The sequence below is a fragment of the Protopterus annectens genome, chromosome 2.part0 (assembly GCF_019279795.1).
Source record: "Protopterus annectens isolate FY-2018-M chromosome 2.part0, PAN1.0, whole genome shotgun sequence".
NCBI lineage: Eukaryota > Metazoa > Chordata > Ceratodontiformes > Protopteridae > Protopterus > Protopterus annectens.
Window position 1 is genome coordinate 718,533,532 of NC_056728.1, and position 144,179 is coordinate 718,677,710.

Sequence of the window (144,179 nt, forward strand, 5' to 3'; positions counted from 1 at the left end):
CTGCTTGTCACATTCATTTCATTCTGTACTGACTGCAGTATACTTTATTCAGGAGTTATTACTACTTTATTGGTGGATTCATAACTCTTTATCACAGTCTCTCACTTGTTTTATTTTTACAATTCAGGATGGTACTTAATTCTAGGCTTTATTGACATGTTTACCTGTAGTTATTACAATCCTTTCCAACAGTCTCACTTCTGTCATGTTTCCGTATTTCAACAGGGATATATTTCACATGTGTTTTACTCAGCTTCTACAGCTGTACTTTTCAGCCTGCTGCAGGTCATGTACTATTATATTACAGGTGGGACATCTTTATTTCAGACTTTATTTCAGACTTTTTCATTTTTCTGTTTAAATTACAGACTGCACCACACTTTTGTAATCAAGCAATACTTGCAAACCCTCTTACACTGTTACTTGAACATTTTATTACTTAGTGACTACACTGCACTCTTTTGCTAACTGTCATACTTTTATATTTATTTACAGTTACAGGGAGAGGATTACTGACCTGCCTGGTGGCGCAACCACGCCAGCCTATCACCATAGGCTCTACGGTTCTCAGAACGGACACCTGCAGCTGTAATATAAATAAAGTAATATTGGAATACACATCTCCATAATATCAGCTAGGTTAATTTCTTACATAAATAATTAGATGTAACTTACTCAGTAGTTGGGCGTTGGGCATTTGACGGGCCTCCTGGATCCAACGGCTCAGTTGGTCCTGCTTGCGTCTCTTCAGGTCCGCATGGTGGTGACAGACCTGCTCACCAGTCCTTGGTATCCCTGTGTCACTGGTGAGATCATGAGCCAACCAGTCCCACGCCTCAGCCCTATATGCTCCCCACAGGACATGGCCCTGCATGAGTTGGGCCTCATGATTGTGGACAAGGAGCCAAACCATATATTTGAACTCCTCAATGCCCCACCTCTGTGCTCGAAAGCAACTACCCTCACCTACACCTGACATTCTGGCTGCAAGTTGGTTCTACAATTGGTTATGCTGTGTATTCCCGCCTATGGGGCTTATATATGCAGTTTTTCCTGCACTTATCTGTGATTGGCCATTTTGGAATTGTATCAGCTTCACAAAACCTGCTTTGTCATGCTCCTCTTTCTATTCATTCCTATATAATTGCTATTACTGCATTTCTAAGTGCAACTGTCATGGCTTAGTGGTTCAGTACCTTGACTATGGTGCATGGTGTCCTGGGTTCGAACCTGGCCACTGCTTTTTATATTTTATGACTGTCTACACAGGCTAGGAGGTGTGTCTGTGTAAAGGCAGTTTTGTTACAGCTTGCTCAACGTTGCCCGTCGGTTAGCTTGTTGGCGCGGCGCGCAGCTCTGCTCAAACGGGTTACACTGGTTTATGCTTCATTTGGCTGTCAGCACGCATATTACACTCAGCTCAGCTACAGGCACACAGTTTCAGCATGTTAAACCACTGCTCACCTACGGGCACTCATTTTACACCTGTTAAACCACTGCTCACCTACGGGCAGATGCACTCAACTTGTTAAACTGTAGCTCAGCTATAGGCACATCTGACATTTTTTATTATTTTGTTATCTCACATTTCTTCAAAATAAATGGCCCATTTCATTACATTTTACATAAAATATAATTTTATATGTGTACATATATGTCAGGGACTTGTTTCGTGCTTATTTCACTCAAAATAAAAATTGATGTTGGGGGTGCTCGAACCATGACTGTCTGCTTTTCAGCGGATGTCTCTACCGATAAGCTATTGCTTCTTGGCTTACTTTGCATATGTAGTTCTTATATGCTTTTCCACTGACTGCTAACTGTGGCTAAGCGACGGCACTCCAGCAAACGCGCACTCACGGGCAAACATCTTTACAATTTAAAAAAAATATATAACATGTTCATTTATATATTTTATGTTCATAGTCTGTGGGGGCATGTGTTGTGTTGTGTTTATTCACATTTACACGGACTCTGTCATGGGGGTTTACTTTCGGGACTTTTACTCTTCTGGGGGCATGTCCGTTTGCAGGGCTCGGCCTACGGACACGCCCCCTACTGTCTTCCACGGACCATGTAAGCCTTAGGTGTGATTCAGCATGCCCTCATGGATATGCATGACATGCTGATGTCACACCGTTTAACTCCAGCCTCTGTGTAAGCCTTGTAACTCTTACACGGAGGCTTCGTGAATCCTGCCCACTCTCTCTTGGGAATTTGTAATACTCCATATTCCAACAGCAAGTTTAGCTAAGAGAGATATCTATATATTCTAATTTCCCTGCTTATTAAACTGTATATCACACAGAACTGGTTTTATAGAAGAAGGCTCTCCTGGGCTGAGTTAAAGGAGATGGCTTTAAAATATATCAGAGTTTATAAATTAGTACTGTATAAACAAAGCAAATAATCTTTTTGTATTGAGTATTGGAAGTATTGAAAAAGAGTTTTAAAATGTACCATGTAAAAATTCATTACTGTAAATCTTTCTCTAAAAAGGTTTTATCCTGTTTAATATAATTTCATTGTAATGTAACTCACTTGCATGCAACACACTTTGTATATAGCTGCACATAGCTGCTTATACCTTATTTTTTGTTAGATTTTATATTTTATCCCTCTTGCCTTTGTGTTGTTTGTTGTTATATATACTTCAGTTTTAAATAAAAGCTATTTGAAAAAAAAAAGCTAGTTGTGGAATTCTTGGTTATGGCATAATGTGGTGCACAGCTGCAAGCTGCTTGTCATAACTGTACATGTGACGAAAGGGGATAATGCCAGCCCAGCTAGCTGGAATTTTGTAAATAATTATATGTCATTTGTGAATATCAACATGATTCATATAAGATGTTTTTGTTACAAATGTATTAGAGCTGTATGTCATATAAGAAGGCTTGTATAGACATATGCTGAAGAGGTATTTTGCAAAGTGATGTTTGAAATGTATCCAAAGTGTACCCTACTGGATAGAACAGAAATGTACATACACTATTGAAACTGTTTAAATATGGATATTTTAGCAATGTAAACTGGAATAGAGAAGGCTAAATTTCAAAACTTCATAAAAATAGCTGAAATTAAATTACTTTATGGCTGGGCCATAAAAAAGATGTTATCTTTCAGTGTCAAGTGCAGCAGCAGACACAATGTCTGTGCTGAAGACTTTTCTGTATTGTCTTGGAAGTGTTTTATTGCTTTATGACTTCTAGGATCTGCAAATATCTGAGTAAAAGCCCTTGTGTATGTATTTTCACAGATAGATGCTAAATACTGCTAGCTTTCAGCAGTGGGAGTTTTACCTAGGATAGAGTCAGATGACAAGAAATTATGTCATTCTACAAGACATCCCAGCAGTAATAGTTGAGATATTAATTTAAAAACTCTCTGAAAGAGAGACTGGATTCTATATTCTGTCTTTGACCTAACAACATCAGCTAGAGGGTGTATTCACCACATCTGCCTTGCTGCTCTAATTAAATAAGTTTTAGGTTATAGTAATTCTATTATAGTCAGGAATATAGCAAAGCTTAGCTTATATATTTTTCTTTATTTATTTGAGACTGTCCTGCAATGTTGTTTTAAATATTTCCTGTGATTTTGAACTCTGATGTTACTGTGATTATATACTGGTATTTTTTTTGTTCTTTTATTATTTATTAATTATTGCTTTATGACTTCTAGGATCTGCAAACATCTGAGTAAAAGCCCTTGTGTATGTATTTTCACAGATAGATGTTAAATACTGCTAGCTTTCAGCAGTGGGAGTTTTACCTAGGATAGAGTCAGATGACAAGAAATGATGTCATGGGTGGCGAAAGCCAGGGTACCTTTGGCTAGGCTTATATAGGCCCTATGGCCAATAGCCTAGTACCTACCTATGAACCTATGAACCTATTATTAAATATATTTAAACATTTCATTGTGGCTGGTCTGTCTAGACATATTTAAGCTCTGAGAGTACTTGCATATTTATTTGGTGACACTATGTAGGCCACTCCCAATAGCTTTGCTCTTGGTCAAACTACCATTTGTATTGATAGTAACATTACACAGTAAGACTGGGCAGCCTTTGTTAAGGGCCTTAAAGTAGCTGATAAGGAACTGGCTGGTGGCATTAATAACTACCTTATAGTCTGGGCAGAAGGGCACATAGCTAGTAAACCTGTGCCAGCCTTACCCAGGTGTGTGTGTATAAATCAAACCTCAAAGTGTGCATGTGCCAGCTACTTGGCAGGGATATGAAACACTGGTTGGACAGAGAGGATGCTGGAAGTCATGGCTTGGCCACGCAGCTCAGATCTCAACCTTATAGCTGTGCCAGTGGGGAGTTTTACTGGGGATCTGGAGAAAGAGGGAGAAACCAGCCACAATTTGAATGTAGCCGCTGTGTACTCTTAAGGGAAATTGTACTTTATGCAGAAAGCTGCATCTGGAAATAATGTGTGTCTACCTGTCATCCTCCCAATGTACTATCCCCACTGTTGCCAGTGGTGAGGATTGAGGCTCCTTTATTACTGGTCCAGTGGTGGGGCATCACAGTACACATCAGTAGTCTCCCTTACTGACAAGATTAATTAGAATGTGGCTGTATTAACTCAAGTAAATGTGAAAATTCACTGCATCTGTGGTGTGCATATTCCAAACCCATTATGCCAAGCACAGCTTCATGTGATATAAAACAAACAAAAAAAGTGAAGAACCAATGAAAATGATCATGCTAGTTTTCCAGAATTACTGCTGTGACCTTCCCAAAACTGGCTATTTGTTGTAACTTCAATAATCTAGGAATATAGTAAAATGCAGCAAAAAATGACAAATTCACTTTAAAGCACAAAACAAGGCACACTTTAAAGCAGTGTAACAATAAACCAAGTTAACAATCAGCTGTAACTTGAACTTCAAGGAAAATACAGAAAAAAATACTGCAAAATGAAAAAAAAAAACTTCAAAGCAGTGAAAACAGTAAGGCAACCGTAGGTGCAACAGAATAAATGTACTTTCCTACTTTTTGGTGAAAAATGGAGTCATAATGCCAATTTTCTTGATTTTTACCTGTACATAGGAGTGCAGCTCCCAGCAGTTTAAGACAACAATGGTGGCTGCTCTGCACAATACAAAAGGAAACAGAAAAAACAATGAAAGTGACAGTTGTGGCTCTAGTTGAACATGCTAGTTTCCCAGAAACTGTCAGCATACAGAAAAGTACTGATATTTTGCCATTACAGTCTATAAATGGCAGTAATATAAAAAAATGACACTTTTCTGTAACAGCCTACCGCTGACAGTTATATAGACAAAAAGTGGTGCTTTTCCATTGCAGCCTATCACTGGTAGTAATACAAATAAGTACTAATGATTTGCTGTAATAGCCTGTCACCAACAATAATAGAGACAAGCACTGATACTTTTCTACAGCAGCATTGCACTGGTGGAAATTATCACCACTTTAGTGTGCTGCATCATGAGACTTCAGCTATGTCTCATAATAAAAATAACTTCTATTGCTGAGGCTGAGCTGCACCATTCCAATTTTAAATCTGGAATCTTTCTTCCCAGTTCAGCAGTGCCATGTTTCCAGGTACCTATCATTGCCAATAACTTGTTTTCTGTATACTACAAAAGTACTTACTGTAGTAGAATTGTACTTGATTATATAGAGTCAAACCATAAGCAAGTGTTAAAATGCATATTTTGTAATATATTTGCATGGATGCTTAGAAAGTATTTTCTTCTGTGATAATAAGGCATATGCATTTTATCATGGTTCCCTCCATTGGACAGATGGAAGAGATCTGAAGCTGTCCTGTGGAAACAGTAAGCAGGAGAAATGTCATTCCTTATTATCAATTACCCAGTTACATACACCCACTCATGTGTGGCATAGTGATGCAGCAGATAGCATTGTTGCCTCACAGCAAGAGGTTGTCTGGTTCAGTTTTCAGCTGGGGCTGCCTTCTGTGCAGAGTCTGCATGGCCCTGTGGTCATGTTAGTTTGCTTCAGTTTCCACCTGCATTTCAAAGACATGCAGAAGGTGGATTGGACACTCTAAATTGGCCATAGGTGTGAGTGTACATGCGATTGTGTAGTGTGGAAGAACTACCACAGCAGGGCTAGCCATCTGGAGGTATAAACCTTGGCTCTAGATGATTTTCACTGCTGAAGTGACAGCCTGACCCCATGTGCAAAAAAAAAAAGGGGTTGTGAGTGGGTGACTGGGTAGATATGCAGAGATCTTTTTCCATAACAGAGACAATTTCCCCAATTACACATCAAACAAGCATCAGTAAAACATTAACATTCTGCTGAAATGCTAGTAACTCAGGCAGATCTGATGATGGTTTAATGTCGTCTCTCAGCCAAAACGTAGTATTTCCTAAGTCCAGCACTCCATCCCTGACCTAAACCGTCAGTACCAAAACATGAAATTACATACTGTAAGCAGAAAATTCAAAGCCTTCTGTTCCTCCAGCATCAAAGAGGAGTAAAAAACCTGCTGGGCTACTGATACTGCTGCAATAAAAGTCCTAAAAATAAGGCAATAAATCAGCATGTGGCTTGTCAGAAAAATAAATATCAACAATAGAATGTAAGCTGTATAAAGAAAGCAAATCCAAAACAGATGTTTCAATGTGGAATGCTCCTTGAACTAATCTAAAGGGAGTACAGGCAAAAGTAACTCACATTTTTGAGTTGTCATTTTCTATAGTTCTAATAAAGATTATGTTTCGAGTTCAGTTTTTGAAAATGGTGCTTCTATAACTATTTGTTACATTATTTTAATTACTTTTTAGCATACTATTTTCCTAGTTCAGACAAATGCAATTTATAAATGCATAAGAATGTGTCTGCAGTCTGATTTATAAAATGTCAGTTTGAGATGGTCTTAATATTAAATTGTGATGCTATCTACTGCAATAAAATTGGATATTTTTGTTAGGTATTTAGAAGCACTTATACTGCATACATATTCATGTTATATAAACATCCACTTTGAGAGAGACATAGTTTCCTTCTTTGGAGTGGTGCAGTGGTGATGTTGGGGAGAAGCAATTTGCCCTAATACGCATTCCCTGATATTTATAGATTCTACTCAGCCCTTTATATTCCCACAATAAAATACACTATTAAATGTGAAACAGAGACCTATCACAGTTTTTGATACATAAATTTTAATGCCCCAAAATTGTAAAAAAATAGGCATTTTTCAAAATAACCTTTGCAGGTATACATCCAGGGCTGGGCTTGCATAAAATGACACATTAGGTGAAGGACTCTGGTGCCAGCCCCTCTATGACTGCTCCATCATGCACACATATCCCTCAAGTGCCCCTCATCCCTCTATCACATCCTCCCCACATCATACAGATGATTTTTTTCTGTTTTTTCACATCTTGTATTACTCTTCAGCTTTTTCCAACAACCTTATAACATGTCCTAACTGAGACAAACTGTACCGTAGTAACTCTGGAGAAAATAACGGAATTAAGCTGGAGATCTGGAGACCACTATACCCCAAGAAGTTCTGAAGGTTTTAGATTTTTGTGAGATCTATTTTAGAATGTTTTTAACCACTTAGACTCAGTGGTGTCCTGAACAAAAATCATGACTAAGAAAGGCAATTATTGTTCATCTTTAATTTTTTTATGCATCTATTCAATACACTATAACTGGCCAATAGTGAGCTGTTGTAACTGTGGGATACACACAGTCTGACACTGTTCCTCAAAGCCTGATCTATCACAGGGTGCACTGATTTTGTCACACAACACTTTACTTTTTTACTACTACCCAGAAGAGTGTATGTGCCTCCTAATATTATGTGTATCCACAGATAAAATCAGTGATGATATTTTTTCAAACATGCACACACATACTGACACTACCCTTGGCAAGTCAGCTCTATCACAAGATGCAGTAATGATTGTTTTTCCACAGAAGTACATACCGTACCTAATAAACTAGATCTGATACAAGATGTGCATATGTGCACACGCATTCCCATGCAAACATGCACTCACATTGCATGCTTCTATGTATCCATCTAATTTTTAATTTTTTTTTGCATTTGACAACAATAGTGAACCCAGCAAAAGCCTATGCCAACCACAATGTTTGCTAGACAAGTAGGGAAAGCAAATAGATCACCAGGCCTTTCTTTTGTATCAGATAAATACCACACACACATGCACACACACACACACACACACACACACACACACACACACACACACACACACACACACACACACATACACATGTGCACATGTGCAACTACAGACAACTTAGAGTTACCCATCTAACTGCTATATATATTTGGGATGTGGAAGGAAATATAAGAACCTGGAGAAAACACATATGAGCAAAGGAAAGACACGTAGATTCTGCTCAGAAACATCACAACAAAGAATTTAAATAGATAACATATTGTTTTGAGGTGACAATATTACTTCCTGCATAACTGTGTCACCCTACACATTTACCTATAGGCAAATTGGAGGAAAACCTCTTTGACTGTGTATACCTCAGATGTCTAACTCAAACAAACAACCAAATTAACAAACAAAAATCAAATAAAAAAATAATAGCCACAATATACACCTGCACACTAGTCGGCCACAGTATAAGTATGCACAATGCCTTATCATGAGCTTCAGGGGCAAAGCTAAAAGTAATGGGTGGGCAAAGGCACATAATCAGGGACAGATTTAAAATATTTTATACTACAACATTGCTACAAAAACAAGTTTTGCATTAGCATGCATTTCTTGAAGGATATGAAGTCTGAAACTCCAATGTCTGTCATTTTATGACTACAATCCTCAATGACTTGCTGGAAAACCACACATTTTATTAGGAACAGATAAAAAATAGGCAAAATTAGTGGCATTCTGCAGTTTACAGCTTACCTTCATACAAATGCACATTATTCCATGCTAGACATGACATATGCACCACCAAATGTTGAAAATTAAAACATTTGTAAACAGCATTTATTAAATGGGTATGATTGATGGATTTGCTACTATGCATTTTGTGAGATACTTAAAAAGCAAAGATCACCATTTGGCCCTGATTCTTCCCACATGAAATGGAGAAAAAAATGCAATGCCTGTTTTTAGTAGACCCTCTTTACCTGATGTCATGTCTGATACTGCCATCTACTAACCATAATATTCAGTTGCCTTCCAGGGTTTAAAGTAACTAAGCTACTGCTGTTTAGATCAACCTGAATGCTGTATATATCAGTGTTCTTTGAATTTTTCTATCAGCAATTCCTTTCAGTCCACAGTTTCAAAAATGCCCTCACTTTTGGCTTCGTCCCAGCCATGAGATACACAGTGAATCCTTAGTTCATTGTTTAGCCTCTGGCTAGGCTTGAACTGGAAAGGCATAAGTTATGGCACTTTCTTTATAAAGGTACCCTGCAGTGGCAGAAGTGCTTTTCTTCTCTCTAGCAATAAATACATACATACATACATAAAAATAAATCAGTAACTAAATAAGCACACCATAAAAGTGGCACTACATACAGCTTCCTGGTTCACTTTTGCCTAAGGCCAGCTATGGACATACCTACCTATTCATGTTGTTAATATTTTCTCCTGGACCCCTTAGTTTTAAATCAGATACTCCTGCTGCCAATGTACCTTAGAAAAGGAAGTAAATCACATGCCCTATTTTTGGAATGTTGTGAGTCAGAATTATAATCCTCAAAATTATGACAGGCACCCAGAAATACCACCTAGCTAGAGTACAGAATAGCAACATTCATAAATTGATCCTTTTTCTTATTCCACCCATTGCACCTACCCAATAGTGCCACTACCTTTACCCAGTTGGCCTATTTATTCTGTCAGAAGCAAGAACTAGGCATCGCCAGCTTAAGTGAGAGCCCTTTGGTCCCATTTACTCCAGTCTGAGGGGCCTCATCAGTCCATTTTCTTCCCACTTGTGGTGACAGTTTGGTAGTACGGAATGGCCAGTTACCAGATCTGATGGAGAAGCCTACCCTACCCCAAGGGGCACCTCCCCTCACAGCAGTCCTACAAGCTACAAGCTTTCTAGCTGCTGACAGCCTCAGAGGCCATGTGGGTGCTCTTTGTGTTATGCACAAATTCACACTGGCAGTACAAAATAAATAAAGAACCAAATAAGAAATAAGCAAAACCAAAGTTAGGTCATGAGGTAGCCGATTAACTGAACGGTGAGAAGCAAAATAATGTTTTCCACAAAATGAAGACAAAAAAGCTGTTATGCATTTACTTTCTGTAAATGAAGCAAGCAGTAACAAGTGCCTTGGTTCCTGTTACAATTATTGCCTGCCACACACTGAGATTCAACTGTGTTTATCAATGCAATATAATTATTTTTTTATGAAGCCACAATATCTTTGAGGCTTTATAAATCAATTTTTATACTGCACCTGTGCACCATCACTATCTCCCAATCAGATCCTCTAACAGTCTGTCCCTGTGACAGCTTCCCCTTTTATCCATCTGACCCTAGTCATCACTTTGAACTTCAGAGCTACCTTTTAAATCAATAGGAGCCAGTAATGCTGCAGAATATGTACACATCCTCTTCCCAGGTAAAGATGGGTCTCCCCATGTTTCAATACTAGGATGGTTCATCTTCTATTTATTTACTATCAAAACGCATGCAGATATGCAGATGATTCCACTCTCATTTTTAATACAAATAATTTTGCTTCCTTGATTCACTCTCTTCAATAATGTTTCATTTATCTTTATCAATGGTTAAAAGTTGAATATGGACTGGAGTCCAAAAGAATTTGGGCATAACAAGCTGTTCTCAGTAATTACTCAACGACCAAGTCCTAAATCAAGGGCATGGCCTGTCCTCATGCACAGTATGTTAATGAGGTCTGGCAGAGTCCTATATCCATTTCCAAGGTGAGAAACAGGCTCATTTTGTAATACCAGATATTTTTACTGGATGGCCATCAAGATGACCAGAACAACCAGTTTTTAGAATACCTCACTGATATCTGAAGAACATTTGCTGAAGACAATGGGCAATGGTGAGTCATAGAAGGTAGCTGCTGTATGACTAAGGAGTTTGCTGAAAGCATTACTGAAGGCACTGCTGAGATTACATACATGAAAAAGCACCTCTTGTAATCCCTATGTATACATTTTTTACTGAAACGGATTGACCCAACAGTGATACGCATGCCTTCCAACAGGTTTAGTACTTCTGTAAAGTACTGTCAATTGGTTTGTAAGTAAAACAGGGTTTAATGATATATACAGTAGTATAACTATGGGAATCAACAGAAAGGCCACATATTTTGAAATGTTTTCATGTACAGTATCACTCCCTCATTACTTAGTTTAAGTCTTGAGGACGTGGTAGTGCATTTTCACCATATTTTTTCATAATACGAACATAAAGCTTCTGCTGGCAGGTGAGCAGAAGGTGCAAAAGAGCTCAGAGACACTGTCAATGGAATGGAATGAAGAGAATAAATGGATCTATTGCTTTAAAGTTACAGGATAAATGCCACTGTAATCCTTAGCCTGCCATGTCATCAAACCAGTCTTTATCAATACCTGAATGGTTTTAGCAGCATCTCCGAGCCATATACTTAGTTCTTGTGACCCTGCTTACACCCCATTCTATTTTCTAATATAAACCTTATGATAGCCCTATGTAATTTTCTCTGAACCTGCTTAATACATCACCTCTTAGCGACAATATTAACGTTTTCTATCCTGGCAAGTTCTTTCACTCTCTTCCATTTCTTTTGATTTCTAATCACTAATCAATGGACATGAGATCTATTTCTTATTTGACCGACACATTAACACACCTCTTCTAATGTTCAATGTTCAGCATCTACTAAATGCATAAGTACGTTTTATACTTTAACAGTTGCCTTAATTTCATACGAATGTATTGTAATTAGAAAATGTATGTGTAATTGTTAATGTATATTACTTAATGTCTGATCATGTATATTACTGAATGTCTTTTTAAAAATGTTTGCAATATGTTGGAGGTTTTCTCCAAGAACCTTATGAAAAGGGTTTATTGACTAAACCCTGTCAGACAAACCTGGAAAACAAAAGCAAAATAAAAATAAGTAAGTGAAACAGCTAGTGGGAGTAAAAGTATTCGAGCCTTGTACCTTTGATACAGAAAGCTGCTCTATCTAGAGTTTTAGTTAATTGAACTAATGGAAGAATTAATAGAAATAGCAGCTTTTGCATTGTGGTGTATTTTTCCTATTCAGAAACATGCCTTATGCGAGATGTGTTAACTGCTAGAGCTGCTTTCTATGACAGAGGTACGAGGCTCAAATAGTTTTACTGTTCTGCAAGTGGAGGGGCTAGCACACATCTCAATGGCTGTGCTTAGGACTTTGTTGATGACACCAGGGAAAATTGTTAAATATTACTGTTAGACAATTAAGTCAGCTGCTGGTCGAGCATCATGAAGTAATTTCTGACCAATAATAAGAAGAATGAAACTCTTAATGTCTGGCATTACTGACTGTAACCATCTGTGATTTATGGCAGACAGGAAAAAAATAAGATCCTACATCAGAGATAGTTTGTAATCTTAGAGGTAGGTAAGAGGTACGGGGTGTGTTTGTGTGCTTGTGTGTGTGTGTGTGTGTGTGTGTGTGTGTGTGTGTGTGTGTGTGTGTGTATATGAGAATGAATAAGGGGGTTGCCTGTTTCAGCCTAATGCGTGAGCTATATGTTACCAGAGCTGCTTACCACAGGAAAGTGCTGGTAATTCCACACTAGTCAGAGAAGTTCAAATCAATCAATAATGAGGTCTTCCTCATTGCTGGTATAGTGTCTCTGAATAACATTTTCTATTATTGCAGAAGTAAATCATTTTGGCAACAGCTCCTAGCATCTGTGGTTGGATTATTTATGAATCCCAGGGCTTGTATGAAACTTGGGACATCTGAGACCACAAAGACCAGGGCTGGTGGGGGTAATATACTAAAGAAAAAAAGAGCAGATGGCGTAATCATTCAAGACATCTCCTCTCTTCCCTCAGAGATTAATATGTTTCAAAATATTTATAAGTAACCAGTTGGGACTGGATCTACTGCTAGTACTAGGGCCAATAGTACTGGATAGGGTTCAAAGGTGAGATCATCCCATGATTCCTTACTGGATGGTGATGACACCACTGATGAGTCTGACACTGCCATCTTTATGATTTCAGACCTATCTCAACTGTGAAACAAAACAAGTATGGGGTCAAGCATCCAGTGGCAGCTCTGGGTTCCATTTCTTACCAGGGAACAATATGGTGAGACACATGAACCCCTTTGGAAAAAAAAAGATACAGAATATGTGTAAAGGATACCTCTTCTATACTAAGTGTACCTTTCTTGACAACAATGCAGTCCTGAAATGGGATGAAATATTAGAATAACTTTCTCAGAATAATATGTCATGACCCTTACCCCTTACAGAATGTATTTAGTCACTGATTCTAAATACATCCTATCTTACTACTAGATTGTCTAAAAAGTATTTAAGATCTTTAAGTTACACTTGGCATTTCTTGATATAGATCTATGCATGCAAATCATTTTTGTTCTTAGAATTTCCTAAAACTTTCCTGGTCCTTCATAATTAGGCCACTGATACCCATATCCTTCCCGATGCCACCACCAAAAAAGAAAAGCAAACTAACAATTCTGTTTCCATAAAAAGGTTCTTTGACATTTTAAGTCACTTACTTCTCATAAACCAATGTCACTTATTTGGCAACCTCATGACCACCTGCCACAAAGCAACAAATTATCTAAATAACAGAACATTTCAGTCAAAATTCACAGAAATATAGTACCGGTAAGAATTCCTGAAGGTTAGGGCCTTGGACTCTTAGTGTTCATGCAATAACTTAACTTCCATTCACAAAATGCAGTATCTTCCTGTAATCAACATAAAATATTTTTTATATTCAGATTACCTGATCTTTAGTAGACATGGTCCCTGAATTTCCAACATACATTGTCATGGAGGAGATTTTAATAAGACTTGCAGATTTTATGGGGATGTAAAACAGAGATGTCCATTGGAGCTACATTGCGTAGAGGGACTGGATTAAGGTGATGTAAGATTCCCATTGGGCAGATTTATACTGGCATTTATACAACCATCAAGAAACACATACAAATAATTCTCACTGGATTTCTGTACTGATCTAGATTTGTTTTATTTACTTACTTTTTGTTTGTTAACCTTACAGGTAGGCCAGTCCAAACCTACACTTTTTAAGGTTGGGCCACAAAGCAAATGGAGATACAAATAACCAATTAAGACTATCAATATAATGTGCACATGAAATGTTGTTATACAAAGAGCAACTAATATATGCAGCATGCAATGAACATAACAGGGGGAACATTAGGTAATGGTCTTTTTATTTAATGAACAAAAGTTCAAAGAGAGCATTGAGAAATCTATAATATCACAAAACAACTACAGAAACACAAAAGTCAAAAGGCGAAATGTTGAAAACCTAGCAGTATACACACACACACACATATATATATATATATATATATATATATATATATATATATATATATATATATATATATATATATATATATATATATATATATGGGTCCACTTTGTAATTTCGAAATACTGAAATCTCAAATTTTAGTATTTCGAAACGACAAACCAAAAACCCAACCACAACTCACAAATTCGAAACCACAACCGCGAAATTCAAAATCCCGCACTTACATTACACATGCAGTACACACTTAAACATACACAACCCCCCGACAATTAAACAAATTAATCTAAACTACATGTAAGCAGGGGGCCAAGCCCCCCACACCCCCCCTACTTATATATTCCAACTCCGAGATCACATAAACAGAAACGCAAACGAAACTCACACGCACACATCTAACAGTCCCTCAAACACACACATAACAGTCACAACACACACTTACACATGCTAAACCCCTAACCAGCATACTTACACACACAAACTTACCAAAATTAAACCCAAACATCCAAATACCGCATAACCGTAAGCAGAAATTCAAAATATCCATACTTCGGTATTTTGAATTTCGCGCTAATGCCAATTTTGGAAATGTGAGTATGCGGCTTTGTAAGTTCAAAATACTGAAATTCAAGATTTCAGTATTTCAAATTTACAAGGTCGACCCATATATATATATATATATATTTATATATATATATATATATATATATATATATATATGTATATATATATATATATATATATATATATATATATATATATATATGTATACACACATATATATATTTATATGTATACACACACACACACACACACACACACACACACACATATATATATATATATATATATATATATATATATATATATATATAAGCCACTTTTTCAGGCAGTGCACTACCATCAACTATAAAGGAATCACAATAGTAGCTGTGTTGCTCTTTGACAGATACCATTCACTCAAAAAAAATATCAGTAATCATTCAGAAGTGATCCAGCAACTGCAATTTGCTTTCATACACCAACTACTGCTGAACAAAATTATGATATTCTGTATACTTCTGATCTGTCACTGAGAAGAAAATGAAAAAAAAATAAATAAATAACAACCACACTAATATATTTGCACTGCTACAAGGCACTCCCCCACCATGTTAACTTCCATAATGATTAAATAAAAAATAAATGCACATATATTTGTGTTGTGGGCAGTATGCTGTTACCACTGCCCACAGATATATTTTGTTTTCTGCCAAAAAAGTGAAAAAAACAACCAATCACAGTAATGTATTTCAACTTTCAGCTTTCAGAAGCTAAGCTCAGTGTAGACCCCCCGTTCATCTACCCACAGCAATAGCACTTTAATGTGATCAGCCTCAGGTTGCCATTTGCTTTTTTTTTACTGACTACCTCCCTTTACTGTCAACTGTCCACCTCCAAAATATGGAATACAAGAGTACATCTGGCAGTATGGAACAAAAGGCAAAATCTGAAAAATTAACAAAATCTTGGAAGCTTGCAGAATAGTAAGAAAAAACTGTTTCCACATACCTAAAAAAAGTTACTTGGATGAACTAATATTATTAAATATTATGCAATATGGCTATTTATTACAAAAAGAAAGCATAACAATAAATACGATAGACCCCTTCAATGTGGAACACTGTGGAGCAAACTAACAAAATAAGGAACGTTCCTTATACTAAAGTACAATTTAGAGCTTTGCTCTTTCCCTGTCCCCAAACAAAGAGTCACTTTCTGTTGGCACCTGTGATCCCCAAATGCTGTAAAAACAGGCACAGAAAGGTCACTGCTTCAGGACTGAAGGTACTACTATAGGGAACCCTTTCTATAATCTCACCCTCTTAGCTCAAATATCAGGGACAAAGACAAAAGTAATGAGACAGGTCCAAAATCATGGAAAATTTTTAAATATTGCTGTTTGCTTAGCAAGTTGCAAAAATAACAGGTTTGCATTAGCATGCATTTTGTTAACAATATGAAATCTATACCCCAAATGTCTGCCTCTTGTGACTGCTAAAGCTTTCACTTTCCATCCCCCCAAATGTTAAGCATTACCTCTCATAATATGGAAAAACAATGGACAAAATGTGAAACACTCACTAACAACTTCAACAAGAAAGCTCACATCATGATCACTGTTTATGCATACCTGAATAAAATTATTTTGATGAATTAATATGGATCAGTGTTCTTCATCATTAATTACCATGGATATTTGCTAAATTTCTCTAACAAAGAATGGGTGTCATATTGTTTCACTGTGGAACGCTGTGGGACATAGAAAGTTTAAGACTCAAAATGAGGAACATTCCTCATAATGAGGTGAACTTGAGAGGTACAGTGATTTTAACCCACAAGAAATTATCAGAAAAACACACATTTTACTAAGGGCCAACTAAAATATGGGGCAAAATCCAGGAGGTTTGGGAAGTATGCTTTCACCCTTGGAACCCCACCCCCAATGACTAGTCTTGTCTATTGGAATGTTGATGAAGCGTCTAGTGTGCTATATTATCCCTGCTGTCAGTTACACTTTCAGGAATTACTAAGCAAAACACTATAAAAATATCTGGTTGCTTGCAAGAAAAAACAAAAACATACATGCTACAGCCAAACACAGTACCTGTTATACAAGCCATGCAACTGCTAATACTGCTTTCCAGGGTTTTCCCCCACAGCAAAGACCAAGCAGTTCTCTTCTGATTCTGAATTCTACTGCTTTGTCTGAAATGAAGAAATGCTGCATATCACTAGTGTAACCAGGTGTAAACTAACAGATGGCATAGATATTTTTGTCTTTGTATTAACAGTTACAACTCCATTTAATTTTTACAATTGGCACGCTTTCTGCTCTTATAGACTTTGTCATAGGTTGGCTAAACTGTCTCATTACCAGTAAAGGCTATGAATGGAAATAGAGTATTGTGTGCTATACAGGCAGATTGCAGCACTAAAATGGGGGGGGGGGGTGAGTATAGTCAGACCTTAGTGAAGGTCATTAGGACACAGGCTGTTTACCCATGTCTTATTACTATAATAGTAAGGGAGAGGTAGACACAGATTATTTTTTCACATTCACTGGCATGCCAACACCATCTCTTTTTTTAAGTATTTATGTGCATATATGTATACAAATACAACACTACAAAATATGAATTTTACTGAACAGTCAGTAGGGCACACAATTTCACAGGTGGGGGCATTTGCCCTAGCTTGCCTTGGTGTGCCTTCACCCATGGGACTGGAATACCAGGTATGTTCTATGCACAGCCAAATTGCAATTTTCTTTTGTGGTAGCAAGGCAATATGAAAAAGAAAAAGTGAAAAAGTTTTAAGTAGGAAAGTGTCTGGCAGCAAAAGTTGCAAATTAATATAGGATTTATGTTAGAGGAGTAATCCATCTCATATTTATATTAAGCTATTCTATGCTCAATGGGATGTGGTTATAGTATAATAATCAAAAATCCTTTTTAGTTAATTAGACAGCATTGTGCAGGAGGAGCAAGCTGAAAAGACAAGCTTGTGGAGAAACATCAGGAAAATAGGAAAAGGTGTCAGCACAAAAAGTTGTTGGATCATGCATGTTTCTCTCATATGAATAAATGAAGCCTTTGTAAATATAATTTCCAGCAGAGTAGAATAAAATGTGATATTTTTTAGCAGCAAATGCATGTAATAAAAATATAATTAGTTTAATTCTATGTTATTAAATGGAACTGATGAGATTTTTTGTCTCAGGAAATGCATATTTGATAAATATAGCCTATAACCCCCTTGTCAGCTCCTTGCTGCCAGTAAATGCCTCCTTCAGTTATACAAACCCAACAAAAACATTGGTAAGACCCTTTACAAATACTCTGTAGCCCATGCTTATAACATAAGAAGCATTAAGCATGAAGACTTGGTCATGCCCTTGTCAACCCCCTCACTTGAACTGGTCTCCTCTCTCCTCATGTCTCTGCTTTTCCCTGTCAACTCTTTTTCCCCCTTATACTTGTTCTAGCAAACTGTATTCATACTGTACTCCTAGTAAACTGTATTCATACTGTACTGCTAGTAAACTGTATTCATACTGTACTCCTAGCAAACTGTATTCATACTGTACTCCTAGTAAACTGTATTCATACTGTACTCCTAGTTGACTGTATTCATACTGCACTCAGTGTAATACTCTCTAAACCTTTTAATTGTTACTTGGCATATGCTATATACTGTTCTCAAATTTTGGAAATTGTACTTAACTGTTATTTTATCTTTGCATTGTACTGCTGTGCACAAATTTTTGACTTTTACTATATTTCTGTGACCCTAGTTTAATATTTTGTAAATATCATAATTACTTGTATTATTTCTGGAGCTTTTCTCCTCGGGTCTGCACTGAAAATGGGCCCTTGGCTCAGTTGGACTAACCCAGTTAACAAATGTCAATAAATAAATAACAATCATTTTTCATCTTTCTATGTTAAATTTATTGCATATCCCTTTTGGGGAACTAGATTATTTCAGTATAAAACCTGAAGCATTTATACGCTTTCAATAAAAGATAATTATAATCATCTAACATTTATATGTTTTTAATAAAATATAATTACAATCATCTAACAATCTGTTTCCTATTAATATACTTGGCATAATAATTAAATGTAGAAGAACTTTGGCTGTATTCCAAAAGTCTTTGTGGTGGAGTAACACATAGATTTAAGCATGTTACTCTGTGCTTGTCACACCAAATGAATATGGTATTATACATTATCAAGGCTTTCCAATGTATGATACCAAATTTTTAATGAAAGTGCTTCTCAGTGAGGTAGAAGCACCATCTCTATGTGGAAATAGGTACTGCAGCCAAGAATGGACTGAAAATCAGGCATTTGGAATCACTGGGTCTGGCATGGACCACACACATGTATGGTAGTGGCTAGTTTATGTCAGCACCCAAACTGCCCTGCATGGCATATTTCAGTGTCTGAAAAAAAAATTACATTCCCTGATGGGCTAGTGACTCCACATCTACAGTTACTGTATGTCCCTGCTCCTTGATGTGGTGAATGCAGGCATGATGGCTATGCTGGACATCATGCATGAGTTCAGCATTCCAGCTACAGAGGGGATCTGTGCTGCTGATTGGTTTCATGGCCATTCAGTTCCACCTGTATTTTGGAGTTGGTTTTGCCAGCTGAGTCTTTACCTGCAATACCCAGTTCCATCATACAGATGCAGCTGGTTTGCCTGAGAACTTCCCTCTGGGCAGCTTCAGCAATACACACAGGTAAGGTAATATAGTCCTATAACAGAGTGGTACAGAAATTTATTATTTTGTCTAGTGTAGTGGGCCCCATTCAATTCCTAAATACCTGAAATTTCTTGATTTTTTAAGACCAGAGAAATAAAAAGAAGAACATGTTTTCTAAAAGAGGAAACAGAACAGATTTATCTAAATTAAGTTTATCATTTGATGACCAAGAAAATAAGTGAATGGCCTCTAGCACTCTAGGGGTTTCGTCCTTTGGGTGCTGTATATCTACCCTGTATGTGTGTGTATGTGTGCTCTGCTGCTTTTATTGAATGGTGATTTGATCAACATTTGTTTTACTGACACAGCTGGGTCAACTTAAAAGATAGTCGACACCTGTCAACAATAGTAGCAGATCAGGCAATTTTCAGGGTTGGAGAATTTACCATTTCCCAGAGAACTGTGTGATCACAAAGCCTTCTTTAGCTATGTCAAGAAACTAAGTGGCAACTCACAAATGTGCTCTGAGCTAGTGCAAAATAGCACAAAATATACTGAACCTACTGATATTGCCAACATCCTGGCAGATAGATTCAGTGCAAACTTCACTCCCCTCTCACCTTCAAAAAGGCCCACAGCAATACCGGAAAAGTGTAGTGTCTTGGAAATCACAGAAGCACAGGTAAAAACAGCCCTTTCAAAAGCCAAAAACACAGCATCAATGGGGCCAGATGGTGTCCCAGGCTGCGTCTTGCACGAACTACAGAACGAACTAACCCCCCACCTAAACACACTGTTCAACCTCAGCCTCTCCACAGGCTAAGTGCCCATAGAATGGCGTACAGCAATGGTTATTCTGCTCCACAAAAGAGGGGGGCCACAACTGACCCTGGTAACTATCGCCCCATAAGCCTGACCAGCCTAGTCTGCAAGGCTATGGAGCACATCATCATGAAACTCATTAACAAAGACATTGAGAACCTCCAAACACTTGACCCGACCCAGTTCGGCTTTGTTAAGGGCAGATCATGCCTACTAAACCTGGTTGACTTCTTCGAGACAGTCACCAAGGCCATAGACGAGGGAAAGGTGGTTCACACAGCCTACCTTGATCTCGCCAATGCATTCAACACTATTCCTCACTTGGGTATTATAGAAAAACTCACCAGCCTGAACATAAACCCCTATGTCACAAGATGGGTTGCCAACTGGCTTACAGACAGAACTCACACGGTAAGAATAGCGGGCTCCAGGTCCGACTCTAAACCAGTCACAAGTGGTGCCACACAAGGCTCGGTTCTGGGACCCCTACTGTTCAGCATATATTTCTCAGAAGTACAGGCAAACACAGGGGACTATGGCTAACCAAGTTTGCAGATGACTGCAAACTGGGAGCCATAACTGACTCTCTGGCTGACACGGACATCCTACAAAAAGGCCTTACTGAGACAGACACCTGGTGTCAAAGTCATGGCCTCAAGCTAAATGCCAAAAAATGCTTAGTCATCCCGTTTGGGAAAAACAAAACACCCATGAATTACCACATAGGCGGCAGCCCTCTCAATACAGAAGAGGTTTTAAGAGATCTGGGGACCCAAGTAGATAGTAATCTCTCCTTTGACAATCATATTGCCAAAGTAGTTAGGAAATCCTTCTATGTGGTCCATCTAATTACTAAGGGGTTCACATCTAGAAATAAAGAGGTTATGTTGCCCCTCTACTCGTCACTCATCAGACCCATCATAGAGTGCAATGCCCCATTTGGGATGTGCCTCACAAGACACTTCCAACAGCTGTAAAGACCACAAAAGCACCTCACCAAGAGGATTACTGACCTCAAACAAATGTCCTATGCAGCCCGACTGAAAATACTCCGGCTGTACTCAGTGACATATCGCTTACTCAGAGGTGATCTCTGCCTGACTTACAAAGCCATGTCCAACTCAGAATTGATGGACATGCTCCAGCTAAAGAAATCCAAGTCAATGAGAGCCACGCACCCTAGTGAGCTAAACCTCGCCACAACAATAAACAGAACATGCTGGAAGGATAGATTCCTGTCACAGAGACTCCCCATGCTTTGGAACAAAATTCCTAACTACATTAGGCAGAGCCCCTCACTAACACTCTTCAAGAGAAGCCTTGACAAGTGGATGGGTAACAGAAAATACACCCCTGGGATCACTTTATTGGCTCTGCTTGACAGAGGATCAGTTAATTAATCAATGGGACAGCGAAAGCCGACACTCTGGCTAGGCTTATAAATGCCCTCGGGCAGATAGCTTAGTACCTACCTGTGAACCTATGAACCTATCTCGGAGTTAGTATATAGAATTAGCAGGGAGTGTGGCAGTGGAGCTCCTCACATGGGAGGCACAGGGGGCTACCCCCTGCAAAAAGCAACATTTAATTTTGCTCTTCAGTTTTTGCATGCACAGCGACTGATGTTTGGTGCATATGTGGTAATGCTTTGAAGTACATAATTTAAGCATCTGCCGTTTTGATATTAGTATCATGCTACGAACTTAAAAAAATCCACATAGATATATATATATATATATATATATATATATATATATATATATATACATACACACACACGCACACACACACACACACACACACACACACACACACACACACACACATACATAAGGATTATGTGATTTATCACTGCACACATTTCTTCTCATACTGAAAAGCTAGTGTTTTTTCGTTGGTGGTACAGTTGGTTGAATTATCTAACAACCAAACTTCATTAGATCAGCCATTACATAATTCCAGGGTTTTCCTATTTTTTGAGTTTGTGCAGCCTTAACTTAGTGTATTTAACTTCCCAGGGTATTATGTGTGTAGGGGGAGGTGAAGCCTCCAATGTAAAAGTTTTTTATTTTTTTGTTTTTTGTTTGGTAATCACAAATGTAACCAGTTGGTTAATATTTGTGACTACTTTTTCATTGATTTTAGTGGCAATTAATGGTAATTAATGATGAGTTTGTTCATTGTTTTGTGTTTCAGTCAAACTCACAGGCAATTATTCTTTTTCAACTTGTATATGTCTACATAGCTATATATCTATAATTATCTCTCTCTATCTGCATATATATATATATATATATATATATATATATATATATATATATATATATATATATATATGGGTCTACCTGAAAACAGTGAATGCTGACAATGCCGACAATGAGATAACCGACACTGGAAGATCGACAACGGAGATGACCGACGATTGAAAATCCCGATGCTGAGAACACCGACATGTTAAGGTAAGTGTGTGATAGTGACGGACGTTAGTGTCAAGGTGCGGGTAAGGTAAGTGTGCGATAGTGACAGACTTTAAGGTTAGGGGTGGGTTGAGTGAGTTAGGGTGCGGATAAGGTAAGTGTGCGATAGTGACAGACTTTAGGGTTAGGGTTTGTGTTAAGGTTAGTGCATAGATAGTTGTGTATGTAAGGTTTAGTGTAGGTTTGTAAGGTTTTTGGTGTACTTGTGTTGTGTGTGTGTGTTTTACGGAAAAGGTATTTGTTTTGTTTTGTTGATTGCCAGGATTGTGATTTGTCGGGCATGTGAAGTTTCGTGTTTTTAAACTTTCGGTTTTGTGGTGTCGGCTATCTCGTTGTCGGTGTTTTTGCATGTCGGTGATTTCAGGTAGACCAATATATATATATATATATATATGTATATATATATATATATATATATATATATATATATATATATATATATATATATGTATATATAGATAGATATATAATTTACAAAAACAGTGGGATGCATCATCATATTAGATATTTTCAAGCAATGGATATAAGTTTTTTTGCTAGATAAATAAATAAAGGGTCTATATATGAATCAAACAAAAAAGGCAAAAGTGGTCACTTTTAACAAGTTCCATTTTTGCTAGAGATTTCTTTAGAGAAACAGTTATTAACATAAAGAAAAGAGGTCAGGTCTAGTATTGCAGTTTAATTGCAAAAGTACTTATATAGTACTGCTACAAGTTTAAAAGTTTTCAAAGTTATTAAAGAGGGCAGATTAATGTTTTTAGAATTATTAAAGGGCAATGTAACAAACATAGTTTATATGCTAATATGCATTTGAAATGCATTACTCACTATTAAGGTTTATAGGTAATGAAATAATGTAGTGTATGTTGGCTTTTCCACATTATAATTATAAACACACGTTGGGCAGGATTCACGAAGGCTTGCACGGAGTGTAAGAGATGTGTAACACTCCATGCAAGCCTCGTGATCCAGGAACAGCCGTCTCTTACACGGACTGGGCGTGGATATGCTAAATACCTCACTTGCAGCCGAAAGGTATGCAAATGAGGTATATTAGCGATCCACGAAGCAGAAACCAGCCCGTGTAAGAGACGTTTTAGCTGCAGAAATGTACTCAGTTGACAACTGAGTACGTTTCTGCGAAAATCACAACGGAGCCATGTCAGCTCCAAATAAAGGGTGCATATGTGTCAGGCAGCATGCCAATGGCCAAATATGTGGCCATTGGCAAGTTAACCCGATGTTTAAACGCAGCGCAGCCCAGTGCAAATGGGTTGCGCTGTATAAAACATAAAAATGAAGGTTATAAACCCACAAATGTGGGTTTTATGCAATACATGGAATGACAATGCAGGGACCAGCAGACCAAAAACAACATGGCCACCGTGTAGTGGTTGCTAAGGGGGGAAGCTGAGTCTAAGACATGTAACTAAGCATTAGTAGGCAATATCATGTAAATGAGGGTTAGGATACTGAATCCCACAGTCACATAGCAAATGAGCACAGTCTGAGTAGTGTAAGAGATACATAAGGGGGAGGAATAGAGTAGGAGATAGGTGACATCACAGGGGGGAATGGTAGAAAGAAATGCAGTTCATTGGTGGTCAGTGTAACATGACAGATGACAGACACAGATCAGGGAAAGAGGAGTGCCACAAGATAAGCATGGGAAAGTCAAGAAATGGAAGGTGTACACTGTTACTTACACCAAAGTTTCTTGCTGGGCGTGCATGCGCACATGTGCGCGCCATGAAGTGCGAGTAGGGCAGTGTGCGTGCGTGTAAGGCAGACTGAGCATGTGGGAGCATGTTGGTAGATTTGTAACACTGTTTGCACTGGTGTGCACGTGTTTTAACCCGAATAGGCAGATCCTGAACCGTGTAAGCATGTGTGTGCGCGTGTAAGCCACTGTGAGCGTGTTTCTGCTGGTATGCATGCTGCTCCCCCCTGAGGAAACAGAAAGGAAAAAGGAAGCAACAGAATTAGTAGGAAGCTAGCAGGGAATACTGCTGGAGCTAGCAGGTGAAACCAATTAGAAGCAGGCAATTACACAGGCAGAATAGTAGCCCAGCCCAGCACTTAAAACTCTGCAAACAGCAGTGCAGGATGTTTCTCTCAAGAGACACTGCAAGACAGGAGTAAGCTATTAGAAGTGAAAACTGAAAAAGCTGAACTCAGAGCAGAAATGTTAGGGGCTGCCATAGCTGTCATAATGAGACATAGGCGACTTGCTGAGAGTGGTGACAATGCAGATGGTGCCAGACAACCCACAGTGAGGAGACGGAGAAGAGTGTACAGGCCCAGGGTCACCTACCATGGGTTACATGAGCTGGAGATAGTAGAGCACTATAGAGTGGACAGAGAGCTCCTGCAGCAAATAGTCGAGCTGTGCAGGCCACACCTCACACACAGAACCAACAGAGGGGGACCCATCCCAGTGGAAACCAAGGTATGTGTTGGCCTAAGAATACTAGCAACAGGTACCTTCCAGAGACCAACCAGTGATGTGATGGTGATATCACAGCCATCAGCCTCCAGGGTACTGCACCAGTTCCTGGATGCCATGTCAGCACATGTCGGTGATCATGTATATTTCCCCAATGCCCGTGAGGTATTGGCCAGCAATATGCATTTCTTCCAGCAAATAGCAGAATACCCTGAGGTAGTGGGTGCAATAGACTGCACGCACATATGCATCAAAGCACCAGCCGGTGAGCGGGGTAGGGCCTACATTAACCGTAAGGGCTTCCCCTCCATCAACTGCCAGGTCATGTGTGATGCCCAGGGCATAATAATGAATGTGTGTGCTGGCTGCCCTGGGAGCTACCATGATTCCCACATCTGGCATTTGACACAGCTGTACCAGACATTTGCCAATGGGGACATCCCACACGGACACCTAGTGGGGGATGCAGGTTATGCACTGGAGCCGTGGCTGATGACACCCATCAGAAACGCACACACACCTGAACAGGAATGCCATAATGAGGCACATGCACAAACACGTAATGTAATAGAGCATGTGTTTGGGCTGCTCTAGTCATGGTTCTGGTGTCTGGACACATCTGGTGGAGCCTTGCAGTACTCACCAACTACATGTACCCAAATTGTCATGGTATGTGCTATGCTACATAATATGATCTTGCGAAAACAGCTGCAGCAGGACCAGCATAGGGCTGGGCCAAACAGCCCCCCACCATTGCCAAGGCCATCACAGGCAGAGCGTGATTCGGAGGAGGAACAACCTGAGCCTGCCCCAGTAGGCAGAAGGAGGCGTGCCCAGTATGCCCTGGCCTTGGCAAAGAGGCAATGCATAGCACATACACTGGCTCAGTAGGAACCCTGGGAATGATACCCCCTCTGACTCACTCAAATAATAACAGGGATGCCTAAAATGACATGACCTGCTCACAAACATGTACAGGGAGTGTAATATGTGCATCCAACAGAGGCAGCCCTGCAGCACCACCTGAGGCATGAATGCCATGTGTTAAGTAATGTAACACCATGTACTATATGCACACCTGAGGACCCTGACTAACATCCACCCTCACCAAGCATGAAGCCACAAAATGACGATGGGGTGATCAGTTGCAATAACTGGCTGAAGTAATGCAGTTAGTCAAAGGGGAGCCAATGTGTTTCAGCCTGGGAAGACATGCTGAGCATGACATGATGCACCACCTGCTAGGGGTAGCATGCACCTATCAGTCCAGGCCCCATGGATACTGGCAAAGGCTGTCAGTACCCACAGCATGCCCTGAATAGATAAGTCTCAAAACACAAACCCACCTTCATATGTACCACAAGGGATAGGAACCTAGATGTAATGCTACCCAATGCCAGAAGTCTAAACAGCAAGATGCGTGCAGTGTAAATGCACACAGTATGGAGAATGTTGATATCAGTCCTGTAATAGAAAACTGGGTCAAGGCTCACATCAGCACCCTAACACTACCAGGTTACACCTCATACTGTGCTGTACAGCTGCAAAACATAGAACAAGCTACAAAAGGAGGGTGACTAGCAATAAATGTCAAGGATAACCACACCCCCATGTTGGTACCACAACAAGAAGCAGCATGGATTAGCCATGGTCAAATACCAATGGCTAAAACCGCCTCCCAGTATATAGCCTGCTGCAGACTACTGTCCTAATACCAGGAACTGCACCTGGCCTATGTTGGAATACATGAATATATCAAGCCCCCCAAACCACATTATATTGCTTGACTGAAAATACCCAGACATACACTGGGAGCATTATACTAGCTCCAACACTGTAGGAGAAAAGTTCCTAGAATCCATAAACCAAAATGCCCAGGAACAACGTACCACTCCCACAAGAGGGGTAAGCAAACTAGATGTGATAATCAGCAACATGTGTACTGGATGGCAAGACGAGAAGTGTATTGCTCACTGGTAAGACCAGACCATAGAGTAATCACACTGGATATATACATCCTGACCACAGTCCCTGGCCAGAATACCACAGTGAAAAACATGTGTAAAGCATAGGTTGCACCCCTCCAAACAGATGTGGAATCCACGAAAGGCCCTGTGCAGGTGCAGAATATGGTACACACCGCAGAACATGTTATACAGGCATTCCATGAACACAGCCAGGAATGCTTGGATTATGCAATCACAAATAACAACAAGACACAATGCCATACACGCAGCCATCTGGCATGCTGGACTCCAGCCATTATCAAACCATGCAAGAGAATGAGGAAGCTACCACATGATAGAGCAAACATAAAAAGGGAAGTAATCACTGATCAGTAGTATGGCAATAAAATATGTCCACACATACAATCCACTAAGGCCAGCCACAACAAGTAGAATCTGTGAATCCAGAGGCAATGTGACACCTGCCCCAAGTACACAGACAACCCACAACTCCCCCCAATAAATACAAATATATGTGAGAGGTGCAACCATTTATCCAAACCGGAGGCTGAGCTCCCCCAACTCAGTACTGTCAAAACTAGTCATGAGGAGAAGGTAACCACATACACCACAAACCCAGTCCCACATAGACCTATTACAACTGTAAACCAAACACATAAACACAGAAAAACATTCCCGGAGGCCCTAATTACAAACACACCCCACCAACAGAGGCCTCCAAAGCAGATCCCAAGCAACCACAACCTCCAAACATAGCACATGCAACACATAGTACACAAAGCTGGTGTGCTAAACAGTTACAGGCCAGAAGGAGAAACAACATGCCTGATACAGTTGTAATAGGTGTCTGTATAGGCATACACACTGCTGTACCACTCACCAGACTGAACAAGGGAAAGGGTACAGTAAGCTGCCTGTAGGCTGCCACAATATGCCACATAACACAAGTACGCAGGTCACCCCAAAGCAAGCAGAAATATGATGCACTCATTGTCCATGCTGGTGTGAATGACCTGAGATGTACCTCCCTGGACTACATGAAAAGAGACATGGATGAGCTCTCTGAGTATGTATTCCAGGCCGGTATGACACTGGCCGTTTGCAGCATCCAACCCTCACCAAGAATGATGCCACAGTACAAACACAGAATGATCAGCTTTAACAGGTGGCACAGTTACATTTGTCAGTCCAAGAGGGTCTAATGTCTGTCTGCTTGAGATGTCATGCATGACAAGCCATGCTGCTGTTCCAGGGATGGCTTGCACCTGTTACCCCTGGGTGTCTGGATACTGGATAAGGCCTTTGCCACCTCCATAGAGCCGTACGTAGGCAAGGCCAAAAAGACTAACCCACCACCCTAGAAAGCATAAGTGGTAAGAAACATAAGGGTAATGCTGACCAATGCCAGATGTGTAAACTGCAATATGCATGCACCTGAGGCACTTCCCAGTATGGAGAACATCGATGTCTGTGCAGTGACAGAAGCCTACTGCAAGCCTACTGATAACACACCAGCACTACCAGGTTATACCACATATCATGCATTATGGCCCCAACACCTGGACCAAAACATCAAAGGAGGGGGAGTATCCATATGCAGCACAGACACCCATACGGCCAGGTAACCGACAATGCATGAAGCAGTGGAGACCGCCCATGTGCACCTAGGTGTAGTCAAAACTGCTGTACAGTCTGTAGCATGTGACAGACCACACTCTCACATACAGGAACCCCACCCAGACATCCTGAAGACACTGGACAGTATGAATGTCCCACCAAATACCAGACAAGGTACTCACAAATTACCACATATGTGGTAAACCATTATGTATGCAAGGAGTAATCAGGGACCTAGGGACACAAGTCGACAGTAACCTGTCATGTGACACTCACAATGCCAATGTGGCTAGGAAGACTGTCTATATTGGACACCGTATCATGAAAGGATTCACATCTACAGCAACAAAGGTCACTGTGCCCCTGTACTGTTCCCTTATCAGACCCATAATCTAGTACAATGACTCATATGGGATGTACCGTACCTGACACCTGCAGCGGTTAGGAAGACCTCAAAGGTACCCCACCAAGAGGATAAAGGGTGTCAAATATATGTCATATGCTGCCTGGATGTAGACACCACAGCTGAATGCAGTCACAGACTGCCTACACAGAGGCATTGTATGTCTGTTGTACAAGGCCATGTCCAACACAGGAGTAATGGACATGCTCCACCACAGGAAATCAAAGCCATTGGAGCTGTGAGAGTGACAGATGTCAGCCTCAACACATAATGAAATAGGATATGCTGGAGGGACAGATACATAACCCAGAGGCTCCCCACACCCAGAAACAGGATCCCAATCCATGTTAGGCAGAGCCCCTCACTGACACCCCTCAACAGGAATATTGCCAAGTGGATGGATGATTGTACATGTACACTGGGGGTCTTCACTGTGTCATGTCCAGACAGAGGCACAGTAAAGAAAATCATAAATGGCCATAATAGTCACATAGCAAGGGGCGGCAAAAGACACACACACTCTGGCTAGGCTTACTAATGCCCTAGGGTGGATAGCCTAGTATGAACCTATGAACCTATGAAGATACAAATTGTACAGGACACTAAGGATAATCACAAGGCTTACTTAACTGATGGTAGGAACCATGTTGGGAATTCACAGATATGCTCTGAATCACACAGATATTACAAACAACATACCAAACACTCACACATATTGCCAACATACAACCTGACAGGTTCAGTGCAACCCCCCCCCCCCAGAATGCAAAATATCTATCCCAGCAGACTGCTGGTCCCCTGACATTGCAGATGCTGAGGTAACAGCCATCATCTACAAAGAAAAACACACAGCAGCAAAGGTATGTGATGGTGTCCTGGGCTGAGGCCAACATGGACTCCAAGAATAATGGAATGCCAAATCACACTACTGCCCAATGTCAGCCTTACCACAGGATATGTACCCAAGGAGCAGTATACAACAACAGTGGTCCTTCACAACAAAGGTGTTGCCTGAATGGATACTGCAAACTACCACCCCAGGATCCTGACAAGCTTGGTCTGCACAGCTATGGAAAGGATCAGTATGTACCGCAGACATAAAGCTATCATGGACCTACTGACACCGGACCCTACCCAGTGTGGCTGCCATAACTGCAGATCCTGCCCCTAAACATGTTTGACCCATTTGAAACAGTCATTAAGGTCATTGATGAGGGCAATGTGGTCCACACAGCATAGCTGGACCGTGCATATGCTTCCAGACAACACCCTACGAGTTCAGTACGGATATGTTCACCAGCTTAAATATAAACCCCTATGTCAGTAGAGGGGTTGCAAACCAGACCAAGGACAGAACTGACGTGGTCAGACATGCTGCATCCATGTCAGACTACAAAGCAGATATGAGTGGCATCCCACAAGGTTTGGTCCTGGGACCTCCCCCTTTTCGTATATATGTCTCATAGGTACAGGCCAACCTGGAAGGACTGTGACTGAACATGTATGCAGAGGAGTACAAACTGCCCACCATATCCGACCCCCAGCTGACACAAGCAACCCACAGAAGGGTCACATAGAAACAGACAACTGGAGCCATAGCCATATCAGCAAGCTAATTGCAGAACTGTGTATAGACAACCACCGTGGACATACAGTAAGTGCCCACCAATTACCACACAGGTGTTAACCCATTATGTACCTAACATGTAATGAGAGACCTGGGGACACAAGGTGATAGATATCCTGCATTGGACAAACATGTGGCTGTAGTGTTCGCAGAAACATACCATATACCCACCCAATCATGAAGGTTGTCAGATGCAGATAAGGGGAGGTCACTGTGGCTCTGCAGTCATCCTTCATCAGCGTCACAATTGACTACAATAGCCCCTGTGGGATATACCTCAGCAGACACCTCCATCAACTGTGAAGTCCACAACAGTACCCCACCAGGAGTAGCAAAGAGCATGAACAGATGCCATGTGTTGCCTGAGTAAACAAACTGCAGCTCCACACACTGCCATACTGCCCACCCAGAGGCAAGCTGTGCCTGATGTATGAAGCCATGTCCAAGCTGGAATCAATGAACATGCTGCAGCTTGTACAATCTGAATGGCAGTGAGCTATGCACATGAGAGACCTGAACCCCAGCACTGACATACATAGGACAAGCTGTACAGAATGATCCATAACACAGAAGCCACCCCACTCTTGAGTAAACTCCCAGTACAGGTTAGCCAGAGAGTCACCTATCGACACCCCTCAAGAGGAATCCTGATGAGTGGATGGGAGATGGTAGGTTAACCCTGGGTATCACTGTTATGTCAGAGGTAGACGGAGGCACAGTATACTAACCATGACATATGTCATGGCAAACTCCAGTTACAATGTGTGTCGAAGGACAAACACACTCTATGACTAGCATCAGAAATGGCCTAGGGAACATCGCTAGTGTTTGCCAATGTCCACCTATGTTGTGGAATACACTACCAATGTTGTACAAGCCTGGTGTAGGTAGTCCATATCTGAACATAATGCAACATGGTCATATGTGCACAACTGGCCCCTACACAGTCTGTTGTGCTCACTATGAAGATGTCAAGCAGTGATAGGACTAAAGCCCAGGATACTGTCCACCACAGTGAAAGTACTGAACCAGTACACTATACGTTACTACAGTGTTAGGTCATTATGAAAGGATGCTGACAACTGTATGCAAAGTATCCCATGCAATCCCTGCAGGAACAGTATAATCCCTGTTGTGGCAGACACGAATCAGTTGGCCAGTTAGTACACAACATGACACCCAACACACAACCATAAATGTGAGATATTGTTGAAGTTCACACACACCCAAATATGTGGTGGACTTCAGAGTTCAACATATGGAAAGCTCACACTGGGCATGCTCGCACACTTTGATAAATGAGGCATATGTCAGACAACATGCCATGGAAAGGCTGAACTGGGCATGCTCACACACTTAGGCCATATCTCCGTTTAGCAGTTGGCCACACATATCTGGTATTTGTACGTGTCATTCCAGGAACCAACCACAACACAGCAATCTGCCCAGTGCACACAGTAAATGACTACAGAGACATAAGTGATATAGTGGACCACCCTCATATTCAAACATCTTCCACAGATACACAAGTTGTTCATAGGAACAGGGAATGCTATGGCAATAAAGACCTGCAAACAGTCTAACAGCACAACAAATATTGTGCATCTGACAATTGAACATATGGGTGTAGAGGTCAGTACGAGGCTTGTTGCCCTAGGGAATGACAGCTTAGCCAGAGTGTGCTTGGCATCTGCATCCCCAGTACAGTAGGCTACTGTGCCACTGTAAAGTAGGTCACATAAGGCAACGTGTGAGGCTAGTGAGCTGAGCCTCTGTCAAGCAGGGGCACAGTGGAGATCCCAGGGTTTGAATGTGCTAAGCCACATCCATGTTGTTGGTGTGTGCTGGAAGAGGGTTGCTGAGGACCTCTAACAGTAAGTGGGCGTCAATAACAGACTGAGGGGAGCCCTATCTGCATTGTCTGGACAATTCCACTGTCAACACTGTGTTGTGATGATTATGTGGGAATGAAGTGTCGTGCCGGTACTGTTCACAGATGTCCTCCCTCTGTTGGCTACAGCTCTGCAATGTATTAGCTCACTCTGTCTGTTGGACGGCTCATATATGGCTGGTGTACATCTGACAGGTGTCTTGTCGTGGAGCAGTCATGGGTATATGTGGGATAGCATGATCAATGCAAACCTTACACATGCTCATAGAATGCAATTGTCAAGGATTATGCAGAGTGGCCAGTATAGTCCCCCAGCATGGGTCCTTTGAAGTCGTCCACCCCAGTCTTCACAAGTGTAGAGTCTGCTTGTGCTAAATACAGTTTGTTTGCAGTGACAACCTTGCCTGGGGGTGGGGATGGGATATGGATGTCCAGGGAAAGGTGGGTATGGTCAGATATCAACAATGGTGGTCTACCTCTGGTGTGGAACAGTGAGTACCCATGTTGCAGATGGACAGGTGCAATATGTATTCCCCCATGTGGCTGTGGTGAGTGGTTCTGCCATAGCACATGGACCCACAAATTGTACTGGCTGTAGGGTAAAGTGGTAGAGGCCTGAGTAGTTCCCACACACAATATGCCTGTACCTGATGTTAACAACTGGAATGGTGTATGTGAACACCTGCATATCCCGGCACTGTTCCCAGGGAAGCAAAGTGTGTGTCCTGGATGTGGGAGTGGTGTTCTGGACTGGTTGTGTTTTGTGTTACAGGTCCTGTGGTCACGAAACATGGTATAGAACATAACCTGCCAGTGCGATGTGCATATCTGACCCTGACGTAGGTGGCTGCAAATGCATATATATGCTATCCCCCACCTGACAGGTAGTACTAGATGTACATACCTCTGTAGAAATAAAGATGTCAGCACCCTTTAAATACTGCAGTTGCAGAACAGATGCCCAGTAATTCGGTTAGCACGCTCTCCTAATGCGTCTCCCTCAAGTGTCATAATATAGTTAGGTAGGAGTTTGAACCATACAAATGCTCAGTGTGTGTGTGTGTGTGTGGGTGAGCGGGGTTGATGTGTGTGCAAGTCTGTGTGAGGGAAGTGTCCCTTTTGGCAACTGTGAAAACACTCTACAGCATGCACATTCCCCAATCTAAGCACTGATGATGTCAGCACCCTATAAGTACAGCAGGAGAAAAGAACCCTCCCAGTAAGGTGAAAAGCGCACTCTGCTAATGCATCTGTCACGAGTGTCATAGCATAGTTAGGTAGGGGTTTGAATCCTGCAACTGCCCAGTGTGTGTGGAGGGGTGTTAGTGTGTGTGCAAGTCTGTGTGAGGGAGATGTCCTTTTGGCAACTGTGAAAACACTCTACAGGATGCACATTCCCCTATCTAAGCACTGATGATGTCAGCACCCTATAAGTACAGCAGGAGAAGGGAACCCTCCCATCCCAGTAATGTGCATAGCATGCTCTGCTAATGCGTCTGTCATGAGTGTCATAACATAATTAGGTAGGGATATGAATCCTGCAACTGCCCAGTGTGTGTGTAGGGGGGGTTAGTCTGTGTGAGGGAGATGTCCCTTTTGGCAACTGTGAAAACACTCTACAGGATGCACATTCCCCTATCTAAGCACTGATGATGTCAGCACCCTATAAGTACAGCTGGAGAAGGGAACCCTCCCAGTAATGCAAATAGCGTGCTCTTCTAATGCGTCTGTCACAAGTGTTATAACATAGTTAGATAGGGGCTTGAATCCTACAACTGCCCCATGTGTGTGGAGGCGGGTTAGTGTGTGTGCAAGTCTGTGTGAGGGAGATGTCCCTTTTGGCAACTGTGAAAACACTCTACAGGATGCACATTTCCCTGTCTAAGCACTGATGATGTCAGCACCCTATAAGTACAGCAGGAGAAGGAAAACTTCCCAGTAATTCGAATAGCCCACTCTGCTAATGCGTCTCTCTCAATTGTCATAACATAGTTAGGTAGGAGTTTGAAACCTGCAAGTGTATGTGTTTGGATGTGTGCAATTCTGTATGAAAGACATGTTCTTTTTTACAATCAGGAGATCACACTACATGATGCACATTACCCTTTCCAAATACTGATGATGTCAGCACCCTATACATACAGCTGGAGAAGAAACACCTCCCAGTATTCTGATTAGCGCACTCTGCTAATGCGTCTCTCTCAAATGGCATAACATAGTTAGGTAGGAGTTTGAAACCTGCAAATGGCAAGTGTGTGTGTGTTTGGATGTGAGGAGTTTGTGTGTGTGTAATTCTGTATGAAAAACATGTGCTTTTTGGCAATCAGGAGATCACACTACATGATGCACATTACTCTTTCCAAACACTGATGATGTCAGCAACCTATAAGTACAGCCGGAGATGAGGAACCTCCTAGTAAATCGAATAGTGCGCTTTGCTAATGCGTCTCTCTCACGTGTCGTGACATAGTTAGGTAGGGGTATGAATCCTGCAAATAGCAAGTGTGTGCGGGAGGGGGTAGTAGGGTGTGTGTAATTGCAAGTGTGACAGAACAGATCCTTTTGGCAAATACTACAATACACCAGATGCTGCATATTCCCCCAGTAAACACAGGGGATGTCACCACACTATCAGTACAGCCAAACAGGGCTACTTGGCCAGTAATGCCAATAGTGCTCTCTGCTACTGGGTCTATTACCATTGTCAGAGCACAGATAGGTATGTTTTGGAAACCCACAACTGCCACGTGTGGTTGTGTCACACAATATGACCTTGTGTGGGTCTTTGTGCATAACAATGCATGCCATTGCCTAAACCAGCAATGGCAATGCACACATGATGTATGTGTGTGACACATACACATAAATACCTGTGACCTGCAGTAGTTACCATGTCTGACACGTGCCTCGAGTGGATAAATGGTATTCGCAATGCATAACAATATGACTGTGTCTTACTGTGCAGGGGCCGCACGTGGTATGTGTCTAAACAGTGTGGGTTGTATATTTTATAATACCTACAGCAGGGGATACACATCTGGTCTGGGCCATATAGTCTACATGTAGTCGATGAACAGGTGCTGCATGTTCCCACCTGTTGTGGGAGTGGTAAAATGTTATTCCACTACAATTCAGTGACCTCATGCTGGGAACCTTTCAGCTAGTGTGTTGTAGCTACAGTAATGCTCACGCACAATGTTTGGCTGGATGCAGTCCAGCCATATAAAGACATTTCTTGAGACTGTCATATTGCCAGTGTTGTTATGGAGGATAGGTGGGTTTCCTGTGTATGGGAGGGTTGTGTGTGCCAGGCTATGAACCAGAAGGCAGTCCAACACACTGTTAGCTGCTCATGAATAGGCCCTGATACTTTGTGCTGTGCCAACAACCTGGAGGTGTGTGTATCTGTGGTGCCTTGGGATACCACCCCCCCTGTCCATGTGTATTACATGTGTAGGGGACAACAGGCATGGTATGAGGTATAACCTGGCAGTGATGGGTTGCACCTGTGAGCCGTGAATCAGGACTCTGGTACTGCACAGACATTGCAGTTCACTGTGCTGAATACAGTGTCCAGTGCATGCATCTTGTGGTGCACACTGCTGGTGTTGTGTATCATCACTGTTAGTGTCCTATCCTGTGTGATACCCATGGAGGTGGCTATGTAATCCGTGTCCTTCAGCAAAAGGCACTATGTGTGTATCAAGGGGCTTCGCCAATATACAATGGCCCATGGGTGTCACGTGCAAGCTGCCCCTCGCAAATCATTGTGGCTTCCCTAGCATGTAAGCACACGTTGACAGCCAGTGGATACCCTATGAATGACATTGGATATTGAGCAGAATGTAGACATAGAACACCCTTCCTACATATAGTGGTAGCATACCTGGTGAGGGTATGATGGCAACCAAGATCAGGCTCATACTGGCCCGTGCCACATGCTGAGAGATCCCTTCTATGTTCCCTATCATGTAGTCCAGGGAGGTATGTCTCAGGTCATCCATAGTGGCATGGTCAATGACTGAGTCATATGTGTCCATGCCTCTGACTGACCTGTATGCATGTGTTTTGTGGTGGACCATAGTGCCCCACAGGCATATCACTGTGACCTTCACCATGTACAGCCTGTTGAGCGGGACCCCACTGCAGCGGCCAAGAGAGGTACCTGACACATCTGTAGCAGGTGTGTTGTGTAGCCCTACAGGCTGTGAGTGTGTGGCACACGGATGTGTGTGCCATGTGTGGCATGTGCTCTGTTCTGACGTAACATATGCCTGTGTGCCAGCTGCGGAGGTGTGTGATGCTCAGGCAGGATGCTATTCTGAGTCTCCAAGTATGCCCCAGTGTGTTCAGATTGCTGTCAGTGCGGGTCTATGTCAGACTGGTATTGTAGTCACTGTAGTATGTCATGCCACCTGACAGGGTATGGCAGTACTGCTTTCAAAATGCTCAGTCCCCAGATTGGCTATGTGGTGGCATCCGACACATGTGTTGTACGTTCCTGGCCAGGGGTGAGGGTTGACTGCATACATGTGGCAGCTGTGACATTGCCACATGACTCACATAAACCACAACTGGACCATAGAGGTGATTCACAGGTTACCTTTGCACATGCTACCATAGTAGTGTGATTGCCATGGTGATTACCAACACATAGGGCCAATGGGGAACAACATACTGAAGGTGTGTATGTGTGGGTGTACTGCTACTGATTTCATAGCACTGGCATATATGACTGCACACGTGGGTAAATGCCAGGTAAGTCATGTGCAATGTGTCACAGGCAACGTACATGCGAACAGGACAGACAGTGATGTTCTGTCATGTGTAAACTTGACATACGTATAGTACGCTATGCAGATGTCACTAGGAGTCCACAGAAGCACTGTAACTCTGCATTGCAGGTGGAAGCAGTGTTCCAGGGAACCCCAAGTGAACATGCATGCAAACAAAGCAACAGTAAGCAGGGCTGGAAGTAGTCCATTGTACAATAAAGAAGGGGTAACACTAACAGTAGGTAATAGTGCAAATATGTAGGCACTATCAACATGTACCCAGGAATGCACAGCTCAGATGTCCATGGTAGAACTGATATTATGTCATAGTTAATTGTGATTTGGATTACATTGGTACTGCACACATATCAACATGCGCAAACATCCACATTGCATAGTCGTTGTGGGCAACTTGCCACCATTACTGTACATGTCCATCATTGCGTATCACTACTTGCATTAGCTTCCCCCCTGTGCTACCCATGTATGTGGCTATCTGTTGACATCCTTACCACCGGTATGCAATAATGTGCAGCTGTTACACTATGGTACTTACTATGGGTGTAGATAAAAATTCAGGACAGTCATACAGTTACTGCATCAGGCATGCTGGGATATACACACAGTCATATCAGCACACTGTACTGTTACCAACATGATACTACTAATACACTTCTATGTAGTCACCCTGTGCATCAGCAATGTGTTTACCTGTTCCTGCACTGATGTTGGAGATTGCAGGAGGTGGCACAGTTTCATCATATGCACAGGGTGTGAATTAGGTATGCCTGAGTCTGCCACTGATACCACCAATTGACATGTGTGTGTATGTGTGTTGGTGAGGGACAGCAGTACAGGGTGAGGCACTGTTGGTGCAGTGTGTGTGTGTATGTGGTAGCCCTAGGTGTTAACATTTCGCATGTGTGTATGCACGCACACAGTTCCACCTCATGGCTGCCATATACAGGAGTTTGTGGACAGCCACAGACTGCACCTGGCAAGTCATACAGATCAGTGTCTGTGGGCACGGACACGGTACCTGTGCCTGGCAGGGGTCCTACGGACCGTATCCGATACTAAGCCAGACTGGGTACTGTCATCAGAAGCAGGAGTGTGTTGACTGGACACAGGTCCGTGTTGGGACTGTCCAGAGCCACGTGCACGTGGTCTCCTGGGGCGTTCCGATGACAGCACAGACCCAGCATTGCTGGGGCTGCTGCTGGCACTATGGGGGCGTCCGCAGGCCTGTTGTTATCCGTGCCGACTGCCAGCTGCTGCTGTTGCGGGCATACGGCCACGTCGATGCCGCAACCGCCCACCATTGCCCTGGCTCATGGACATGTGGTTGTGGAACTGCTGTAATATGTCCCCACAATGTCTGTCTATGATATCAGTGAAATTATGGATAGTATCCATGATGTCACGCATACTGTCAGTCATGGCTGTGCGACATGCTCTCAGTTCCCTCAGATCCTGTCTGGTGTACCTTTCCATACGTGACTGTGCCTGCATGACAGCCTGAAACATAGCTGAGGTTGACAGACCTCTTTGGGCACGTCTGCCAGAGGCAGTACGCCCACGGATGCTCCCACGAGAATCCATGGGCAACTGTCTGTGTGGTACCATCGCAGGACCCTGCCCATGGCTGCAGTGTGGGGAAGCATGTGCCACAGATACCACATTACCCTGGTCAATGCCCACTGTATCCTGTCCATCACCTAGGGACAATGGTGACATAGGATGTACTGGCAGGATGACTGTGCGCAATGATGGGGTTGACAGCTGTGTACTGTCAATTGGCTGACCAATGACGGACCCTGACACACCTTCCTGTGCCATTACACAGATATCATCATTATCAGTACCTGTGGCACCAGATTCAGGTTCCCTGCTGCAGGACAGCAGAGCAGCACCAGAACCTGTGGGAGGAAGACAGGAAACACAGTTTACAATGTCTACACAATGTTACCAGTGATGCACGTATGCACATGCACACATGCGTGGACACATGCACACATGCACACATGCACATGGACACAGGCACACATGCACACATGCACATGTGGACACAGGCACACATGCACACATGCACACATGCACCGTGGACACAGGCACACATGCACACATGCACACATGGACACACATGGACACGTGGACACGTGTACACATGCACATGCACATGCACATGTGGACACAGGCACACATGCACACATGCACACATACACGTGGACACAGGCACACATGCACACATGCACATGCATGCACAGGCACACATGCACACATGCACACATGCACACGTGGACACAGGCACACATGCACACATGCACACATGCACACCCGCGGTATACACACAGAGCACTACTGAGTTACACTAGTATTACTAGCACTATCAGGACTATTATAGGTATTGTTAAAACACACTCACCAGCATGGATGGGCTGCCTTGCTGTAACACTGGAGGGACCTGCAGAAATGAGGAGATTAATGTCAGTGGGCACAACTGTGCCATTGATACTGCATATGATACAGTGCAGTAGTTCACCAGTTGCCTTTCACACGTCAGCTGCTGATATTGGCAATATCACACCTGCACAATTACATACTATGTTGACAGCTACATACCACGGACACACCTTACACATGCATAAACTAACAGTGTACAGAACAGTCAAGTGTACATATGGCATATTACCTGCATGCTCCATGTCATGTTGCTGTGTGGATCCAGCCTCCATCATGATGCAGGTGTATTGCTGTTGATGTTCCCGGGCTGGAGCCACAACACTTAGGAGTAGTCCCTCCAGTCTGGTGAGGGGGGGATGTGTGGCCACCCCACCTCCTGTGGCAACCTGTTGCCTGTGGATATCCGACGCACGCTGACGGACATTTCTGATTAAATCACTGCAGTGATGTCGTACCTGCTCATATGTCCTATTATGCGTGCCAATGTCATTTACCCTACGGACAAGGTCTTGCCACAGTGCAGCCCTCTCCTGCTGATTCTGGCTGGTGCGGGAAAACAGTATGTCATAATCCCGCACCAGGCTCTGGTGTATCTCCTCATCTTCTGCTGCAGAGTAGGCAGGATTACGCTGATGCACCATGTCCCTGGAAGAGAACACAAACAGGATATCAGCAGACTGTGTCAGCAATATATGGCACACATACTATACATGATACTTAACTGTAGTGATATACTGCTACTCCCATATGTATCATGTGTGTGTCTCTTGGTGGATACACAAGTACATGGCCAGATATCAGTGCTCAGCCAACACCTGTGCAACAATACCTGCCACATTCCATACAACATAGTAGCATGCCCCATCAGTCAGCACACTGCGATGGGTCCAATGCACAAACTCACTCTGGGGGTTCATACCAAGGTACTGTATGTGGAACGCCATCCACTAGTGTGATCTGGACACAAGTTACTCGGCCTGGATATACATATCCCACCACCACCACCACCAGCACAGTAGACTACTTTGATATGTATGTGATTAGACAGTTATTCACTTGTTAGGACTGAGATGGTATCCATGCAGCCCACTGGGCCAGTGGAAGCCACAACCCACACTGCTGACCCCTTTGCGAATGCTTCCCATGGACATCCCAAAGAATGCATGGAACATGCACACACATTTCTAACCCAGACCCTATGCACAAAGGTTAGGCATCCTGTCCAGTGGACCCCAGCCAAAGGCAGATTGTATAACGATAGAAGGAGGCTACTGCAGGACAGAGCAGATTCACATTAAGGGAAGGCATCTGTGGTCAGCACTGGTAATAAGCTACGGTCTCTCATAACAACATCCACGGCCTACTCTGGGAGGGAAATGGCCATGAACACTATAGATAACCACAAGGCCTTCTTCAGTTATATTACACATATGGACCAAATGCCTCAGATATGCTCTGAATTACTACACACCTACTTAACATTCACCGAACACACAGATATTGGCAACATTCTTGCAGACAGGTTCGGTGCACATATCCTCCCTCCTTCTCCCCCACACTTAGAAATACTTATCACAGCTGAATGTAACCTCCCTATCATCTCACATGTTCAGGTGAGGCCAGCCTCAGCAAAGCAGAACACACAGCATCAATGTGACCTGATGGTATCCCCGGTTTTTTGGTTTAACCTTTTTAAAACATACAAAAGCCCTTATAAAAAAAGAATTTAACCTTCCGGATTGCCTAAAGGCCTTCAACAAAAGTTCCCCCTCCACTAAGGGGGCAACCCCTTTCTTACCCCCGGGAAAACCCTAAGTTAACCCGTGGGGTTTCAAACTTTGGGAAAAAGAAACCCTAAAACGATAAGGAATTGGGGCCTGCCCGCACTTGGGTTCCCCAGGGCCCCGTTTGGCCCCCTTTTTTTGGGGGATTCCCCCTTTTTAAAAATGGGGTTTTTTAAAAAGTTTCCCAGATTGAATAAAGGGGCCCAATCCCTTTCACCCTACCCAAAATCCCAAGGCCTTCAACAAAAACTCCAATCAGGCCTAACAACTCACATGTTTTTAAAAGTCACCCCCTTTTGGGGGGAAAATGGTTAAAAAATACAGGGAAAACCATAATACGATATTTTAGGAGGGCCAGTAAAGCCAAAGTTCACAATGTGGTTTTCCCACACCCCTTCCTGGCCCCTCTTTTTTGGCCCTTTTCCGTGAAAGCCATTTTTGCGGGTTGTTTTTGGTGCCTTTTTTTTCCCTTCCCCTTCCCCCTGTCTTCCCACTCCCCTCCTCCCGACAGGCCCCCTGAACGAAACTGGTGGAGGGATCAGGGCCTTTTTTAACCATGTAAAGTATGGTCTCCCCTTTGGGTTTTTAATTCTGCACCAACATTATTTTAATGGACAACCTATAAAGGGGGTTAAAGGCCTTGCCCCAATTTTGGGGGTTCCCCGGGATGCGGGGCATTTCTTGGGGTTTAAATTATTTTTGTTCAAGGGTGGTTGGAAATTACCCCTTTTTTCCCCTTCCTCTCCCGTTTTTGGTTGGTATGCACCTGACACCCCAACTTATTTAATTTTTTTTTTTTTTTTTTTTTTTTTTTCTTCTCTTTTCCTCTCTCCCTCTCTGTTTTTGTTCCCCAAAATCAATGGGAAATTCCCCTGTTTTTAAATGTATAAGGAAAGCTTTTGTATAACCTCCATAATTCCCCATTATTCCTCTTTTAAATTTTAAGCCAATTTCTTTTTATCAGCCCGGTTGTGGGACTGAGCAGTTTCCTGGGTTTTAGGACTGCATGGGATTTTATTTTTCCCCCTTAATTTTAAGGGGGGGCCTGCTGGATGCTTGGGCACTTTTTGGAGTTTTAAAGGGGTTTGTTCTTTTGCGGGCTGTGTTTTGGATTCACTTTTTCCCATTCCCCTCCTGCCCTTTTAAAGTGTTACCTGGCCCACCCTATTTTTTTAAAAAATAAAATAAAAAATGGGGAAAATACAAAGGGGGAAAAATTAAGGGAAAAAATTATTTTAAATTTGGTAAGGCCCCTGGGTGTTTCTTTCACAAAACTTCTATTATGGAAAAATTTTTTTTTGAAACCCCCCCGGAAAGGGGTTAAAACAAAAATTTTGTTTTACACCCCAATTTTATATTTTCCCCCTTTAAAATTTCAAAACCACTATTAAAGGGGGGAAATTTTTTTGACAATGTTTTTTTCAGGGGGAATGGTTGTGGTAAGGGTCATGCGGGGGGTAGGTTTTGGGTTCCCGGACAAAAAAAGTGGGAATTTTTTTTGCCTTTTAACTTTACACGGATGTTTAATCCCGAGTGACCCCCCCGGATTTAACAGTTTTTAACTGGTATACCCGGGGATTTCCCCTGGTTCCTTTACCCCAACCGGGGTTCGGGGGGTTTACCGGGGGAAAACCCGCCCCAATTTTCCCCTTTTTAAAAAATGGGAAAAGGGGAAAAACAGGAAAATGGTTGAAAAAGGGGCCAAAGGGGGGTGAAATGGGGCTTGAATTTTTCAGGGGGGGAGGAAGGCCCCCTCCCCGCCCTTTCCCCTTCACAGGGGAACCCGCTGGGCATATGGGGGAATTTGGGGGGGAATTTGGGAAACCCCCTTTCCCCCCTTTTTTTAAGAGAAAGGGGGAGGAAAAACAATAATTAATTGTTGTAAAAGCCAATTTTAAATTGTATTTCCCCTTCCAAACACCCCGAATTCACAATTGGGGAAAGTGGGTAAAAATGCCCTTTTTTTTTCAGGGAATTTTTCCCGGGGAAAACATGCGGGGATTGGTTGGGAAAAAAAAACCCCCAAAAGGCCATTTTTTTTTTTTTTTCCCCCCCCCCCCCCCCCCCCGGGGGGGTTTGGAATTTTATTTTAACCAGGGGGCAAGGGGTTTTCCCCTCCCCCAACCCCCCCAACCAAAAATTATTTTAATGGGAACCCAACAAAGGGGGACCAAATGTCCAGGGGGGTTGTTTAAAATTGTTTTGAAAAAAATTGGCCCCCAAATTTAAAAGAGGGTAAGACAGTAGGGAAACAAGCTTGAGTTTTGCAGGAGGGATGTAGGTAAGGCCCATAGCTGCCCATTTCTTCATCAGCAACAGTTGTGCATATGTATGTAATTTGGTGTGACATTTGAAACCTTCCACCCCTGAGAGAGGTGTCAGGACAACAATAATACTTGTTGTACAGCCAATTGTAATTGATAGTTTCCATGTCCATCAGACATGTGTGCAGAATGGGCAGCTATGTATGGGGCGTAATTTTTTTGTGTGTACAGAGTGCCCTTTTTTTTTTTTTTTTTTTTTTCAGGTGAGAGTGGTATGTCAGGTGAAGGAAGTCGGTATAGCTGGGGAGGTAGGTTGGGTAGGTCAACAGACAAGACAAACAAGACGCATACAGGGGAAGTGTATGACACATGTGGGGGGGGGGTTACACAATTGACGGGGACGGATGTTTGGATATCCAGAGCCCATGCGCCCACAGATGGTAACAGTGGAACTGATATCCCCACTCATGGGCAGTTGCCACTGTTCCTTCACTGCCCAGGACGGGGCTGTGCTGGGGGCTGTGTAGGCCGGGCAACAGGCATGCCCGTAAGTTGTGCCACCTGTGCCTCAAGCTGGCGTAGGGGCCCAAGAACAGAGTCCCGGATCTCCCTACGCACCACAGTCCGGACGCTACGGAGGGTGAGTGGTGGTTCTCCTCCAGCCACACTTGCAGAGGAGGGACGGGCCCCATCCCCTGCAGCGCTTCCACCTGCAGGTGGCACAGGGCCACCGGAGGGTCCAGACTGGGCACTAGTGCCAGGTGCACTCGCCAGCTGAGGTGGGAGAGATGGGTCCGCTGGAACCCGCCTTCCCTGTCATCCTATGTTTTGCATTATGTCATGACAGTTTGGGTTAGTAACATACAATACCATTCGCAATTAGTTGTAACAGCATGCATTAGTATTCCCATTAACCAAACACCCAGATATTCACACCATTGAACAGTGAGCATAACACATGCATAATTTGAACAGCAATACACAGTCCAACAACATGCAGGGTTGATTGATGGCAACAGGCCATCAGATTTGGATGTATGAACAGGGCAGATGCATCAACGTACGTGCAAATATTTATGACCCAACAGGACAAATGTCCAGGGGTGTTAATTGTGATTGCACATACCAATTTCACGTGGAATGGATTATATGTGGTTATAGGGTGGGGTGAAGAAAATAATATTAACACCTTCGAATACCAATACATATGCTGTACATTTCTAATAGCTGCAGATATATTCACACTACTGTTCTAACTACAGTTTCCTATATGATAACTACTTCAATATGATGATAGGACTGCTACTGCTACATCAATATACGTTTTTTTTGTTCTTCATACACGTTCATATCTGGCTTTGTTCAGCTACATCATCCTGCTACATTTGCTTTATATAGCTATAGACAACTGTGGATGTTTTGTATTTCAGCCAATCATACTATCTGCATATTGCAGACTGAGAGCAACATATCCAGATTTTGGGATACACATTCCAGCTGCAGCAACACTTTGAACACATTTCACAGTTTGGTTCTACTTGTCACATTCATTTCATTCTGTACTGACTGCAGTATACTTTATTCAGGGGTTATTACTACTTTATTGGTGGATTCATAACTCTTTCTCACACTCTCTCACTTGTTTTCATTTTACTATTCAGGATGGTACTTACTTCTAGGCTTTATTGACATGTTTTACCTGTAGTTATTACAATCCTTTCCAGCAGTCTCACTTCTGTCATGTTTCAGTATTTCAACAGGGATATATTTCACACATGTGATTTGCTCATCTTCTGCAGCTGTACTTTTCAGCCTGCTGCAGGTTGTGTACTATTATATTACAGGTGGGGCATCTTTATTTCAGACTTTATTTCAGACATTTTCATTTTTCTGTTTGGATTACAGACTGCAACACAATTTTGTAATCAAGCAATACTTGCAAACACTCTTACACTGTTACTTGCACATTTTATTACTTAGTGACTACACTGCACTCTTTTGCTAACTGTCATACTTTTATATTTCTTTACAGTTACTGGGAGTGGATTACTGACCTGCCTGGTGGCAACCACCAGCCTATCGCCATAGGCTCTGCGGTTCGCAGAATGGACACCTGCAGCTGTAATATAAATGAAGTAATATTGGAATACTCATCTCCATAATACCAGCTAGTTTAATTTCTTACATACATAATTAAATGGAACTTACTCAGTAGTGGGGCGTTGGGCATTTGCCGGGCCTCCTGGATCCAAAGGTTCAATTGGTCCTGCTTACATCTCTTCAGGTCCGCATGGTGGTGATGGACCTGCTCACCAGTCCTTGGAATCCCGGTGGCACTGGTGAGATCATGAGCCAACCGGTCCCAAGCCTCAGCCCTATATGCTCCCCACAGGACCTGGCCCTGCATGAGTTGGGCCTCATGATTGTAGACTAGGAGCCAGACCATGTATCTGGACTCCTCAACGCCCCACCTCTGTGCTCGAAAGCAACTACCCTCACCTACTCCTGACATTCTGGCTGCAAGTTAGTTCTACAATCGTTTATGCTGTGTATTCCCACTTATGGGGCTTATATATGCCGTTTTTCCCGCACTTGTCTGTGATTGGCCATTTTGGAATTGCATCAACTTCTCAAAACCTGCTTTGTCATGCTCCACTTTGTATTCATTCCTATATATTTGCTATTACTGCATTTCTAGGTACAGCTGTCATGGATTAGTGGTTCAGTACATTGACTATGGTGCATGGTATCCTGGGTTCGAACCTGGCCACTGCTTTTTATATTTTATGACTGTCTAGACAGGCTAGGGGGTGTGTCTGTGTAAAGGCAGTTTTGATACAGCTTGCTCAACGTTGCCCGTCTGTTAGCTTGTTGGCGCGGTGCGCAGCTACGCGCAAATGGGGTACGCTGGTTTATGCTTCATTTGGTTGTTAGCACGCATATTACGCTCAGCTCAGCTAGGGGCACACAGTTTCAGCATGTTAAACCACTGCTCACCTACGGGCACTCATTTTACACCTGTTAAACCACTGCTCACCTACGGGCAGATGCACTCACCTTGTTAAACTGTAGCTCAGCTATAGGCACATCTGGCATTTTTTATTGTTTTGTTATCTCACATTTCTTCAAAATAAATGGACTATTTCATTACATTTTACATAAACTATAATTTTATATGTGTACATATTTGTCAGGGACTTGTTTCGTGCTTATTTTACTAAAAATTAAAATTGATGTTGAGGGGGCTCGAACCATGACTGCCTGCTCTTCAGCCGACGTCTCTACCGCTACACTATTGCTTCTTGGCTTACTTTGCATATTTAGTTCTTATATGCTTTTCCACTGACTGCTAACTGTGGCTAAGCTACGGGCACGCACAGCTAAGCGCACTCACGGGCAAACATCTTTACGATTTAAAAAAAATATATAACATGTTCATTTATATATTTTATGTTCATAGTCTGTGGGGGCATGTGTTGTGTTGTGTTTATTAACATTTCCATGGCCTCTGCCATGGGTGTTTACTTTGGGCACTTTTACTCTTCTTGGGGCGTGTCCGCTTGCAGGGCTCGGCCTACGGACATGCCCACTACTGTCTTCCATGGACCGTGTTAGCCTTAGGTGTGATTCAGCATGCCCTCATGCATATGCATGACATGCTGATGTCACACCGTTTAACTGCAGCCTCCGTGTAAGCCTTGTATCTCTTATATGGAGGCTTTGTGAATCCTGCCCATTATGTACTCGCGTGCACGTGTGTGTGTGTGTGTGTGTGTGTGTGTGTGTGTGTGTGTGTGTGTATATATATATATATATATATATATATATATATATATATATTATGGGTGTCTCATTTGTTTGAATGTCAAAAAGACAAGCAAATGCAATTGAAAGGTAAAGATAGCAGATTGCCAGTCTTTAAACTGGAGTAAAGTAGGAATTAGAAATTTGTCCTTTACTCCACTGAAGTTTGATCTCAGTGTTGGAATATATAAGTATCTGGGAGCTAGTATTTATCTTTGCGATTTTTTTTTTTGAGTACTTGAGTTTCGAACAGTTATATTCCATTACTTTGCACTCAGTGTTTTTTGTTTTGAGGACCTGTACTAGATGTGTGTGTGTGTGTGTGTGTGTGGACATATGGTCTAAACTCTGTTATGTCGATATTTATATATATATCAGAGGTACTCACTAATATTGATGTCTGTAGTCAACTGCTGTGCCACATCATGTATTTACTGGAGTTTAGGAATATGCTTTTTCTCAGTTGTGTGCAATCTTGAAGTTTGTAGATATAATTAGCAGTTGGTGTGGGTGGGTGAAAGGCAATATTTCTGCATTTCTTTTGTGGTTTTGTTTGCATGTTGTAAGTTTATTCCTTCTGCATGCATTTTGAAGTGTTGACATTTGCATTGACAAACTTTATTGTCAATGTTAGAGACATTGACATTTGAGTATTTTGCTTAATTTTAGTATACTTCCACACACACACACACACACACACACACACACACACACACACACACACACACACACACACACACACACACACACACACACACACACACACACACACACACACATATATATATATATATATATATATATATATATATATATATATATATATAGATATACATATATAGATATACATACACACACGCACGCACACAGACACACAATCACGCACAATAGATATATATAAATATAATATATATATATATATATATATATATATATATATATATATATATATATATATATATATATAGATGTTCATAGGTCCATAGGTAGGTACTAGGCTATCTGCCTGAAGGCATTTATAAGCCTAGCCAGAGTGTCAGTTTTCACCGCCCCATTGATTAATTAACTGAGCCTCAAGAAGAGCCAATGAAGTGATTCCAGGGGTGTATTTTCTGTTACACATCCACTCGTCAAGGTTTCTCTTGAAGAGTGTTAGTGAGGGGCTCTGCCTAATGTAGTTAGGGATTTTGTTCCAAAGCATGGGGAGTCTCTGTGACAGGAATCTATCCCTCCAGCATGTTCTACTTATTGTTGTGGCGAGGTTTAGCTCACTAGAGTGAGTGGCTCACAGTGACTTCGATTTCTTTATGTGGAGCATGTCCATCAATTCTGAATTGGACATGGCTTTGTAAGTCAGGCAGAGATCACCTCTGAGTAAGCGATATGCCACTGAGTACAGCTGGAGCTTTTCCAGTGGGGCTGCATAGGACAAATGTTTGAGACCAGTAATCCTCTTGGTGAGGTACTTTTGTGGTCTTTCCACCCAAGAGTCAATTATGGCTCCCAATTTGCAGTCATCGGCAAACTTGGATAGCCATAGTCCTCCTGTGTTTGCCTGTACTTCTGAGAAGTATATGGCAAACAATAGGAGTCCCAGGACAGAGCCTTGTGGGACACCACTTGTGACTGGTTTAGAGTCGGACCTGGACCCCGCTATTCTTACCCTGTGAGTTCTGTCTGTAAGCCAGATGTCCACCCATATCATGACATAGGGGTTTATGTTCAGGCTGGTGAGTTTTTCTATAATTAACAAGTGGGGAATGGTGTCAAAAGCCTTGGTGAGGTCAACGTAGGCTGTGTGAACTACTTTCCCCTCATCTATGGCCTTGTTGACTGTCTCGAAGAAGTCAACCAGGTTTAGTAGGCATGATCTGTCCTTAACAAAGCTGAACTGGGTCAGGTCAAGTGTTTGGAGGTTCCCAATGTCTTTGTTAATGAGTTCCATGATGATGCACTCCATAGCTTTGTGCAGACCAGGCTAGTCAGGCTTATGGGACGACAGGTACCAGGGTCAGTTGTGGCCCCTCCTTTGTGAAGCGGAATAACCGTTGCTGTGCACCATTCTATGGGCACGTAGCCTGTGGAGAGGCTGAGGTTGAACAGTGTGTTTAGGTGGGAGGTTAGTTCATTCTGTAGTTCAAGCAAGACATAGCCTGGGACACCATCTGGCCCCATTGATGCTGTGCTTTTGGCTTTTGAAAAGGCTGTTTTCACCTGTGCGTCTGTGATTTCCAGGACACTACAAGTTTCCGGTATTGCTGTGGGCCCTTTTGGGGGTGAAAAGGGGATGAAGTTTGCATTGAATCTATATGCCAGGATGTTGGCAATATCAGTGGGTTCAGTATATTTTGTGCTATTTTGCACTAGCTCAGAGCACATCTGCGAGTTGCCACTTAGATTCTTGACATAGCTAAAGAAGGCTTTGTGGTTATCTTTCCAATCCTTGGCTATTTTTCTTTCGAAGTAAGCCTTGGAGGATTTCATGAGGGACCTTAGTTTCTTATTGATACTGATCAGGGATGTCTTTCCTTCTTGGGATTTGCTTTTTTTCTGATATATATATATATATATATATATATATATATATATATATGTGTGTGTGTGTGTGTGTGTGTGTGTGTGTGTGTGTGTGTGTGTGTGTATGTGTGTGTATGTGTGTATATATATATATATATATATATATATATATGAAAATATATATACATATATGTGTGTGTGTGTATATATATATATATATATATATATATATATATATATATATATATATATATATATATATATATATAAAAATATATATATACATATATGTGTATGTGTGTGTGTATATATATATATATATATATATATATATATATATATATATATATAGATATAGATATAGATATATAAATATATATACATATATGTGTGTGTGTGTGTTTGTGTGTGTATATATATATATATATATATATATATATATATATATATATATATAAATGGGTCTACCTGATAACACCGACATGCCAAAACACTGACAACAAAATAACCAACACGAAAAAAATGAAAAAAAAAAAGAAAGTTCAAAAACACGAAACTTCACATGCCCGACAAACCAAAATCCCAACAATCAATAAAACAAATACCTTTCCCGAAAAACACACACACAACACAAGCACACCAAAAACTTTACAAACCTACACTAAACCTTACATACGCAACTATCTATGCACTAACCCTAACCCAAACCCTAACCCTAAGGTCCGTCACTATCGCACACTTACCTTACCCGCACCCTAACTCTAACTCACTTAATCCGCCCCTAACCATTAACTCTGTCACTATCACACACTTACCTTACCTGTACCCTAACTCACTTATCCTGCCCCTAAACCTGAAGTCCGTCACTATCGCACACTTACCTGACCCGCACCCTACCCTAACGTCCTTCACTATCACACACTTACCTTACCCACACCCTGACCCTAACGTCCGTCCCTATCTGTTAAATAAATTTGTTAGAGTCAGACTGTAAAAATCATTGAGTTATTCAAAAACAATGTCAATCAATAACAAACAATAATGCAGGAGAACTCAGGCATCTATAACTCTAATACTCTAATGTACATTAGGAGGCAAAAAACCATACACAAAGTTGTATAGAATTTTGACTAACTTTATTGACAGAGGGCACCATTTTTATATATGTCATTATCAGTTTTGCCCACCTCACTGGCGTGGTCAGTGACAGGGTCTTTACATCATAGTAAAAGTGCTGAGATTGTGTTTTTCAAAAAGTCTTTTTCCCATGAGAATGTTACAGCCTTGCAAGCACCTGGTCAGTCACGATGACCTCCTGAGGATGTAGCCAATTCAAGGCTCTTAGATTAGTTCGAATACAATGGATGTATGTCTTCTTTAATGCCTCTCTTTGTCTTTCTTGTTCACCAGCTGGGCACTATCTCTGATAGTGCGCACAAGGCTATTCTTCTGGTGGAAGCAGGCAGAAGATACACATGAACAGATTTATTATTTTCTAACTTTGCAAAATAATCTTTACTTGAAAGACATGAGCCAGGCTGTGCTTGCGCTGCCAAGGCCAAATTTCTGATTACACTGCAGCTTGTGCTTCAAGCAATAATATGCAAGTTTATTTCTACTATTATTCTAGTAAGACAGAATTAAATGCATTATATACTACTTTTCAAACTTTGTTCTCTATTATGGATTTAAGTACATTTATTCCTAACTAAAACACACATTTCTCTATATATTTGACCACACAACTTATATGTGTTTGAATGTTTGAATACACATTTTTCCAAGCAGCATACATTGTAAATATATTTTCTAAGCAGCATACATTGTAAATATATTTTCTAAGCAGCATGTATAGATTTTTCTAACATTCTCCCTCCTGTTAATGCATTTTATTCTATTTGAAACATAAACAATATTATTTCATTCCTCAGCCTTTCCCTTTCAAGGGCTTTCAGCTAAGTAAGTCATTGGTTTTATATTTCAGAAAAAGCATCATTTGAAATTAATCTTTTAATTTCAACACTTTGGTAAAAAGTTTCAGTAGCAGATATATCAACAAATTTTTGATTAATCTTTTCATGCAGGGAATTTCACAGTAAACACATGTTCCTATTAGGAGTATACCCACACAAATAGCAATTAAATGTTTAATAGGATGGAACCCCACCCCCCCAAACAGATTCTGGAAAAAGTCCGTCAGTGGGTTTGGGCCTGGTTTAGTCATTGCTGATACTTGCTGAATTACCTCTAGGTGGTCATTGATTTCATGTTGGTTGTCTGGAATGTGCACAGCATTTTTTCTTCGTGTACCACCTCTTGCCGCTAGGGTGAAGTAAAGAGCCATTCGATTTTGTAGCACAACAGTTTTATTGCATTCAGTTCATTAGTCACCAATTCTAGGGTGGAAAAAGTTGCATTGCTCATGACTTCTTGACAGCTTCCTCAGCTCCCAGATTGATTTGACTGCTCCATAGGCTGGTGGTATTCCTGCCCTGGATATAACACTGTTGCCCAAGTTCATATGAGTCAATTTACTTTTGTCTTTCACTGAATTATGGCCTTTTCAACCAGCTTCGATTTTACCAACTGGATTCATAGTTTTTTTTCACTGGACCTTCAGATTCTCGAGCTGTTTTCCTTACGTTTCGTATTTTACCCAAAGGTAATTCTGCAGTATGTCTTATTGCTAAAACCAGATAACCCAAAAAACAACTGCTGGACCAATTCTCAGGTAACCATTTATATGCCTTTTTCCCACAAATAAAATCATTACTTTGGTACTGATACGTGTTATCCCTGCATGAAACATTTTTCTATTCTTAATAGACAATTGCTTAGTTAAGACTGGATTGTCACATACTGCATTTAATGTAGTTTTCATTGAACTCAGATATGAATCATGGTTAGTATTACAAACAGTACCCCCACTTTTGACTTTAATGTAACATTTATAAGACATTGTTATATTACCATTACTCCAGCCCACCTGGAGGGTATTACTTTTGTAGAGACATACAACTCCTTTTTGTGTGAACAGGTAAAAATAAAGCAATTTTGTCCTGTGATCTCACAGTTCTGTATAAAAAACTTTCCAAAGTCTCATTTTATCCCCAGAGGGACAGAGGACCTTAAAGTCTATTATATGTTGTTGGTATAGCTGTACAAACTCAGCAATTTGAAATGTGCATAGTTTCTGTATACACTTGCTTCATGGCCAGGTACGTGTTAAAATTTGGATGCCAGTCTATAAACAGTTCATCACGTCTTCTCACTTTCACTTGTGTGGTTGAGTGCAGGGAAAAACCACAATAAGAAAAAAAATTGTCACACTTATAGTTAACAAATACACAGTTAAAATAATTATGCAATAGTTCTTGGGTTGCTCTGCTTTTTTGTTTTCTTTACTCTTGGCCATTTTGCCCTTGTGTATCAGTCACAAAGTTTTTATTCAGCTGAAAGTTCTTTTGTCTGAAAAAGAGTTAAACTGCAAAACAGATTTATTTATAACAGTTTCTTTATATAATTAGCTAGTGAACCGTCAGCCTCCAGCTCTGCAGGCATGAGGGCTTTTTACTGAGGCACATAATATGCCCTTCCAAATACTACTTTAAAGGGGATCAAACCCTTTACATTTGTTACTGTTTTCATGCTCAGCAATGCTAGAGGTAAACAGCAAATCCAATTCTTCTGAGTCTCACTCATTAACTTTCTTAACTTGTTTTTAAAATCCCATTGTACCTCTCCACCAGTCCTGCTGACTGTGGGTGGTAAGCACAGTGATTTCTTAAGGAAAACCCAAAAAATCTCCCAAGTTGTTGAATTGTCTGATTGACAAAATATGTCCCATTGCCACTATAGATTCTTTCCGGTATGCCAAATCTAGGAATTATTTCCTTTACTAGGGCCTTTGCCACTGTTGCTGCATTGATTCCTGGTTGGAAAAGCTTCTACCCATTTTGAAAACATATCTATGATCACTAAACAGTATTTCTTTCCTTCACATTTATTCAACTCTATGAAGTCCATACAAATAGTATGGAATGGATATGGTGGTGTAGGGAAACTCCCTTGCTTGTTTTTAAATGCTCCTTGTGCATGGTGCTTGTTACAAGTATGACAAGCTGCACAAAATTTTATTGTATAATTTATGTATCCATATGTTTGGAATATTTTATTTACTAACTGTACCATCCCCCCTGTTGAGACATGGCTCTGCCCATGGCTCAACAAAGCTGCATATTTAAATAAATTAGACGGTAATATTGTTGTTTTTTTTTTTTTTTTCTTTGGAAATGTACAGTCCATTTTCAAAAATTGCACCTTGTTTTACCCAGTTTTGTTTTTTTGCTTTTGTAGTAAGCATTTGCATTGTTTTTAACATGTCTAAATTTAAAATCTCAAAGGGCTGTAATTTTTTATTAAAAAAAATAAAGTTTTTGAGTCTGAGGCTGCTTGCTTTGCAGCTGCATCAGCTCGTGCATTACCTTTTGAAATTTTATCCTATTGTTTTGTATGAGCTACACATTTACAAATAGCTACTTTGGTAGGCAACTGAATAGATTTTAATAGCTCCAAAATAAATTGCGCATGATTAATAGGTTTTTTACTGGATGTAATCATCCCTTTATTTTTTTTATTATTGTGCAAACACATGCACTGTAGAAAAAGCATACTGATTATCAGTATATATGTTTACTTTTTTTGCCTTTTACTAAAATACATGCTCCTGTCAAAATTACCAGTTCTGCTGCTTGAGCATACAAGTTGTGTGGCAAAGTTTGTGCTTCTAAATTTTTAGTGTCTGTAACTACTGCATACCCCACCAGATTTTTTTCTGTAGGACCCCTTCTGCATGAGCCATTCACGTAATATGTCACCTCAGCATTATCCAAGGGCATATCTGTAAGATTTTGTCTAGGTAAAGCTAACTGTTTATATGAGGTTGACTCAGCAGTATGGTCATACATGAAAGATGTCTAGCAGGAGAAAGGTATTCAACTTTTTCTTGTGGCAGAATTATTGCAACTGCATGAGGCATTTTCAATGTGAGAGGGTGGAATAACACCACTGAGGCTGAAGCCTGTACTGCCATTGCTGCTGCAACTACTGCTTGTACACAGTGAGGCAAAGATTGCACCACTGGGTCTAACTGTGATGAATAGTAAGCTATGGGGCATTGCTTATCCCCATGTTGTTGCTTTAATACTGATGTCATGTACCATTGCTTACAATCTATGGTCTAAAAAAACGTTTGTAATAACTTGGAAGTCTTAAAACTAATGAAGAAGCTATTAACTGCTTCAACCTGCAGAAAGCCATTTCTGCTTTTGTTTTCCATTGTAAAATAATTTGGTACCCAGTTCCAACAAAAATTAGTTGTACCTAAGAAAAGACATCATTTCTTTTTTAGTTGTTGGTTTGGGTGCTTGCAAAATTGCTGTTTTTCCTTTTTCTTTCCCTTATCTAGTATTTTATCTTTATTGAATATCACATATCCCAGGTATTTAACCTGTGTTTTTCCCAAAGTTGTAACTTACTTTTGTTTACTTTGTGTCCTTGTATTAATAAAAATTTTAACAATGCTACTGTATTCACCCTGCACTGCTGCTGGGTGCTGCTAACAAGATGTCATTTACATAAAGTAAAATTTGACTACTTTCTGGTGGGGTAGACCCTGCCAGGTTGCTAGCCATTTTTGTGCAAATATTATTGGGCTCTCACAATATCCCTGTGGTAGTCAGTATATGTATACCTTTTACCCTGAAATGTAAATGCAAACCAATATTGACTATTAGGATGTATAGGTATTGAAAAGAAAGCATTGCTTATATCTACCACAGTAAAATACTTCTGTTGTGGCTTTAAATCATTTAACAAGGTATGTGGGTCTGGCACCGTGGGTGCTTTAGGTATTACTGCATTATTTACAGCTTATAAATCTTGTACCATCTGCCATTCCCGTTTGCTTTTTAACAGGAAATAGGGTGTATCACATGGTGAATCAGGAGATTCTACCAGTACTCCTTTTTGAGTAATGCTGCTTATTATAGGCTTAATTTTTACTTTTGCATTCTTTCCCAAAATGTATTGTTTTTCTGTGGTCTAAAAGCTGACTTTGGGGTAATTGTAACTGGTCCTGCTGCTTGAATAAGCCCTACATTTAACTTGCCTGTTGACCACAGAGTTGTTGGAATTTTACACAAGGCCTTTTCTTTTTCTTTTAATAAAATGCTAATCAGCTGTCCTTACTAGATTGCAAGTGTACAGCTGTATGTGTCTGTGTCAACCAATTCAGTTTTGTTTTTATATTCCTTGTCCTGACATTTTTAAATCAGTCTGTTTTCCCATTTTGTTACCCCTTTTTTTTTTTCTAAGTCTGCCCATTTAACACTTTTGTTTTTTGTCAAGCTGACATGTGGCAGTCTATTGGACTTATACAATCTCATGAACTCCTGAGGTAATGAACAGTCTTACTACACTGTTTCCCTCAGTATCCCAGCATAAAGTTTGTAATATTAATTTGTCAGCAGGATTTTTACTTATATTTCTTATTAGGTCCTGGTGTGCTACAGTAGTATGGAGTACAATGTAACAAGTGCTGCTGATCAGTGTCAAGGGAGGGTACCTTACTGATGGCTACGTTTATCAGTTCTTTGGTTACTGCCCCTGGACCAATCATAACTAGGTCCTGGCTGTACCAATAATAGGCTTCACCCTCTGATCACACCACAAGAGCATTCATTTGTCTTTGTGCTTCCATACCCTGCATGGTAGGAACTACTGCTATGCCAAATATCTGCACAAGGTCTTTTCCCAGTAAGTTTACTGGATATTTTTGCAGAAACTACAATTTTACTTTTCTGAGTCATACCTGAAACAGGGTCAGTTATTGCTATATTATGGGAAAGTGGTTCCCTGTATAGCTGTCCATTTGCTGCTTTTACTAATATATAATCAGGTGATTTAGAATGTTTTGGTAACTTGGAGGGGTGTATCAAAGTCCGTGGCGCTCCTGAGTCACACAGGAATTTGACCTTTCTTCCCTCCACCAGAAGTGTTACTTCTGGTTTTGTATTTGCTAGGTAGAGCTCCAGGCTCAACAATGCTAAATCTAAAATTTTATTTTCATTTTATTCTCTACATCTGTTTGTACTTCCTCTATTCCCTCTACTACATTCACATTTTCTTTTTGTTTATTAACCTTTCCTGATGATTTTTGGTTATTATCACTATCATATAGTCAGTCCACATCTCCTTTATCTTCTGTCATTGCTTTCTTATCTTGTTTATAGTCCCTAGCTAGATGCCCTTTTACCTGACTGTAATACAAATACTTCAGCTCCGTCTTCAGCAGTGAAGACTTGTGCCTTTTTTCTTTTTACTATTAAGGTGTCTTTCAGTGTCTAGCATACTCAAGTAAGGCTTGCAGCCTGCTTGTTCAGTGATTTATCATATGCCTTGTAATAAAACTACTAACAGAGGCAATGCAACCTTTTAAAATGTATATATTTTTTTTAATTGCTTTTTAAGCATTTTAATAATCTAGCATAATATCCATCTACTGTCTCATTTCCCTGTTGTATGCATTAATTAATGCAAGTCCAGTCTGCTCTAAGTTTTCATTTTCAGAGATTCTGTCTGTTAGACCTTTCACTCTGTTGTCTAAAAATGTTTCAGAATTTTTAAGCTTCTGTTTTTCTTTTTACAATTTGCTTCCTCAATCCACCTATGTGCTTGAGGTATGCCTAGTTAGTGCTGTTTTTCTTTTGCCTGGCCCTGCATCAGATTAAAGCTTGTTTAAGGAGTTTAACTAGTGAAAGTTTATCTAGTTTACTATCAAATTCATAGTTGTTAACACATTTTGCAAAATATCTCACATTATCTGCTTACTGCAATTGCATATGCTTTACATTATCCGTTAGGCGGATCTCGTGATCTCTTAGTGCACTGATTTCCCATGTCTTAAAAAGACTGTTACGTAACCCTTCTCTTGTACCACGTGGTATCTTATTTCCCCATATCCACAGTAGTGTCTAGAATGACTGTTTACTTTGCTTTGTTATTCCCTGATCTATGACTCAAGATACAATACTTGACTCTCTCTCTCCCTGCTATCACAAACCTTAGCAATAGCACAGTGTAACCTGGTCCCTGATCTAAAACAAAGACAAAGAGGGAAATTCTTTTTACCTGAGCCTCCTGCTCTTATTGTTTTTCCTTGGGGCCCAGTCTTCCGCTTTTCAGCCACAGATCAGAAAGTGGACAGCCTCTTTACACACAACAATTCAGTCGGAGGTCTTTTCACTTTAAGAAGAACCATTTTTTTTCGGCAGCTTCTCCTGCGCAGATTTATTAGCACTCATGCACTCTGTGACCTGCAGCTTACCAAGGGAATTCCGGTCCGAAGGACCAAAATGTTAAATAAATTTGTTAGAGTCAGACTGTAAAAATCATTGAGTTATTCAAAAACAATGTCAATCAATAACAAACAATAATGCAGGAGAACTCAGGCATCTATAACTCTAATACTCTAATGTACATTAGGAGGCAAAAAACCATACACAAAGTTGTATAGAATTTTGACTAACTTTATTGACAGAGGGCACCATTTTTATATATGTCATTATCAGTTTTGCCCACCTCACTGGCGTGGTCAGTGACAGGGTCTTTACATCATAGTAAAAGTGCTGAGATTGTGTTTTCAAAAGTCTTTTCCCATGAGAATGTTACAGCCTTGCAAGCACCTGGTCAGTCACGATGACCTCCTGAGGATGTAGCCAATTCAAGGCTCTTAGATTAGTTCGAATACAATGGATGTATGTCTTCTTTAATGCCTCTCTTTGTCTTTCTTGTTCACCAGCTGGGCACTATCTCTGATAGTGCGCACAAGGCTATTCTTCTGGTGGAAGCAGGCAGAAGATACACATGCGAACAGATTTATTATTTTCTAACTTTGCAAAATAATCTTTACTTGAAAGACATGAGCCAGGCTGTGCTTGCACGCTGCCAAGGCCAAATTTCTGATTACACTGCAGCTTGTGCTTCAAGCAATAATATGCAAGTTTATTTCTACTATTATTCTAGTAAGACAGAATTAAATGCATTATATACTACTTTTCAAACTTTGTTCTCTATTATGGATTTAAGTACATTTATTCCTAACTAAAGCACACATTTCTCTATATATTTGACCACACAACTTATATGTGTTTGAATGTTTGAATACACATTTTTCCAAGCAGCATACATTGTAAATATATTTTCTAAGCAGCATACATTGTAAATATATTTTCTAAGCAGCATGTATAGATTTTTCTAACACTATCGCACACTTACCTTAACATGTCAGTGTTCTCAGCATCGGGATTCTCAACTGTCGGTCTTCTCCATTGTCGATCTTCCGGTGTCGGTGTTCTCGTTGTCGGCATTGTGGAATTTCAGCATTTTCAGGTAGACCTATACACACACACACACACACACATATATATATATATATATATATATATATATATATATATATATATATAGAGAGAGAGAGAGAGAGAGACTCACGCACTCACATACACACACGCACACACACAGACACACAGACACACACACACACACACACACACACACACACACATATATATATATATATATATATATATATATAATAGATGTATATGTGTGCATACATTTTCATCGAAATAGTCCCTTCATCAAAGAGTGAGAAAGATATTATAGCTGATTGAAAATCAACTTGTCACACCTTACCAGCTTTATAACGCTGAGATTGTGATACACTGGGGATCAGGGAATATGCCCTTTCTCCACTGTATTGTTATTTTGGAGTTGGTATAAATAATTAGCAGAGGGAGTTGGGAAGCACCAGTTTATTTATTTATTTATTCTTTATTCTTTGCAGATGGATGTTTTGTGATATGACTATTTAACATTGTAACAGGTATAAAAAAAGAAACATGGGCACGGGAAAGAAGGGGAGATCTGATATGGTGAAATTATTATGCAAAGGAGAAAGCCAAGCTAATCAATATAAAAAAGATATTTGAAGAGAAATACAGGCAAAGACAGCCAGCTATGGAAAATTTCACAATACAAAAAATAAGATTACAAAGACTGAACATAAAACAGAAGATTAGTAAAGCAGAAATTAAACAAATAGAAGCTGAACTTATGGAATACCTGCAAAGTGAAAAATTTAGTGTAGAAAGTTTAATACATGTTATGTCACAGCATGTTGGAACAGTGAGTCCCCAAGGTAAGAAGTAATAGGTGGAGCGGGAGACATCTGAAGAAGAAATATGGACATAGGAAAGAAAGAGAGATTTAATATGGTGCAATATTTATACAAAGCAGAAAGCAAAACTAATCAATATAAAATAGCAGCCCCAATGATATTTGAAGAGAAATACAGGCAAAGCATCCAGATATGGAAATTTTCACAGTACAAAAAAATAAGAAAACAAAGGGAAAGAAGAAAAGAGGATTAGTAATGGAGAAGTTAAAGAAATAGAAACTGAAGTTATGGATTACCTGCAAATTGAAGGAGTTAGTGTAGAAAATCAAACTCTGGTAACATCACAGCATGATGGAACAATAACTCCCCAAATTAAGGAGAAATAGGTGGAAGAGGAAACATCTGATCTCTTGGCATATGAAGATATTTTGGAGCCTTCAGCAGGAAACCACTATAAACATTCAGTCAGAGTTGCACAACAAGGGATGGAGCAGGAAACAGTTGCAAGTCTGACGCAGGCAATGTTGTAGAGTGATAGGCTGGTGAGTTCCCATATGAAAGAGCAACTAATGACGCATGCAAAGCTGAAGAGAATATATCACAGGAAGATGTTTTGGAAATTTCTGTAGAACGTCTGTAGGAAGTGGGTAGCAAAGAATGTGCCCTCAATTTATTAGAAAATGTTCTAAGGAAAGAGTTGCTTGATTTAATAGAGATGGATAAACATACTAAGATGAATAAAATAAATAGATTACAGAAAGTGAATAAGACCCAAAATGTCAGAAGGCTGAAGAATATACAAATGAATACAGTAATCAAGACTATTAACAGAAATTCATGTGATAAACAGAAATTAATATGATGGGTCCCCTTCGAATGGTCGACATTTCACAATGTCGTCATTCATATGGCCAAGACCATATAATCGACATTTGAAATGTGAACCATGGAGAACCGGCATCTCCCTACAGTGTGGAATGGAAAGATGTCCACTTCCGTACTATAGTGCAATCTCGGAGTTGGTATATTTAAGTTCCGGGGGTTGTGGGGGAACCCCCCATGGGGGGGGGTGCAGCTCCCCTGCTAGCAGCGTTAAGGTAAGTTTTTTTTGTTTGTTTTTTATGTTCTACTTGTATGATCGACATTTCAAATGTCAATCATATGGTCTCTGCGATATGAATTTTGACATTGTGAAATGTCGACCATATCAAGAAGACCCAAATATGATATATTATTGTGCAGCTAAATTAATAACAGATAATTTCTAACCACAAAAACCCAGGGCAATAAGGGAAAGGAAGGGAAAAAATTAAATGCCATCAAGGAAGTATCAAATAGAGAAAACTACAAAGCAATTAAGGCAAGTACTGTCACTGTTAAAAGAATACAGAAGAGGGAACAGATCAACAAAAATACTTAGAAAGATAGACAGGATAAAAGCAACTTGCAATATCAGAACAAACCAGTCTCTCTCTTATACTATTGCAAGAAGTAAACTAAAGACATCAGCACAGGCAGAAAAACATAGAAGATATGCAGATAAATATAAATGAAAAGTACAAAATAAAAAAAATCATTGATAACCCCCCCCAAAAAAAATTATAGAGAATTGGGAAATAAAGCAAAAGAAATAGAACCACCAAAAAAAAAAAAAAAAAGAAGTAGACACATTTTGAAGAAATATCTATGAAGACCCTGTAGAACATAACAAAGACACTGAATGGACAGTAAGAAGTTCAAATGTATATGATATGAAATAGGATGAAGTAATTGTCAGAGAAGTTGAAGCAAATTAAGTAAAACTCATAAATGGAAAACTCCTGGCCCAGATGCAGTACCTAACTTCTAGTTAAAAAGTATTAATGTCTTTACAAGAAGATTTAACCTTGAGGGGGGGGGTGGAGCCTGAATGGCTAACTGAAAGCAACAGTATTTTAGAACTCCATATAACGAGTTAAATAAGACAGGAAAAGTATTCTTTTTTTTTCTTCAAAGTATAAAATCTTATAGATGAAGGACTAATTTACATAATTAGAAACGTTGGTGAAGTTTTACAAATAATGTCCTGTCAAAAAGCTTGAGATATATTCACTTGTTAAAATGAGCAACTCAGAGAATATGGTACTTACGTATTATCGCAACCACATTCTCAACAACTCGATAATACGTAAGTAGCAATGCATCTGCACAGTAGACCAGTTTCTCCGTACTTTGAACTGAAACATAAGCAACTGATTGATGGGATTTCAATAATAAAAGCTGTGACTTTGCTTATGGCCGAAAACAGGAACCTAGACTGTCAGAATTGCCGTACAAATGAGTCAACCCGCGTTGGGTTGACCTGCAGTGTGCGGTTGTAAGAGTTCTGATTAACTTTCTTTTAACTATCATGAAAAGAGAAATACATGTGCATGCTGAAACTGCAATGCATGTTGTATGGCTTAATTAGTGCAGCGGTATACATGGGTAAAGAAGTAAAACCAAAGAGTGACAACAAGACAAAGACCAGCGTCAGCAAGCAAGCCACCATACCAACTACAGTTAGTGATGTCACATCACAGGCACTGGGTATTGCTATTGCTTTGCATGCCTGGCAGTTGGTTACCAGATAAAATAGGTGGAAATTGTTAAATAATGGTGTTTCAAAGGCCCCCAAAATATGGACAGATTTTACACATTGCCATTAAAAAGTTTCTTAGAAAGTGTACAATTGTCAACAGCTACCGTTACTTACATGTTCTCGACTTGGTTGACAGCGGTAAATTGTTTTGCCTTTCATTTCCCCATACAGGAAAGTCACTGTAATGACAGATACCTTCAATGACACACATTTGCAAATTTTTACCAACACATTTCGGCAGGAGAAGGACTTAGAAATGAGATGCTTTTCCTGCTCCAGTTGTGGTTGCGATAATACGTAAGTACCAAGAATTCTCACCAGGATGCTGCCTTAAAGAAGGAACTACAACAGATGGCATCTACCCTGAAGGAGTTGTCTTTGAATATGGATGATTTTAAAGAAAACCTGGAAAATCTTAAAACAAGCAGTCAAAAACAGGCTGACACCCTCAAGGAAATGCTACAACACCAGAAAAGGATAATAGGAATAGAGGTTTCTCTAAATTATTTAGAAAGCAGACTTAAGGAAGAGGAAACACAGAAAGAACTGTTTCTTAAACAAAACACTTGGTTGGTTAATAAAGTAGATGACTTGCAAAATAGGGAGAGGAGAAATAACATCAGGATTTTTGGATTACCTGAAAACACAGAAGGTGAGGATATTATTTCCTTTTTATCAAGCTGGATCCCTGACTTTTTAAATTTAAAAGAAGGACTTTCCTTTGGCATCGAAAGGGCACACAGAGCTCTTGGGAAACCTGCCACTAACTCAAACTCTCTTCCTAGGTCAATAATTATCAAATTGCTTTCATACTTGGACAAGGAACTGATTTTAAGATCTGCTTGGAAGAAGGCACCTCTAAAATATAAACAGAACCTGATAAGATTTGATAATGACTATTCATCTAGAATAATGGAACAAAAGAAAAAAGTGTGGCCAATGATAAAGTTTCTGAAACAAAATAACATCAAGGCACAACTTGCATATCCAGCTAAGATAAGAATACTGTATGCCAATGAGATGAGGACTTTAATTGACTTAGAGGAAGCCTCTTCATTTATTAAAACTAATAATATGATTACTTTACTAGAAGATATGGATTGGATGTCACCTTCTCTCAAGAGAACAAAAGAAGCAAATGTCTGGACAGATGTCAAAAAGAAGAAGCAAAAGACTGATATTGTTACAGCCAAATCTCTCAAAGCATCTACTATATGAATTGTTTTAACATTACTTTAAAGGACCAATTTTACTGCTTGGAATTTTAAAACAAAGGTAACCAACAACTGGGATTTTTATCTATATTTTTTGAAAATAGATGACACATAAGAGATTTCACATTACCTCAGGTAGGGTACTTTTCTTTCACAGAAGGAGGGTTATATAGCACATAAAATATTTATACTGTAAATCAACATACATAGTATATGTGTATTTTCTCTTAATTTTCTCTTTTCTTTCTTTCTTCTCTCTTTTCTCATTATTTATTTTAACTGCATCTTGTCTCCCTTTCTAAATTCTCAACTATTTACTATACTAATATAGTCTGTATATATTTAATAACTCACTATCTATACATAGATAAACAATAGTCTAAAATAATCTAGTTTTAAGGTAGACTAATTGGAATAGTGAACTTAATTAACTGTTATTACAATATTTATTAGATTAATGATAGTCACTGTTATGCTTATTGGGAGTGGGGACACGTTCATGATTAACTCTGAAATGTTCCATTCATGTACATATGTCCTTTGAATTATTTCCTTTTATTATTAACAAATACATAAAAAAGGAGGGAAAAATGTACTGTTGGTTAAGAGAAGTTAAGCTTTCTTCACATTCTATTTGCATTGCCATAGTAACAGTAAACAATTGCTGCAGTTTCTAAGGACACTGTGAATCTGCGAAGTGCATTTAGCCTTACAGATAACAAATAATAAGAAAAAGTAATGTTGTTAGTTATTAAAATGAAAAACAACCTAAACACTGTAAACTAAATACATAATAGGATTATTTGTAAATATTTTATGATTTATCCTCACAGGATTACATATTCCTGGAAACACAACTGAAATGCTCCCAAACTACATGTGCACTGAAATGTAGCTGTTTGATTAAAAAGTATTACTCACTTTAACATGCTAATTTCGCAAGCTGTCTGCACTGTAAAGGTTACATTTTATATGTTACTTGAAATTGTCAATCTCCAGAGCACATGAAAAGATACAAATTACTTTTTGCAACATGTTATCTTTGCAGTTACCTCACACACTGTGCAAACTCACTTAGTAACTGATAGCTATTCATTTAAAATATCAGTTTAAATATTAAATGTACCCTTGAAATGCTATTGACATTTTGACAAAATATAATCTGAACTGTAAAATGAATGACTTTAAAGAAGTGAAGTAATGCATAGATTTCAAAGACACTTCTTGACACTGCAGTAAAAGTAAAAATATGTATTCACAAGGAAGTATTGAAATATTTTAGTCTTCCAGTTAAAATAGCTTACTGTCAACATTTTGAGATATCAGAAAGTTTGAAGAGCTAGGAAATTACTATTTTTTGTCTTTATAATAATTATTAGACAGATGTTATACTCTGCTTAGTTTAATGAAGTGGACTCAATTACTCACATTGGACTACACATTCCAGGAAACTCAACTGAAATGTCCCCAAATTACTTGCGAATTTAAATGAAACTGCCTGATTAATAAGCATAATTTACTTTAATAACCTGAATCCATAAGCTATCTGCTCTATATATGCTAGATTATATATGTTACTTGCATATGACAGTCTCAAGAGCACACGAAAAAATACATATTATTTTTGCAACATGCTATATTTGCACTAACCATACATTCTAAACTAACTCAATTAGCAACTGACAAGTTATTTATTTGAAACATCAGTCTAAATATTAATTGTGCCCTTGAAATATTGTTGCCGTTTTGACAAAACAAAACCCGAATTGAAAAAGGAATGATTTGAAGAAGTGAAGTATTGTACAGATTTCAAAGACAGCTATTGACACTACAATATAACTGGAAATGTTTACATGCAAGGAAAAATTGAAATGCTTTATACTTTTAGTTAAAATTGCTTATTGTTAACGTTTTTCTTTATCAGAAAATTTAAAGAGCTAGGAAATTATTTCTACTTTGTATTTATAATGTTTACTAAAGTGATGTTAGTCACTGACTTGTTTAATGGATTGCGAGTCATGTACAAGATGGACTACTGAATGTTATTTCTGTTTACCTATATTTGCTGAATTTTTTTTTATTAGTACTGATTTAAAACACGGGAAAGAAAGGGAAATGGAAATCTCTGTTTTTCGTCAAGGGAGGAGAGGCTTAAGAGTATTCTAACTGTCCCGAGAACTCTCTAAGATGCTCTAAATACTATTTGAATAATACTGACCTAAGGTAAGTCTTGATTACCATATAGGTACCTTCACATTCATTCTAGACCTGATGTGATTACCCATTCTGGAAGCAGGAGGTGCCCTATGCAGGATGGGAATTGTCAGGGTGATCATAGTTCATTCATAGGTTCATAGGTTCATAGGTTGGTACTAGGCTATCAGCCCTAGGGCCTATACAAGCCTAGCCATAACAATTCCCTGGCTATTTCTTCCCACATTAATTTACTTTCCTGGACCCCTGTCTAGCAGGGCGACTGACGTGATCCCTGGGGTGAATTTCCTTTCTCCCATCCAATCATCAAGGTTCCTCTTGAAGAGGTCCAAAGAGGCACTCTGCTTGACATGTATGGGCAATCTATTCCAGAGTCTGGGGAGTCTCTGGGTCAGGAACCTATCCCTCCAGCATGTTTTGTTTATTGTGATGACAAGGTTTAGATCCCTGGAGCGTGTAGCTCTGAGGGATTGGGATTTCTTTAAGTATAGCATGTCCAACAGCTCTGGGTTTGACATGGCCTTGTATGTTAAGCAGAGATCACCTCTGAGTAGACGATATGCGACAGAGTATAGCTGGAGTTTTTTAAGGTGGTCAGCGTAGGGCATCTGCTTTAGGCCTATGATTCTTTTAGTGAGGTATTTCTGAGGCCTTTCCAGTTGTTGCAGATGTCTTGAGAGGTACATACCAAATGGGGCATTGTATTCTATAATGGGTCTAATGAGGGATGAGTACAGTGGGACAATGACCTCCTTTTTTCTGGATGAAAAGCCCGTCATGATGAGGTGTGCCACATAGAAGGATTTCCTGACTGTTGCGGCGATGTGGTTGTCGAAGGTGAGACCACTGTCCACCTGTGTCCCTAAGTCTCTTATCACACTTTCTGTGTTTAGTGTACTGCCACCTATATGGTAATTCATGGATACATGTTTTTTTCCCAAAGGGATAACAATACATTTCTTGGCATTGAGCTTGAGCCCATGGCTCTGGCACCAAGCATCTGTTTCTGTAAGGCCCTTTTGTAGAGTATCCACATCATTTGGGGATTCAATAATGGCTCCCAGTTTGCAGTCATCTGCAAACTTTGTTAGCCAGAGTCCCTTAGTGTTGACCTGTACTTCAGAGAAGTAGATGCCAAACAAGAGCGGCCCCAGGACTGAACCCTGAGGTACTCCACTTGTCACTTGTCTGGAGCTGGATTTGGAGTCGGCTACTTTTACAGTGTGGGTTCTATCAGTAAGCCATTTAGCAACCCATTGGGTGACATAGGGATTAATGCCCAACTTAGTAAGTTTATCTATGATTCCAGAGTGGGGGATGGTGTCAAAGGCCTTGGCAAGGTCTAGATAGGCTGTGTGGACCACCTTACCCTTGTCCATGGCTCTGGAGACTGATTCAAAGAAGTCAATCAGGTTCAGGACACAAGATTGGCCCTTCACAAACCCAAACTGGGTGGGGTCCAGTGTTTGAAGGTTACCAATGTCTTTGTTTATAAGTTCCATGATAATACGCTCCATGGCCTTGCAGATAAGGCTTGTTAGACTGATGGGACGGTAGTTTCCGGGATCCAAGGTGGATCCCCCCTTGTGGATTGGGATAACTGTAGCTCTGCGCCACTCAGTGGGTATGAAACCTGAGGTGAGGCTATGATTCATTCTTAGACTCTGCTTTGTAAATCTATAAATATGTAAAAGCACTGCACACTAGAATGTAGGGTGCCTCTCCTCTGAGTCAGGATACCACTGATAAGCCATGTCTTTTCATAAGTGTAAGTTGAAGTTGGTGAGCTGAAGAGTGGGAAAGTAAAGGAAGACAGTACACCTAGAGTAAATTCATATTTCATTGGTAATCACTCATTGTCTCCTGTAGAGTCCTTTTAATAAAATTATTTTAGTAATAATCTATTTATTTTTGGCTTATTTAGTGTATGCTCCTCCGTTGCATTTCATTTATCCAAAATGACATATCTGACGTGTTTGGGATCTCTTAAGGGTAACTAAATATTGAATATTTTCTAAGTCAACATAATAATTGTTTACATTACTAACATTCCATCCTGATATATAAAATACTATAGAACAATAATAGAATAATATAGAATTTCATATCTCTTTTAAGAAAATTCTCCATATAATAATTTAACATATGGAGCTCAGTTGATATTGTTGGTTAAAGGTATGAGTGATAATCCAATAGATCTATCTTTATCTATTGGATTAGGAATGACTTTCATTCCATGTTGAATGGGAAATTCATATTTAATTGTATTTGATACTTCAGAATTAATGTTTTATAGAAGTACTTTTTAAAGCCTGACCAGACTTTTGCCCTAGTTATATTTAAAGAAGAAAGAACATTAAATTACACTCCCAAGTTTACACACATAAAAATAACATCCAATGTTATCAGAGAATATGGTATAACAACTATAATCAAAATAAAAAAAAGAAGCAAAAAGTTTCTTCCAACAATAACATGAAATGGATTTAACATTCTTATCATTAAATACTAATGGCTTAAATAATGCAAATAAAAGATCAAACTTACTAAAATATTTAAATCTAAATAAGGCACAAGTAGTATTTCTCCAGGAAATGCATTTTAAGACTAATGATAGCTTTATTTGGAACCCTAAGGACTATACAGTCTTAGCTCAATCCACCTATAGAACAAAGACAAATGGAGTATCAGTTCTCTGGAAGAAAATCATAATCACTCCAAAAGTTATTTATAAATATGAAGACAAAGAAGGTCTACTAGCATTTGTTATAATTAAATTTAATAACAGAATATGGACCTTAGCTAATCTGTAATGGTTTCCAGGAACTGGAGCAGGAATTTGTTAAAAAACACCTAGATTTTATTTCCAACAATTATAAAGGAAATCTTATACTGGGAGGAGACTTTAATTGTACCTTAGAAGCTTCTGAAACCACCAAGAAGTCTTTTTGCATAGCAACTATTTCAAAATCCTTAAAAAAATAGATTCATTCATTTCATTTAATTGACACTTTTAAAGTAAACTATGATAAATCCTTATTATTTTCCCATAAAGACCATAGATTTGGAACACAAACCAGAATAGACAAATTATTCATACTTCAAGATTTACAAACAGAAATCTTCAACTTCTCAATAGTTCCATGCCCCTTCTCAGATCATGACTCTCTGATAATGAAGCTCCAAATAGAGTTTAAACCTTTAATCCTCTCAACTAGAATACCATCATATATCATGAAAATTAAAGAATTCAGACCCTGGATGTTGTCAGAACTACAATTATTTCTTGAAATTAATAATACAACATAAATCAGTAGAGTCATGGTTTAGGGCTCATTAAAAGCGTATTTATTTGGTAAGACCCTTAGCTGATACAAAAACAAAGTTAGAGAGTGGGAATCTGAATCATTAGACTTGCAAACCAGACTCTTGACAGCAAAATCTAAAAAAAAACAGAATTGTCCAGAAGTCAAAAAAGAAATAGAGGAATTAAATAAAAAATATAATGAAATTCTAACACACAAAACTTGTCTAGCCTTGGAAAAATTTAAAATAAACTCATTAGCCACCTCCCCCAGATATCTACATAACTTATCTACAAGAATTCAAATACAATCTAAAGCAAATAACATTAGTAGTATATATCATGAACAGAAAGGGGAAAAAGTAACAACTATAGGAGACATCTTTGAAGCATTTCGGTTCCATTATATGGAACACTTTAAAAAGATTTAGATACCAACCAAATAAACGTAGATACAAACCTTATCAATATAAAAAAAATCCTGAAAACATAAAACTAGACCTACAAAAACATATATCGTACAAAGAAATTGTTGACAAGATAAAAGAAAGTAAATCTAACAAAGCTCCATGGATAGATGGTATAATTACAGAAGTTTACAAAAATACTGAATAATGATTACAAAATATTCATGTCAATACTAGCTAATGGAATGAAAATCCCACTTTCAAAGACAATTAACAATGATCAGACTGGATTTTTATATAACAGGCACACACATGATAATATTAAAAGGATACTTACTCTTATAGATTATGTGAATAAAGAAGATAGAGAAACACTTGTAATCAGATTAGACATAGAAAAAGCCTTTGATTCCCTCAACTGGGAATATCTATTTAAAACTTTAGCATTATTTGAATTTCCTCCTCCCTTCATCTTATTACTAAAAACACATATATATTAATAACTTAGCCTACATTAAATTAGGTCCTTTCACCTTAGAATCTTTCCAGAAAGAAAAGGTACTGAACAAGGATACCCCCCTTTCTCCTATTTTATTTGCTTTGGCTATAGAAATACTTGCAGAAATAATATGCAATAATCCAAGAATGAAAGGAATAGAAGTCTATGACCAGTACATATCTAAAATAATGCTTTTTGCTGATGATATTTTATTAACCCTATCAAACTCCAGAGAGTCATTAGGAGAGCTAGAAGAAGTAATGGAGAAATTTTATATGATTTCAGGTTTACACTTTAATAGATCAAAATCAAAATTTCTATTCTTAAATAAGAAAAAAGAACTACAAGTTACAGATAAATCCATCATAGGAAAACAAGAACTTATGCTAACTTATTTAGGAATAGTGTTATGCAAAAATATAAATGAAACAATATTAATGAATTATAAAAACATTATTGAAACAATAAAAAATAAATAGAAAAGTGGAACAAAATTATATTAACTTTTGAAGACAGATTGAAATTAATAAAAATGGTCTTATTGCCAAAAATACTATATGTAGTATTAGCAATATAGTTAATTCCTGAAAGATGCATTCTTAAAGAAATAAACTCATGTTTAATAAAATTTTTATGGTATCCCAAAAAGAATAGAGTTGCTCTAACTCATCACATTAGACCCTGGAAATAAGGAGGATTGAACTTCCCAGAAATCGAAACATATATAAAAGCATCTGTGCTTAAAACTACAATAGACTGGATAAACTCAAATTATTTTGCCATCTGGAAAGAATTAACGGCTATATTAACAAATGAATTTAATCTGTTAAAAAACATTTTAATAGTAGACAAATCAAACAAACCCTGGTACATACTATGCATAAGTATACAATATAATATAACAAAACCTTTTAAAACAACACTGATTAATCATTACATCAATTCCTTTAGGAAACTTATCAATGCAAACATAGATCTAAAATTTTGGTTTGACCTTTTAACCCCAATTACCATCACTAAGAACTTTCCTCACAAAATATATAGGGAAACAGTAACCTCCTGGGAACAAAATGGATTCTTATGCTGGTTTCAATGTGTAAATAAATTAAATGTTTTAGATATACATATGATTAAAACTGCTTACAATATTCCAACACAGGACTGGTTAACCTTACAAAGCATTCTAATGTACACTCAATATTTATGTAGATTACTTAATAATTCCTCATTTAAAGAAATTCCAAGGCCGGGATTCACTAATCCTCTGTGTAAGACTAACTAAGTCTTACACGGACACTACAGTGTAAGCGTCTGATGTCAGCGCGTCTTGCATATTCATGAGTGCACGCTGACTCAACTCTAAGGCTTACATGGAGCATGCACAAGTGCAGGGGGCATGTCAGACTGCCGAGCAGTCCAAATATCCAAGCCCCTGCAAGTGCCTAAACTGCAAATGTCAACCGAAATGAGCGAGTACGCTCAAATGTCCACATACCCAAACACTACACTCCCCCATATTCTAAATCCCTGTACAAGTCTAAAATGTAAAGGTTTCCTTTTTTTTTATTATTCCTGATATAGCTGCCCGTATTTGCGTGTGTTTGTGTGGGTTTGCCCATTGCTTAGCTTCAGTTAGCAGTGTAGACATCGAAGAGGATAATAAACTATTTATATGCAAATTAAGCCAAATAGCAATAGCATAGTGGTAGAGCCCTCGCACAAAGAGGAGGCATTCCGGTTCGAGTCCTGCCACTCTCCTACCTATTTTCTGTCGGAAATGTGTGCATAAATAGAATTCCTGACATTTTACTTTTAAATCACAGTAAAATGCATTGAAATGGCCTTTGTGGTAGTGAACGATATTTTATATATATATATATGTATATATATATATATATATATATATATATATATATATATATATATATATATAAGCATGTGGAATGGTCATGCATACTGAAAAATGCATAAGTAACATATCTTAAGCAATGTGAAGCACTACTAAGCAAAGTTTACTAGTATTAAGCACAGTTAAGTACAATAGCTCATAGCTTAGCAGTGCTATAACTAGCAGAATAGTTTTGCATGGAGCTGTACATCGCACCAACTAGGGCAAACAAACACGGAGCTGCGCACTGCACTAACTAGTGCAACGTTGGGCAGCATAGAGCAACATACAGCGACATCGAGCAACGTTGGGCAAAGTTGAGCAAAGTTGAGCAAAGTCGGCTAAACACAGCCACACCTCCAAGCCGGTCTGGCTAGTAGTAAAATAAAAAGCAATGGCAGGCCTCGAACCCGGGATACTGTGCACCATAATCACAGTATTAAACCACTATGCCATGATAGCTTTAAATATGGATGCATTTCCAACACACTCATATATATCAATGGAAGTTTACCCATTGCTAAGCAAGTTTGCTCTCAGCTGAGAATTTTCAAAACCAGCCAATCACAAATAAGTGCGGGAAATGAGGCATATTTAAGCTCCATAGGCAGGAATAATTGCCATAACTGGCTGTAGCTCCCATCTGCAGACAGTATGGCCGGTGTTGGAGAGGGCTCTCATTTTCGAGCGCAACGGTGGGGCGTTGAGGAGTCAAAAGTTATGGTTTGGCTCCTCGTCCATCATCATGATGCAAGACTCCTGCAGGGCCAGTTTCAGGGCACTGAATACAAAGCGGAAGCCTGGAACCATCTAGCACATGATCTCACCAGTGCCACAGGCATCTCTTGGACTAGTGAGTAGGTCAGACACCACCTTTCAGACCTGAAGAGACGTAAGGAGGGCCGACTGAACCAGTGGATACAGGAGGCCTGTCAAATGGAAAATGCCCAATTACTGAGTATGTAGCCATGGAATGAAGTATGTAAGAATTGCTATAATAGTCCATGTTATGGATAGGTATGTCTCAATATCCCTTCATTTAATTCACAGCTACAGGTGTCCGTGCTGCAAATCAGCAAGCCTATGCAGATAGGCTGCTAAGGCTGCACCACCAGGCAGGTTAGTAATTATTCTGCATGTGTTGTCATATAAAAGAAGTGAGAGAGCCTGAAAAAGAGTGTTATAACCCATTAATAAAGGTATAATGAGTGTTGAATAACTTCTCTGCATGTACTGTTATATAAAATAAGTGATACAGCATGAAAAGGTGTTGTAACCCATTAATAAAGGTATAATATGTCTTGAATAAAAGACCTATGCATGCACTGATATATCAAATAAATGAAAGAGCCACTAGAAAAGTGTGTAATGTAATAAATAAAGGTATAATTCCTGGAGTGTGTCCGTGTCACTTTCTTCGATATGTTGTTGTACCCTTGCATTATAGAAATAGTACTGTTGTAGTAAGCACAGTCAACCCACACATGGGTAGGCCTATATAAAGTGGATGAAGGGAGTGCCAGTAGCTGTTAAGCATATATACAGTCCTCAACTGTCGGTTCATGGCCAGTATGTACAGGTTAATCTGGCACATGAGTAGCTTGTTATTCTGTTCCCCAGAAATGTCAGTGTGCTGCTATAAATGTAGGGGGCTGTCAACATATACCTGATAATGTCACCTGAACACATACAGACATGTAGATATTTAAATATAAATGAATATGTAATATGTAGCAGTAACATCTGCATCCAGGACAGTTTGTATATGTCAGATACAGGTCAGGTATATCAAGAACTAGCAAAACCCATTTTACAATTTAACAGACATTGCCCAGTGTAATAATACATGTAGGGGATATATAACTGCAGTCAATAGGAATGTAGTGTAAACTACAAGTATATATAAGTTGTTAATGGAGGTATCTTTTTACACCCTACTGTATGTGCCTAAACAATGCAATTCCACACCTCAATGGGTATGTCTAATCTCATAAAATTTGTTGGGACACATGTTCTATTGTTTTATAAATATCTGCATTTACTTTGATGCATGTGCACTGTTCACATACCACAATCTTGGTGGCCTGTTGCCACCAATCAATCCTGCATGCTGTTGGAATGTCCACTGTTGTTCTATATATGCATGTGTTATGCTTGCTGTTCAACTATTGGAACTCTGGTGTGTTGGGTTAATGGGAATACTACTGTACACTGTTACAACTAAATTGGAATACTGTTGGCTATTAATAACCCATATTGTCATTAAAGCCTCCTAAATATAGAACGTATGGGAAGGCCGGTCCCAGCGGACCCACCTGTCCCACCTCAGCTGGCGATGGCACCTGGCACCAGCAGGTCCGGTGCCCAGCCCGGGACCCCTCCTCCATTGGTCTTGTGCCACCTTCAGGTGGAAGCACTGCAGGGGATGGGACTCACCCCCCCATGCAAGCATGGCCAGAGGAAGGCCACCTATCACCCTCCGAATGGTCCAGGCTGTGGTGCGTAGGGAGATCTAGCGTTCAGTCGCTGATCCTCTACACCAGCTCGAGGCAAGAGTGGCACGACTCACGGGTGAGCCTGCCCCTCCTACGCAGCCCCCAGCAGAGCCACCCTCTGGGCTGTGAAGCTGCAGTGGTGACTGCCCATGGGTGGGGATCTCAGTTCCATTGTTGCCATCTGTGGGCTCATGGGCTTGCGATTTCCAAACACCCTTCCCCATCAATGGTGTTCACCCACCACATGTGTCATATTCTGCCCCTATATGCTTCTTGTTTGTCTTGTCTGTTTACCTCCCCAACCTACCTCCCCAAATATACTTACTTCCCCTACCCCACATTCCACTCTCACCTGAAAAAAAATGGGCAATCTGCTCCCACAAAAAAATTACGCCCCATACATAGCTGCCCATTTTGCACACATGTCCGCTGGACACATTTAATTGGCAGTACAATATACTTGGTTGTCCTCACCCCTCTCTCAGGGGTGGAAGGTTTCAAATTTCCATCCAAATTATTAGTATATGCACAGCTGTTGCTGTTAAAGACTTGGGCAGCTATGGACCTTCCCTACACCCATCCTGCACATCCCGAGCTGTTTTCCCTACTGTCTTTCCCTCTTTGTGCCCCTTTTTCACCACTTTCCTATCTCCCCATTTTCTTTTCTTTCAAAGAAATGAGCACGGGGTTAGCGGGAGTAAGCACTTTTAAGCAGTAGTTAGCGGGTTTGCGCGAATGTGCGCCTGTGTGTGCTTGTGTGCGCTTAGCTAAGCATCACGTAAACCCACGCAAACCCACTTACAACTGCTTAAAAGTGCCTTAGTCACTCTGTATGTCAGGGCCCTTGTTCTGCTCAGCAGCAAAATGAAATACCTCTGTCAGTCTCGAACCCCGGACCTTGAACACACTAGACTGCATGAAGTACCACTGAGCCATTGTAAACATACAACAAATTGGTGCTGCAATCAATATATCATGCATCAGAATGAGTGAATTTAAAGGACAAATAGGAATGCCATAACACAAATCCTGTTCTGTGGATCCTTACCAGCAGTTCTTGTGGAATTGCATTACATGACTGTGAAAAGAGAACCAGCCATACTAGCAGGAAATAATGTTACAGCAGCACTTAACAACCCCCACACAGTATCATAGTAGGACAAACACTAGCATATCTGATTAGGGCAGAGGCCATACTTTGCAACTGTGACTACATTTCAGGCATGTCCATGATTTTGAGACAGGTTTTAGCTGTGTCACTCTGAATCCCTCTGAAAGCTACTGACATTAGTCAGAAAGGTGGTGAATTACACTTAATGAATAATGACAACAAGTAAGAGTTGGACACCGTTTGTACTTCAGCAAATGTGTATTAATACATATGCACTGTTTCTCTCAAGGTCCCAACTTAATGTTTCTAATATTGTAAAGGTGTACCTCACTTCTACCTACTTTTCCCTGAGTCTGTTCAAATATGTAACTGAGTGTTTGAGAGGCCTGGCAGAGGCAGAAACACACAGGCATATCAGCTATTCTGTTGTTACACACCGTGCAAATAGCTTTGGAAGGAGTTCCAGAAGCATACCCTTATGTAGGAGTACAACAGTGAAATACCAAGGGATGTAGCCATGTACTGGTAGCAACCAACTGTGACAATGCCATTGTTCCAGTGCTGAAAAGACCGGTGTGGTGCAGTGACAAAGAATAACAGGCTAACCTCTGGCTACCATCTGGATAGGTCCACATTTGTGAGTTACGCAGACAGACTACTTGCCTTGGTAAACTAATAGGTACACAGCAACCCTTTAAGTCCAGCAAGATAAAGTTCACACATTAATACATAATGCTCTCTGTCCTTCTGCACCCCTACCCAAATGTACAATAAACCTGAGTGTTCAGGGTCTACCAAGGATGTAGGTAGGCATACTCAGTACTGAAATTTGTCCATCTTTCTTGAGCAGCCTGTGCTGTCAACACTAAAAAAGCAGAAACTGTTCAAAAGTGGCTAAATTAATATTCACAGTATAGCAGTTCACAAACAGTTCATGTGCCAAACGAATACATCTCAATAACTACTTTTGTATGGCAGTTAATTGTATAAGTAGAAAAGAAACCACATAAACCCATGTATCTTGCGTTAGTATTTGTAGGGGTGATTACAAATCTACACTGACAACTGTGTAGTGGAAGTGGCAACATTCAGGTCTGAGTACAACATTTAAATCTCTGGCTACACCCCTAGCTTCACATATAAGAAGTATACCAACCTTCTGACATACACAACAGTGTCCACAGCAAACAAGAATGGGCCCCACTTTGGAAAGCTGAAAGGGCTATGCCTACTTGACATAGCAATTTATAGCATTGGGTTGCTATGACAGTGAGTACTGCAATTACCACACAGCAGGCTTCATGCAATTACAAAATGGTGGCCACCAATTGGTGCAGAGGCCATCACATGCACATGTGCAGATACCTATAAAAGCAGGATGCACCTGCTGGCCACACATGCAATCATCACATTGCAGATGCTGAGAGAGAGAGAGAGACACACAGAGACAGAGACAGAGACAGAGTCAGAGAGAAAGAGAGAGCCGCACACCCCTATCCACACCAGTGGGGAAAAAAATTCAAAACAATAAACATCTAAAATAAAGCCAAAAATACAACAAAGTGAAAACTACAAACACATACAAAGGAAAGGTATGTAACAGATATGTATTTACTGGCATGTAGTAGATGTATTTGAAGACTACTTTGCATACTTTGAAACATCAATATGTGGCAGCAGTACATATCTATGCACAGATGCCCTGCATAACTACTGCCATGGACAAATCAGTGTGTAGAAGTGTGCAGTGGGACATAACTGTGATATATGTAGCTCAGCATTAAATGTCAGACATCTGAACCATGTCATCTGTGTTCTGTACAGTAGTGTGGACAATGGCTGTTTGCTGGTATATGACATGTGGTGGTTAAACGCTGTGGGTGTGATTTGTCAAGTTTGCAGTGTCGCAGCCAGTGAGGCCTGCTAAAGCCATATAGGCTGAGAACACCTTCAATGCATTTTGCACAAGACTGTGCAATATCATTACATAACTGTATACCTCCCAAACTTCGCTTAATTGATATTCCCACCATGACAGGTGGACTGTATATGTGCCTATATGTATATCTATATGTGCACCAATGGATGTTTATATGTATGTGTATATATATATATATATATATATATATATAAATATAAATATATAAATATATATACATATACATATATATATATATATATATATATATATGTATATATATATATATATATATATATATATATATATATATATATATATATATATATATATATATATATATATATATATATATATATATATATGTGATAAGAGACCATGGGACACAGGTGGACAGTAGTCTCACCCTTGATAATCACAGTGCCACACTAGTCATGTAATCTGTCCACATGGCACACCTCATCACAAAAGCTGTCTCATCCCGGGAAAAATAGGTCAGTGTTCCCCTTTACTCATCACTCACAAAACTCATTATAGAGTACAATGCCTCTTCTGGTATGTACCTCACAAGACATCTACAGCAACTGGAAAGGCCACAGACATATCTCACAAAGGGTAATACTGTCCTCAAACAGGTGCCCTATGCATACCGTCTCACCAAACCACAGCTACACTGTGTTGCATACTGGCAACCCAGAGGTGACCCTTGCCTAATATACAAAGCTATGTCAAACCCAGAGCTGTTGTACATGCTCCACGTAAACAGATCACTATCCCTACGAGCTGCACGCTCTAGGGACCTAAAGCTCGTCACCACAATAGACAGAACATGCTGGAGGGATAGATTCCTATCTCAGAGACATCCCATACTGTGGAACAAACTACCTAGCAATAGCAAACAAAGCTCCTCAGTAGCACCCGTCATGAATAGTCTTGATGATTGGATGTGAGATAGGAATTACACCCCGGGAATCACCTCTGTGACTCTGCTTGACAGGGACACATGGAACTAAATTACTTGGGTGTCAAAGGCCAGGGTACCATCTGGCTAGGCTTCTATAGGCCCTAGGGCCAATAGCCTATAACCTACCTATGAACCAATACACATCCACATGTACTTGTTGCAATAATTGCTATGTGAGGTTGACTAAGTGTGATGGTGAATGTGTTGGTGAATGTGTCACAGTTGTGTATATGTGGGATAGCTTATTGGGAAATTGTTTCTGTCATGGTATTATGTGTCCTAGCTCTGATCCCAGCAAATGATGTGTATGCTAATGCTAGCCAGAAAAAGCAGTATGGCATACGGTCCGATGTAGTCCCCTTGTGTTAACTGGGGTGTGCCATTGGAGGATGAAGCAGTACATGTATGCACATGTATTGGTACTGCTGGTGAATCAAACCCCTGTATGAACTGTAGTACTACCTGAAGCTGTAGGCCTAAACAGCACAGTATGGTGTATGTCCACATTGCTTGGAAACACTGTTCTGTGTGTTCCCTGTAGTCCTCACAGATTACATACCTCAGGCATAAGGGTTTGTAAGTACTGACACACAGTACTGTACGGTACACTTGTAAAGCTCATCTGGGTTACCATACCTCTGTGTCCTGTATGTATGTATGTCTGATGTGTGTGTGGGTATGCCTGTAACATGCCCCGGTCATATGTGTGTTACAGGATATAAGTGTGTATCTAGCAACATGTATAGTCTAGTACAGCAGTATGCCTCCTATATTCACGAATGTGCACATATTGTAGGCAGGGGTTTTCCATCAACAACTAGTGTGGTATACTGGTAATACTGTAACTGGACTTTGCAATCATTTCGTTGGATTACATTATTTCGTTATGCATTAGCTGGATATATACCTACTGTAGCTAGGTGGTGCATTGGATCGCATACAGTGTGCCATGTACTGTTGCATAGTCTTACATAGTGGTTTATCTTTGTTGCTGTGCAGAAAATGTTTTACTATATACAGTGTGTCAGGCCGTGTCAGTCAGTTGTGGGTTGAGCAGTGATATGTATTATTGAAAGTGTGTATCCTCTGACAGACAATCATTTGCTAATTATGGCAGTGCAGTGATATCTGTACTGTAGAATGTAAAGTGTGCCACAGGACTTGCTCACACATATTGTTTCTTTGTCTTCCAGGGCCATGTCCCACCATCGCAATCCTGAATACAGCCGTGCAGATGATGAGATTCTAACAAACTGTCTCATCGAACAGTACAACCTGCTCTTTTCAAGAACCAGCCAGGACCAGCATGAGTGGACTGCGCTGTGGCAAGATGTTGTCTGTAGGATAAATGACATAAGCATGCATAACCGGACTTATGAGCAGGTACGACATCACTGCAGTGATTTACTCAGACATGTCCGGCAGCGTGCGTCTGATGTCCGTAGGCAACAGCTTGCCACAGGTGGTGGGGTTGCCACTCACCCCTCCCTCACCAGAGTGGAGGAGCTGCGCGTGAGCCTGGGGGCTCCTGGCCAACAACAACAACAGCACACATGCGTCATCATGGAGGCCGGAGCCCCCCAGCAAGTTCACATGGAGCGTGCAGGTAAGTTGGATTATCTGTAGACTACTGTTACCTCTATTGTTAGATCATGCATATGTGAGATGTGTACTGTGTAGTTAGAAGATGTGGAGCTTAGTGTTGTTCAATACTGATAATTTGGAACATGATGTGTAGGCCTGTGACCGTCAACCATTGTGCTACTGTAAGATTGCAAAGCCACAGTAGCAATGTCACAGTTGTTGCCACTGACAAACTGTTTCATATCCTTGTAGGTCCCTCTGGTGTGACAGCAAGGCAGCAGACCCATGCTGGTGAGTGTGTTCTACATTTAATATTGCTAATAAAATGTGCATGTCATAGGTGAGGTGTAGGCCATGTACACATGTAACACACCTACACATAATGCATGCTGTGCATGTTTGCTGTGAGACTATGCACATCTCAGTAATGTGAGTGGCTGCCTCAAACACATGCAATACACAGAGCATCCCAAACAATTGTGGCTACACTATAGTGGACATTGGACAGGCAGTCGATACACATGCACATGACATACACAACTCCGTCATATGCAGTACATGTTAATATGCTACACATGGCATATTCAGACACACACTGTAAGGTCACACTCCAGTATCCCAAATGTCATCCACACAGCACACATAATATACCTGAGGGGTAGAGGCCTATCATGGGGCAGTGCAAAACTCTCCGACACGCAACACATTCATGTCAGGCAATGCTCCCTATTGAGCACCTTACAAACTCATGTAACAAGTGGCTGTGAAATGGTGAATGTAGCCATGGTACTGCAGTTCTGGTTCAGCATGGTATGTGCCGGTCTGGCACACATTAGTAGCCTTGATTGACCACATGATGCTGCATGATGATGGCTCATGGTACTACAGCCCATCCAGTTACAGTGACCACAGTACCACACATAGCATTAACTCTTATATACCTCAATGTTGTGTGTGTGCAAACATATGCACCGATACACATTATGCATAGCAATACAAACTGACACATATATGTCATGTAATGCTATTGAGTGTATAGGTCACATGACACACACTGTGTATGTGTGAAGTTTAACGTTGCAGTTGTGTTGTAGCATGCCATGTCATGGCTGGCACTGGCATGTCCACAATATGTCCTACACTCACCATAACCACTGTAGAATGGCTTTGTTGAGCAATGGTATTCCATCAGGTATACATGCACCGCTCATCCTGTGTGTATACATAACATGCATGTGCTAAACCTGTGTCCACAATCATCTGCTAAAGACACAGACGCAATAATCAGAAATGGATATCTATGTGACACACAGATACACATCCAGCCATGGTATGTATACCTGTGAGTGATGGTGCACAAGACATTGCAGAGCTTTTAAGATTTGCATAGCAATGTTGTGTCCATGTACACATTGCGTTCCAGGGTGAGACCAATCACTGAACAACAACACACATGCATCAAAGCCATGTATACTGTTATTAGCAAGGGCTGTCTACACACGCACTGCATGCTGTTGAGCAACACACATCCGGCATGCTGACACGTGTGATATAACTGTTTGCCTTGTGATACTGTACCCCACCATCACCCGCTATTGAGTATGTTCTGGATTGCTGGTGGTGTGTGTGTGTGTGTGTGTGTGTGTGTGTGTGTGTGTGTGTGTGTGTGAGTGTGTCTGTTTTACTGAGGAGTGCATTTGTGTGCATGTGGGCATGTGTGCATGTGTGCCAACATCATGTTCAGGTCGTAAAGTGTGTTTCCTGTCTTCCTCCCACAGGTGCTGACTTTGAGCTGGTTCAATGCAGTGGGCAAAACAATGTAACTGAGCAAACTAGTGATAATGATGATAGGTGTGTTGAGGCACAGGCATGTTTGCCAGGGTCTGTTGTTGGGCCACCAATCGACAGTACACAAGTGTCCACACCATCTATGCACACAGTCATACTGCCAATATATCCATCACCAATGCCCTTAGCTGAGGGACAGCATACAGCCAGCATTGGCCTGGACAGTGTGGTGTCCATGGCACATGCAACCCAACACAGCAGCCATACCCAGATATCTGGAAGGATACCACATAGGCAGATGCCCAGGGGTTCTCGACGGAGCACTGCTGCTCATCATGCCACTGGCAGACGTGCCACAGTTCTGACGTCACGCATGTTCCAGGCTGTCATGGAGGCACAGGCACATATGGAACGGTACACCAGACAGGGACTAAGGGCGCAGAGGGCACACAACACCAGCGTAATTGACAGTATCCATGACCTAGCAGGTGCCATCTGTCATTACACTGAGGTCACGGATAGATGTTTGGGAGAGACATTAGATGTATTACGCAATGTCATGTCCATGTGTCAGGACAGTGTGGGACGGTTGAGTCGTCGATGTGGACGTATGCCAGCAACATCAGCAGCTGGCAGTTGCCACAGACGTCCCACAAGTCACAGCCGCTCCCGTAGTGCCAGTATCAGCCCCAGCACTGTTGGGGGTGGGCTGTCGATAGAACATCCTAGAAGACCACATGCACATGGCTCTGGACAGTCCCAGCAAGGACCTGGGTCCAGTGTACATCCATCTACCTCTGGGGATAGTACCCAGTCTGGCTTAGTACCTGATAGTGTCAGTAGCACCCCTGCCAGGCACAGGTACCGTATCCGTTGCCAGAGACAGTGATCTGTAAAGCCTGGCAGGTACAGTCTGTGTCTGTCCTACAAATACCCATATATGGCAGCCACATGGTGGAACTGTGTGCATGCAGACACACAAACACACAGGAACCAGACACCTAGGGCTCACACATACCTGCACACATTACATCAACATTGGCCCATAGCACTACTCTTGCCACACACACACACACACACACACACACACACACACACACACACACACATACATGTCGATTGGATGGCTCACTGTAGGCCTCTGGCAAATCAACAACACACCCTGTGCATATGATGAAACCTGTGCCACCTCCTGTCATCTGTAACATCGATGCAGGAACAGGCTACCATGGTGCTGATGCACAGGGTGACTTTATAGCAGTACAGCAATGTTATCATGTTGTCAGCAGTAGAGTGTAATGATATGCTTGAAGGTGTAGCTGAGCAGGCATGATGCATTAAAGCTATGAATGTCATTGTAGTATTTTATACACCAGTGATAGTTAAAATAGTGTATTGTCCACCTACGTGCCACTTGGCTGATGTGTGTAGTATTGGTAGCATGTGTTAGAGAGTGGACAGTATGTGTGGGATGTGTGTAGCACAGATTTGCAGGTGTACATCTGTGAACATGGTGGAGGTGCACTGTCTGCATGTACGTGCATAGTGGACACATGGGCAGGGTGACATGCCCTGTATTACACAGTAACACTACATAGCTTGTATTGGTGGCCAGTATGCATTGTACTACACACATTTCGGAACCTGACTACACATGTGTGTATGACATGGTTTGACACTGTGCTGTGGGTGATACTGTTACTATTTGTCATTGTTCTGCATTCTGGTAGTATACATAACTTCAACAGCCTGACCATAACCAATTGTTAGATGATGTCTTCACAACTGACACACAGCTGTAGGACACACAGCAAAATTTGCATCCTTCAGGTACTATACTATGCCAGTAACCAGTGGTATTCACCTGCGCCCATTACTGAGACCACTCCTGTCTGGCATATAGCTCTCTTAGGTACGAGCAATCACAGTAGGGATATGTCCGTCCACATCTGGTAATGCATACTGTGGCCTATAATGCATTCTCCAGATGACACACACATCCTCCATAAGGGTACCATACAGACAGATGACTGTTGTCAAACCCATGCTGTAAAGCTATTATCCAGACTAAGCATAGTCAACCACCTTTACGGAACATAGTATCCCCACAGTACCACATAGGTAGTAGCCACCAACATGATGAACAGGTACCGATGTGTACATGCAACCAAGTGTTACGTCATCTCTCCTTTAGAAATCACATTTCCTAAGATTTTTTGAAATACCTCGGTGGATCACATAAACAATAAGGGGTTTGCATGCATATCCACAAAGGTTGTTGTACACCTAGAATTAATAGCCATCATTGACAGACTTTGCTGTGTTAGAACAGGTCTAACATATACCTCGGCCAAAAACCCTCACTCACACAATTCAGTAATAACCGTAATGAGTGTGTGTGACATGGATGACCTAGGCCAGGGATCACTGCAGTGGCTGGCCTTGTCACAAGCATACAGATGTGACCTAATGTCTGGTAAGCAACAGCACAGTCTGGCAAAGTTGACAGTTGTGTCCTTGGAGACAGCAGGGTTCACACACATGCAATAATTGAGGTAACATGTATATGTATTTTCCACACAGCTACCTCACATGTGCAATGCATACTGACATGTCATACAGTAGTAAAAGCAAAACCCACCACACATTGACCAACAGTGCCACACACATAGAGCACACACACTCAGCAAGTGCAGGATTCAAACCCCTACCTAACTACTTCATGATACTAGAGCAGTACGCATTAACACAGCGTGCTATACACATTACTCGGATGTCTCTTTTCCACAGGTATTTTTGTAAGATGGTGACATCATCGGATTTCACAAAGATAAGTATACCACTTGTAAGGTGTTCTACTACTCTGCAAAAAGGTTTCTCCTCCCCAAGGTTATTACACACAAACACACAGGTGTCATGTGCAGGATTCAAATCCCTACCTTACTGGTTTATGATACTGTAAGAGTACGCATTGACACAAAGTGCTATACACATTAGTGTGAATTCTCATTTCCACAGGTATGTTTGAAGGATGGTGACATCATCAGACCTGACAAAGGTTGGTATAACACTTTTAAGGTGTATGAGTACTTTCCAAAAAGGTTGCTCCTCTCCAAGGAGATCACACACAAACAGATGTACAAACACTTGTCAAATGCAGGATTCCAACCCCTACCTAACTGGTTTATGATACTACAGGAGTACGCATTTACACAACGCACTATACACATTACTATGAGTTCTCTTTTCCACAGGTATGTTTGAAGGATGGTGACATCATCAGACCTGACAAAGATTGGTATAAGACTTTTAAGGTGTATGAGTACTCTCCAAAAAGGCTGCTTCTCCACAAGGAGATCACACACAAACAGACACACACACTTGTCAAGTGCAGGATTCAAACCCCTACCTAACTGGTTTATTCTACTACAGGAGTAGGCATTTACATGACGCGCTATACACATTATTGCAAGCTATATTTTCCACAGGTATATTTGTAGGTTGGTGACATCATCAGACTAGACAAAGTGGGTTACATTAGGTGAAATTGGGTGGGCTACATAGAAGGAGTGTCTAAACACTTTGGTCATGTGATCATCACAGCAGAGTGTACTATCTAACTGTGTCCCCAGGGCCTTCATGACTTTCTCCATACAAACTGGAGTACCACCTGTGTGGTAATTTGTTTGCACTTTGTTTTAGCCAAAGGGGATGTCTATGCATTCTTTGCCATTCTTCTTGGGGCATTGTTTTGACACCAGGTATCTGTCTCAGTAAGCCCCTTCTGGAGGATGTGTGTGTCAGCCATAGAGTCGATTATGGACCACAGTTAGCAGTCATCTGCAAACCTATTCAGCCATACTCCTCCCATGCTTGCCTGTACCTCTGAGCAGTGTCTACTGAACAGGTGGGGTCCCAGGGCCAGGACCTGTGGGATGCCAGACTGTCTTAGAGTCGGACGTGGCACCCACAACTCTGAACATGTGTGTTGGATCTGTGAGCGACTTGGCCACACATCCTGTGACATAGCTGTTGATGTTCAGGCTGGTAAGCGTGTCCATGATGACAGAGTGGGGAATGGTGTAAAAAGTCCTTAGTGAGGTCCAGGTGGGCTGTGTGGACTACTTTCACCTCCATCTATCCTTGGTAACTGTTTGTTGTAAGTCAACTATGTTTGGGAGGCAGGGTCTGCCTTTAACAAGGCGGGGTTGTGTAGAGTCCAGTGTCTGGAGGTCCCCAATGTCACTGTTTATGGGTTCCATGACATTTTGCTCAATAGCTTTGTAGACCAGGCTGAGTAGACATATAGGGCAATGGTTTCCAGGTTCTGTTGTAGCACCCCCTTTGTGGGGCTGGATGACTGTTGGTGTATGCCATTCTTTGGGTACATACCCTGTGGTACGATTGAGTCTGGCCAGTGAATGTAGGTGAGGGTGTGGTTCCTTTTGTGCCTAGTGTAAGGCACAGCCTGGGACACCATCCAGTCCCATTGATGCTGTGTTTTTGGCTTTGGAGAGGGCTGTCCTTACCTGCATGTCCATGACGTCTGGGGCTCTGCATCCTTCTGTAATGGACACAGGCCATTTTGGGGGTGATGGGGGAAATTTGCACTGAACTTGTCCCCCAGGATGTGGACAATGAAAGTTGGTTCAGTTTATTCCTTGCCATTTGTCAGTAGCTGACAGCATATTTGGAAGTTGACACCTACATGTGTGGTATAGCTACCGCAGGCTTTGTGGTTGTCATTCTTACAGTCCTTGGCAATTTGTCTTTTGAAAGTGTCCTTGAATTATTTTATGAGCGATCATTGCTTCTTCCTAATAATGATCAGCGATGCCTTTCCTTTAGTGAAGTTGGCTCTATCAGGTGTTAGTTTCCTCCTTCTGTTGTCTAGCTTGTTTATGGGCAACAACCACCAGATTGTTTTCTTATTTTTGGAGAAGTGCATCTTATTTTTATTTGTGATGTCCCGATCCATGCATCCCAGTAGATGCTCATAGGATTCACTTGTAACTGATTTGGCAGATTGTATACCATTATCCTACAGCAAGAGGTCTTTGGAACTTTCCACTATGGTCTTGGGATGTGTGCAGTTTGCTTTTGAAAATGTCTTCACGGTGGTTTCATTGACTAGGTGAGGGGGTGGGATGTGGATGTCCAGTGTGATTACTTTATGATCTGATATTACCAGCAAGGCCTTTATCTCTGTTGTGGAGCATTGGTACCCCATGTTGGTGATGATCATGTCCAGTATGGTGTCACCTCTAGTGGGCATAGTGACCAGCTGTTCCAGGGTGTTAGAGCTTTTAAACTCTAGGAAATATTGGCCAAAGGACGTTGTACACAAGTAATTCTCACACTCACTGTTTGGGTAGTTGTAATCACCTCATATAATGATGTTTGATAGGACCTCTATATTTTCCACTGTTCTCAGGAATACTGAGTGAGGTTCCTGTGACAAGGTAGGTGATCTGTAGCAGGCTACAATCTGATGAGCATCTTTGCCCAATGTTAGTTGCACTTGCATGGTCTCCAAGGCTTCATGCTGTGCCACTAATCTGAAGGTGTGGGTATCCATATGGTAAATGGGTACACCCCTTCCTTTTGTATTTCACTCATGGTTTTGGGTCCGGAGGTCAGGGGGATTGTGAGTGTTTTACGAAGAGCATATCCAACAGCTCTGCGTTTGACATAGCTTTGTATGTTAGGCAGTGAACACATCTGAGTAGGTGATATGCAAGGGAGTACAAATGGAACATTTTGAGATGGTCTGTGTATGGCATGTATTTCTGGCCACTAATGCTCTTTGTGAGGTATTGCTGCAGGCTTTACAGTTGTTGTAGTTGTCTTGTGAGGTACATAGCAAAAGTGGCATTGTACTCTATTATAGTTCTAGTGAGTGATGAGCAGTGGGGAACAATGTCCTCGTCTGTCCTGCATGAGACACATTTTGTGATGAGGTGTGCCACATAGCAGGGTTTCCTGACTACTGTGGGGATGTGATTATCACACTTGTGTCCAGTGTACACCTGTGACCCAAGGTTCCTTGTCACACTTTCAGTGTTAAGTATACTACCGCCTATGTTGTAGTTCTTGGCTACAGAGGTTTGAACAAAGGGGATGACAATGCACCTTTTGCCATTGAGCTAGAGCTCATGGCTTTGACAACAGCCATCTGTCTCAGTGAGGCCCTTTTGTAGGATGTCCATATCTTTAGTGTTTACAATTATGGCTCCTAGTTTGCAGTCCTCTGGTAACTTCTGTACCAACAGACCTTCCATGTTAAAGTTTACTTCAGGGAAGTAGATACTAAACAGGACAAGACCCAGGACTGGACCCTGTGGTACTGCACTCATCACTGGTCCAAAGTCATACTTGGAGTCTGCTACTTTCACAGCGTGTGTTCTGTCAGTATGCTTGTTGGCAACCCATCTTGTGACATAGCAATTTATACCTAGTTTAGTGGGTTTATCTATATTTCCAGAGTGTGGGGTGGTGTTGTAAGCCATGGCAGGATCAACATAGGCTCTTGTCAACGGTTCTGTTGACTACTTCAATGTCATCTATCAGGTTTAGGTGACATGATCTGCATTTTACAAACCCAACATGGTTGTGGTCCAGGGTTTGGGGATTACAAATGTAATTGTTTATATGTTGTATGATGATACATTCCATGGCCTTGAAGAGCAGGCTCATCAGGCTGATGGGTTGCTAGTTCCTGGGGTCCCTGGTGTCTCCACCCTTGTGTAGTGGGATAACCGTCACTGTGCACCATTCAACAGGCACAAAGCATGAGGTGAGGCTATGACTGCACATGGTACATCAGTGTGGTGCCTGTTAGTTCTGTGGTTTGTGTGGAACACAGCCTCTGAAGTTATCTGGTCCCATGGCTGCTGTGTTACTGGCTTTGGAGAGTGTTTTTTACCTGTGCAGCCGTGATGACAGCAACCTTGCAGTCTTCCATTATAGAGGTGTGCTCTTTCATGGGTGAGAGGGGGGTACAGTTAACAGTGATCCTATCTGCCAGGATGTTGGCAATATCAGTTGGGTCTGTATATTTAGTGCCATTGAGCTGTAACTCAGTACAGATGTGAGTGTAGCCATGACATGGACCTGTCTGTTGGGCAGAGATCTCCTGAGTAGACAGTATGCAACAAAGTACAGATTGGGTTACATTCAGTCTTGCTGCATGGGGCAACTGTTTGAGGCCAGTAATCCTCTTGTTAGGGTACATCAGTGGTCTTTCTGGCTGTTGAACGTGCCTAGTCTGATTCATCACAAGTGTGTTGTGGTACTCTATGATGGGTCTGATGACTGATGAGTACTGGGAACCTCCTTTGACCTACATGCACAGACCTTGGCAGTTTATGTGAACACATAGCATGATTTTCTGACAACTTTGTGAATGTGTTTCTGGAAGTAGAGATGTCTATCCACATTTGTCCATAGATCCTTTATTATCACCTCCGTATTTGGCATAAGTGTGTGAGCATGCCCAGTATGACCTTTCATTATGTTGTTGCCTGACATTTGCTTTGTTTTCTAAGTGTGTGAGCATGCCCAGTATGACCTTTCAGTGTGATGCTGAATGAAATCCACTGCATTTGTTGGAGTGTGTGAGCACGCCCAGTATAGACATTTATACTATATGTGTATGGAAAGTCAAGCTGTATATTTACAGCAGGGCTCACCTTTGTGTCATAGATCAACAGGGATCATGCTGTGCCTGCAGGGCTTCCATGAGACACTTATCAACATTTCTACATACAGGGGGGGGCAGCTATTCTTTGTACATTTCTACCCAGGGGCACACTTGATTGTTACTGGGGGTGTACATAGGATGAGGGTTTCACCTGACACTTATACACATTTGCTCTGCCTGCACTGCTATGTACCATACACCATTTCAGTCTGTACTGTTGCCTATCGTACTGGCTTGAGGCATACAGATCCTAGCATCCAATGTCACATATATTAGATTGCGACTTCATAGCCTACATAACCCACATCACACCACCTAGCCTGATGTTCTCTGTCTGCATAGGCCTGTGGGGGAGGTTACCCATATGTCTCTTTAGGGATATGATACAGCATTTCTTTGTGTTTGCATTACTGTACAATTGTCCTGCTGTGTCTGTACCACTGAAGTGCTATCATGGCTTAGTGGTTCAGTACTGTGACTATAGTGCACAGTATCCTGGGTTTGAGCCCTGTCACTGTTGTTTATTTTTATACTGGCCAGAGCAGATTGCTTAAGGAACAGTAAAGCAAATATGAGCATGTTTACCTGACTTTGCTCAACATTGCATGACTTTGGCCAACCTTGGCCAACATTGCTCAATGTTGCCCAGCATTGCGCTAGTTAGCACGGTCAATTTTGTTTATATATACTAAATATTGTTAGATGCTGCTTAGAACTGCTTTATAATGCTTAAAACATGGCAATCATGCCTCCGGTGGTGCTGCAGGGCTGCCTATGTCGGATGCACATACTACAATCCCTATACATGTTTGGAAACAGGCAGTGTCAAGTTAGGCATCCCTTTTATTTTATGTGCGAGTCAGAGAGAGGTATCATTTCCGGGGTTCCTACTGAGTCAGTGTATGTGCTATGTATTGCCTCTTTGCCAAGGCCAAGGCATACTGGGCACGCCTCCTTCTGCCTACTGGGGCAGGCTCAGGTTGTTCCTCCTCCGAGTCACACTGTGCCTGTGCGGGCCTTGGCAATGGTGGGGGGCTGTTTGGCCTTGCCCCATGCTGTTCCTGCTGCAGCTGTTTTCTCAGGATCATATTGTGTAGCATGGCACATACCATGACAATTTGGGTACATGCAGTTGGTGAGTACTGCAAGGCTCCACCGGATGTGTCCAGGCACTGGAACCATGACTTGAGCATCCCAAACACACGCTCGATTACATTTCATGTTTGTGCGTGTGCCTCATTATGGAGTTCTTGTTCAGGTGTGTGTGCATTTCTGATGGGTGTCATCAGCCACGGCTCCAGTGCGTATCCAGCATCCCCCACTAGGTGACCGTCAGGGATGTCCCCATTGGCAAATGTCTGGTACAGCTGCATCAAATGCCAGATATGGGAATCATGGTAGCTTCTAGGGCAGCCAGCACACACATTCAGTATTATGCCCTGGGCATCGCACACAACCTAGCAGTTGATGGAGTGGAAGCCCTTGCGGTTGATGTAGGCCCTACCCCGCTCACTGGCTGGTGCTTTGATGTGTATGTGCATGCAGTCAATTGCATCCACTACCTCAGGGTATTCCGCTATTTGCTGGAAGAGATGCATATTGCTGGCCAATACCTCACGGGAATTGGGGAAATATACATGATCATTGACATGTGCTGACATGGCATTCAGGAACTGGTGCAGTACCCTGGATGCTGATGCCTGTGAAATCCCCATCATATCACCGGTTGGTCTCTGGAAGGTACCTGTTGCTAATATTCTTAGGCCAACACATACCTTGGTTTCCACTGGGATGGGTTCCCCTCTGTTGGTTCTGTGTGTGAGGCGTGGCCTGCACAGCTCAACAATTTGCTGCAGGAGCTCTCTGTCCACTCTATACCGCTCCACAATCTCCAGCTCATGTAGCCCCTGGTAGGTTACCATGGGTTTGTAAACTCTTCTCCGTCTCCTCACTGTGGGTTGCTCAGCAACATCCACAATGGCACCACCCTCAGCATCTTGCACATGTTGCCTTATAATAGCAATGGCAGCCCCTAACATTTTTTTTTCTCAGTTAAGCTTTTAAGTTTTCACTTCTCTTTGTATACTACAGTGTTGCAGTGTTTCTGAGTAAAACATGGGGGAATGTTGTTTTCAGAGTTTTAAGTGCTGGGCTGGGCTAGTGTACTGCCTGTGTAATTGGCTGATTCTGATTGATTTCACCTGGCAGCTCTGCTAGTTCTCCTTGGTTAACTTCCTACTACTACTTTTCCTTCCTTTTCCCTTTTCTGTTTCCACAGGGGGCGGCGCCACGCAAACAAGTGCAAACATGTGCACACGAGCACACACATGAGCACACAGCCTTACACAGGCTTACACAGGCTTAGGTGGGTGCACATCCATGCACACAGGCTTGCACAGCCTTTCACAGGCTTACACAGGCGCACACACACGCACACAGGCTTACATGGGTTTACAGGCGTGCACACAGTGTAAGCATCTTTGCAAGAAACTTTTGTTGTAGCCACAGTGTACGCCTTCAGTTTCTGGGTTTCAGTTCAGACAACTGTAGACACGCCTCTTCCAGTCCTGAGTAACTCACAGCAAACACATGCCACTCTGCTCCAATAAGCTTACAGTCTTTGATACATACCCCTCTCATGATGTCACCTATCTACTGCTCTGATACTCCCCTAATCCTACTCTTACACTCTAGGGACATGGTTCACATAGCAGGGAAAATTGGGATTCACTATCCTTATACTCATTTGCATAGGATTGCCTACTAATGCTTGGTTACATCTCTCACACTGAGCTTCCCCCCTTAGCAACCACTAGTCAGTAGCCATGTTGTCTTCAGCCTGCCATTCACTTGCATGGCAGATGTATATTTGTAATAAAATGCCTATTTCTGGCTTTTATTTATTTATTTTTTGGTTTTTAGAGCGCCGCAAGTTTGTGCGACGCTGCGCTATGCTTAAACATCGGGGATCGGGAAAAAAATTATTAATTTTTTTTATTTTTTTGCAACACATATAAATGCCAATGGCCTTATATTTGGCCATTGGCATGCTTCCTCAATTGGATGCATCCTTTATTTGGAGCTGTCATTGCTCCGGTTTGCTATTTGCAGAACAGTACTCAGTTACCAACCGAGTACATTTCTGCAAATAACACTACTCTTACTCGGACAGGTTAGTGTTTCCTGGATCGCAAATTTACCTCATTTGCATAGCTTTCATCAGCAAATGAGGTAATTTGCATAACCTAACACTGTCCGTGCAAGAGTAGTTTTAGGATCTCTCATGCACCCCCCTGCCGGCTGTTCCTGGATCGCTCGGCAGACATATTGGTGTCTGGAGTCTTACACTACTCTTAGACTCCGTGCAAGCCTTCGTAAATCCGGCCCCAAATCTAATCTTTCTGTATGAATTTATATATAATAGTTGTAAAAAGAAAAAATCCATTTCAAATCTATATAAAGAGTTAGTAACATATAAAACAATTCCCAAACCATCATACTGGCAGTTCTTAACAAAAGGTCTTTGCAGTTAACAGAAGAAATTAAAACTAACATCTTACTATCAGTTAATTACACCTCTAACACACAGTACTGGAAATATTTAACTGGAAATACTTACACAGAGCATTTTTTATACCAGATAGAATTAAAACGATCAGTATTACTACAAATGTTTTTGCTGGAGGTGTGAAAAGTCAAATAAAGCAGACTGGATTCATATTTTTTATGAATGTAATAAAATTAAATCATATTGGAATGGAATCAATCATTTTTTACAAGCTTATTTAATGAATCCTTTACCTTAACTAAAGTATTGATAATTCTAAATGTAAATGAAGGTCCCTACCTGAATAAGACAAATATGTATTTGTTATGGACAATACTTGCCATATCTAGGAAATGCGTAACCAGGAGGTGGAATTCAAACACACCCCAACCTTGAAGAATTCTACACTTTACTGAAGACAACTGCATTGATGGAAATAAAAATCAAAGAACTACAAATCTATCCCAGGCCATTTGTAAATAATCCTTGGAAGAAAGTTATATCTTTGTTGGACACTCTGCAATAATCAATATTGTATCTCTGATAACTGATCTGTTAATTCTATATTTAATAACATACAGTGTTTATAATTGAAAGTCAGGCTATTGTAAATATTGTATATGCTTGTTTAAATGATATTTAAAAAATATTATGTAAATGTTATTTTAATTGAAAATAAAAAAAATATTTAAGAGGAAGATTTAACCTTGAGTAAGAACTACTGATGTGTGCACCCCAAACAGACTCCAACCTGGTTAACAACAAGAAAAACAATATGCCTCCTTAAGAGTTAACCTGCAAGCAATCCCAAAAATATAGATCAATAACTTGCCTTCCAGCAATGCATAAACTATATACTGGAATTGATGATGACAGAGTTTATAGTCATTTAGAAGAAAATTCAATCATGATAATAGAACAAAAGGATAACAAAAGAAAGTCATATGGAGCAAAGGATTATCTGGTGTTAAATAAACTCATAATGGAGAACTATAAAAAGAGAAAGAATCTAAGTATGGCATGGATAGATTACAAGAAAGCATTTGACAGTATCCCACATTCATGGATAAAGGAGTGCTTACAAATATATAAGATATACACTACAATGATCAGTTACATTACAGAGACCATGAAACAGCGGAAAATAACTTTGCAGCTTAGCCATGATAAAAGGCAAATTATTATCCCAGGGATAAAAATTTAAAGGTGGATATTCCAGGGTGACACTTAAACACTGTTGCTCTTTTGTCTTGCCCTTAACCCATTAAGCTGTCTGCTTAACAGATTAGGTCATGGCCTCAATTTGGCTCCCAGAAAAAAAACAAAGTGTAAAGACTGCTTATCTTCTTTTGTGGATGTATTAAAACTGCATAGATCATCAGATGAGGAGCTGAAAGCACAACTGCAAGTGGTCAAAACTTTTTCAGATGATATAAGGATGTGATTTGGTCTTGATAAATTTGCAAAAATAACATTTACAACATGTAGGCTGCAACACCAAGAAAATATCAGTCTGGGACATTAATATGATATAAAGGAACTTGAACAGGAAGAAATGTATAAATATTTAGGAACTGATGAAGGATTGACAATAAAACATGAACAAATATGAGCAAAACTTATTAAGGAATATTTCAAAAGACTAAAATTAATACTGAAAACAGATCTGGCATCTAGGAACAAAGTCCAAGCTATAAATCAATATGTTCTAACTTACAGTTTTGGGGTGATTGACTGGCCCCAAAGGGTATTGGATTAGAATGGAGAAGTTGGACAGAAGACAAGAAAAAATGCTTCACACTTCCTTGTTCTGAAGAGGGTATGGACCTCTTCAAAACTGATTACATGTACAGTACTGCAATCATAGGACTTCATACTTTTCTGATGACCTCACCAGATGCAAAAATAGTGAAGGTTTTAAAACATGAGGAGAACAACTCTAAGATGACTTCCCAGCTTAGTTTAGCAGAAGCATATTGGTGTCAAGCAGGAAATCAAACCAGAAATACTCAAAAAAATCAGCAACTGAATGTGCCAAAAACAAAAAAAAAAAAAAAAAAGAATATGAGGAGAAGGTTCAGATGAGAAGGCAAGAAATGTGGAAAAGGCATAATATAGTTGAAAGTATAGAAAACTACCATAACAACCTCGTGCTATTCAGGATGTGATTCAGGAATGGTTAAGGAGAGGTGAATTTAAACAAAAGATGAAAAATTAATATTGGCATCCCAGGATAGTTGACTATGTACAATTAGTTTACAAAGTCCATTGAACATGTGGGAGAAGCCGACAAATACAGGTTCTGTAAAATAGAACTTGAAACGGTCACACATGTTGTTGCTGGCTGTGACATACTAATGGCAGAGGAACTGCATAATACTTTAGCAAGGCTATTGCATCAGGAATTGTACAAACATTAAAAGATTGAAGTAGCTGAGAAGCATTGGAAACATGAGCCATCAAGCACTAACGAGAATGATGAAGTTTATATCACATGGGATCACCCATTACCAACAGTTCAAAAAACAGATGTAGAAGTCCATGAAAAGAAGACAAAAACAGCACCAATCATTAAAATTGCTACATCTAGTAATTATGGTGTGTTACATATACAGAGGCACGAAGTTGCAAAATACGAGGATCTGCAGGCAGAAATGAGGGCAATGTGGAAGAAGGATAATCAGATGGTTCCAACAGAAGTAGGAGCAATGTTGTCTCATAAAAAACAATGTACAATCTTATTTAGATATGCAGCTGATACATATAACTCCATATGAATTACAGAAGCAATTTCTGGGCATACTGGGTGCTGAGAAGAACACTTTTGCCAATATCGAAGACTGAAATAATACTAATTTCATAAACTTTCATCATATTTGACTTGGGAATAGGGTCCATTCCCATCATGGTATTAGGAAACCCAAAGACTTGGAGAAATTAAACCGAGTGAGCATTTAGAATTCTATACATGCATATGACATATTGACTGACATATTCCAATACTATATTTCTGTAATGTACCTCATTAGCATGTAGTATTTCAGAATTTCTGGGACTGATAGCACAAAGCACAACTGTCTTCCAAGACTTAAGCCCCAAAATATGTGCCAAAATCTACATGTATTTCAGAGGAAACCTGCTGTTTTGGTGTTGAGGCTAACCATATCTCACAACCTCTTAGAGCAGGAAATCTGGACAAAACCAAAGTAATCGGGAGGATGCAAAGACCTAAAATCAAGCACAGATTTTAAATATAGCTCTTATAAACTTGGAAAGTTGCTTGAAATCTGTTATTATTTAGTAACTTCAATCTTCACTGAGTTGCCAGAGAGCCACAAATGTTAAGAGGAACAGACCAAAAATATCGGGCAAAACTCTGGATATTCTCTGAAAATCTTTACAGATGAGAGGTATGGGATAATGTCCTTTCTAGGTCCAAGAAAAGCTAGCTTCAATTAGAGGCCCAAGCACCTGTAAGACCCTGTGGGGGAAGGGAGGGATGATGAGGCTATACCTGGTCATCTCTTTTCAGATGAGACATAGCAAGAACATGCTGGGGTGAGGCACATCATTTTTGGATCCTCATTGAGGCCCTGAGTCATCAACAATAAACAGAATAGGTGAATGTGTAGGCTATGAGAGAGTGTCACAACTCTGTGATGGGGGCTTGAACACAGCTAAAGTAATAGTCGTACCTAACAGCTCACAATGGTCTTCTGAATAATGTCAGAATGGGGTGGGTTTGGCTTCCTAGTCCTGTGTGAAGCCATCTTGTGTGAACAGTAATTTTGGCTCCCCATCTCACTCTTCATCTGTACCCTACCTTCACTAATTTGTACAAGTTTGTGAGCCTGTCGGGGGCATAAATATTTTGGTAATGTTATATAACTGTGGTATCATGGAGAGGAGAGCTCAGGAGAGCAACACATTCCACAAAAGTAATCACATCCCACAGAACCACCATAGATAGCTGGATACCTGTATGATGTAGGACATTATTACCAGAGTGAGAAATAAGCAGACTTACATAAACATCTGGGTTTTCCAAGTACGTGTTGAATATTATAGACATTTAGAGTACAGTGCAGTATGGTCATACTTGGATATATGTACAGCTGATAACTGCCAACCACTGGTAGCCTAAACTGTATAATGTAATGTGTAACAGGGAGTTGATATTTGTTCACAAATATTAGCACTACAAATATTAGTAATACAGTTACTATACACACAGATACACTGTGAAAACATGATCAAATACCAGTCCTAAGCAGTATTAGTAGCTGTGCTAGCCAATGCTTCATACTATTTATTTTATTTTATTTTACATTTGTTGACCGGGCTAGTCTAATTGGATTTGAGTCCATTTTCAGTAGAGGCCCGGGGAGAAAAGCTCCAAGCATAAACAGTAAAACAAAAATTAACAATATATAACAATATATAACTAGGCCATGTAAGAAAACAGTACAGTGGTAGCATTGGTTAAAAGCAAATATATAGTAATGTAATTATAGAATATAGACATTATGCTAATAGTTTATTTTTAGGTAAAGAATGGCAGCTGTACTAAACACAAAGTGGGTATGAGCACAACAGAGTAAAGACCTTATAATATATCCTCTTACTATGAAAAGAAAAGAAGCATGATTAGGAGGCCTAGGTTAGAGGCCTAAGATAGAGGGGTGGGGAAAAGGGTATGAGTAGGAGGGGAAATAGATTTCAGTCTGGGTTAGCACAGGGACAAAGCCACTGAGTTTTAAGATGTTCTTTAATATGTTTTTTGAATAGAGAAGTAGAAGGTAGGTTAGATAGTTCAGGAGGGAGCTGATTCCAATTTTTGCCTGAAGTGTTTGTGAAAAGTGAGTCACCAGCTTTATTATTAGATTTAATCAAGGAGACCAGGAGTTTATTAGCAGAATGTAGGGTAGTTAGATTTTTGTATGGTGAAATCAGATTAGTGAGGATAGGGGTATTATTGGGGTGATGTAGGATCTTTTGAGTGATAAGTAACTGCTGATAGAGTATGTGGTTCTGCAATTCTAGCCATCCTAGTTGTTTGAGGTTAAGACAGTGGTGAGTTTTAAAGGGTGTACATGTAATGAATCTAGCTATGCTATTATAACAGGTAGAAAGTTTGGAGATGTTATTCTTACATAGGTTAGTATATATAGCAGAGGCATAGAAAAGAATAGAAATGAGGTGGGTCTGGGCAATAGTTTTCCTGGCTATGGGGGTAAGGAAGGGTTTGATTCTATAGAGAGTACCAAGTTTTTTGTTAACAGATTTTATGGTGGTGTTGATATGGCGATCATAGTTAAGACGATTGTCAATTGTAACCCCTAGTAGGCGTGTGGTAGTATCTGGGGTAATGTTAGTAGCATTGTTAGAGGTTATAGAGAAGAATGGTGTGGAAGATTTTTGAGTTGGGGTAAAAAGCAGTAATTTTGTTTTTTTGGGATTAAGGAGGAGGCAATGTTTCAAAAACCAGTTTTCCACATTTTGGAACATGGTTTGGGTGAGGGACTGGAGGGTGGCTATGTTCTTAGCAGTGCAGATTAAGGTTGAGTCATCTGCATATTGAATGCAGGTGGCTTGAGGTATGTCCATGTGGAGGTCGTTAATAAATAAGGAGAAAAGAAGGGGACCTAAGATTGAGCCTTGTGGGACTCCAATATTTACTGGGAGTAATGAAGACAGATTGTTATCCCAAAGCACTGCTTGCTGCCTGTTTTGAAGATAACACCTAAACCATTGTAATGCTAGTGGATCAAGAGAATGGTACTTTAGTTTGTCTAGAAGTAAGTTATGGTTAACCATAATCAAAGACTTTTGACAGGTCAATAAATAGTGCAGAGAAAAAGGAGTTATTGTTACGATTTTTATTTATAGAGTCAGTGAAGGATAAAAGGGCAGTTATTGTGCTGTGAAATGCTCTAAAGCCATGTTGGCAGTTGGCTAGTAAGTTATTTTGTAGAAGGTGGTTGAGTAGTTGTTTATGAATACATTTTTCCATTATTTTAGCTAATGGGGAGAGTAAGGCAATAGGTCTATAGTTAGAAAGCTCTATAGAAGATCCACCTTTATGTAGCGGGATGATGTGAGATACTTTCCAAATGGTAGGGATTTTGCCTTCAGAGATAGTTCTGTTAATGAGTATAGATATGGGGTAATGAATAGCTTTTGCGGCAATTTGTAGGTATTCAGATGGAAGTCGGTCCGCAGATGGGGTGCAGGGTTTAAGTTTTTTAAGCAGTTTAAGAATAAAAGATGTAGGAATAGGTTGTATATGAAAGGTAGGAGATGTTGTCTTGGCGGTGTGTGGTGGGGAAGCGGTAGGTGGGGGTACAGAATTGGTTAGGGTTTGAATGGCTTCTGTAAAGTATTTATTAAAGGCATCAGGGATCTGGTTGATATTATTATGGTTGAAACCTAATGGAGCAGGAGTAGTCGAGTGTCCTGGTTGAAGAAGTTTGTTTATCCCTGACCAAAATTTTTGTGGTGTTTGCTGATTAGTTTGTTGGAGGTGTAGGTAGTAGTCTTTTTTGTCTCTAAGAGTATCTTTCTTGGTGGCATTTCTTAGCTGTTTAAAGAGGAGGTGATCAAATGGACATTTGGTAGCTCTCCATTTAGCCCATATTTTGTTTCTGAGGAGCATCTTCTGCTTAGTTTGTTTTGTTAGCCATGGGGCAGATTTGGATCTTATTCTAGTAGAGTGATAAGGTGCGTGGTAGTCTAGAATTTGAAGAAATGTTTTGTTACGCTGGTAAGGTGCGTGGTAGTCTAGAATTTGAAGAAATGTTTTGTTACGCTAGTAAAATGTAGTTTATATGTAAGAAACTGAACCATTATGATTAGATATTACTCAATCCCCATGAGTGCTTGTTGGATACAGTTACATAACAGGAGGTGTGATTACTCAGTATGCTCCTACTACTAGCATATACAGATAAAATGAAATTGTTTCACATGCATTATATTTACACAAATAGTTTAGCAAAGACGTGTAAGGAACACTATATAAAATAATATTTTGTTCTCCATTTTTAGTTTTATTGTGTTGTTTATTGATAAGCTGTATGTAGTCAATCGAGTAATGTGATGGATATACATGTATGTTATAATGTCTATGGCAGGAATATGTTGCTGATGTATTCATGATATCGATGTCTGATTTGAACAGTTACTACTAGCGCATGGTGGGTGGAGGTATTTAAAATACTCATTGCTCCACTGGGTGATGTAATTTGGTAATAACATGTGTAATGACATGGGGCCAAAATCAGGTAGGTACAGAGAGGATACAACTGAAATGTGGGGCTGTAAGATAGTAATTAGTTTTCTCTCGGATCACAACTATTAATTTGTATATTACCCAGGAGAGTTAATTCCATTGCTATAATAATTTTCTTAGTTATCTAAGTCAGCAGTATATATTCCCAGCTTCAGTTGTGATTATGTTATACCTTCCACATACTTTACAGTTGCTGAGTGCAGTTACTATGTATGTATTGCACATTAGAAATACCTCTATTGTTAATATAAGGGCTACTCAGTGTTTGTAGCTTGGGAGTGGGATATTTTGTGTTATTTTTTAGGATTATTGTCAGGGGGGTTTAAGGTATAAAGTACAACAGGACAGCTGAAATTGATGTCAAAAGACCTTAATGTGACACATACCATAAATGGATACTTTTGGATTAGTGATAAAAGGATTAATTAGTACCCATTTCTATAGTCAGGTTTTGATATATGCCATGTTCATTTCAACTGTGGTGGCAAAACTGTGTACAGTGTGTGCAAATAGTGGCAGCAAAATATACTCTGTGTAAACATTAGGATACAATTACATTAACAGATAATATATAGTACATATATCTGACAAGAGTGCCTAGGAAGGCAGCTGAATACATTTTTATTATGTATTTTTCCACACATATAAAAGATCCAGCTGGATGCATGAATTTCACCATTTTCACTCTGAACTGTCTTCAAAACCTTGTGAGCAAAAGCAGTAGCTGTAATCGACAATGACAGTAACAACTACAATTTTCCTATGTTATTTAGTACATCAGTAGTACAATAACAGGAAAAGTCTTTTTACATAAATCACCAAGCAAAATGCATTTCCATTAAATATCTTCCCCAAACAGAAGATATTACAATACTGCAATATTCATTACAGATGTGGTCGCTACACTGTCTTCTAAACATAATGAATGCTGAACATATTTTATATTACCTGTGTATGCCATCATTGTCAACACATTCTGTAGCATGTTTACTGTTATGTAATTCTGTACTTTTCTATAAGTATGCCACAAGTATTCATGAGTACATTTGTTGAGTACACATTGATTGATACATTTTTTTATTGAGTACCAATCGATTTAAAGGATATGAACTAAACAAATTTCTTCAAACCTGAGTGGTAACTTTTTTGAAGGAGTCAAGCTCTCTCCCTGTACCACCCCTGTGAGGGAAACATGGCATCACAAAATTGAAATATGTCCACTGTCAGGCTGCACAACAGTGGCAAAAAAGAAAACTCCACTGTTGGCAAAAGTTGCTTCATCTATTTCTTCTCAATGCTCAACACTCAGTGAAAGTGCTGTCACTAACATGACAGGCACCCATTTAGTAATATGCAAACCACAGCTGTACAATGCTATTTTCCAGTTCCTTGTTCATATATTTATATTTTACCAGCATGACAAAGCTTATCGCCATACTATGTGATAAGGATAAAGAGATATTGGCACCGTTCAAGAGTGACATTTGAGTGTGTTGATATAGTTACACAATCCATTGCACAACTAGCATATATGAATCACTACTGCTTGCTGTTAAACATTCCTTTACATGGTACTCTGTTTAATACTATACAGAAATGTGAAGATGTTGTTCAGTCTGCTGGATTGCAGCAACTGTATGTGTATTCAGACATGACCATATTGCACGGTACTGTAAATACCAGTGAAATTCTAGTCTTACCTGCTAAGTCCAGTTTTACGCAATTCCTCTAAGCTCTCACTCAGGAGGTAAGTCCTGCATTATATGCATATTCATTTTCAAAACTTCTTTTCTAACTTTTTTTGTAAATCCATGGAGCTTTCATGGGTTGAACTGACTTTTGTGAACTTCTGTCTCTACTAATCCCATCTGCGTGCAGGAGAGTGAGACTTGGAGCCATTATTGATACTGACATAGGATGTCTTGAAACACAGCTAGAATGCCCTACCCCATTTGTTGGCATAATTTATAAGGTAATTGTGCAATTAGCATCAGCTTCTCCTTAATTGTCTCCAAACCTCCTAGAGCTAAAGTGACAATAACCCCTCTTTACCTGCACATTCATCTAGCTGGTCATGCATAGAGTCTTAACCAGGGCACTGGGCACAAGGACCACCTACTGACTTCAGCACTTTATTATCCCTTCACTCAAATAGAGATGAGAAGGCATAGCCTTATAATCCCTTCCCTCACCATCTCCTATGCGTTCCTGGGCTACACAAATTAATCAAGGTCTGCATCATTGTCAAGACTTTATCCCTCTATATCAATGGCTTATTCTCAAGACTTGCAGACTTTGGCACATACTATTGTATCAGCTAGTATTTGTGAATATTAGCAGTGTGTGCTGTTAGTCCCTGGCAAGATGTATGCTTTACAGAGAATAAGATTCTGATACAATGCATGCTTATAGGTCCATTACTAATGTATGGCATTGAAGAGCTAAATATTGTGCCAGTATAGCATGCACATATGTAATATTCTGAAGCATGCACATATATGGGATTATTACCTGTACATAGGCAGATAGTGTAGTTATCTGATACTGAGGTGTGCCAACTTATCTATTGCATCACATCTGCTATGTACTTATCAAATAATATACACTATGCATGCACATTGATACCACAAGCCACTTAGTCTGAAACAGACAGCCATTATATGATATAGTTTTGTACTCCCATGATCAAAAGTAAATTCTAGCTTGCTATGGTAAAAACAGGGGTGGGGGATTAGTTGTATTACCTAAGAATACAATTCTAGTTCAAAATTAAAGATATGAAAAGTATAGACACTACAGAGCCTACTCATGAATGCCAATGTATTATCCAGAATTAATAAACTGCACACCAACATCTATCATACCAACCATAGGGAAGAAGGCTCAACTCTTGTTGTATGATAAAACACAGCTTTAATGGGTAAGTGCAAATAATTATAAAGATCCATATCTATCATGTTCTGTAGAAGACAATCATAAAGAACTCTCTATTTTAGAAGTCAATTTTTTCACATCTAGGTTGTTAACCTGTTTATATGTTTGTATATCATATAGCATACTTAACATTGTTTCATTATAAAACTGGCTGTCCATAATGACTGTAGGACCTCCCTTATCAGCTTGTTTAATAATTATACTATTGCCTGACTGCAGTTGCTTTAACGCCTTCTGTTCATCTTGAGTTATGTTGTAAAATCTGACATTGCCTTTGCTCCCTTTTTCTAATTTATTACATACTTCATTTCACACAAATTAGTGAATAAATCAACAGTAGGATGACCTTGTGGCATAAATGTACACTGTTTCCTAAAAACATTTACATTTCTATCATTTAACATCCTTAAACAAAAGTTTTAACAATAAATTCCTATTAAACATTTTAAAATTCAAGATCGTCTCTGTTACCTCAGTAGATTGGGATGGTATAAAAGACAGACCTTTACTTAAAAGTTCAGTCTCTACTACAGTCAATGGCTGTGACAAAATGTTCCATATCAAAGATTCACTTATTGTTTCCACTTGTGTTTGGCCCTAGTGGGTGAATCTTGTGAAAATTTCCGCTTTGCACGACCCCTGCTTTAAGAACATTCCATTTTCTCCATTGATGTCTCCAATCAGATCGTTAGTGTCTGAAAAACCAATTCTTGCTCTGGAGGTTGTTGTTGTCATTTATTCATTCAGGCTGGTGCAAGTTTTTTCCCTTTGCTCTGACCTCAGGTTGCTGCCACTCTAGTTATATGAAATTTCGGTTGGTGTTGTAGTGCTACTTGTGATGTTCTTTCTGTTAACCTCTAATAACAGTGGGGCATGGGATTTATGTTTAGCACCTAAATGTTCTTCGGGGCGTTGTTGTTCATTGGATGGCTCAGCCCTCTGTAGTGCCCCATTCATCTCCTTTACAGCTGTTGGCTTGGTTAAGGTGGCACTATGGTTGTTATCAGAATTAGTGCGTGTTTTGGGCCATACAAAAACATGCCCCATATTAAAGTCCTCTAGTTTATTAAATTTATGCCTCAATAGTTTATTTTCAAACATTTTAGCGGAATCAAATAAGTGCTCATTCTCTGTTCTATTAACTCCGTTGGATAACGACGATATAGCGACTCCTCTTGAGAGAGTATGCTAGCTAATACAGTTGATTCTTCTTTTTCCCCAAACTCAATCAGCAGATGGATATAATTAAAGCTTATCTCTAGATTCAACTGTTGCCATCTAGAGAGTAGCTCAGGTTGCCTTTCTCCCTGAGTAGGCATTTTTAAAGTTCTCAGGCCTCTGGGGGTCACTTTATACTTCAAGCAAGCCTCTAGATGGTACCATTGGGCTTGCAGTCTTTTAATTTTATACAATGCATCCTCTAACTTATGGATATCATTTAAAAATTGTGCATAGTCAATATCCTCAGATACTTGCCCTTTAGATGTCTCGTTAAAGGTTGCATCTAATAATGGATTACCTCTTCTTTTTACTAAGTCCATCATACAAGTAGAAATGTTTCCATGTTGTCTCTCTGTTGCTTGTGGATTATACTCTAGTTCCACAATCTGTTCATTGAAGTCACTAGAAAGACTTTCATTAAGATTACCTTCAGTCATAGTAACTAGCAGCAACCAACAAACAAAGAGTCCAACACACACAAAGATAGTCGATGCTCAAACAAATTTAATGCTGAACAAAACTAGAATTAATAAATTGCACACCAACATCCAGCGTACCAACCATAGGCAAGAAGGCTCAAGTCTTGTATGATAAAACACAGCTTTAATGGGTAAGCACTTTCATGGTTGTAGCACACCACTTCATCAGACCTATAACATTTCAACATGACAAGTCACTATATATACTAAATTATTCTCCAAGTACACCAATTACATCAAGATACTCATTGATCAACTGCTTGGGTTACTTAACCCTTAATAAATCCATGTGTAGTCAGTGCAACAATACATAAACTCAATCAACTCAGTCAAAATCATATGTAAAATATTAAGAATATAAATGTAAGATCTTGAAAATATGTTTGTTCATATGATCAATTAAAGCTATATATTTTATACAAAATAACTTAAAAATGCCAAATATCACTAGGGTATGCTATGAAATAGTGCAGGTTACTTAAAGTGGCTCCTGTTTTTCAAAATGGGCTTAATGGGTACTCTATCGTTCAGCCCTCTTCCCCTGTCAGTCATTAGCCTAATTATCCATCTGGTTTCTGATGTTTTTGTGTGATTTATTAAATTGCCTCCTGTTTCATTCTCTAACACTTGCTCAAGCACCGAAAACTTAAATGTGTGTGTAGAATGTGTATTAGACACATGTTTGGCTAGGGCATTAGTATGAGTACCATTCCTGCTGTGTAATAAACATTTATTGCACATCAGGAATGGTACTCATACTAAAGGTGTAAACTGGGATATTAGTATCCTGCTGGCCTAACTAGTTATAACTCAACACAGGTATATCAGTTGCAATGCAGTACAGACCATAAAAAGGAGTAGTAGAGGGGAGTTTTCAGGTAATAATTAGACAGATTGTGTAGAGGTTAGGTAAGGTGAGAAGACGGCACCCTATTGAAATGTCAGTGCTCGAAATGCCGAGTGCCAACAAGCCATAAAGAAAGACTGAAAACACAAGAGAAGAGTGAATTTCAAAAATCATTCTTCACCTTTAAACTTCTTTTCTTCTGCACCCTCATGGGAGAAGAAGCCACCCTACAGCCCATGAACTTATATATATATCAACTCCAAGATGACCGTACCTCAAAGAAAAGGAAATATTCTGAGAAATGGCATCTCAGACTTAATATATGTAAGTTAATTTTTCAGCCATTCAGTCTCAGCATTTTGGAATTCACTCTAGCAACTCCTGGCATTTCAAATGGTTACTTGAGAAGAGCCTAGTCTAGAGGAGTTAGAGTAGGTGAATTTGTTATTGTTTCAACACATTTGCAGTCTTTAAACCAACTCTATAATTCAAAGCTCCTTTTAAGAAAGCCTTTGAAAGCTTTATTCAATCCATATTGAAGCTTTGTCCATTTATTGTAATTGCAACAAAGGCATCAGAGAACCAGACACATATGGAAATTAGGTTTTACCAGCTTAGAAAACTCTCATGCAAACATGTTTGGAACATATAAACAAAATCAGCTGTTTGTTCAAAAGATATGTTTTTTACTGCATGCCACAGCTGCCTTTAAACTAGAGCTCCTTAGATCTCTTCATTGATTTACAAGAACTGTTGCAGTATTCAGAAAAAAAAAGTGTTGACTGAGTAACATGACGTTTATGAAGATCCTAAAATTGTGTTTATAAATCTGTGTTTTGCAAAAACATAAAAAATAGGCAGGACACAATGTCTGAGATAAGTGTGTGATTAAATATAACAGAATATACAGTATCTAACGCTTCAGCATCAACAGCAACAGAATAAAGAAAGAGGCTGAGAACCAGTGCCAAAGGATTACTGTGGTACTGTGGAACGGTAGACCAAAAGAGGATTCAAGATGTTAAATCAGTGGTTCCCATATTTCTGTGCAGTGACTCACCTAAGGGCTATGTAATGCTCTTGAGACCTACCCCAAATTATTAACTTCAGTCTTACAGAGTTCTAAGAATGCTACAGAATCTCAAATATAAGCCTACATATTCCTTGTCCCCAGGCAACGTCCCAATGCCACAATTACACCAGTTACTGGAATTTCCTTGTTAAATTTTGTATCTAATGGCTTTTTGTTAATATGTGCACTAGAATCATATCTGATTGTTGCTTAAAATATATGCTAAGACATTTGTATAGCCAATTAAAGAAATGCTAACACTGCTCCATATATTGTATACAAATACTTATGTAGTTGTACTATCAGTTAAATAGCCAAGCTTTACTACTTTCAGTTTTTGACACTTGTAAGAAAATGTTACATGCATGTAAAATAATTGCATAAAATTAAATGCTTTGCTATTTACTTAGTCAAAATTACTTCTTATCTAAGTTCTTGTCAGTAAGTACTAACCTCTTTCTGAATCAGCATTGTAAAGAGATACCAAAAATGTATTTTGCAAAGCATGTGTTTATTTCTAACACTTATATATTTATACTACAAATTAAATAATAAATATTGTAGCTGCACTGTACTTTATTTAGGGCAATAAATATGTCCCAGGCTGTGAGTGGGATTCCATAAAGTCTGCCACTCAACTGGGGCAATGTAACAAACAGTACTCGTGATATGTAAGGAAAATAAATATTGACAAAGCAGATTTTATCCAATGGATAATGCAAACTATTGTCCACACTACCTAGACAAAATAACAATAACAAACTTATTAAAATTAAACTCAAACAACATTGGTTAGACTCATAACTTTCCTCTTGTTCCACACTAGGCTAACCCTGTAGCGACATCACTTTTCTAGACAGCATTTCCTATCTCTTCTCTTCTCCCTTACAAGATATCTTATAAAACAAATAAATTTAATTTACGGCAGACCTTACTCCATTTTATTTCTCATTTCCGCTTTTCTGCTTTTACTCACATTTCACACTCAGAATTCTTCCTGCCTACTCTGTTCCGCTCCTCCTGTTCCATCCTCTCCAGCTCTACTCTCTTGCTGTGTATTATTTCCCCTAATCTTTTCCTCTCTACATTACTTTGCCTTTCACAAATCCATTTAGTCTCAACTCCTCTAGAACTAGACTCTTCTCTCCTTTCCTAATCTCTATGCAGTCTGTCTGGTTATTACCTGAAAACTCTTCTCAACTAATCTTTTGTATGCTCTGTTTAGCATTGCAACTGCTATCTATCCCTATTGTACTATGATGCTACAATGTGACTGTATATGAATGTGACTGAATTTTAAAATTGACCTTCCATGAATCTGCTTTTTATATATAATTGAGAAAAAAATTATCGATACAGTCGTTGATCTGTAGGATTATCTCCTGCTTTTGCTACTATTTGCCAATAGGCTTACTCTGTAGTAACGATCCTACTACAAAAATTAACTTTTTTTTCTTTTGTGTACTTTTTTTTTTTTATATTGTTGCAAGGAGCTTTTTCTCCCTGGGCCTCTGTAGAAAAGGTGCTTGCTTTGTTTAGTTGACACAGTTTGATTGACTAAACAAATGGTGGACACCTATTGGCAAAAGTTACAGATTGGATGATTCTCACATTGGTGATTTTTGCCCTTTCCCTGAAAACTATGTCATCTTGGAGTTAAACTGTATAATTAGGAGAGGGGGTGGGGTTACAGGGGGGCTTGCCCCTTGAAAAAAACAATGTTCTCTTTTTAATTTTGCTTTAAGGTTTATGTATGCACTGAGACGGATGCTCATTGCATGCTTAGTAGCACGTCGATGTGCAATGAAGATCATTTGGTATGAACACTATACATGTCAATACTCAGTAAAATATAGCAAGCTTCCCCTCAAAAAACATTATATTTATACATGTCCATAACAAAGCCAGTTTTTCCTCTGAAACCTTCAACTCTTTTTTTCAAACAATGCAACTGGACCCCTCTAAAATAGCTCCACATTGATCTGCAGTGAAATACTTTAATAAAACTTTCCTAGATATACTAGATAGCCAAGCACCCCTTAGACAGATCAGAATAAAAGCTAAGAGTTCACCATGTCTTACCAAGGACACTCTGCAAGAACAAAGAGATAGAGCCTGGTCACAATATCAAGTGACCACAAAAGAAACCTGCTATGAAGCATATCGGCAACTCAGAAACCAAACCAAAAAACAAATCAATATCGATAAAAAAGCATATTATACTTCCGCCCAACAAAATCACATAAATAATCCCCAAAAATTCTGGGCAGCCAAAAATCAGCCCCTCAATCCTGGTCAAACTACTACTCCTTCACCAACCACCACAAATACCACAGATAGTATAGCATCACAATTTAACTCCCATTTCATATACTCAGTATTAAAATGTAAAAAATGACAGCAATGTACCTCATTCAATTCCAGCTGCTTAAGAACCTAGCCCCAAAACGTTTTGTATCACACCAATCCAAAGAAGCAACATCAAAACACTTCTACTCAAACTAAAATCCATAACCCTTGCTGCTGACCAACTTCCAACCAAATTTCTCAGACTAACAGCAGAGTCCATATCTTATCCTGTCTCACCACTTATCAACAGCTCCATATCAGAGCAATACATCCCCAGGCTCCGGAAAATATCTCATATCAACCCTTTGCACAAAGGTGCCTCTTCCACAGACTTTTCCAATGATAGACCGGTAGTTATACTCCCACCACTGACCAAAATCCTTAAAAAATGCATTCATGTACAACTCCTTCACTACTTAGAAAGCAATAACCTACTCTCCGCTACCCAGCATAGCTTTAGATGCAAACATTTTTTTTTTTTTGAGATTTCTTTCTTAAAAGCTGTCTCAGGTTTCAACTTTCTGTTACCTAAGGAAACTCAGTTGTGAGTGTTCTGCCATTTTACACTCAGCTAATCAAAGGAAGGACACTCAGCAAACTTGGAGCTATAATATATAACATTAAGTATCCTGTTTTTTTGTTTATTTTTGTTCTTTATTTCTTTGTTATTATAGCACTTTGTGTACTGTGTATTTTTCTTGCTAGTTTCACTGTGTGTGAGGTATTAACTGGAAATTGTCCACTTTTGTTAAGCAACTGTTGGGTTGTTTATTTCTGATAACTTGTTGCAGTTAAACTCTTTTTTCTAGAGGCTCCTTTAGCTGTTTAAAACTTTCATTTAAAGGCTGCTTTTCAGCTGTGAGATACATTTCTGCAGTTGTTCCAAGTAGTGGGGATATTTGTAGCATTTCCATATTCAGGCTTGTATTTGGGCCTACTGTTTGTGGAGGCTGTGTGTCTGAGCACATATTCAGGGACATCTTGGTTTAGCCAAAGCCATCAGGCATTTCAGTGAGAGAGAATTGTTTGAGGTCATTGGCTGACTGAGGTCACCTGGACTACAGCTTATACTAAGCACCTCATTGGTTCTTTTGAAATTTCTTTCTTAAAAGCTGTCTCAGGTTTCAACTTTCTGTTACTTAAGGAAACTCAGTTGTGAGTGTTCTGTCATTTTACACTCAGCTAATCGAAGGAAGGACACTCAGCAAACTTGGAGCTATAATATATAACATTAAGTATCCCGTTTTTTGTTTATTTTTGTTCTTTATTTCTTTGTTATTTATAGCACTTTGTGTACTGTGTATTTTCCTAGCTAGTTTCACTGTGTGTGAGGTATTAACTGGAAATTGTCCACTTTTGTTAAGCAACTGTGGGTTGTTTATTTCTGATAACTTGTTGCAGTTAAACCCTGTTTTCAAGAGGCTCCTTTAGCTGTTTAAAACTTTCATTTAAAGACTCACTGCTGCTTTTCAGCTGTGAGATACATTTCTGCAGTTGTTCCAAGTAGTGGGGATATTTGTAGCATTTCCATATTCAGGCTTGTATTTGAGCCTACTGTTTGTGGAGGCTGTGTGTCTGAGCACATATTCAGGGACATCTTGGTTTAGCCAAAGCCATGAGGCATTTCAGTGAGAGAGAATTGTTTGAGGTCATTGGCTGACTGAGGTCACCTGGACTACAGCTTAGACTAAGCACCTCATTGGTTCTTTTGAGATTTCTTTCTTAAAAGCTGTCTCAGGTTTCAACTTTCTGTTACCTAAGGAAACTCACTTGTAAGTGTTCTGCCATTTTACACTCAGCTAATCGAAGGAAGGACACTCAGCAAACTTGGAGCTATAATATATAACATTAAGTATCCTGTTTTTTGTTTATTTCTGTTCTTTATTTCTTTGTTATTTATAGCACTTTGTATACTGTGTATTTTTCTAGCTAGTTTCACTGCTGCTTTTGAGCTGTGAGATACATTTCTGCAGTTTGTTTCCCACCCTCACTCCCTGTTGGTATAGTGTTTTTATAGTTGGTGGCTTTGCAGTTGCCTGCTCCTATTGTAAATTTGATCTGGGACCTTCTTCCCAGTCTAGTGTCATTACCTCATTCTACCCAGTACAGGGAGAACATTTGATACTCCTTTTTCTCTTTCCTTTCTCTCTTTCCACAAAAAAAAAAATGTATCTGCTTTTACTGTATTTGTGTTTCTTCCTACTTTATTTTGTCTTTGCGTCATCTTAAAAGTACTCAATTGTATTTATTACTGCTTGGTGTAACTCATTCTAAGCCTTTTAGTTTAAGCACTTGGGCTTCAGACCAGTTGTTTTACATTAGGAAGGTTTGTGGTCTGCACTGTAGTGGCAGAACAGGTAGCTTACATCCTTCTAAGTTGGGATCTGCTGATTGAGGGCTCAGTGTCTGTTATTCTAAAAGTGTATTAATTCTAGTTTAAGCACTTGGGCTTCAGGCCAGTTATTTTAAATTAAGAGGGTTCGTGGTCTGCACTCTTGTGGGAGGAGAGGTTGGACTCTGCCCTTCTGAGCTGGGAATTTCTAGTTAAAGGCTTATAGTGCCTGCATATTTGAACTGCTTCTTACTGAAATTGGTACACCTTGTTTGCTGTAGCATAGACTAAATCCAGGCCTGCTGAATCTAGCTTTGTTTGCATAACTTGAGCACTAATCCAGGCATTCTTTAAAGTATTCAATTGTATTTATTACTGCTTGGTAGTAACTTGATTAAAGTGTAGCTATCATTCTAAGTCTTTTGGATTAAGCACTTGGGCTTCAGACCAGTTGTTTTACATTAGGAAGGTTTGTGGCCTGCACTGTGGTGGCAGGACAGGTAGCTTACATCCTTCTAAGTTGGGAACTGCTGATTGAGGGCTCAGTGTCTGTTATTCTAAAAGTGTATTAGTTCTGGTTTAAGCACTTGGGCTTCAGGCCAGTTATTTTACATTAAGAGGGTTCGTGGTCTGCACTCTTGTGGGAGGAGAGGCTGGACTCTGCCCTTCTGAGTTGGGAATTTCTGGTTAAAGGCTTATAGTGCCTGCAATTTGAACTGCTTCTTACTGTAATTGGTACACCTTGTTTGCTGTAGCATAGACTAGATCCAGGCCTGCTGAATCTAGCTTTGTTTGTATGCTTGTTGTTTGTTTGCTTATTTCCCTGAAAAGCTAATTCCACCTAAAAAGTGGCTTTTCAGTGCTTCTGTGGATCCCTAGTGATATCTGCATTGCTTACTGTACTTATTTCCTTGTTTCACTTGAAAGAAAGTTACTGTTTGTCGTTTTTGCATTTAAGTTACCTGCAACACATTGCATTTAAGTTACCTGGCACTTGCTCACTAAAGCAATTATATAAGTCAGCACTAAAAAAATTAAAAGCACTACACCCTCACAAACTCACCTTGAGTACCTTGTTCCCCATTGGCCCTTTTTTTTCAATTATAAACGAATTCCCAATACTATTCTAGCATGTCCAAAGGTCAGTTGTCAATCTCCTCTCCGGTCCAGCTGGTGAATCTGGGAATCTTGAGGCAATGTTACAACTGCCTCATGTACACAGACAACCTCTCCTCCTCCCAACAAATTCCAACACATGTGAGAGATGCAACCATATAGCCAAACTGGAGGCTAAGCTCTCTCAACTCAGTACTGGCGTAACCAGTCAGGAGGAGAAGGAAACCACACTCACTACAATTCCAGTCTCACATAGACCTACCACGACAGCAAACCAAACACATAAACACACAAAAACATACTCGGAGGCTCTAAATAAAAATCTGCCTAAGCAGCAGAGACCTCCAAAGCAGACACCCAAGCAACCGCTACCCCAAAACAAAACACGTGCAACACATAGCTCACAAAGCCAGTGTGCCAAACAGTCACAGCCCTTAAGGCTAAACAACACACCTGATACACTTGTAATAGGTGACTTTATCATCAGGCACACTGACATCCCGCTCACCAGGCTGAACAAGGAGAAGGTCACAGTGAGCTGCCTGTTGGGCGCTAGGATCCGCCACATAACACAAGCACTCAGGTCACTCCAAGGCAAGTACAAATATGACTCAGTCATTGTCCATGCTGGTGTGAATGACCTGAGACGTACCTCCCTGGACTACATGAAAAGAGACATAGAGGAGCTCTCTGAGCATGTAGCTCAGGCCGGTATGACCCTGACCTTGAGTAGCATCTTATCCTCACCAAGAATGATGCCACAATATGAAGACAAGATGATCAATTTCAACAATTGGCTTAAGTATTGGTGTCATTCAAAGGGGATCAATGCCTGTCAGCCTGGGATGACATGCTCGACAAGCCACGATGCTTCGCTAGGGATGGCTTGCACCTGTCACCCCTGGGCTTTCAGATATTGGCAAAGGCTCTTGCTACCCCCATAGTGCCTTTTTTAGGCAAGGCTCAAAAGACAAACCCACCTCCATAGGTATTACAAGGGATAAGAAACTAAGAGTAATGCTACTCAACACCAGAAGTCTAAACCTCAAGATGCACGCACTCAAAACTCTCCTTAGCATGGAGAACATCGATATCTGTGCAGTAACAGAAACCTGGTTCAAGGCTCCCGAGAGCACCCCAGCACTACCAGGTTATACCTCATACCATGCTTTTCGGCCCCAAAACTTGGACCGAACCACAAAAGGAGGGGGAGTATCGATATTCGTCAAAGATACCCACACCTCCAGGTTGGTGGCACAGCACGAAGCATCAGAGACTATCCATGTGCAACTAACAGTGGGTAAAACTGTCTTCCAGTTTATAGCCTGCTACAGACCACCCTCCCAAACCCAGGAACCCCACTCGGCCTTCCTGAGAACACTGGAAAATATGAAGGTCTCTCCAAACACCATTATATTGGGCAACTTCAACTACCCAAACATAGACTGGGAGCATTACTCTAGCTCCAACACCCTATCCCAAAGGTTCCTAGAATTTATAAACTCAAATGCTATGGAACAACTTGTTACCACTCCCACAAGAGGGGAAAACATACTGGAGCTGATCATCACCAACATGGGGAGTCTATGCTCCAGACCAGAAGTGTATCCCTCACTGGTAAGATCAGACCATAAACTAATCTCACTAGATATTCACATCCTGACCCCACCCCCTGCCCAGAAAACCACAGTGAAAAACTTCTCTAAAGCAAATTTCACACTCGTCAAAACCAAGGTGGAATCCTTCAAAGCCCCCGGGCCTGTGGAAAATACGGCCCAGACCGCAGAATCCTTTATAAACGCATTCTATGAACACCTTCAGGAATGCATGGATAATGCAATCCCAAATAAAACCAAGACCCAATCCTCCAAAGGCAGACATCCTGTCTGGTGGACCCCAGTCATAAACAAACTATACAATAGAAGGAGGAAGCTACTACATGATAGAGCAAAATCCCAAAAAGGGAAGGCATCTCTGATCAGAATTAGCAAAAAACTACGGGCACTCATAAAATCATCTAAGGCCAGCTTTGAGAGAAAAATTGCACAGGACACTAAGGATAATCACAAGACTTTCTTTAGTTATGTTAGGAACCTGGGTGGGAATTCACATATATGCTCAGAATTACTCCAAAATGACAAAAAATACACTGAACCCACAGACATTGCCAACATCCTAGCTGACAGGTTCAGCGCAAACTTCTCCCCGCCCTCCCCACCAAAAGGGCAAATATCTATCCCAGCAGAGTGCTGCCCCCCTGACATCTCAGATGCTCAGGTAAGAGCTGCCCTCTCCAAAGCAAAAAACACAGCATCAATGGGACCAGACGGTGTCCCGGGCTGCATCCTACATGAACTCCAAGAAGAGCTAAACCCAAACATAAAACTACTGTTCAATCTCAGCCTTACTACAGGATATGTACCATAAGAGTAGCATACAGCAACAGTGGTCCCTCTCCACAAAGGTGGTGCCTCAACGGAGCCTGGAAACTATTGCCCCATAAGCCTGACTAGCTTGGTCTGCAAAGCTATGGAAAGGATCATCATGGACCTCATAAATAAAGATATTGGGGACCTACAGACACTGGATCCTACCCAGTTCAGCTTTGTTAAGGGCAGATCCTGCCTCTTAAACCTGGTCGATTTCTTTGAAACAGTCACCAAGGCCATTGACGAGGGGAAGGTGGTCCACACAGCCTACCTGGACCTTGCAAAAGCCTTCGATACAATACCCCACTTGGGCATTATAGATAAGCTCACCAGCTTAAATATAAACCCCTATGTCACTAGATGGGTTTCAGACTGGCTCAAGGACAGAACCCACATGGTTAGAATTGCTGGAGCCATGTCAGACTCCAAACCAATTACAAGTGGCGTCCCACAAGGCTCAGTCCTGGGACCTGTCTTGTTCGGTATATATTTCTTGGAGGTACAGGCCAACATGGAAGGACTATGGCTGACCAAGTTCACAGATGACTGCAAACTGGGCGCCATAATCGACTCTCCAGCCGACAAAAGCATCCTCCAAAAGGGCCTCATAGAAACAGACAACTGGTGCCAGAGCCATGGCCTCAAGCTAAATACCAAAAAGTGTATAGTCATCCCCTTTGGCAAAAACAAAGTGCCCACAAATTACCACATAGGTGGTAATCCATTAAGTACAGAAGAAGTAATTAGGGACCTGGGGACCCAAGTTAATAGCAATCTCTCATTTGACAACCACGTGGCCAAAGTGGTTAGAAAAACATTTTATATAGCCCACCTAATCATGAAGGGATTCATATCTAGATCAGGGGAGGTCATTGTGCCTCTTTACTCATCCCTCATCAGGCCCATAATTGAGTACAATGCCCCTTTTGGGATGTACCTTACCAGACACCTTCAGCAACTGGAAAGACCCCAAAAGTACCTCACCAAGAGGATCAAAGGGCTCAAACAGATGCCATATGCTGCCCGGTTAAAGAAACTCCAGCTCTACTCAGTGGCATACTGCCTGCTCAGAGGTGATCTGTGCCTGACGTATAAAGCAATTAATCGACATGCTGCACCTCAGAAAATCCAAATCCCATCGAGCCATGCGCTCGAGAGACTTGATCCTCAGCACTGAAATAAATAGGACATGCTGGGGGGACAGATTCATAACCTAGAGGCTCCCTTCACTCTGGAATAAAATCCCAGTCCAGGTTAGGCAGAGTCCCTCATTGACTCTCTTCAAGAGGAATCTTGATGAGTGGATGGGAGATCGTAGGTTTACCCCGGGTATCACTTCTGTGTCACTGTTAGACAGAGGCACAGTATACTAACCTCGAAAAAGGGCATAGCAAAATTAATTTAAAATGGGTGGTGAAAGCCAAACACACTCTGGCTAGGCTTATAAATGTCCTAGGGCAGATAGCCTAGTATGAACCTATGAACCTATGAACACTACAGCTCTATTTAGCTTCATCAGCATTACCACTGAGGTCAGAAACCAGAGTCACTGTGTATCCTACATCTTTCCTGGGATGTCTAAGGCATTTGACACAATATTACATCAAAACCTACTCACTGACCTAGCTTCCCTGAATCTTTCCCAGTCAACACTATCCTGGGTCCATAATTATTTAACTGATCCACAACTAGCAGTCAGGTGGTAAAACAATCTCTCTCCCCTGCTACCATTCTTAGTAGGGGTGCCACAAGGATCTGTCCTTGATCCTCTACTATTTACCATCTTCACAAACAAACTTTGTACAGCCATCCAACTAGCCTCCATTATACAATACACAGACAACTCCACCCTCATTTGCTTAGCTCAAACCTTACCAGAACTCCTAGAAAGAACCCAAAAATCCTTCTCAGACATTGAAAATTATCTCTCAGACAGCCAATTGATACTCAACCCTAACAAAACAAAACTAATACTATTCACCAGTGCCAATAGACAGAACCTCCTTCCCCATTATATTCCACCTACAATACCAAAATTGGACTTGTGGAACACACCAAGCTCCTCAGGTAACAATAGATAATTGACAGAAATTTGATAAACACATAGTACTATCCATAAAAATGGTCCACATAAAGCTTGGATCACTCTACAGATCTAAACCTTACCTTACTAGCACAACCTGACACTCCATAGCCAGAACACACCTGCTCTCCACTCTCCTATATGTCTCCCATATTTCCACAAATTTCCAAAAATCTGATATGAATAAATTACAGACATGTTATAATAAAATAGCAAGATTCACTACAGAACCCACCACTACTTTGCCAATGGGACCTAAACTTGACGGAACTACCAAATCTACTATCCCCGAACCGACTAATTGTAGCCCACTCCATAATTCACAAACCTAATATACTACAGGTATACAGCAACACGAGAATACGTAGATCCTCTGACAAACTCCTTCTGAAAGTCATTAAATCTAACAGTTCCTTTGGGCATTCTCTATTCTCCAACCAGATATCCAAAAAATGTAATTCTCTACCCCAACACATCTAAAATTACACCAATATCTCCAAATTCAAGTCACTACTTAGGGATTACTGTACTAATAACCGGCTATGCTCCTGCATGACTCCAGACTGCCCCCTACAACTCTGTCCCTCCCTACACATTCTACAACCACATTACCCCCCATCACTACCCCTCCCTGCTTCCTCTCACTATACTCTATTTTTCTCCTCCTCCTCCTGACCCGCCCCTTATACAACTCCTTCTCACAATTCTCACACACTCACCAATAAAATATTGATAAAACTTGCCTTTTACTAGGTAAGAACAATGTTATGTTCTATGGTTATTAAAACACACACACTACTGATCTTCAAAAATGTGCATAGTCTACTCTTATCATGTGATGTTGTCCTTTAGTAGGTTAAGAACTATGTTTTTTTTTGTCTGTCATTAGATTAACATAATGTTATGCTTTTGGCAAAAAAACTCTCTTTATTAGGCTAGGAACTATGTTATTTTTATCTGTCAGTAGGTTAACATAATGTTATGCTTTCTCCAAAAACCTTAAATATCATACCATCCCACATGCTGATCAGTATGCCGGGTCGACAATGTACCTTTGCCTATTACCATATATCAATTTCCACTTATCTTGTTAATTAACACTCCTTCAGATAATGTATTTATATGTACTGTACTGGAGCTTTTCTGTCCGGGCATCTGCTGAAAACGGGGTCCTCTGCCCAGTCGGACCTTCCCGGTAAAAAAATGTAAAATAAATAAATAAAATAAACTGCACTGTCTAATTATACTATATTTAGAAGATATATTTTATTCACAGATGTATATTCCAAAGCTGGGAATATATAGTGCTAATTTAGACAACTGACATTATAATAACATTAATATAGCTATGTTACAAAGACTCCTGAGTAATATGCAGATTAACTGTGGTGACATCCCTAAGCTGTGCATCAATAGAAGGCCAATTATTATCTGTTAGGTTTTATGTATATGCTATATAGTCCCAGCTTAGGGACATACAGCTGTACTTATGGTACAAGTATAAAGTGCAGTCACCGCATGTATAATGGGGTCTATATTGGCAAATCGAAGCAGCATAAAGCCAAACATTGTTTCATTGACACATATGTGTCGAACTCCCAGGTAACCTAACAGTCAGATCACCGATTTTTTTTCTAGCGAAAAAAATTGGTTGGCCGTCACTATGAATTTGCCCTTTTCCTCACTGTAGTGTGATCTTGGAGTTAGTATATTTAGTTAGGTAATCTGGCTGTTCATTTACCTGGAAGTTCAACACATATGTGTCGATGAAATGGTGTTTGGCTTTATGCCGCTTCGATTTGCTAATATAGACCCATATAATGCATATTAAAATATTTCTATTAGTGTTGCAAAAAGTGTGTGCATAAATATGGTATTTAATATGTTGACTTATCAAATATGTAGCTGTTGTATACCTGTTGTAGATTATCCATCTTATTTTTAATATCAGTTGCATGTATATCTTATCACAGTGATGTTTAACTATTGTAACTGTACATAAGACACATAACTGCAATGACTTTAATACATCAAGCACCATGCATGAAAAAAACTTAGATTAACATTAAAATATGATTTAGTTGACCTTATAGTCATAATATAAATGTACACAGTATCCATTTCAATTGTGCTGGTTACATTGTATGTATAATATGCAGTGTCTGTGTGCTACACTATACTATACTCCATTGTAGTTACTTCAAAGTACATCTACAATACATGCTTCTAACAAGGACTCATAAGTAATATACAAACTATAGCCAAATATACCTAATTAGCATCTCTGTATCCAGTTGTAGTAAGTCTAACTAGCTATGTGAAGTGCATCATCTTTACTTTGAATTGCCTGCCAAAACAGCTTGAGTTAAAAAGGTAAAGAATCCAAGTATCTCAACAAAGGAGGACTAGAATTATTCTGTAATAACTAGTGCATCAGAGATACTACAGTAGCATGATCACACAGATCTCATTTAGTGCCAAATGCTGACAAATGTACACCTGCATTAATTGTACAAACACCTTGCCTTCAACCACAAAGAAGAACATCATGTTACTGCTTAGAATAAATTATAATGTTATAATATTCATTGCACCTGTGCATGTTAAATTGTCTGGTAAACACAATGCATGTTGAACACTGTTGTATGTCACTAATCTTAGTGCATTCTGTTCATGTAACTGTAATGTAAGCAAAGCCAACATACACTGCATTAATGTATTAGATAAAACCTGTTTTGTCAATGTTAGAATTCATGTGTATTTTACACATGAAAGCTGTTTGTTACTTAAGCAATAACCCATGTCTGGGTGTGGGTAATGCTAGATTTACCCATGGTTAGTCTGGTTTGGTCATGCGGGTGAAGCCCGAGTGACCAAGCAAAGACAACCGTGGATAAATCTAGCATTACCCATGGGTTATTTCTATTATACAATGACATTATTTAAGAAAAATAATACTTGCTTTTCTTAAATAATGTCTTTGTATAATACCTCCATAGCGCCCTTCCGTGGTTTTCACCTACCCTGGAGCTTTTCCTGATGTACAGCGCATGCGTATGGAACTTGTGTTCCCCACGCTTACGCAGTACATCAGAGCTGTGTAGAGGAAGCAACAGAGAAAAGAAGATCTCCGTTGCTTTTTTAAAACTATCTCACTATGTTAAATAAGTTTAATATAGCGAGATATCTTTAAAAAAAGCAACGGAGAAAGGAAGATCTCTTTTCCTATTTTAAAGCTATCTCACTATGTTAAATGAGTTTAACATAGCGAGATATCTTCTATCTCGCTATGTTAAATGTATAACATAGTGAGATTAAAGCAATAGAAATCTTCCTTTCTCCATTGCTCCCTGTGCTCATGCAGACAAAACAAATCAGGACATACACTAATGGAAAAAGTCTGAGCAACCGGACCTTAGCATATGTCGGATTTACAATGGACACACCAGTTTGGCTGGCCAATCAGCATGCATGTTTTGGAATGCCAATTGCCAGTCACTGTATAAATTGTTATATTGTCCTTAATTACTACACCTCTGCTACTTATGTATACCAATTCCGAGATCACACTGCAGTGGATAAAGGGCACATTCCCTAGTCTCCACTGTTCCACAATCTCTCACAGACAAAAAGCCAGTGCAGTGTGATCAAATACATGTTGATAATCTGTACCTCCTTTTTTTGTCTTCAGCCAAACCAAAGTTTGACCAACTGACTTACACATGTGTAAACATACGGCACGTTGAATTTCTCTTTACCTGTTCATGTCACTGCTGGGAGTTTACTGAGTATTCCATGTCTCCAGTTACATAATTATGTAACTTCCTACAAATATACAGTAAGTATTTACTTAACTACATTTTACCAGCATAAAACAAACAAAAATGCACCAAACTGGCAATAGTTAAAACCAAACAAGGCAAAAGAAAAAAAATCATAAAAACAGGAACTTGGAAAACCAAATGATACTTTTATTAGAAAATGAAAATAAAATAGAAAAAAAAAGAGTAAGTGGTTTCATCTATGCTATTTAATAGACTTCTTCAGACTCTGAGCTACAAATTACCCATGCTTCAGTAAATAATAAAAGCAACACAATATCATTAAATCATCAAAGGTCAACAAATTGCAAGGAAAAATCTCACTGTATGCCAAGTTGCACCTAAAAGCTTTCACTTTTGTTTTTGTTTATTTAGTAAATGTTTAAAATTAATATGATCATTTAAACCAGACATCTCTGTGGCATTCAGTCTCATCTGTCACTCATATTCTTTTTGTCTAACAGGTTCATAGCATCGCCACCCCTGGTGTCAGATTCAACAACATCTAACACATAAAACTAAAACTTTTAAAACTAGTAGATTTTGCTTTGTCAATTTAATGCATATTCCTTCTTCTTTTTAACAGCATAGCAATGCTCAAAGATTCTTGAACTGAGTTTTCTAGTAGTAATGCCTACATAAAATGCTTGGGAAGTTAAGTACTCTGCAATACGCACCACAAAAGTTCTATTGCAATTACAATACTTGGGGGCAGCATAACTTGTACAAAGTGTTTGCAGAGAAGAAAGAATGACTGTTGGAAATGGCTTAACATTGTTTACATATGTTGCACAAATAAGTTCCTTGACTTCTGTTTTATTGCTGTCTCTCCCCTTGGATCTCTATAATATGTTCTTCATATTATAATGCTTGTTAATAATAATCTCAGACTCCCCTACAACTTTTTCTACAGCTGTGTCTTCAGCCAAAATTCCCCAGTGTTTTGTTTTCACAATCTCTTTAATTACTGGTGTATCAAGAGTATCAGATAAAAGCAAACACATAGGATACTGTCTTCCTTCTTCTAAATCAGAGATACTTACCCCACCCCCATTCCCATCATCCATTTTGGTGAGAGATTTGTATAAGTGGTGTCTCCCAACCATAATCTCATTTGTCAGTTCTTCAACTAGAACTGAAGGTTAACCCCTCTCTTTAAACATATTTCTATTCTCCACAATTGTACTTTAAATTCTTAATCTTTGGTGGTAAGTCTACTGAGCCTTATCATTTGACCTTTCACTATGTTGTGTTTCTAAACGTTTGGATGCATACTATTATAGTACAAACAGTTACTAGCCACATATTTTATCTCCACTGTGCTAAATAGTTTATCACTTTGAAGACATTTTCCAATGTAATATCCAAAAAATATCACACTTCTTGCTGTAATCTCTTTTGCCTGCTGGTACATCTCATATGAATTAGGTGGCATCTCTCAGAAGGCAATTTTCTTCACCCTAACAGCTTCCCTTACCATTCACTACTATAACAAGTACCTGCCACATTCTGACCACATCTCCTTGCTGTCATTTTATTGAATAAGTACATAGCCAAATCAAAAGTTTATTGAAGGTGGTAGTTCACTTTGTTTCACACACATGCTTTTTTAGACCATCACAAATGACCCTCACTACTTATTTGGGATCTCTCACACCTGTCAGGCAGGTTCCCATTTAAAGATCAATGATCGTAACCCAATTCTTAGAATAGCAAATGGTGGATATGTACTAATTATGAGACTGTGGTATGTCCGAGTATTCCCTCTACCCTGTGGTACAACAGTCTCAGATTTAATATATATAATTAGCAGTTATATGGGAGAAATCTCCATATCACAGGGTTCGAGGGATGAAATCTTACCTGCAAAAATGTTTAAAAAATGTGACAACAAATTTCAGAATTTTCTCTCATTTTAGATGAAGCATACTTTCATTTTTAATATGTTGGGACTCGCATTATCTGTTCTCACACTGTTAAATGGGAACCTTGTAAGAGTGATACCACCTCTGCCAAATCTAATTTAGTATTAAATAGTGACTACCTGACAACTTGGCTTCTTTCTTCCCTAAATGTCTAGAATATATGATGTCAGGTCTGATGATAGGATCTGAAATTTATTGAAAGTCCCTTGATGAAAGAGCTTTCATTTTTTTCTGCAAACAAAAATAAAATAATTTAAAATTTTAAGTCATATGTTTCAACAATGTGTCAAAAAAGTAATAAATTTTAAGGTGGTCAAGCCCTAGAAATAATACAATGGTCTGTTCTATGTTTGCCTAACAAGATGTACTATGACTCTAACATTTATCCCTAAAGCCATATTTGGTTTTCTTTTATGGCTTTGCTATAAACGACAGCAAACCTAACACCTAGGCACAGATAGCAGACACACACACACACACACACACACACACACACACACACACACACACACACACACACACACACACACACACACACACACACACACAGTCTCATCCCAGTCTTGCTATGTTCACATCACATCAATGAATCTGTATAACATATATTGACTCTAAAAATGCAGCTTGGATGAAAAATGCCCTGTAATATTTATTTTGAAAAAAAAGTATGTCAAAATGTGAGGTATACCAAGTTTTCAAAATTGTAATAGAGGAAGGATCCAGTATGCAAATACACAATTAACTCTGCATCTTCATATGTCTATCTACAATTAGGGGGGTATCTGCACTATATAGGAGAACATTTAATATTGTTAAGATATTGCTCTTCCAAAGTCTCTTCAGTGAGCATGCTGAATTCCTTGCATGTCCATAATTAACCAATACACTCACAGCAACGTCACCATGCCATCATAACACCTGCACAGGTTAGAATGAGTTCTTAGATTAGAAACATAAAAATCCTAACTCATCACATCATCAAAGAGAGCCATGGGAAACAGATGTCTTCAAAGTACAGTATTCGCAAGATGATATCATTATAGGATTCAATGGTAACAAGTCACTTCATCTTAAAGAAACACTTACTACTAAAAAACAGAATCATCATTGCTGGCTGAACCTGCTATGTGTTATGAAAAGAAACATGAGAAAGTAAAAGCACAAAAATGTAGAATTCTTATTAGAACAGACAACACTACATTAAAGTGAAGATGTGAGATTTTTTTCTGTAATGAAATTAGCATATGCTCTACAGATGTTTGTCTTTTTCATCGTATTGGTGAATCTGACAATAGTTACTCCAAACTGAAAAATAAACCTCATACCATAGTCAGAAGATCAGAAACACTGTAGCAGTGAAGCTGATATTTCCACTGTTTTAAATCGAAATAATTAAATTTTGTACGCCATTGTCATTATTATCATTGGGTATTTAAGCATCTTATAACAACGTCATTGAGACCAGATGTGTTTACCTCCTTCACTGCAGGAGTAAAGGAATACTTTATTGTATGGTAAAGGGAGCAAATAAATCACTCAGTTGTCCTGATCTTCCCCAGTTTAAACAAGAATTCAAACAATGTCCATTTCTGTGGTTCACCGTGTCGCATATCTGAACTTGTTTTAAAGCTTTGCACTATATTCATGCTGTAGACAACTTGAGTTCATGTTTTAGCATTTATGTTCGTAGACACCAAAAGAATCTAGTGCTGCACTCCAGATGGTCCATCCCTTGAAACAGATGTTTACCACATCTGGCGGATCTGATGACAGTTCTGAAGGAGTAAGTGATATCAAGATTCTTCTTTACACAGTGCATGTGTAAAAACCTTACTATATGCTGTACACAAAAATGAACAAAACTAGTCCAGATAAATGCAACATTAGGAAGGAAAGATACACAGCTAAATAACCCCCTGCACAAAGTAAATATCAAACCATAACTTTTTACCAGAAAGCTACATCATCTTTTTTTGTACTTTTTTCACAATTAATTTGCTGCAGCAAAACATTTTATATTTCAAAACATAAAAATAATTACCCCTTATAAATTCTAATTGCTGAATTATCATACGATGCAAAAATAAGTAATATCTGTTCTGCCATAGAACACATTTGTAAGTCGAAATGACGTGCATGTTACAGTTATCCACCATTTTGCTTGAACAGTTTCTGTTAATATCATGATATTCAATAATTGGCAATGCATGTGTGATGTGTGTTTATGTGTATGTATATATATATATATATATATATATATATATATATATATATATATGTATGTGTGTGTGTGTGTGTGTGTGTGTGTGTGTGTGTGTGTGTGTGTGTGTGTGTGTGTGTGTGTGTGTGTGTGTGTGTGTGTGTGTGTGTGTGTGTGTGTGTGTGTATATATATATATATATATATATATATATATATATATTATTAACAACTATGTGGAGTGGAATGTCACACCTGTAACAGCCTAGCACATCTTGCATTCCACACCATTTTCTGACAAACTTAAAAAGCATAAGATAACCAAATGTAAGTATTTTGTGAATAATAAATGCTATTGAGACAGTGCAAATAACAATGTTATCTGTAAGAAGTTTTCTTTGCAGTGATAATACTCAGTGTATTCATAGCTTTTTCATATATGCATTGTAATGCATGCAAATGCTAAAATTATATTTTTTGCTGCACTTTCAGAAATTCTCATATCTTGGAAACTGTGCAACCTAGACATCTATTGTTAGAATATTTTTGTTAACCAGATATAACGCTTCACATGACAACAAGAAATTGCTCTGTCAGTGCATACTTACTATGATATTTACAGAAATATGAAGACATATGCTTAATTCTATAATCAGCAATATATATAACCCCCAGGATTTAATAAAATCTGTGTAGGCACAGTATAAAGCCTACACAGAATCTATCCATGTATATGATCACGCTGCTGCTTCAGCAGCGCACCATGCATATTAATGATGCTGCACTGTCAAGGGAGAGCTGAGGAACATGGATATTGAATCAGTGTAGAAACAGGTGTACCGGCTATCCGTGACTGCAGATGAGTGTGAGGCTCTCTGTAATGCCCCTGCCACTGTTGCAATGTTGTGAAGTGTGTCAACCATACAACAAGTCAGTTTTATAATGTTTTTATTTATTTATTTATTTATTTTTTATTGCATGTTTGCATGGCATGGAGCAGAGCGCAGCAATGCCAAGCTGTGCTCACATATAGACAGCTGACACCTGGCAGCAAGGCCAGCATTAGCTGAAATGGTGCCCCAGGCAAACTAGTGCTCCGGCGCCCTTTAAGCCCCACCCACACCATACTCATGAAACACCCCTATTTGAGCCACACCCACAGGTAGGTCACTCCCTATGAAAGCCACTCCAGTTATTTTCTTCAATTATTTAAAATGCATGAAAAATCAGAAAAACACCTTGTCGTACTATAGGAAGAAAATATACCTTGTAATGTAGTTAAACTATCATACTATTTTTCCATTAGAAAGCATTTTCTGATAGGAAATCTTGAAGTTCACACAGTAGCTGATGACCACAGAACATTCATTTTGCCAGATTATATCTGACAGAAAATGCAAGCCAAAATCAGAGCCCAGGAACACTTGGACAAAGAGTGATTTCATGCAAATGCAACAAACTGAAATGCAGTCCGTAACCCTGTTTTCTTTCACTTTCCTCAAAATCTAGCATCAGGGCTGGAAAGAGAAGGCCCTGGTGGAGCTGGGCACAAGACAGAATCTGAAATACATAACTGTGCTAATTACTTCTGTGATGCCCCTGCACTGGCCCAGTAATCAAGGAGGCTCAATCCTCACCACTGGCAACAGTGAGGGGTGTACACAGTGGGAGGATGACAAGTACACACACAGTAAAGTTCAATTTCCCTTAAGAGCACACAGAGATCACAGTCAGTCTGGGGCTGGTTTCTTCCTCTTTCTCCAGATACCCAATAAGACTCCCCACTGGCACAGCTATAGGGTTAAGATCTCAGCTGAGGGGCCAAGTCAAGAGCTTCAGCACCCTCTCTGTCCAAACAGTGCTTAGTTTTCCCTGCCCAAGTAGCTGACACACACACACACTTTGAGCTTTGGTTTCTATACAAGCACACACACACACACACCTGGGGAAGGCTGGCCCAGGTTTACTAGCTATGCCCCTTCTGCCCAGACTATAAGGTAGTTTCCACTGCCACCAACCCCTTCTTATCAGCTACTATAAGGCCCTTACAAAAATCCTACTGTGTAATGCTACTATTAATCCAAATGGTAGCTTTGACCAAGAGCAAGGCTATTTAGGACTGGCCTGTACAGTGTCACAAAATACATATGCAAGTACCCTAAGACTGTAAATATGTCTCACAAATATCAGCTAAAAAGATAGGTTTGAATATATTTAATAATAAGTAATAAAATAACAAGACAATACTCAGTTAATCAACACAGTGACTTCAGAGTTCAAAATCACAGGAAATAGTTTAAAACAACATTGGAGGACAGTCTCAAATAAATACAGAAAACATCTAATATTTACTATATTTCTATCTATATCTAAGAGAGATACTATGTCCTGAAATGTGACGATGAGTGGATGTTTCCAGGACAAATCAAAATACAAAATGTACAGTCTCTCTGAGAGAGTTCTTAAATCAATATCAAATATCACTCTTTGGTTAGCTTGGATGACCTCACTCTTTGTCACCTGACTTCAGTTCCCAGGCTAAACAGAAACTTAACAGAATTTTAACATCTCTGTGTGAGAAATACATATCTCTCAGTTCTGCCCAGCTGCTAGGATGTCATAAAGCAATAAAGCACATTTTTACATTTTAAACCTGATAATTACTTCTCTCCAAGACAATAGAAAAAACTTCTGGCTCCAGACATCCTGTCTCCTTGCTGCATTGAAACTAACTTATATAACACATTGTAAAGCACTTAATTTCAACTTATTTTCTTGAAGTTTTGTAAGTTAGTCTTCTATGTTCCAGCAGGGTATGCTGTGGGTACATTCTTTAAGCTCAGTACATAACATATAGTTCTGTATAAATCATATCAATATTCACAGATGACATAGAATTATTTACAAAATTCCATATAGCTGGGCTAGCAGTGTCACAACTTATTTCATCTTTTTCCTAATCCAGCCTCAAAGGTGTATAGTATAGTCAGAGTGTGGAGTACGTGGGGAGTGTGAGGAGTCAATATGCCTGTGAAAGCAAAGGCCATATAGGTATTGTGTCTGTGTGCAACACACCTCTTAAGTTCTATGATTTTACCATAGCACTGTGATTTTTGGCTACAGATTTAGGCTTGCTTCTCCTAAATGTACTATTTTTCTTAAAGTTTGGCATGGTTAAGGGTACACACATTATTTAACTATGAGCACAATGATTGCTATTCACCTCTTGTAAGGGTCTAGTGTCAAAAAAAAAAAAAAAACACAGATTACCTATTTGTTGACCTGGCAGGCCCTCTGGACATAGCCCCTGATTAAGTGACTTGTTCAAGGTCACATGGTAAGCAAATGAAGGCTAAGGCAATCAAACCCTGTAACACGGGAGCTAAAGCTCAAAACTTTAACCTCTGTACCAAATGGCAAAACAAACGTAATAGTGCCCAAACAGGGACTTGTACCCTGGACCCATAGATTAAATGTCTGATGCTCTACAGACTGAGCTATCCAGATGTCTAAAATTTCAAACTGTCCTATGTAAGAATCAAACTCAAGACCTTAGACTGAGACTGACAAGTTACCTACTTTACTAACAAGGCTTCATATAATCTACACAATAACAAAATGTGTTATTTCTGAATTTCCTAATATAGTTCATATTGTATGTCATGCTTAAGGATACCGCAGACAGAACTCTAAACTGTCCCTAATTTAAAGGATTGTTCCTCCTTTCCAGGTTGATTTACTCCTACATACCCAGTCATTCACAACTTGTAAGGGCCTAGTTAGTACCCAAAAAACTGCATATTCATTCTGTACAATAGGAAAGAGCTCATGTTTCTGGCTGTCTACTATGATTTCAATGTCATTTTTAATTAAATAAATGATGTCTAACTAGACTATCATAACCATTATGATCATTTTCTGCATTTGTACCATCATAGCCACAGAATACCGACACATAGCTCAAAATGAATCTGAAAAAAATACAGAAATAATCAGGGATATGTTTAAAACATTAGTACTACTAACCTGACACAATGACAGAATAACAGAATGTGAATTAATATACATTTTATGATCTAACAGAAGTCTGCAACTAATTATTGTTATTTATTTAGTGCAACTCACCACCTTTTCTCCAAAAGTCACTAGTTTTAGGAAAAGAAGGGCAGAACTAAAATGAGAGTCAAATAAAGGGTAGTCCCTGAAAATTGGGGACAGGTGAAATGTATGCAATTACATGCTGCTAAATACATCTTGGTTTATTTTCATACCTGTCAAAGCAGATCCATCCTGTCTACTTAACCGCCTGATCCGCCCCACAGAAAAGAAATCTTGGCTGGATCCAACACTACACAGAAGAAATGAACAAAAACAACTAGGTAAACAGTTTCCTTCAATGAGCATTTCCTGTATGATTGAAGTAATTGGGACATCACCATTAAACTCTGGAATTCCATTCTCAATCTGCCACTTGGTTAAAGTAATTTTCCTGCCTATGAATTGCTTTAAAACACAATATTGGTACATTACACACAGACTGCAGAATCAGTAACTATTACTAGGATTACGAATAAAGCCAAAATAATGTTATAGTAACATTTTAAGCTAAAATGTACAGAAACTGTAATTGTGCAAATACATTTTAAAAGCTATATCCCTTGCATTATACATTCAATGTTACCAAGTTAACTCACAAAAGCTCATTGGCAGAAAAAGCTCTGTGTACTTTTCTGCGATGGTGCCAACATTTCAAAACTATGTCTACACATGAAATGCATTTGTTTTCTTACAAGGACAACCCCTACTCCCTATAGAAAACAGCTCTTATAAACTCCAGTAGAAGGCAAGGGCACAAGTACATGCACTGACAATATTTCTATCTCCAAAATATACTTGTTTACCACTCAATAAGCATATATTATCGTGCCTAAACAGGAACACAAGTGTAGAGTCCTGCACATGGCCACCGTCAGCTAGATTTACAGACTGGTGTTCCTTGAAAAAAAATGAAGTCAGCAAATATGTTTCTTTCTACTCCAACTTCACTATTTTTTTTTTTTTTTTTTTGCAAAGCTATGTAAATATGTATCTGATGAAGCCCAGACGTGGGGCAAGCGTGCCGCACATGCAATAGTACAGTAAGTATGGACATGGAGACAGGGCGTCAAGGGGAGCATAAACTTTACAGATGGGACATCTTCAATAGATCAATAAATAAAAATTGTGCCCTTTATGAAGCCAGCCTGTACAGCACCCTAGACGGTCGTCTAGTTCGCCTATGCCTAAGGCCGGCTGTGCTTGGCAGACATCTAAAAGTAGAAAACGGATGTAATTAATTATCATAATTACATTTATATTTTTTTTACTTTAATTTACATTTGCGAGACACGGTGTGGAGTGAGCAGAGCCAAACGGAGTTCATACATACATGGCCAACACCTACCAGACATCTAAAAATGGAAGCTGGATGTAATTAATTATTTAATTATAGTTGTGTTTAAGCATGTTTGCATGGTGTGGCTCTGTGCTCAGCAATGCTAACAGGTAGCCTAGTAGTATATGTGAAAGTATACTAGTTTTTATAACATCCAACTTGCTACATGGGTAGAGTTACAGTCTTATGTGTGGTAGGTCCTGGGTTCACATAAATGAATGCACTATTTTTCTTTAATTTCATTAAACTGTTGTGAATTTTGCACTGCTGCACTCTGCTAAGCACTGCTCATTCATGATAAGCAGTGCATAACCATGCTAACAGCTACCAATATATGTGTGGTGCTAAGCCTGTCTAAAACTATGGTTCTGCGAGTTTTTGTGCTGCTAGACATCACTTAGCTGGTTTGTGAGCTGCTATGTGATGTGGCATTTTTTGAATGTTGCTGAATGAAGTGTAATGGAGGGAAAACAGCCTATATTAAGCCCAGTAGGTGGGAATTCTGCAACAGTCATAGGAATTCAATCAACTGACAGTATGGCTGGTGGTGTTGGCGAAGGTGTGTACTTTCGGGTGTCGAGTTGGGGCACTCAGGAGTCCAGGGTCATGGTTGTATCAGCACCATTTTGACAACCTGAAAAGGAGAAAAAGGGGAACCCTGGACACCTGGGTCCAGGAAGCTTGAGCTGGGAATGCTCTACAAGTATGTAAGTATGTCTTCCTCTGGCTAACCAAAAGGCAAGCTGAATGTCTGCAAAACTGGTATGCATAATGGTATGCTTCTCTCCGAACAGCTGCAGCTAAGAGGGCTCTCAGTGTTGAGTCCCATGCCAGGTGCCTGGCCAGGTTGCACCATGAGAGTGGTATATACGGATTTAGTATGCCAACTGTAGTGCAATAAGCAATAAAGAGTAAAGCATTTACTGCAATAAAGTACACATAAGAAAAACTGTAGTGCAATAAATGGGCAATTAGAACTGTATAATAAATGGGCAATTAGAACTGTAGAACTGTAGTGCAATAAATGAACAATAAGAACTATATTTCAACAAAGCATTAATAGTACCAGTAACAATAAATAAAATGTTGTTCAGCAGGACTGTGTTGTCAAAACCATTGCAGTAGAGCTGCATGCATTGATTGTCTATGGTAAGGTTGCTGCAGTCAAGTGTAACACTGTAAAAGCTGTAGCCAGAAAATCTAACGGTCTGCAAACTGTATTACTTAACTCAGTGTACTGCCCAAGGCTGTCTCCAGGCCAATATCGGTCACATAATGCTCTCTCTTCCTCAGACATCAGGTAATAAAGGTATATGGGTGAGGTAGCCCAGTCCATGGGCATATATTGTGCGTGGACTTCACAGATATTTCAAACCAATAACAATAAAATGTGTTCACTAGCACTGTTGATTCTAAACTACAGCGTTTTTTCATATATGCAGTATGATTGTACTCCATACATGTGTGTTCTACTGTCATTGCAGTGTAGTATAATACTGTAATAGTACCAGAATGCCAGAGGAATATCCTGTAACTTGTATTGCTCAATTCTTAGTATAGGTCCAGGTGATCTCCAGGCAAGTATCAGTCACTCAATAGTGAACTGTGACTCAGTAGTTCAGTCTGTTAAATGCTTTGTATGCAGTACATTTTGCCACACACAGTTCTGGGTTCAGATCCAGTGGTACATAGCACTAAATTTTCAGTATCAGTCATGTAAGGCTCACATTTTCTCTCTCACCAGGAACACAACAAATATATGGGTGAGGTGGCCCATATTATGAGCAGATATTGGGCCGGATTCACAAAGGCTTGCACGGAGTCTTAGAGTAGAGTAAGACTCCATGCAGCCAACATGTCCGCCGAGCGATCCAAGAACAGCCAGTAGGGGCGTGCAACTGAACTCTCCAAACTAGTCCTACATGGACAGGGCTGGGATATGCAAATTACCTCAATTGCAGGCGAAAGGCATGCAAATGAAGTAGATTTGTGATTCAGGAAACCCGCACCTGTCCGAGTAAGAGCAGTGTTATTTGTAGAAATGTACTCAGTTGACAACTGAGTACCGTTCTGCAAATAGGAAAATGGAGCCGTGACAGCTCCAAATAAAGGTTGCATCCAGTGCAGGAAGCATGCCAATGGCCAAATATACAGCCATTGGCAATGTTTCCTGATGCAATATGAAAAAAAAAATTTTTTTCTCTCCGATTTCCGATGTTTAAGTGTAGCGCAGCACCGTGCAAACAGGCTGCGCTCTAAAAACCAGAAAACTAAAAATTAAAACCCACAGATGTGGATCTTATTTAAATTGTTAATGTACAATGCAAGGGAATGGCAGGCTGAAGACAACATGGCCACTGAGTAGAGGTTGATAAGGGGGGAAGCTCAGTCTAAGAGATGTAACCAAGCATTAATAGGCAATCCTATGCAAAGGAGGGTTAGGATAGTGAATCGCAAGTTTACATAGCAAATGAGCACAGTCAGTGGAGTGTAGGAGTAGGATAAGGGGAGTAACAGAGTAGAAGATAGGTGACATCATGAGTGGGGTATGTATGAAAGAAGTGAAGCTCATTGGAGCAGAGTGGCATGTGTCAGCAGTCATTTACACATCATGGAAAGAGGTGTGTCAACAGGTAGGCTAGGTAAAGGCAAGAAATTGAAGGTGTATGCCGTGGATAACACCAAAGTTTCTTGCTGAGCAGGTATGCGTGCGTGTGCGTGCCTGTAATCCCGAGTAAGACAGGGTGCGCACGTGTAAGCGTGAGTGCGCGCATTTAAGCCGGAGTAAGGATGTATAAGGCTGTTTAAAGAGTTGTAAGTGCGTTTGCGCTGGTGTGCGCGCGTTTTCACCTGAATAAGTAAGTTTTAGTCCGTGTAAGCATGTGTGCGTGCGTGTGAGCTGCTGTGAGTGTGTTTGCGCTTGTGTGTGCGGTGCTGCCCCCGAGGAAAGAGAAAGGAAAAAGGAAGCACAACAAATAGTAGAAAGCTACCAGGGAGTACTAGCAGAGCAAGCAGGTGAAAACAATCAGAATCAGGCAATTACAAAGGCAGTACACTAGCCCAGCCCAGCCTAGCACTTAAAACTCTGCAAACAACAGTCCATTATGTTTCTCACAACAGACACTGCAGTAAGCTAATAGAAGTGAAAACTGAAAAAGCTTTACTGAGACAAAGAAATGTTAGGGGCTGCCATTGCTGTTATAAGGCGACATATGCAACATGCTGAGGGTGGTGACAATGGAAATGCTGCTGGACAACCCACAGTGAGGTGACGGAGAAGAGTGTACAGGCCCAGGGTAACCTACCAGTGGCTACATGAACTGGAGATAGTGGAGCGCTGTAGAGTGGACAGAGACCTCCTGCAGCAAATTGTTGAGCTGTGCAGGCCACACCTCACACACAGAACCAACAGAGGGGAACCCATCCCAGTGGAAACCAAGGTATGTGTTCGCCTAAGAATATTAGCAACAGGTACCTTCCAGAGACCAACCGGTGATATGATGGGGATATCACAGGCATCAGCATCCAGGGTACTGCACCAGTTCCTGGATGCCATGTCAGTACATGTCGGTGATCATGTATATTTCCCCAATTCCTGTGAGGTATTGGCCAGCAATATGCGTCTCTTCCAGCAAATAGCGGAATACCCTGAGGTAGTGGGTGCAATAAACTGCACGCACATATGCATCAAAGCACCAGCCGGTGAGCGGGGTAGGGTCTACTTCAACCGCAAGGGCTTCCACTCCATCAACTGCCAGGTTGTGTGTGATGCCCAGGGCATAATACTGAATGTGTGTGCTGGCTGCCCTGGAAGCTACCATGATTCCCATATCTGGCATCTGATGCAGATGTACCAGACATTTGCCAATGGGGACATCCCACATGGTCACCTAGTGGGGGATGCTGGCTATGCACTGGCACCGTGGCTGATGACACCCATCAGAAATGCACACACACCTGAAAAGGAACGCCATAATGAGGCATACGCACAAACACGTAATGTAATCGAGCTGCTCAAGTCATGGTTCCAGTGCCTGGACACATCTGGTGGAGCCTTGCAGTACTCTCCAGCTACATGTACCCAAATTGTCATGGTATGTGCTATGCTACATAATATGATCCTACGAAAACAGCTGCAGCAGGACCAGCTTAGGCCTGGGCCAAACAGCCCCCCACCATTGCCAAGGCCATCACAGGCAGAGCGTGACTCAGAGGAGGAGCAACCTGAGCCTGCCCCAGTAGGCAGAAGGAGGCATGCCCAGTATGCTTTGGCCTTGGCAAAGAGGCAACGCATAGCACATACACTGGCTCAGTAGGAACTCTGGAAATTATACCTCTCTATGACTTGCACATATAGTAAAAGGGATGCCTAAGTTGACACTACCTGCTTTCAAACATGTACAGGGAGTGTAGTATGTGCATCCGACATAGGCAGCCCTGCAGCACCATCTGAGGCATGATTGCCATGTGTTAAGCAATATAAAGCAGTGCTAAACAGCATTTACCACCATGTTGTATATGCAAACAAAATCGCACATACCAACTAGAACAACTGTGGTCAATGTTGAGTAATATTGGGCAACGTCCAGCAATGTTGGTAAATATTGAGCAATGTTGGACAAGCCTGGTCTAAGTAGGGCATAGCCAAACAAAAGCCAAAATTCTCATATTTGCTTAACTGGCCCTTAAGCAGTCTGGTCTGCTAAGTATGAAAATATAAAGCATTGATGGGCCTCGAACCCAGGATACTGTGCAATGCAGTTAAAGTACTGAACCACTAAACCATGACAGTATTGCAGTGGTCAGCCTGTATGAAGGAATGTTGATAAGTCTATGCAAAGTATCTCATGGAAACCCTGCAGGCACAGCATAATCCCTGTCGAGTTATGACACAAAGGTGAGTCCTGCAGTAAGAACAGAACCTGACTTCCAACACACACAGTATAAATGTTAATATTGGTCATGTTCACACACATCAGCAAATGTAGTGGACCTCAGATAGCAACATACTGAAAGGTCACACTGGGCATGCTCACACACTTGAATAAATGAGACAAATGTCAGGCAACAAAACCTGGAAAGCCTGAACTGGGCATGCTCACACACTTAGGTCATGTCTGAGTACAGCAGTGGGCCACACATATCTGGCAGTTGCATGTGTTAACCCAGGAACCTCTCACTATCCAGCAATCCACCCTGTGCACACAGTTATATGACAACAGACACATATATAATATAGTGGAACCCTGTCATAATCAAATATGTTCTGCAGATACCTAATTTGTTCATAGAAACTGGTAAAGCAAAGACGATAAAGACCTGCAAACAGTATCAGCAATAAACATTGTGCATCCCGAACATTAGCATAGGTTCAGAGGTCGATACTAGGCTATCTGCCCTAGGGATGTACAAGCCTAGCCAGAGTGTGTTTGGCATTCGTTACTCTGTCAGATTACTACACTGTGCGTGTGAATAGTAGGTCACACAAGATAGCCCATGTACATTTAGGCTAGTGTGCCTCTGTCTAGCAGGGACACAAAAGATATCCCAGGGGTAAACATACGATCACCCATACAGTCGTCAATATGTCTCCTGTAGGTGGTCAGTGGGTGGCTCTGCCTATGTGAAACTGGGATTACAATCTGCTGTGAGTGGAGCCTCTGGGATAAGAATCTGTCCCTCCAGCATGTCCTATTAACATCTATGCTGAGGTATATGTCCCTGGAGTGTGTAGCTCCAAGGGAGTCGGATATCCTGAGGTGGAGCATGTCCAGTAATTCTGGGTTGGGTATATCTGTAAACAACAGAAACACATCATATCCTCACTTGATCTAGATGTGAAACCATATGGGATAAGGTGGCCTATATAGAAGGTCTGTCCAACCACTTTGGCAATGTGATTGTCAAAGGCGACAGTACGAACAAGTCATGTCCCCAAACCCCTAACAACTCCTACCATAAGTAATGGAGTACTACCTATGTGGTAATGTGTGGGCATGTTGTTATTCCCAAAGGGGATAACTATGCAACTAATGGCATTTAGCTGTAGGCCATGGCTCAGGCACCAGTCATCCATCTCTGTGAGACCCTTTTTGAGTATGCATGTGGCAGCTGGAGAGTTGATTATGGCACCCAGTTTGCAGTCAAGTGCGAACATGGTCAGCCATATTCCCCCTGTGGTAGCCTGTACGTCAGACAAATATATGCTGAACAAGAGAGGTCCCAGGACCGAGCCGTGTGGGATGCCATGTGTAACTGGTGTATAGTCAGACATGGCACCTGCAATTCTGACCATGTGGGTGCTATCCCTGATCCAGTTAGCAATCCATTGTGTGAGATATGTGTCCATATCGACGCTGGTGAGCCTATGCATAATGGCCCAGTGGGTTATTGTGTTGAAGGGTTTTGCAAGGTTCAGGTAGACTGTGTGGACAACCGTCCCTATGTCGATGGACCTGTTAACCGTTTAAAGAATACAAACAGGTTCAAGAGGCAAGATCTGCCCACAACAACGCTGAAATATGTAGGACACAGTGTTTGTAGGTTCTTGATGTCTATGTGTATGAGTCCCATGACAATACACTCCATAGCTTTGCAGAACAGGCTAGTTAGGCTTATAGGGCAATATTGTCTGTGGTCCATTGTGGCATCAACTCTGTGGAGTGGGACCACTGTCGCTGTACTCCATTCCTTGGGTACATATCCTGTAGTAACTCCGATATTGAACAGTGATGCAATGTGAGGGTTACGTCTGTCATGAAGCTCGTGTAAGATGCAGGCCGGGACACCATCTGGTCCCATTGATGCTGTGATGTACACTTTGGGGATGGCAGCACTCACCTGTTACTGTGTGATGTCAGGGAGGTTACACTCTGTTGGAATGGATAGTTGCTCCTTAGGGGAGATGGGGGGGGAGACATCTGCACTGAAGCTGTTTGCCAGGATGTTGGCAATGCCAGTGGGTTCAGGGTACGTTTAGTCAGTATGCAGTAACTCACAGCATATCAGTGAGTGTCCACCCAGGTTCCTGACATAACTGAAGAAGGCCGTGTGATAGTCCTACATGTCTGGTGCAATTGTCCGGTAGAAGCGGCCCTTAGAAAAGTTCATGAGTGATCGTAGCTGTCTGCTAGTACAGATCACAGATGCCTTCCCCATCTGGGATTGTGCTCTATCATGTAGTAGCTTCCTCCTGATGTTGCACAGCTTATTAATGACTGGGGTCTACCAGACAGGTCCCCTGCCATTGGAGGAGTGAGTCCTGTTGTTATTTGGGATAGCACAATCCATGCAGTCCACTAGGTGTCCATAGAATGTGTATGTAAAGGATTCAGCAGTCTGAGCCGTATTTGCCATTGTCTCAGGGTCTCTGAAGGATACCACCTTGCTTTGGTGAAGTGAGACGTTGGTTCATGAGAAGTTCACCAAGATTACCCAGGATGGGTGTGTGGAGGGTATATGTATATCCAATGAGATACATGTATGTTCTGACCTTACCAATGAGGGGTATTTCACTGGTGTGGAACATAGAGTCCCCATGTTGGTGATGATCAGGTCCAATATGTATTCCCCCTTGTGGCTGTGCTGACTGGTTGTGCCACAGCATATGAGTCTACAAATTGTAGCGACTGTTGGGCGAGGGTGTTGGGGCTTGAGTAGTATCCCCAGTCAATATTTGTGTATTTGAAGTCACCCAATATAATGGTGTTTGTGGACACCTTCATATTCTCCATAGTTCCCATGAAAGCCGAGTGTGGTTCATGAGTTTGGGAGGGTGGCCTGTAGCAGGCAACAAACTGAAAGGCAGTTTTGCACAATGGTAGTTGTATATGTATGGTCTGTGATGCTTCGTGCAGTGCTACTAACCCAGAGGTGTGTTTATCTGTGATGTATATGGATACCCCCCCTTGTTGTGTTGTCTGTTCCAAGTCTTGTGGTCAGAAAGCATGGTATGAAACATAACCTGGTAGTGCTGGTGTGCATAAGTGAGCCTGAACCAGGTGTCTGTTAGTGCACAGATATTGCTATCCTCCATACTGAGGAGAGTCCTGAGTGGCCGCAATATGAGGGTAACACATCTGGTGTTGAGCAGCATTACCCTTAGTTTTATTTAACCTGTAATATCTATGGAGGTGGGTTTGTCTTTTGAGCCCTGCTTAAAAAATGCACTATGGTGGTCACAAGAGCCTTAGCCAGCATTCGAAAGTCCAAGGGTGACAGGTGCAAGCTGTCCATAGTGAAGCTATGTGGCATGTCGAGCATGTCACCACAGGCTGACAGACACTGTATCCTCTATGAATTACACCAATTTGTTAGCCAACTGTTAAATGTGATATGTTTGTCTGTATACTGTGACATCATAATTATGTGGTCCAGGGAGTAACGTCTGAGGTTTTACGCACCAGCATGGACAATGATGGTGCCAGTCCTGTACTTGCTTTGGAGTGACCTGACTGCATGTGTTATGTGGCTAATCCTGGCACCCGACAGACAGCCCAAAGTGACTATTCCCTTGTTTGGGCTGGTGAGTGGTACGTCAGTGTGTCTGACAATAAGTGTCGCCTATTACAAGTGTATTAGGTGTGTTGTTTAGCCCGAAGGGCAGTGACTGTGTGGCACACTGACATTGTGAACTATGTGATATGTGGGTATTGTAGTGGGGTAGCAGTTGTGTGCGTGTCTGCTTTGGAGGTCTCTGCTGCTTAGGCAGAGTTCATTTACAGCATCCGAGTATGTCTATGTGTAATAATGTGGTTTGAGTGCTGTCACTAGAGGATATGTGAGACTGATATGTGGTGTGTGTGGTTACCTTCACCACCTGATAGACTGTGCTAGTCATGGGTCGAGAGAGTTCAGCACCCTGTATGTTTATATAGGTGCATCTCACACATATGTCTGAGTTTGTCGGGAGAAGGAGAGGGTTGTCTGTGTACATGAGGCAGATGTGACATTGTGTCAACATCACAATATTCACCAGCTGGACTGGAGAGTACACATGAAACCGACCCCAGGACATGCCAGGATATTATGATGACATACTCTGTAGCCTGATCCCAAAGGATCAGTAGGGTGTTAAGTGTGTAAAAGAGTATAACAGGGATTAGTGCTCAGGTTCATTGGTGTTTTGTAAAGAGTAGCTGAGAAGGAGTCCAGACTGAATCATGACACCTCCTTCAGCTATGTCATAAATAGCAATGTACACCCATATATGTCCTGAGTCAGGGCCAACTGTACCTGTCTGACAATGCCGACATCCTGACAGACAGGCCCATATATACATACCCACCTCCCACTGATGATAGTCCATATCATCATACCAGGAGATATCACATGTAGAATGGATGAGCAGCTACCCCCAATGCCAAAAGCATGGCAGCAAGTGGAATACATTGATTCCCAATATGTGTCATGCATAAACTACAGAACAAACAGATCCTGCACCTGAACAGTCAGCTGAGCCTCACCCCCTACACAGGATGTGGAACCATTGAATGTGTTACAGCAACATATGGCACTCCCCACAAGTGTTGGTGCATGACACACCATGCGAAGTACAGTCCAGTACGCCTATGAAGTCTGATCTGCAAGGTCATGGAGTCCATCATGGTTGAAGTCATGAACAGAGCTATTGGAAGCTGACATACACACAACCCTACCAACTGTGGTATGTTCATGTGCGGATCATGGTTCCCAAACATGCTAGACTGTTTGCAAGGCAGCCACCCAGGACATACATCACTGAACACAGCTACACATGTCTCACATAGACTTTGAATAGCCCTTTATCAACATCCCAGACACATGTAGTATCCACAAAACCAACAAGCTGTGCATAAATATGTGTTGACATATGAAGGAATGTCAATGTGTCCACAGATAGATCACACAAGGTAAGGATTATGAGGTCCTGTTCAAGCTGTTGACACTTGCTGACCCACATGGACCATTCCTGGAATGGCATAAAACAAAGTGTACACACATCACCATGTCCAGTCTGATGATGTCACCATACTATAAATACAGCAGGAGAAGGGAAACCAGCCAATAAAGCAAATAGCACGGTGTGTTAATGCGTCTCTTTCTAGTATCATAACATAGTTAGGTAGGGGTTTGAATCTTGTTGACTGTGTATGTGTGCAGTTTGTTTTGAGAGGAGTACCCTTTTTGGAGACTGAGAAAACTCACTAAAAGAGGTACATTCCTCTTTGGAAAGTCTGATGATGTCACCATCCTACAAATACAGCAGGAGAAGATAAACCAGCCAGTCAAGCAAATAGCGAGCTGTGTTAATGCGTCTCTTTCTAGTATCATAACATAGTTAGGTAGGGATTTGAATCCTACAGACACTGACTGTGTGTGGGGGTGGTGCGGGGTGTGTATGTATGCAGTTTCCTTTGAGAGGAGTGCCCTTTTTGGAGACTGGGAAAACTCACTAAAAGAGGTACATTCCTCTTTGGAAAGTCTGATGATCACCATAAATACAGTAGGAGAAGAGAAGCGAGCTAGTAAAGCAAATAGCGCACCGTGTTACTGCATTTCTCACTAGTATTATAACATAGTTAGGTAGGGGTTTGAATCCTGCAAACACTGATAGTGTGTTGGTCAATGCGGTGTGGGTTTTGGTTTTACTATGGTAGGACATATTATGATTAAAACAGTAAGTGCATTGCACACATCAGGTATCTGGGTGGCAAATATATATGTGTACATGTCCCCTCAATCAATACATAGGTGTGAAGCCTGCATACTATATGAATACATCTGTTTCCATTGACAGGTTCTGCCGCTGCTTCTCAGATCGTAGGTCACATATGTATGTATGTGACAAGGCCGCCCACTGTTGTGATCTGTGGCCAAGGTCATCTGTGCCACACACACCCATGACAGTTACTAAAGAGTAGTGGGAGTGAGGGTATATGCCTGGGGTATATGTCAGACATGTTCATACATAACAACGACTGCCAATAATGGACAGTCTGTATAGGTGTACAACTGCCTTGTGGATATACATTCAGGCCTCTAATGTCTTATGTGATACACCGAGGGACTCCACAATACCTATGGATATGTGGATACCAAGGGACACATGACATAACACAAGGCTGTATGTACACATTGGTACCCAACATACATGTTGAGGTCTACCATCGATGTGGTACTGACGGGATAGTATGTATAGTAAATGTGGATGACTATGCCATAGCCGGCTTACTGCTATACAACATGTATCAGACAACAGTTATCTTGTGTAGGATATGCGTCCCATCCAGGGAATGCATTGTAGGCCAATGCATGCATTTCCAGATGTGGATGGACACATTCCTAGTGTGTTTGCATGTACCTAAGAGGGCTATATGCCAAACAGGTGAGGTCCCAGGAATGGGTGGTGGTCAATACCACTGGTTAGTGTTAGAGTATAGTACCAGAAGGATCCAACTGTTACTGAGTTCCCTACAACTGTGTGTCATTTGTCAGGACATCATCCAATGATTGCTTATAGTCATGCTGTTGAGGTTGTGTATACTACCAGACCGCAAATCATTGACAGATATTAACAGTATCACCCACAGCATAGTGTCAACCCATGTCATACACACATGTGGACCCATGTTAGTACATAACTGTAGTAGAATGCATACTGGCCATTGAAAGATACTATGAGATGTTAATGTGTACAACAGGGTATGTCACACATCCCATGTGTCCACCATGCACGTACATGCAGATAGTCCGCACCCACCATGTTCACAGATGTACACTTGCTAATTTGTACTGCACACATCACACATGTACTGTCCACTCACTAACACATGCTGGCAACACATTACACTTCAGCCAAGTGGCACATGTGTGGACAATACATACTCAGACCTAACAGTGGTGTAAACAATGCTACATTGACAATCAGAGCTTTGATGCATAATGCCTGCTCAGACATACCTACAAGGATGTCATTACACTTTCCTGTTGACAACTTGCTAATATTGCTACACTGCTATAATGTCACCCTGTGCATCAGCACCATGTTAGCCTGTTCCTGCATCAATGTTACAGATGACAGGAGGCGACGCAGGTATCATCATATGCACAGGGTGTGTTGTTGTTTGCCAGAGCCTGACATTGACCCTTGCAATTGACCTGCTAGGCTGTACAGATCACTGTCTCCAGCCACGGACACAGTACCTGTGCCTAGCAAGGGTGCTACGGACAGTATTGGGTACCAACCCCAACTGGGTACTGTCATCAGTGGCAGAGGTATGACGACTAGACCCATGTCCCTGTTGGGACTGGCCAGAGCCACATGCACATGGTCTACTGGGACGATCAATGGACAGGCCAACCCCAGCATGGCTGGGGCTGGTACTGCTACTACAGGAGCAGCTGTGAACTGTGGGCCATCCGTGACCACTGCCAGGTGTTGCTGTTGCTGGCATGCGTCTGCGTCGACGTCGCAACTTTCCCGCATGGTCCTGGCTCATGGAAGACATATTGTGGAGGGCATCTACTGTCT